The 107888-nt window shown below is 43.0% G+C and overlaps 2 protein-coding genes, 1 long non-coding RNA gene and 1 other non-coding gene across 4 annotated transcripts; 1 reads left to right on the plus strand and 3 right to left on the minus strand.

The window, feature by feature from the left end:
- The first annotated feature begins 693 nt into the window (after positions 1-693).
- Positions 694-6224, plus strand: LOC132486367 (uncharacterized). Its single transcript, XR_009531482.1, has 3 exons — positions 694-793; positions 1629-1848; positions 3239-6224. It is a non-coding gene; the product is annotated as an uncharacterized LOC132486367 (long non-coding RNA).
- Positions 6225-11341: 5117 nt separating this feature from the next.
- On the minus strand, positions 11342-40310 carry ETF1 (eukaryotic translation termination factor 1). The gene is made up of 11 exons (XM_060093423.1): positions 40161-40310; positions 39896-39999; positions 21196-21371; positions 20679-20818; positions 17527-17665; positions 17005-17195; positions 16035-16164; positions 15349-15504; positions 14875-14939; positions 13918-14065; positions 11342-13648 (listed from the first exon to the last, which is right to left on the minus strand). The coding sequence occupies exons 2-11, from the start codon at positions 39979-39981 to the stop codon at positions 13566-13568; spliced, it is 1314 nt and encodes a 437-aa protein (XP_059949406.1). The 5' UTR covers positions 39982-39999; positions 40161-40310; the 3' UTR covers positions 11342-13565.
- Positions 40311-51619: 11309 nt separating this feature from the next.
- On the minus strand, positions 51620-67199 carry HSPA9 (heat shock protein family A (Hsp70) member 9). The gene is made up of 17 exons (XM_060093422.1): positions 67008-67199; positions 65660-65718; positions 65344-65431; positions 64339-64520; positions 63461-63585; positions 62851-62924; positions 62384-62490; positions 61746-61908; positions 60268-60360; positions 57122-57331; positions 55792-56019; positions 54799-54903; positions 53902-54019; positions 53381-53475; positions 53030-53122; positions 52685-52825; positions 51620-52376 (listed from the first exon to the last, which is right to left on the minus strand). The coding sequence occupies exons 1-17, from the start codon at positions 67086-67088 to the stop codon at positions 52299-52301; spliced, it is 2040 nt and encodes a 679-aa protein (XP_059949405.1). The 5' UTR covers positions 67089-67199; the 3' UTR covers positions 51620-52298.
- LOC132487283 (small nucleolar RNA SNORD63) lies at positions 56663-56733 on the minus strand. Its single transcript, XR_009531573.1, has one exon. It is a non-coding gene; the product is annotated as a small nucleolar RNA SNORD63 (small nucleolar RNA).
- Positions 67200-107888: the final 40689 nt, after the last annotated feature.

Here is a 107888-nt window from a genome sequence, read left to right on the forward strand (position 1 = left end):
GCCCTATTTTCTTCTGGAAAGATATCTTCTGGAGGCGTCAGCTCCATATAGCCCCCAGGCACCGAGGTGGCTAGGGAAAGGCTATAAGGACACAGCAGGGGACTGGGAATCCCCGCCCCCATTCCGGCCACACAAAATTTTTAGGGTGAATGCGCTGCCCCTGCGGGCCGTGCCGCTCCCGGACGTGCTTAACAGGCATCCTTCTCATTTTTATCCCCACCTCTAGGAGGAAGAGGAATCTGAGGCTCAGAGACTAAAGCTTTTTGCCCAAGGTCACAGAGCAAGTGCCTGGAGCCGGGAATCAGTCTCGGCTCGGTCAGGCGTCAAAGGCGGCCTGGACCCCGCCTCCCGTCCCCACTTCCCGTAGCTCTGGCACCGAGGGAGCAGTGCCGGGCGCTGTGCGTACCTCCAGGGACAGGAGGGGTTGGGTGCGGGGTCGTGGGCCTGGCGCGGGGTGGGGGTGGGGCGGGGCGGCGCGGCGCGGCGCGGCGCGGCGCGGCTCCGCCTTGCGGCGGCGGAAGCGGCCTCCATCTCGTGCGCGCTCCTCGCCCCCCGGCCCGCCCCTCGCCATATATGGCGCTTCCTCCCGGGACCCTGCCAGACGCTTCCTCCCTGCCTGAGGCCCATACAAGGCTCTTCCTTCCCGGCGTGTCTGGCAGGCGGCCCGCGGGCGGCTGTGGGCGGGAGCTCGGCCCTCCGGGTCTGCCCGCGCCCGGGAGCCGGCGGCCAGGGGACCCGCTGCCAAGGAGGGGGCGGCGGCGGGGCCGGGAACGCGCGGCCCGGCCTGGCTGAGGTAAACGCGGGACAGGCGGACTTGGGCGTCCCAAGAGGGTCTGAGGTTCCCACTGTCCCCACCGGTTTTATATTTTGTCCCACTCTTCCGCCTAATTCTCTAAGCGCAGCTGACTTTGCTGGAGTTCCTCCCTCGGCTCCCGGCCTGGGGCCTAAAGCCCCAAGCCTAAGCGTGCTGTGAGGGCCTGTCCTCGTTCGCCGCGCGCCTCCGCTAGCATTTTGCTAGTCGGTCTTCGGTATTTCCCTCGCCCTGCCTTCCTCCCTGCTTGCTGTTTCTCGCTCCTCCCTGCCTTTACTCAAGCTGTCCCTTCGGCCTGGAATGCCCTTCCCACACCATTGTGGTAGAACTGCTACTCACCCCTTACTTGTTTGAGGCCTCTGGCCATCTGGAAGTCCTTCCCACCCCACGGGTCTGGGATGCACTTAACACATCGGTTATTTATTGAGACTGCGATTCCATCTTACTCCTCTTCGCATTCCTGGTGCCTGGCTCAGTATGTGAGAGTTGTTATTATATCTGAGCGAGGGGAAAGAGGGAAAGGACCCTTTTGTCAGGATAGCCACAGTGCCTTTTCACCTTGGACAGGGGTCCCCGACTTTAGGTCCAGCCAACATTTTTACCTGCTACTCTCCCTGTGGTCTGGAGCTTCATGAGCCCCAGAACTCAACATGAATAGTTTGTGTGGAAAGTTGGAAGGTTGGGGTGGGGGAGACAGAGACGGGGCAGGTGTACACCTGCAGTGGCACTGTGGTCTGGAGTGGTGTCCACTGGGTGCCTCCACCACCCAGAATGGCTTCACTTGCTCAGCCTGACAGCTCCGGTTTATCCACTGCAGGAACCAGCAGGCCCCCACAGGCCCTCGTACAGTGCCTCCAGGGACTTAAACCTGCCGCAGCCATGTGATTACCCTGATCTTTCTGCTGGGAGATGAGCAAAGCTCGGAGAGGGACCAGATCTCAGCAGAGACCAAACCAGCAGCAGTTCCTGAACACCCACCCCCCAGTGCTTCCAGAAGTGCAACATGGACCAACCTGTGAGCATTTGCTCTTCCTCAGGTGAGGCAGGGAGATAGAAGCTCAGAGCTTGGGAGTAACAAGTAATATGCCAGGGAGGGGGCTTTTAGCACTAAGAAGCCTCTGGACTTGATCCAGAATAAAATCGCTCACAGACTTCCAGTCTCTGGTGGTAAGGACACACACACACTGCGAATAAGGCCAAAATAGAAGGAGTTTTGTCAGTCTCCCTGGTCTCAGGGAGTGCCTGTGAATTGGGTGCATGGAGAAGAGATGATCTCTAAGGCCCATGACTGAAGGTTCAGGGGTTACATTTTGGAAAGAAAACTGGGTCTGGGCCTGGGCTGCACACCCAGGGACTAGGACACCTCTGGACTTGTTCCTACCTAAGGCTGCAGGCCCCCAGTGGCCTCTTCTTTCCAGTTACGATCTGGGATTGTGGGTAATGTAGTCCAGTGGCCAGCTTCTCTGGGATGGTGGTTCTTGCCCTTACCTCATCTAGTCTCCTTACCCCTGCCAGCTACCACCCGCTTCTGCTCCAGGCTGAGGGCAGCACAGGGTGAGAAGGCGGTGCTTACTCGTTGCAGGGCTGGGAGATTCCCAGCTGGAAGTCAGCAAGCTATTTATAGCTGAACCTAGCAGAGGAGGAAGGCCTGAGAGAAGCTGGGGAGCTCCGGCAGCCTCCTCTCCAGCTACAGAATTTGCAGGAACCCCAGACCTCTGCTGGGCAGGCCTTGTGTTCACTTCTGGGTGAGAGGGCTTTGAGCCTGGGAAAATCCTATGGAGCAGTAGCGGTCCTGCGCTGCTCCCTGTCTTGAGAGACACAGATACTCCAGTGGCCCTGGGGCCCAGCTTTTAGGCCTCTGTATGGTGGGGATATTTGGAACCTGAGTATAGATAAGCTGAGACTTTTTGCAAAAAAAGCCAGTGTGACACCCAGTATGACAGTTGCCTAGAATTTCTTTGCATTTTTCTTCTCGTTGTTTTCCTGTGCTTGCCTCTTCAACCAAATTAAATTCTCTTTAAGGACAGGAACCAAACCTTCTCTTGCCAATGGCACCAACCCTGTCTTTATGCTATAATGAGTGATCTTGCCCAAAGAAAAAACAACCCTCCCTATCAAGACTAGGGGTGTGACTTTTGTTCCCCCACCCACCTAATCCTCTGCCAGTACCCTGTGCTTTTCCCATCGGAGCACTGAATCTTTGCTTGACTGGGTCCCTCACTAGATTAGGCATTCCGTGTTGACATGGATGACGTCTGTCCTGTTGACTATCATATCCCTATTACTTGCACAATAAACAATTGTTGAATGAATGACTATGAACCTATGATAGCTAATTCCTTAGATGGAGTATTTGATACATGCTTCATTGTCACAGCGTTTTACAAATTGGAAAACAGTTTCGGACATTTAAATGTCTTTCACCAGGACTTTCCGGGTAGCACAGTGGTTAAGAATCCACCTGCCAATGCAGGGGACACGGGTTCGATCCCTGGTCTCGGAAGATCCTACATGCCGAGGAGCAACTAAGCTCATGCGCCACAACTACTGAGCCTGTGCTCTAGAGCCTGCGTGCCACAACTACTGAGCCTGCACGCCCTAGAGCCCACGCACCAGAACTACTGAGCTCATGTGCTGCAACTACTGAAGCCCATGCGCTCTAGGGCCTGAGTGCCGCAACTGCCGAGCCCACATGCTGCAACTACTGAAACCTGCGCAGTAGTTGTGGCACACAGGCTTAGTTGCTCCACAAGAAGAGAGCCTGTGCTCCGCAACAAGAGAAGCCACCGCAATGAGAAGCCTGTGCACCTCAATGAAGAGTAGCCCCCGCTCACCGCAACTAAAGAAAGCCCGCACAGCAATGAAGACCCAACGCAGCCAAAAATTAAAAAAAAAAAAAATTCAAAAAAAAATTTTTTTTAATTGAAAAGAAATCTTTCACCAAGATCTTGATTAGTGGTAGAGCTGTTAGGAACTGGTGTCTGACTTCAGAGTAGCATTTAGCTGCGGTATGAGGCTGCCTGCATGCTGGCACCCAGTAGGTACCTCTGGTTCCCGAGTAGCGAAATGGGTGAGGTGGGTTAGATGAGATAGGCAGACATGGTCAAACTGGCGTGGCCCCATGATGTATCTGGTGCAGCCAGCCAGGAGAGCTGCCAAGGAATCCTCCTAAGAAGCTTAATGAGAAAGCCCTGCTCTGATCTGCCAGAGGGGAAGTCCTGACGCAGTGGCTATGGGCTATAGAGAGGGCAGACAGACTCTGAGCTCTGAGCAGCAGTGTTTGGGGGCTCCTTAGCTGTTATCAAGGACCTCCTGACTCTGAGTTCAGTAGATTTTTTTCAGTCTTCATCTTCCTTGAGTAATTCTCAGCAGCATTTGACTTGTAGGTGATCATCTCTTCTTGAAGGCCTCTCTTTCATTGCTTACACATTTTGATGTACAAGGCTCTATTTGGATATTAAGTGTTCCAGTACTTCAGGACTCAGCCTCATGCTCTCTTCTCAAACTGTACTGTGTCCAGAAGGATCTTTTTGAAAAACAAATCTGAATTTGTCACCCTTCTGCTTAAAACACCTCAGCGGCTTCTCCTATTCTTCAGAATAAAATTTCAAGTTCTCAGCAAGGCCTTTGAGTCTCAATCCAGTCTGCCCATGCTGGCCTCTTCTAGCTTCATCTTCCACCACATTCCCCTTTCATTCTCTGAGCTTCATCCACACTGCTCTCCACCTGCCTCAGCTGTACTCTGCCACCCCCTACATGTTCTCACTGCCTGGGATGCTCTTCCTCCTCTTTGCCTAGCTAACGTCTCCTGTGCTCAGTTAAAGCACCAGTGTCTTCAGAAAAGGTGACAGCCAGGTCAAAATGCCCTGTGACAGACACTTACCTGTGGCCCTCCCTCAGGTGTTAATTGCAATTGGGGTTTCATATTCACTGGAATAATGCATTGGAAGCTCAATGGCTGTGTCTCTTTTGCTCATGATTGCATTGTAGGGTTTAGCACAATGCTTGGCTGTAGTAGGCTGTAGGTATTTTATGTAACAAATGAAATAAAAGCTTAGTTTATTTAACAAAACACACTATTTAAACCTTGAAGAAACTGAAAAAGAAGTTAAGTATGGTCATGCAGCTAGTATATGGCAGAGTGGGACCTAGATATGGCTTCAGTGTCTGTGGTGTTAACCCCCTGCACTATGCTATCCCTCCACCTGTTAAGTACTTTCTGAAAGTAAAGAGAAATGGAAGAAGGGAGAAAGTATGTGAGAGAAAGAAAGGGACTTCCTCTCTCTCCACTCTAGAAATACAGAGTGGGAAATTAAGAATGAAATTACATTTCACCAAAAAGGACATATGAATGGCTGATGAGCACATGAAAAGATTATGAAAAGATTATGACTAATGTTGTTAGTCATAACATTAGTCATCAGGAAAATGAAAATCAAAACCAGAATGACACCAATGAACAATCTAAAAAGGAAATTAAGAAAATTCCATTTACAGTAGCATCCAAAATAATAGAATACCTAGGAATAAATTTAACCAAGGAAGTAAAAGATTTATACACAGAATACTACAAAACAAAAGAAATTAGAGACATAAATAAATGGAAAGACATCTTGTGTTTATGGATTAGAAGACTTAATATCTTTAAGATGGCAATACTACTGAAAGCAATTTGCAGATTCAGTGTGATCTCTATCAAAGTTCCAATGGCTTTTCTTTTTTGCAGAAATGGAAAAGTTGATCCTCATATTCATATAGAATTGCAAGGATCCCTCCCAGTACCTTAGTGTGTTCACCAACTGGAAGCTCTCTGAACTCCATAATTTAGGGATTTTTATGGAAGCACCATCATGTAGGCATTATTGATTAAATCATTGGCCATTGGTGATTTGATCTCAAGCCCCTCTCCCCTCTCGGGGTGGGGCTGAACCTTCCAACCCTGTAATCCTGGGGTTTTTTTGGCAAGCAGCCCCCCTCTTGAAACTATATGGGCATCTTGCTAGCATACAAAAGACACTCATCACTCCAGAGATTCCAGGGGTTTTAGAGAAGCTATGTACCAAGAACAGGAGATAAAGACCAAATATATATTTCTTACTGTATCACACTACTCAACAATAAAAAGCAGCAAACATGCAACAACATGGATGTATGTAAAAAATCCATCTAAGTGAAGGAAGCTAAGTGAAATAAACCTGATGTAAAAGACAACATATTGCACTATTCTAGTAACATGAAGTTTCTAGGAAAGTCAAAACCATAGAGACAGAAAGCAGATCATTGTTTGCCTAGGGTTGGGAGTGAGCAAGGATTGACTAAAGGGGTACAAAAGACCTTTCTGAGAGATGGACACTGGATTGTGTAATGTTGGCACAACTCTACGAATTTATTTCAAAAAAATCACCAAGCTATACTTACAGTGGGTTAATTTTATAGTTTGTAAATTATACCTCAATAAAGCTGTTAATAAATAATCAAGAACAAAAGTGATAGCAGGGTGAAAAAAGTGTCCTAAAATCTGAATGGTTTCCTGGCCTTTGGGTCAAGTCAGGACCAGCACATCTGCCTTTCCAAACTCACCTTTCACCTCTCCAGGCTGACCCTGGCTCACCAGGCAGCTTGGCCATCCCCAGATGAAGTAGGGGTGCCCTCCCCTCATCCTCTAATACTCCTCACTTTTATTGTCATTCTTGCTGTCTCCCCTGCTGGAGTGTAAGTGCTGAAGGGCAGGGACAGTGACTGTTTTTCACCACTGTATCCCAGCATCTTGCACAGGGCCCAGTACACAGGAAATGTCTCTAAATGCTTGCTGAATGAAAGAATGAGACCAGAGTTAACCCAAGCACAATGTAAGGAATAGAGGTGGCAATGAGCTATGTCTGTGGAAACAGAGTCTGGAGGAGACTGAGTTTCTGAGGGCCTTTGCTCAGCTCCCCAGGGAAGAGCAGAGCCCCTTCCTTGCCATCTCTCTCTAGAATCCAAGTTTGACGGGGGTGTGAGGGAGGGCCTCTAGCCCTGAGCACAGGAATGCAACTCCTCTTCCTCAGGTGACATCCTGTCCTATTACAAATAGAGTCCCCCTTTGCAGGCCCTCCAGTAGGAATTGTGATATGAGGTGACTGGTCCATCTCACTCCTCAGCCTAGCCTGGGAATATATTGGGTTGGCCAAAAAGTTCATTTGGTTTTAGGCAAGAATAAAAGACACATTTTTCATTTTCACCAAGAACTGTATTAAACAATGTATTCCTTAACCAAACGAACTTTTGGGCCAACCCAATACTTAGGTCCGGACAGCCATATAACTTGGGGCAGGCATTCCAGCATCAGGCCCTGATTTCTCCTCGTTCTCAAGCCTGGCTCCCACCTCCCTTCCCCCATGTAGCAGAATATTCCTGCATCTTGCCTTTACCTCAGAAGATCCTTGCCATTCCCGTTTGCAGGGCCTCTCTCGTAAGTTTCCACCCTCTTTTCCTGATCTCCAGACCTCCTTGAAAATGGGTTTGCCCCCTAGGTTTCCTTTGGGTTAGGATGAAGAACCAAGCAGAAGAGGCTGAGCCCAGGCAGGGTATCTCACCCAAGTGGAAGAGCCGGAAGTCTGACTGTAAGGGAAACCTAGATGGGGCTAATATGGAACCTTGGGGCCTGGAGAAGCAAGTTAATCTACACACTCAAGCCAACCCTGACTCACAGGGAAGTGACTTCAAAACAACTTTCATAACTCCACCTGGATGTTGGCCACCTTTCCCCTCCCAGCTCTGTCTTTGGCTTCAGGCCACTCCCTTACTCTCTCTGATCCTCCCTTTTCTCATCTCTAACAAGGGGGAGAAGGGGCTTAGATGAAGAATAACAAGATCCTCCATGTGTTAAGAGTACTGAATTTGGAGTTGTAATATCAGCTGCTCATGTTGGCTCTTGTCATCTGCTGCATGAACATGACAGGTCATTGTGCTGCTCTGTGGGCTTCAGCTTTCCTATTCCTAATTAGGGGATTGGAATAGTAAGGTCCAGGGCCCTTGTAAGTGCTAAAATTATGATTCCTTAAGAAGTGAAAGTATGGGGCAACAGAAGGGTGTGGCTGTAGATAAACGAGTAGAGTCTGAATGCACTTGTCCTTTCTGTGAATGGGTTTTAGGCTTTGAGATACAGCTTTCCCTTCTTCCCATCACCCCCTTGGTTGCTCAGTGAGCCAGGGGTCAAGGGTCCCCCAAGAAGCCCTGTTCTTCATACTGTCTCATCTCACCTAACACTGGTCCAGCTCCAAAGCTGATTTCATCTCTGAGGTGTGTGACCAACAGCACTCCTCTCCTGGTACTGCCTCTGCTCACTTCCTTCCAGTCTGGGCCCAATTCCCAGGCTCAGCCCCCTCGCCCCTCTGGCTGACTCAGTAGGGATTTCTCCTCAGCTGCACACCCTGCAGCAGGATAAACTCTTCTAGATGCTGATCTCTGAGTCAAACCCAAATTCTGAGTAAAAACCAAACTTGAATGAAGAATCAAACTAAAGTTGTGTTTTAGATACCTTGTGAATCAGTTAGAACCTAAACACTCATTATATCACACTGTTCTATAATGGGCATTCATGATGACCCTAAAATGTTAAATGATGCTTTTACGTTTTTCTTCCATATTTCTGAAATTTCAAAAATTCCCTTAGTGAATGTCTCATTTTAAACTCCCAATACTTCAGTGTATATTTCCTAAGAAAAAGGGTATTCTCTTACGTAACCACATATAGTTATCAAGTTCAGGAGATTTAACATTGATACAATACTTTTATCCGTAGTCCACATTCCAATTTCATTAATTGCCCTACTGACAACGTGTTTTTAAGAGTAGGGGCAGATGCCATAGTCGCTGAGAAATTCAGTTATGTGTGTACATTCTTCTTTGAAGATGCTGGATAAATTATAGGGATCCTCTAGAGTCCAAGGGAGCTCCTTTTATGCATTCTCAACGGTGGCTGTGGGCTAAGCTGGGCTGATCAGTCAAAAGGTGTGTGTCCTGGGGGAAGGACATAACTTCTAGATGGATGCTTTCCAGTTGCGTTGCACTCCAAGTTGTTGGTTGTCTCTGAAGGGCACAAAGGTTGGTGAGGTGAGTCGACTTGTCTTCTTAGCAGTACCAGCACCTGTTCTCTTCTTGAGCGAGGAACGACCTGTATTTGCATTGACTTTGGAACCACATGGGCAGATATACAGCAGTATGTAGCACATTGCTTTTCTAAGGATTAAATGAGATGATGCATGTGACATGGCACCTTGCCTGCTGGATTGTACCCGTCCAACAAATGTTAGTGATTGTCGTTATTTTTCAGATGGGTAGGTTGAAGCCCAGATTGAGACTCCTGTTTCTCCTCTCTGTTCGCTCATCCCTACTTCCTTTGGTAGTTTCCCTTCTCCATATAGCCAAATTTTAAAGGTCAGCAAGCTGTCCCAGTCACCTCTTAATGCTTGTCAGAAATCTCCCCACCAGAAGCAACTTTCTTCCACAACCAGTATCCTTAACTCTAGCACCACCTCGTGGTTACCAGTGCAAACTCACCCAGGTCACTTCCTGAGGACCAAGGTTAGGATCATCTCCCATCTGAGTGAGCCCTTGCTAAGTGCCAGGCATTGCACTATGTATTTTACGTGACTTATTATTGCATTTAATCTTTACCACAGTCCTTATGGAGTAGGCATTGTTACAGGTAGGGAAATTGCTACTCAGAGACATGGGCAAAGTCTTACTGGCAGGATCTCTTTTCGAGTCAGATGTCAGATCTCCTGCTCACCATTATATCCTGATAGCTTTACAGCTGGAAAGACTCTTTAGATTCAAAGTCATCCTTACACTGATAGGGAGACCGAGGGCTAGGAAGGGACTTACCTGAAATCAGAAGTCCAGCTAATGGCAGAGACAGAACCAGAGATGTTTGTCCCAAGAGCTGGCTCTTTGTCCTGGGCTCTTAACCCCAGGATGAGCTTGCCAAGCAATTTCAGACTCTGCCTGAAGCAGAGTTCCCAGACACGTTTGAAGCTTATTGTCAGAGAACCCTGGAGATAAATGATCTTCACATATACTTCTAGTGCCAGTTATTCAGCCATACCCTTAATAACTTTGGCACCCATTGCTTCCACACTTCTTGGCTGGTCAGTTCCTATGTCCCTGAGAGGCACAGTCCCATCAGGGTGGGACTTGGCAGGTAGGAGTCCCAGCAGGCGCTCACTCAAATTGGCAACAAGGGAGAAGCTGGCATGAAGCTTAAATTCCACCTTGAATACACTGTGCCTGTCTGGGAGCACCATGGCATGAGAACTGGAGCCAGAGAACAAAAGATGGCAAGTGCTGCAGGCCCAGACAGGCAAGCACAACAGCCCACATAATCGGCACTACTGTGCTGCCTTCTAACTTTTGATTTCAAACAGCAGCTAGGAATGCATCAGGAGAAAAAACTACCTCCACCATGCATGGGGCATGTCTGCCCCTTCCCATAGGGTTTCAAGTCTATCATCTAAGTCAGATGAGAAACTGGGCAAAAGTATGCTGAAAAAGCAAAGTGACACAATAGGTTCCCTTACTGGTCAACTTTGTTAAAAACATTGACTTCTTAAATTTGGAGAAATTAAATCACATACCACCTTGATACTTCAACTAGGCTTCCTAAGCTACCAAATAGAAGGAGCTCTAAGTACCTCCACTTTTGGGGAAAACAAATGAAACAAAAATCCTCTTCTGTTTTGATACAGCCTAGAAGCCCTGCTCCACTGAGCCAGCCTCTGACTTGCTCTTGAATGAGGTTATTGCTCTCCTACCCAGTGCCAGGTATGCAAGATCAAGGTGGGGAGACTTAGTTTCTGCTCTTCATCTGGACCATTCTATTGACTCAAACGAAAGCATATGTAGTAAGAGAATCAACTTTGGAATTAGGCCTGTGATAAAATTTGGCTTCACCACTAAAGAGCTGCTACTTAACCTCTTTTGGCCTGTTTTATTATAAAATGGGAAGCACGAGCTACCTCCATTGAATGTTGAGGTAACATGGCATAACACCTTTTCTTAAAAAAGGGCAAGTTGGGCTTCCCTGGTGGCACAGTGGTTGAGAGTCCGCCTGCCGATGCAGGGGACGTGGGTTTGCGACCCGGTCCGGGAAGATCCCACATGCCGTGGAGTGGCTGGGCCCGTGAGCCGTGGCCACTAAGCCTGCACGTCCGGAGCGGGAGAGGCCACAACAGTGAGAGGCCCGCGTACCGCAAAAAAAAAAAAAAGGCAAGTTTCCCTTGAGGATGCATGTAGAATAGAATAAGATACAAATTAGTTTGGCCCTAGCAACTGGAATCTCTCCGCTGGTGTTAACACTGGGATCATGACCTCAGATGATACCCTTTGCATATACCCTTCTATAGGCAAATGTAGCCAAAGACAACTAAATGTAAGGCTGAAAAGTTAGTAACTATGATGAAACTGACATGTGCCTTAGCTCACTCACTGTTCTCCACGGTTCAGACCTTTCTGAGGAACAGTCCTAAAGAATCTCAAGCACACAAAGTATATTCTTAAATATGGTTTAATACTCTTCTCCATTTCTGTACATCACAACACCAAGATTTTGCTGCTTAGGATCTCTCCGTAGAGGCTATAGAATGCAAAGGCTACGGTTTTCACCCCCTCTTATTTATGTGTTTGTATGTGTAAGTGTAATACATATCAGTATATATTGATACACACATCAATATATAATGCAATATATATCACCAAAGAGAACACATTGATTAAAGAAATACAAAAATTTGGCATCATTTCCAAACTTAAATAGTAAAAATAAAAACTACAAAAGGAGCTGCATACCCTAAATGTATCATGTGAAACAACAAGCATATTCAAAAATGTAAATTTACATCCAATTTCTCTGGTCTTGTCATATCACATTAGACCCATTTACAATGGCAAAACCCTAAGGTACTGCTGTGAAGAGAGCATGTTTGCTTGCTCTTGGGTGTTCTGCAAACAAACAGCAGAGCCCAAAGCAAAAGCCTGCTCTGGTGAAGCCTCCCGCGTTGGTGAATACCAAAGAATTGACTCTTCTCACTGGGGGTTGAGACATCAGGTTATACATAGATAGTCATTTGGACCTCAGAGTACAGTGTGAGAACCAGAAGCTTTACATTTAAGACATACTCCCTTCATTCAAGTGAAACAGGATTATTGGAACGATAGGCAGGTCTGTAACCTGGGAACAAGGAGCTGGTTCAGACCAATAAAGCTACGAGTGACTGAGTCAAGTCAGTGAAGAACAGCAGTCAGGCACTAAAGTGTTAAAAGTACCCAATTTGAAAACCAAATGCACCCCACTACCCTAGCAGTGTGGGATGATACCAATTGACTTTTAAAACCTTTGGTCCTTCAAAGTCCATTTGGTATACTTTTTTCCATTGCTACCACTGGGCACGTCCTATACACTTTGTTCACTGTCACCACCTCAGGCACGCCATGACCTTGCATGTCAGCTGGGGTCAAGTCCGATTTACAGCCCAGCTGTGAAGCATAAGCTTCAGGTTTTCAGGCCCATTTTTGGATCCAACGTGGTTAAGTCCTTGGTGCCAGAAGCTGTGTCCCATCCCTTCCCACCCCTGCCCTTCCCACCCTCCTCCCATAATTTCTCCTATGAGAGGTGCTTGTAAGTCCCATATTTGAAACAGATGCTTCAACCCCACCAGGAGGTCAGGGGTTTACAATTACATGCACAGTCATACATGTCTTGTCTGTTGTTCCTGTGAAAACCTTGCAGTTCATTTTTAAAATATCAAAACATTCACATAATCTCATGCCATCCAACACAAGGAAAACATGACCACCTCCCTTTTGCCAAGGACAGACCCAAGCAAAATAAAATGTTCTTTAAATTTCTTTGCTTCGACTTAAATTGCATGTTTTATTTCTCCCAATCCCAGCAATAGCACAGAAGCCCCATCATATCCATCCCAAACTGGTTTCTAGTATGCAAGATTATGCAAACCCTTGTCAAAGCAATTGATGCTAAGGGCTCCCAAACCCCGGGCACAAATGCGCCTGCAAAACAGATGGAAGGAAACAGAGCACTAGCCCAAATGCTTCATGTGTCAGTTTATCTTTGCAATGCAGTCTGCATCCTTGAAACCCACAGTCTGGAGGGGAGGGGTAGTGTGAGGGAGTGAAGTTGAAACTGCCTCCTATTAGCTCACCCTTTCAACATTAAACAGAGACCAAGAGAGAAATGGTTCCAACATTTCACCACATATATTTCTTCTTATGCAGTCTAAGCTGAGAATGCCATGTAAATGGGTCACTGCGAAATGCAGCAATTTAATTTTTCTCCAATCAAAATAAGAAACAAACCAGTATGATCTCATTTCTATTAACTTTTGAAGGTTTACAGCAGTTAAAGTATTTTGCTTCTATGTATGAAGGTTAAAAAAATCTTTTTTTTTCATAAAATACAAGAGCAACCAATTTCACCATCAAGTAAAAGTAAAAACTGGGATTCTTTTTTAAATTAGTCCGAAGTGGCATTTAGGAACTTAGTTGTAGGCTGCTGCGCTGACACCATGACAAACCAAAGTGTAGGGTTGGGTCTGGTTTTTGTTTCGGTTTTCTTTTCAATATCCAATGCTCATGGACTAAGTTCTGGAAATGTTCCAATTGTAAGGCAGGGATCTGTTTGGATTCCACCACGGGTATGCTCCTTGGGTTGGATGCTGGAGGGTGAGGCACGTTTTGCCGGACCCATGTCGACTACCTAGTAGTCATCAAGGTCAAAAAATTCATCATCTCCTCCTTGGTATTCCATTCCCTGGAAATCTACTCGGTACCGCAAGATACCTGGGGAAACAAACAAACAGTCAATAGCTGTGGTTCACAGAACTGGGGATGGGGAGCATGTTCACTCTATTAAGGGAAGCCCAATCCCCTTGCAGAATTACAGAAAGCAAAGAGATGATAAAAAGTGGTCCCAACCAAGGAACCTGCAGCCATGTGCTGCCTCAGTGGATGATGAGCACACCTCACCTGAAGTTAACGTTATTTTGGGATAGCCAGGAAAAGGCTGTGGCCTGAGACCCTGGCTATTAGTTTTCTGATTTGCTACTCACCTCCAATTCCACCAAATCCTTTCACAAACTGGGATCCTTCTTGTGACTTATCTGTGACAATTTCCAATGTAGCTCCAAATTTTTTATAGTTGTTAGCAAACCACTCCAGCAGGGGCATGCTCTCAATCAGCTCATGTTCTTGTCCTGTCTGCAGGGGCAGCCACGAGATACAGAAACAATGGGATTAGGATATATCAAGACAGGAACGCTTGCTCCCTTGCCTGCCAACATTCTCCTTGTCCCTGTCATTATATCTATGTGTGTGAAACTGTAAGTGAATTACGGTTTCTGGTGAAATAATTGCAACAGCACAGAAATTCTGATTACTTCAAACAACATTCCAACCCAGGCTCTAGCCTCAATAATGAAATGTTAACACACACTTGGCAGTTTTTCAGCTTATGGTTCCTCCTGTTGTCTCTAGAAGTCAGGCTGTTATAAAGTGTCTCTAGGCAGCACTCATTCAACAGCCAAGAAGAGACACGCCAGAACTGCTTTCTGAAGCAGCCTTATAAAAACCAAAGTCCTTCAACTCAGAACTTGAAGAAGCTACCAATTAAAAGGGACCTGTGCTGAGCAGGTAACACTTGAAGCTGTGGTGATGCAGTTAGGCCAAACCTGTAGAACCTGCTTTAGTAGAAGAGCTGGTAAAGTAAATGAAGAAAGCAGCACAGATTTCGAAGTGCAGGAGAGGAACTATTTAATTAATCTTCCTCTCAAACATTTTTCAAGTATGAGAATGTTTTCTTTAAAAATAAGGAACCAGGGTAACCATGACCTGGCCTCCTTCTTTGGAATCAGATCAGTATGTGGCATACAGGAGCTGACCACCTCCCAGTACTCCCCACTGCCAGCAAGAATGAGGTTTGGTTTTCCAAGGCTGATGCTACTCTGTGCTGCCAGGGCTCTAACATGGATTTATGTTTCCTTGTGTGTATCACCAAACCAATCACATACCTCTTTGTCTGTAAAATGAGATTTATCCTTCTCTTGTTCTGGAGTTAGGTAGAGAATTTTCTCCTCTGCAGCATTGGGGAAAAAAGAATGTGTTAACCTGCTTCTCATATACTAAGAGGTTTAAGTTCCATGAGATGAATCAGGTTAGATGAAAGAGCTCCTGAACTCATTCTAGCAACCTTCTTTTCATAAGAACATTAGTCAGCATGCAATGAATGAATGTCTACCAGGTACACTGCTCCTATCATAAGGAAACACCAAAGATATTTAAGATATAGCCCTTGTCCTCAAAAAATTTAACAGCCTTAGGTAGACATTTATCAGTTCAATTGGATACAGACTGAAAGACTGGGGAACATGGTATAGATCTGCCTTTTGATTGCTCCTGATATCAGCCACCTTTCCCAAATCTCCCTCCCAGGCTTCTTGAATACACAGGTCAGTAGTAGTCATCTTATTTTCTAATTCTCATACCTTCTGTGCCTTGGCAATGAAGAACATATCTCATTATATCCAGATTTTCATAGACTATTAGAATCTCTACAGCTCCCATTTCTAAAGCCTTTAGTGTATCTTCAACTCCAAAACAGTACTTGCCCGTGTCCTGGCTGATTTCATCAAAGTATCGCCCTGTGGTTAGGGACAGGTCATTAAGAACATATATTAAGGTTTCTTTTGTAGATACAGACCTTCTTACTCAAAATCAGGAAGAGAAAAAAGTCAACTTAAAAATGAGTAAGTGCCAAATGTCAGTGAAAAATCACACTGCTAGTTGAGGCTCCAGAAAATGACTCTGAAGAGGTAACAGTTGGGACAAATACACAATCATTTGGAAATGTGTGTCAAATTAGAAACACAGCCAAACAATGGCCCCATTAATTTTTAATTTGAGCTCTCTATTCATCACTCTATTACAAAGGATAATTAATATGGGAAATCTAACTGAAGTTTGGTTCCTATTGCCAAAAACAGTAGAAAAACAAACATTTATTAGACTTAACAACTAAAGAAAGATTAATGATTCCACTGAGGAGGACTTAAATTAAAATGCTAAATCTTCCTTTTACCTTTTCAGTGTTTTGTTTCATACATATAATCATATACATACACATATACATACAAAAACATTTCACAGTAAGTAAGTTGCATTTCACTGATACCTATTAACTTCTTCTCTTGAATGAACTTCACGTTGGAGAGGACTTCAGTAGATAACTCAATAGCTTGGTTGAATCCATTTTCACCACCATAAGATATATCAACTAATTTTAAAACTTTTGATTGCAACCTCTGACACAATTAAAAAAAATTTAAAAAGCACATCATTAGTACTTCAAAACACCCTTACCAAGACCCATTACCTTTTAATGGCATGCAAAACTAGCAACATGATCAGTGAAGCCTCAAGAGGAGGGGAAAGAGCCCAATTTACTCATGAATAGGTCTCACTGAAGAACACTGCCAGGATAAACTTCCTTAGCCAATGATATCACACATTCTATCAGACCTATCAAAGCCTAACTCATTAAACACAAACAAAGTATCTTGTGAAGGAAAGGAGGAACTATTGGTTCCTGCTATGTAAGGTGGTAGAGTATATAAGACAGCTTCTTCAGTGAGCCTTCTACTGTAATGCTACTACCCCACACCAGAAGAACACCTTGGGAATGTGTTATGGCCAGCCCAAGTCATAAACCAATAGAGCTTTCTGGATTAAACGCTTTAGGCTTAATCAGCTCTGTCATATTGCTGAGAGGTTCACTGCTTTACTCACCTCCAAGAATAAGTCAGAAAAAGACAGGAAAAACCAGTCCTAGTTTCTTTGAAATCAAACTCCATTTTAAAGCCAATTATGGCAACCCACTAAAACCAGGGGCCAACATAGGGTCCAGAAAGATACTATCCAAAAAATGGCTGATTTCAAAAGAAAAAAAGCCCAGAAAGACATGGGGGAATATCTCCTAATATAATATTCCTAATAATACACATGGAATTTTGTCCACTCAGAGCTAGGTTTTTAACAGAATTTTTCACTGTAAAAGTAAAAAAGATGTGCATGTCCCGGCACTCAGAGAACTCAACTACTTTCACCTAGAAACTTACATAAAGGAGCATCTACTTCTCACTTACCTGATCAAACATATCAGATTGACTTAGTTCAGTTTTAAAGTCAGCTGATCCAGCTAAAACAAGACCAGCCACATTCACTTTGTCCCCAGAAATAAACAGCTGCACAGCAGTCTCAGCTACTTTCCGAACATAGTTATGTCGCTTTTCCATTCTTAAACGGGCAAAACGCAAGGCTGACTGACCTCCTCTACCTTTGACAAAGAAAAGTGGTGAGAGAAAAAGTCAATTATTAAAACGTACAAGATGCCTTGCTAATTAAAAAGTAACTATATAATCATGCTATTCCCCAAGAAAAGGAGAAAGAGGAAATCACTATTCCCTTAACTTAAATGTTTGGTATAAGCTATTACTACTGGCTTTCACAGAGTGACCATTAATTCTCTAGTCAAAAGAGCCACAAGCACCAATGAGTCATTGCATGATGCTTCTCCCATCATCTGGATTTACTTTCCCCTATTATACAATTTGCTTCTTTAATGTCAGACACAAAGCAAAGGTGCTCATGTTCTCTTCCTAGATTACCATGTTTCTTTGGGAGATCCACGGTGAATTTGTGCAGAACTTCTCTTGTATTTCCTTGGAGTGTGCCAAAAAGTGCACCACTACCATCTATTACAATGAAGCCAAACTTGCTATCATCTGAAAGTAGTGCTGTAAGAGCCTGAAAAGCAAACACAGGTACCACACAATAAACCTCAAAGCTCTGCTAAAGTCAAGACAAAAATCCAAAAGGACATATGCAAGCCCTCTCCACTCACTCGTATGAGTACTACAGAAAAACCATTTCATGAAGTAATTTATAGACTTCAGCTATAAATATGTAACTCATATGGACAAATTTGAACCATATGCAGGAGAAAACCAACAATATCAATGTGAAGCCTTTTTACAAAGCTGACCTAGGCACAGGAATGCAAAACTAATACAGAGTTACAGGGCTCAAATTCTTCCTAGGTCCTTGATTTTAAACTGATGATGGTCTAGGGAACATAACGTTCAAATTCAAAGTCTAACCTCCAAAAGTTGACTCTCTGTTACCATTAATAACCCCAGCATTAATAGGCGGTATTCACTATGGCAAATAAGAGTATCTTGTAAATCAACTCTAGAGTAGTACTCACTGAGTACAAAACCCAGCAACAGTCTATAAAAAGATCTAATTTTTAAATGTTTCATTTAACTATGTCTTGAGTATCATTAATGATATCAGGACCTAAAACTCAATTTTATATTGAAGGTACTACAGGTAGTAATTCTGAATTTTTAGGGGGAAAATCCTCCTTCTGGGTTAGCATTATATCATTGTATTTCTGCCTCCTGAAAGAGAAAATATTTAAATAGTCCTCGGACCTATATAGATGGGCAAGACTTTACATGATGGAGTTTAAATTCTATAGACTTGGTGGATGACTAATTACTAGGTGGCAGCCTCTTTAGCACTAAGAAATTATTACCCATACCATTTAACTGAGGAAGAAAATAGCTCCTTCAGGAATTGACTGGAAAGCAGATTAATCACTAAGAATCACCCTTTTACCAAAGCACACCTGATAATTAGCATTAAGACATGAATATTGGGCTTCCCTGGTGGCACAGTGGTTAAGAATCTGCCTGCCAATGCAGGGGAACATGGATTCGAGCCCTGGTCTGGGAAGATCCCACATGCTGCGGAGCAACTAAGCCCGTGTGACACAACTACTGAGCCTGTGCACCTAGAGCCCGTGCTCCACAACAAGAGAAGCCACTGCAATGAGAAGCTTGCACACCGCAACGAAGAGGAGCCCCCGCTCGCTGCAACTAGAGAAATGAAAGCCTGCACACAGCAATGAAGACCCAACGCAGCCAAAAATAAATTTATAAACCAAAGCAATACAAAACAAAAATAAAACAAAACGAAGTGTTGGTGGATATTTAAAAAAAAAAGACATGAATATTGCCCACGTTAAAAATTTTGCCTTATCCCAATAACCTCTGATAAGCAGCTTGATTAATTTAGGTTTTTAACAAGCCTGCTCATCAGGGAATAGACTTATCCCTCATAAGAATGTATAAATATCCCAATTAAACACGACATAAGTTGTATTGTTCAGTATGCCACATTCGTATGTAGTTATTGACATACACGTTAAAGCCAAAATAAATAAAGCTAGCACGATGAAATGGTGTCTTGGAAGAGGAGTTAAGGTTTAGAAAAACCTTAAGGTTTTTAAACCTTAAAGTTTTCAACCTTAAAGTTAAGGTTTAGAAGCTAACTTAATAAGTAAGCTAAAACTAGGTAACATGAGTACCAGGTACTATTTAAATCAACAAGATTTAAAATCTGCTTTCATCAAACCAGGCAACAGTTAAGTGGGAGAGGGTGGCAAAGAACTTCTCCAATGAAGCTTTTGCCAGAAGGAGGCTGTGATAGCCAAGAGAAAATCAGTCTCCACCATCTATGCAACCACTCAAGATCTGACTGGAACTGAACTTCCTGTCAAGTTAGCAAAATCATCCATTGTAAACTGTGTCGACAAATGTCAGTTCTAATTCCACTGTAGAGGTTTCCCCCTAGGTTGATGAAAGGCAAGAGACTGAACTAGGAGCCAGCTGTGAATTCCTGATTGTTCTACTGTTGACTGATTTAGGTCACTCTAATGAGGTTTCCTTTCCACCCTTAATGTTCATCATATTATGGCAGCTCTGTCACTCAAAAGTTTTATGGGGGGGGGGGAAGCTCTTATGGACCTGCTAATAAAGATTTTACAATTTGTGAGCTGAAAACTAAGCGAGAAATGTAGGCAAGTATCATGGATACATAGGGAGACATGGAGATCAGGTAACCAATTATTCCTTTGCTTCTAATTAGTTCTTCAAACCCAGCTTAGCACTTTCCTCAAACATGCTGAATGATATCATTCAGTGCCATAATAATTAAAAAAAAAAAAAAAAAAGCCATCCGTGTAAAATGGCACAATTAAAACAGACTGGCAATTCCTGAAATGGTTAAACAGTTACCATATGACCCAGAAATTCCACTCCTAGGTATATACCTGCCCCCAATGAAAACATATGGACATACAAAAACTTGTACATGTATGGTCAAAGCACTATTATTTTTTATTTTTTTTTTTTTTTTGCGGTACGCGGGCCTCTCACTGTTGTGGCCTCTCCCGTTGCGGAGCACAGGCTCCGGACGCGCAGGCTCAGTGGCCATGGCTCACGGGCCCAGCCGCTCCACGGCATGTGGGATCCTCCTGGACCGGGGCACGAACCCGTGTCCCCTGCATTGGCAGGCGGACTCTCAACCATTGCGCCACCAGGGAAGCCCCAAAGCACTATTATTCATAACAAACAGTAGAAACAACACATTCATTAAATGATGTTAAGTAAGTAAAATGTGGCAAATATTATTTGGTAATAAAAAGGAATGAAGCGCAATACATGCCACAACATGGATGAATCTTGAAAACGTGCTAAGTGAAAGAAGCTAGGCACAAAAGGCCACCCATTCTATCATTCCATTTATATTGAAATGCCCAGTGCAAGCAAATCCACAGAGATAGAAAATAGATTAGGGTAGGCTAGAGCTGAGAGATCTTGGGGTGTGGGGGTAGGGAGGGAGGACTGGGAATGACTGCTAATGAGTATGGGGTTTCTTTCGGGGTAATGAAAATATTCGATGAACTTCTTACCTCTGTATGGAATTTGTTGTCACACAAATACAATGAAGTATTAATTGGTTTAAAAGGTTCAAAGTCAATGTTGACTTTCTTTTCTTTTCCTTCTTCTGTTACAATTGTACCACAGTAAACAACCAGGCCATTTGGAGGTACTGCAAAGAACACAAACAATTTCTCTACTTATATCCACACCTAATTTTCCTCAATTAATAGAAAATGTTCCCACAGCCTGTTGTTCCTGCCCCTCATAATTTAAATAAAGTGGAAATATCTGTAAATCTCTCAGGCAGATTTCTCTCCCTAATTTTGAAACTTGAGATGTTTTAAAAAGGAGAATTTATTATTTTAAGTACAGTGAATACTACTTAACTTCCAAAAAGTAACTTGGGGGAAAAAAAGACCAAAGAGACAATGCTTATGGCTGGGTGAAGAAAACACTAGTGACGGAAAGCATCATGGCAGGATCAAAGTGGAAAATACAACCAAGACAAACAAAGCAGAGGAGGTAAATGATCAAGCTCCAGATTACCTTTGTTATAAAGTTTGAGTCTTTGTTGTACAGATGTAATGGCTCCCAGGACTGAAAGGCGGTTTACTCGTGACTTAATGTTAGATGCAGTTCCAAACTCATCTGCTAACATTTTTGCCACTCGTGAAATCTGATCTTTGGGAGGAATGATCAATGATATCATGCTTGTGCCATTGCTGTCGAAGAAAGCATAGCATTAGAGGTTTAAGTACCATATAAGTAAAGAGTTATCATTAATAAAGGGAGTTAAAAGTGAGACGCCCCTAAAATAGTAGAAATAAATCACTCTCAAGGTGACCATGAAGGTAGGGGCTACGCCACTGTAATCAAAGTATACCCAGAGCTAGGAATTGTGTTCAGAATACGGTAGGTGCTCCAAAAACAAACATATGTAGAACAATGGAACAGAATTGAGAGCCCAGAAATAAACCCACACACACCTACAGTCAATCTTTGACAAAGAGGCAAGAATATACAACGGAGAAAAGACAGTCTCTTCAGCAAGCGGTGTTGGGAAAGCTGGGCAGCCGCCTGTAAATCAGTGAAGTTATAACACCCCCACACACCATACACAAAAATAAACTCAAGATGCTTAAAGACTTAAATACAAGACATGACACCATAGAGCTCCTAGAACATAAGACAAAACATTTTCAGACATAAATCATACCAGTGTTTTCTTAGGTCAGTCTCCCAAGGCAATAGAAATAAAAGCAAAAATAAACAAATGGGACCTAATCAAGCTTGTAAACTTTTGCACAGCAAAGAAACCATAAACAAAACAAAAAGACAACCTACTGAATACGAGAAAATATTTGCAAACGATGAGACTGACAAGGGCTTAATTTCCAAAGTATACAAACAACTCATACAACTCAATAACAAAAAACAAACAACCCAATCAAAAAATGGGCAGAAGACCTAAATAGACATTTCATGAAAAGATGCTCAACATTGCTAATTATCAGAGTAACGCACATCAAAATTACAATGAGGTATCACCTCACAACAGTCAGAATGGCTATCATCAAAAAGTTTACAAATAACAAATGGTAGAAAGGGTGTAGAGAAAAGGGAACCCTCCCTACACTGTTGGTGGGAATGTAAAATGGTGCAGCCACTATGGAAAACAGTAATGGAGGTTCCTTAAAAAACTAAAAATATAACTACCATATGATCCAGCAATCTCACTCCTGGGCATATATCCAGAGAAAACTCGAAAATTTGAAACGATAAATGCACCCCAATGTTCACAGCAGCACTATTTACAATAACCAAGACATGGAAGCAACCTAAATGTCCATCGACAGATGAATGGATAAAGATGTGGTAAACACACACACACACACACACACACGAATACTACTCAGCCATTAAAAAGAATGAAATAATGCTATCTGCAGCAAAATGGATGGACCTAGAGACTATCATACTAAGTGAAATCAGACAGAGACAAATACCATATGATATCACATGTGGAATCTAAAAATATGACGCAAATGAACTTATTTACAAAACAGAAAGAGACTCACAGACATAGAGAACAAACTTATGGTTACCAAAGGAGAAAGCGGGTGGGGGAGGGATAAAGAGGGTGGGTGGAGGAGTTTGTGATTAGCAAATACAAACTAGTATATATAAAGTAAACAACAAGGTCCCACTATATAGCACAGGCAACTATATTCAATATCCTGTAATAAAACCATAATGGAAAAGAATATGAAAATATGTATGTGTAACTGACTCTCTCTGCTGTACATCAGTTTGATTTACAATCAACTATACTTCAATTAAAAAAAAGAATATGGTAGTTGCTCAATTATTTGAATATTAGTTATGTAATATGTAAAGAAGTAACGCACTTTAAGGGGTTCTTGGGAAACACCTCATTCCCCAAGGAATGAAGAGAGAAGCTTTGATAAGGGTGTGACAACAGGCTGGAGTTTGACCTTGAGTCTACGGCAGAGGCTTGGAATCTGGTGGTTCTTCAGAGGATGATGCCATCATAGGATGGTGCAACAAATCTTTCCAAAGTCTAGATGAAATACCAATTTAATAGCCTGGTCCCTCCCTTTAAAATTCCTGGTGGTCCAGTGGTAAAGAATCCGCCTTCCAGTGCAGGGGACATGGGTTCGATCCCTGGTCGGGGAACTAAGACCCACATGCTGCAGTGCAACTAAGCTGCGCACCACAACTACTGAGCTCGGGCGCCTCAACGAGAGAGCTGGCGTGCTGCAAAACTACAGAGCCCACGCGGCACAACTAGAGAAAGAAAAAAAACCCCACATGCCACAACAAGAGAGAAGCCCGTGAGCCACAAGGAAGAGCCCACACTGCAAAGATCCTGCATGCTGCAACTAAGACCCAACGCAGCCAAAAAAATAAATAAGTATTAAAAATTAATAAATAAAATTCCAGGCTCACCACGAAAATTTATAATCACTAATTTAGCACCGTAAGTATCCTTATAATGGGAAATGAGAGCCTTGGAATCACACAATGTCACACTCACACACACACACCTCTCTCTCTCTAAATAAATGTATCTCTAAATATATTTTACATATTAATAACTTTTGAGTTTGATTAAAAAGAGCAATGTGGGCTTCCATGGTGGCTCAGTGGTTGAGAGTCCGCCTGCCGATGCAGGGGACACGGGTTCGTACCCCAGTCCGGGAAGATCCCACATGCCGCGGAGCGGCTGCGCCTGTGAGCCATGGCTGCTGGGCCTGCGTGTCCGGAGCCTGTGCTCCGCAATGGGAGAGGCCACAACAGTGAGAGGCCCGTGTACCACAAAAAAAAAAAAAAAAAAAAAAAAGTAATTCACTGAAAGTCTGATCAACTCTGGGTACTCAAGCAAATTCAAGTTTCTACAACTAAAAACCAGGACTAAACCCTGACCTATGGAGGACATCCCAAAGGCCTTGTCACATGGGAGGTCCCTTATGAGCAGCCACCAGCCTCGCTCTTACCTTAATACTGATGCCAGCAACATATCTTTTTTACCTGGACATTCTCAAGATACTTACTAGCACCACCAGTTAAGAAATACCTCATTAGGGCTTCCCTGGTGGCGCAGTGGTTGAGAGTCCGCCTGCCAACGCAGGGGACACGGGTTCATGCCCCGGTCTGGGAAGATCCCATATGCCGCGGAGTGGCTAGGCCCGTGAGCCATGGCCTCTGAGCCTGCGCGTCCGGAGCCTGTGCTCCACAACACTGAGAGGCCTGCGTACCGCAAAAAAAAAAAAAAAAAAAAAAAAACAACCTCATTTCAATATTCCTAGTTCTCCTTGAAGCAAACATAAAACTACATTATCAGGCTTCCCTGGTGGCGCAGTGGTTAAAAATTCGCCTGCCAATGCAGGGGACACAGGTTGAGCCCTTGTCTGGGAAGATCCCTCATGCCACGGAGCAACTAAGCCCGTGTGCCACAACTACTGAGCCCACGCGCCTAGAGCCCGTGCTCCACAACGAGAAGCCACCACAATGAGAAGCCGGCACACCGTAAAGGAGTGCCCGCTCGCCACAGCTACAGAAAGCCCACACGCAGCAACGAAGACCCAATGCAGCCAAAAATAAAACAATTAAAACAATCCTATGATAAACCATAATGAAAAGAGTATAAAAAAAAGAATGTATATATGTATAACTGATCACTTTGCTGTAAAGCAGAAATTAACACAACACTGTAAACTATACTTCAATAAAAAAAATAAATAAATTGAGCCAATTTATGTTTTGAAGGCAAAAGCTGATGATATGAGCCAAAGCATGTTAAGAAATGTGATTATCATTTTACAGACTGTTTCTACATGATACTTAATGAGTCTGTAGGGAAGTTACTTCCTGAGATTCTTATAGATCATGCCCCTAAAGGTTATGACAAGTTTAATCATTACAAGTATTAGTGTCATAATGAAATGGGTGGGGGTTTTCTTTAGATAAATTGGGAGGACTGCCAGAAACACCTAAACTTTCCCCTAATCACCAAGAGTGTGTTGTGTAATCTCACATATCCAGTGTCTGGTGGAAGCTGGCAAGAAAAAGAAATTAGAAAGATGGGTACAGTGTTAAGTCAAATGGGCTTATGTGCTAAGTGGCATAAGAAAGAAGGGAAGAGACAGTGAGGGGAACAACATCAAAAAGTAGAGAAAACCCCTAACATTAGCTTTGTAACTATAGGTGTTTAAAATCTGGAAGTGTCTGGAAAGTATCTTTCTAGAGTAAAATTAACTTCACAAATGTGCACCTTGGTACCAGCATTGGAAAGGGATCTCATTTACACAAGACCCTGCCCTTTGAAAGTTTTCTCCTAGTGGTAAATTCCTCAAGTCCCTTAGTCAGACAAGTTTTCTGTAGAAGGAGACAAGCTGGCTATCAAGCTCTTCCACTATCAAAATGGTTGCTCTCAGATTGTCAGCTAATGTTCCGTCTCCGAAACCGGCACTGTTTCTGTTGGGGTATCTACTCCAAATCTAGAAGGCTGGTTCACAACCTTTGTGATACTTCCCCCAACGAACTACAAGTCAATTAATGACAGTACATGGTAAAGGATGGTGTTTGCTCTGTTGCCACCCCTTGGATAGAGGAGCAAATATTCTAGCCAAACCAGAGAATCAAACAAATTTATGATAAGCAGCTTTAGTTGTTACCACAAACACAAGGAAAATGATCATTAAAAAAAGCTGCTTCCAAGATACACTTCATGTAAGATAAAGCATATCCACACACCACACCTGACCCATAGTTTCTTCACCTATATAAATGTATATCTACTTCCATTATTTAAATCACCTAAAACTTCAAATACAGTACTGACAAACCAGACTGATTCGGAACAATCCCTTGCTCATGCACACACACATTTACACTAAGTCAGATGTATCGCTCTCATACAACTGTACCTGTGGCCATGTTCCAGTTTCTAAATTAGAAAAAGAATCAAATGAAACAAACTTGTATCTTCTATTACAAAAAAAGAAAAGTGATCTTTACAGTCAGTGAGTATGCTCTGGGTCCTATTTTTCAGCTATCAAATGTAACAAACTGCTTTACTTCCAATATTTATCTTGCTAGGTTCCTGAAGAGGAATTTCCAAAAAACTTTTGGATAATTCCTTCTGGAGTTCTGCTAAATCTTATAGGCCAAAGAGGAGAAAAGGAGTTTGCTTTATCTAGGAGGGGCTGGAAAAATTGGGCAAGTAAATTTAACTTCAAACTTGTTCCAGGTTGTAGGTGCCACCTGTATAATATGAAAATACACAAGGTAGGGAAAAAAGAAGACAGGTTAAGTTGCAATATGGGCTTCACTGGCTTGTATTTGTTTTCAGACGAACAATTCTCAAAAGAGCATATTTCTCTACCCTGGGGCTTTTGGAATCTTTAGGGACTAAGGGAGTTAGTTACTTCTCAAAAGAAGGGCTCAGTTTTAAAAAGTTCATGTGCTCTGAGTTACAGAATAGTTTCCTAGGAGATGGAACTAGCAAAGAGGCAGTAAGTAGGAAACGTAATGAGAAGGGGCTCCAAGGATAGCAGGGGTGAAGGCTCAGAGCTCAGGAAGCTAATGCGCACCAAACCCCAAAGGATGTAAAGTTTGAGGCTAAAAATGATGTTGGGATAAATTAACTGAGTGAACCCAAAATGCCTAAAGGAAATCCCTGAAGCAAGCTAATCAGGTGGAGGACAAAGCAATGACCTTAAGATAAGCAGCTATTTACTTTCCACTGCAGATAGGTTAAGAAGATAAGCATCCATTAAGCAACTTCACTGTATAGCACCAGAGTTGGGCAACCTTGCACTCACATCCATTTAACATCCTAGAGAGGACAAAGTGGTAGAGATACCTAAGAACATAATCTTGTTATAGGATTCCACTTAAAAAAAATGGTTTGGAAGTATAGCTTGCCAAAAAATTTTGTTTGGTAGATTACTACCAAGTTGCTAAATCTGACACACTACTTGAAAGTTAGTCTTGGCTTCTTACTCATTTTGAATTTTGACTAATGTTTAAAAAAATTACCTTTCACTAGTTTCCCCTTGTGCCTCTCCCTACCCAGGCTGGGGAAACCTTAAGTTTTTGAATTCATCTGACACCTGACTGGGGATCAGGAAACAAGGATTATTTAAATGGATGGCTTTTACTTTAGAAATTTAAAGGCCACATTATAATCTCTGATGTTTTTGTATGTTGGGTTTGATACAGAAAATTAAAGTTTTTCCAGGAATTCCCTGGCAGTCCAGTGGGAATTCCACTGGAATTTCCACTGCAGGGACCATGGGTTCGATCCCTGGTCAGGGAACTAAGATCCTGCACACTGCACTGCGTGGCCAAAAATAAATAAATAAATAAATAATTTAAAGATTAAAAAGGAGGCTTCTGGTTTTAAAAAATAAATTAAAAAAAAAGTTTTTCCAGGAAAGCTTCCAAACAAAATAAATAATAGTCCTCCCCGCCCACCCCCCCCAAGCCAATCTAAGTTGCTAGACCAGTTTGTGTAAACACCAAAATAAAACCAAGGAAGCTGAGTATTTCATTTTAAAGTAGAGCCAACAGTCCTGAGGGGAGAATGAGAAATAAAGCTCTCACTAAGGAGCTGCTGGCAGTGTATGCAAACTACGCCTTTGATTTTAATAGTTTTCATCCACTCCTCTGCTTTGTCACCATGTCCCTTTCCCAAGTCAAAAGGCTCTCATTCAAGAGCCAGTGAATTATGAGGTATACAGCAATGATTCACATGCAGGTTGTAAAAACTGAGCAAAATAAGACACAACATACAATGTGCCATGTAAGGCCTCTAGGGGCCTCTGTTCTCAGATCCCTTCTTGTTTCTCATCATTTTAGGGGCACTTTCCCTTTTCAAAGAAGAGTTCAGCAGTGCTTCCACCCAGAAGACTAACTTCTGAGAAATAAAACAGCTGGGAGACAGAAGGAAGTAGCTGTAAGTAGACTAAATATGGACAGTAAATAATACTAGACAAAACTCAGGAAGGAAGGGAATTTAAAGAAATAGCTTACAGCTTTCTGTTCCCTCATTCTCAAAGGTGACCGCTGAAAGGGAAGTTTCTCTCCCTAGAGTAGTACCACCAGTTACTTACCTAATCCAAGGTTTCATGATCCCTAAACACTATGGACAGAGAAACATAAGGTTCAGATTGTCAGGACTGAAAGGTCTCTAAAGAAGAAAACACAAGGTAAGCAGAGCAAAGCCTGCGCTGTGGGGTATATGTTTATGTAACTTTACGGCTCTCAGGATTCCAGCCTTAGGATTCAAGAAGCCTGCTGATACAGATGGTCGTAAGAGTGACAAACAAAAAGAAAATCTAGGTACTCTATGACCCGTAAAGATCTCACCAGTGCTCATCATTAACAATGCTCAAGAACACTTTAGAAAGGTAGGTAGGAAGAAAATGTGGTACCCACAAGTTTGTCCACTGGCCAATTTGCATGAGAGCCGGCAGAACCCTTGGAGAGCTTTCTAAAAAAGCAAAACAAAAATGCTCAGGTACAAAAAGATCTCCCCTTCCTCTATATTCTGACTCAATAGCTCTTGAACAGGGAGAGTGAGGGTGATAGTGATTATGGGTTAAGAGAGTCTCAGTTCTCAAATGGATTGATTTAAACAGAATCAGGTAGATTTTAATGCATAACTAGGGTTAAGAATCATCGTGTCTGGGTTGCTTTCTATGCCTTTAAGCAGGACCTCTTGGCCAGCTCAAGTTGTGGAGATTCCATGACCTCACCCCTACCTAAAGAGAAACTCAGAGCCCAATTGCTGCAAGTAAGCTGCTGTCATTTACCCTAGCAGTAACACAACTCCAGTGAATTGTGATGGCTCAGATGTGCCCAACATTTTCCAGCCAGAACCCTATCATCAAATCCCTGCCATCCATCTTATCACCCCTACATAATAGAACTACCTTCAGGTTAGGGCCAGGAGCATTTTAGAGACTGCCTACTACACTGTTTAGTTGGGACTTAAGAGTATATGCCCCCCAAGAAGCTTTCATCTCGATGTTTGTCTAGGATATGCCTAGGATATGGATGGCCAAGGTTTCCCCTATCCCCTTTTCAAGCTCGCAAACCTCAACTTAAATCTCAGACACAGCGTTTCTTGGATTCACTAAGCTAGCTACATTATATGGATCACCAGCTAAAAATCAATCAGCTCCTCTCCAATTACTACTCCTTTTGTCATTTTATTCACCATGGTTTTATGTGGGTTTAATATGGGAACGTAGTAGGAGGGTGGTTATGAGCACAGGTTTCCAAATCAGATTTGGGTTCATGTCCTGTCCTATCGGCACAACCTAGGGCAAATTACACATAAATCCATTTGGGACTCAGTTTCTCCTTACTTCAGAAGGTCATGAGGATTCTATAAGAGAATACATGTCAACTGCCTAGCATGGAAGCAGATAGATTGCTAAAATGGTAACTAGATGGAACTTGATAGCTTCTTGTGCCCTACCCCCCTGCCTTTAATAGTAAAAACCAGAATTAAGGGCACAGCACAGCTGGGCGGGGCAGGGTGAGGTGGGGAGCAACACTGTTAGGTGGTGCTGTAGTCTTCTTTGAGTCTGAGTAAGTCCCAAAGAGGGAGATAATAGTTGACTTTGTGGTAGGTGGTAATCACCTTTATTGGGTTACAGGACCTGCCAAATCTTCCAACAGAACAAAAGAACCAAACCAAAACACAGTTCAAAACAATATGGTCAGAACACTAAAGCTGTTTTGTAATTTATCACAAGGGAGAAATACAGAAATTCATTTCCCTCTAAAACTTTAAATAGCTTAAGTGGCTTCATCTTACAGCTGTGGCATGGGTTAAATATTCCGATATAATTCAGAGACAGTCACTTCTATCTGGTTATCAGTCACTTCAAAGATCTGACCTGTTTTCTCTTCCACCAAGTAACAGTGAAACAACACTTACTTATTGAAAGCAGAACTCATTTCAGGACATAGTGGATACTCAAACATTTGAGAATGAATAAATGGTTAATTGCTAACATAAAAAATAGGGTCTTCTCTATATAGTCTCTTCTAAGCAGACACCAGAGATTTATTTTAAACTACTAAATAAAATACCAATTAAAAGTTTGACAATCTTTGGAGAGGAACTAACATGTGCTTAGAAATGACTAGTTGTCCCTGCTTTAGCTTAACTAAAATGCTCACACCATCCCATCAGTCTTTTACCACAACAAAACTAACACTTTCAGAATGCCTTCTTTTGCCACCTTTAATTGGTTCATCCTCACCTTGATGCCTGGCCCCCATATTACCTATGATGCAGGTAGGAGGTAGATGGGGCTGCTTTTTATAAAGAGCTTGTAGAATACCAAACTAAGGGAGGATTCTGTTACTGTTCAAAGAGGCTAGACAAAGTTACTAGAAATTGATTTTGTGCAACTGACCTCAGGGTTAGATGCCATTACCAGATGGGACAAGTACCAATATCTGAACATGCTGAGACATTAAAGCAGTCTCTATCCTAGAGGATACAGTAACTCAAGATGTCCCAATATTTTACAGAAAGTAAAGTTTACAGAAGGTTCGTTTTATCCTCAAAGCACTAGGATTGCTGTCCTCCAAAACAAAAATGTATATATCTGGTGGAGTATTTTTTCTACAATTACAGGAATTTACTTTGTCATAAAAAGAAAACTAAAAACAAACAGATCGACCTAGTGGAATATTCCACCAGGGAGCAGCAGAAGCTGGAAAATTTCTCTAGCATTCTCACATCAGTGCAAAGCCAGGAGATATCAATCACAACCAACATTAGGGACTTACTAACAACCAGTGTTCTACACAGGACTGTATAAATGAGAAAGTCCACTTCTTATCTTTTCTGGCCACTATGCAAGTACTTTTCAAATAAAAGAAAAGCCACAGCCTTCCTGTTAATCTTCTTTCTAATACACAAATGAGCTTCTGGGGAAGGATTTAAAACTTAAGTTTTTTCCCTCACCAATGACGCTCATTAAAAACAAACATGTTCAGTACCCAAATTCTTCCTAGGGTAGATCTGCAAACAGCATGCCTCTTCCCTTTTATCTTTGCTCCTCGGTCTCCACAGATCTGCTCCCTCTAGTAAATTGAAGATCTCCTTGGACAAGAATCCTCCTTTCAGAAGAGAACAGATGTTTCTATTCAGCAAAAGAAATACTAATCAAAGAGCAAGGCAGGGGCCTCCCTGGTGGCGCAGTGGTTAAGAGTCCGCCTGCCGATGCAGGGGATACGGGTTCGTGCCCCGGTCTGGGAGGATCCCATATGCCGCGGAGCGGCTGGGCCCGTGAGCCATGGCCGCTGGGCCTGCGCATCCGGAGCCTGTGCTCCGCAACGGGGGAGGCCACAACAGTGAGAGGCCCGCATACCGCAAAAAGAAAAAAAAAAAAAAAGAGCAAGGCAGTGTGGTACAATAGTTAGGATCAGAGGCTCTGGAATCAGGAAAGGGGGAACAGAATCTAGCACTGCCCCGTATTAGACTGTGATATTAGGCAAGCTACTTAATCTCTCTGTACTTCAAATTTCTTCATCCATGAAATAGCAGTAACAGCTTTTCTCACAGAGCTGTTGTGAGGAGCCAAAATATATGCTATTCAACCCATCTTCAGAAAACTAGTTTCATTATTTGATTAACCCTGTCTTTCCCGAGTAGCCTTCTTGCTTAAGTAGTCATAAAGGCCAGAAGATGCCAGAGAATGGGATAGCCAAATAGGAAGAAAACTTTTTTTCTTCTTCAGTAAAAGGCTAAAAATATCCAGAGGTATTAAGGAATTAATGTTTGGGGATCAGTACATTTTCAGTACTTGCAAACTAAAGTTTATTTAGGCTGAAAGGCAAACTGGTGTTGGGACTGTCAAAACTCTGTCAAGCCAACTTTACCAACAAGGCACATATATGCAAATACTCTGCACTATTTCAATACCCTGACAGCTCACCAACCATCAACCAACACAAAGCTTTTGAATCTAATTTTAGGCTAACTGGCTTTTAATCAAGAATGAATTTCAGTGACCATTTCAAAGTCTCAGATCAGTTACAGCTCCACTACATCCGTGTATCAAAGATACTGTATCAGCCAAATAATACCAATGCCCACAGTAACATTCTTTGAAACACTTGCCTTGCCTAGGAAATCTGCTCAAGTAGTTAAACAATCTGTCCGTTTTTGACAGTGCCCAACGCCTCATTCAAGACCCAAATCATCTGCTTACGCTACATCTCCTTCAACATGTACCATGTTATTCTGGGGCCAGAAATGGTTCATAGTATCACTCCAAGGTTGTGTGTCAGACCATTCTCATGGTATTACACACTGCTCCCCTAAATGTATAAACGTCCAACCTACAGCAGATGTTTGATGAAGCTTGTAAGCTGACTGGTTAATAGTAAAAAATACATTTATGGTCTTTGTTTTTCATATACTTAGATGTGAGTTCAGGGGAAAATCTAATTTACAAGGCCACAGACATGGCAAGAAAAAGACAATCTTTTGTTTTGACTAGGCTCATTCTTCTAAAGGAGACCTTAAAGGATAAAACAAAAATGTGAAAACAGAAGAGTACAGGACCAGTACCCCCCAAGTTATCTACATGACAAGAAGGTGTTGTCAGGCACCTGAAAATGTCAAGTCCTCTGAACTGGGTAGAAAAGATGGTGATGAGTAAAGACAAAGTATACACTGGATGAAAGCTACATGTCTCAAAATTGGTGTTAAAGATATAAAACAACTTGGAGGTTAAAAAAAAGGACAAAGCGGACATGTAAATACTTATAAGACACCTATTACATACAAATTAAGGAGATAAAAGAGAGACGGCTGGATTAAAGCACAGAAACCTTGATCAATCTATCAATGTAAAAGAATCAAGTGTTTTTATCTTTGTATCCACAAGAATAATAATGAAATTATGGCTCTTAATCAAACTCAGTTATGTTTAGAAGTGAGAAAAAGAGCAATCATTGTTTATCTCAAATCACTTAGATTCAAAGACAAAGATACCTGTTCAGAAAAAGAAAAAAAAGGGAAATTTTCATTCCTGATAGGCAGTAAGCTAGGGTTCAAAGTATGTCCAGTGGCATAAGAGAAAGCTGTTATCAGAGGGAACTTCATCATGCTCTCTGAGGACAGCTGCCCCAAAGAGAAATCTCATAATTTCCAACTTGCTGGAAAGAAGAATCTTGAACCCCCTCTAAATCCTTTCTCCCCGCCACTAAAAGAGCAGGCTGCTGAAAAATTAAGAGACACCTATCGAATGTATTCTAGAAGAAGGTTCTATTTTGAGATCCCTGGAGAACAGGCTGGACTCAGAAGAAATTTCTGCTGCCCAAGTTCTCAGAGGGACAGTTCCAGCAGTAGGTCTAGGGAAAAGAGGCAGATTTCTCCTTCTGACTCTTTAAATAGGATCTAAAACCATTTAGCCCTGCTACAAAACCCATATTTTAAGTTTTCTCACAACCAAACATGTTCTGAAAGGTTTGCCACACTGAGCACACCCTCAACCCCAAGCTCGAAGAAAAAGGGCCCTCTGCTAAAGGGGTCCAACTGGTGTGTGTGTGGTTCGGGGGTGAGAAGGGGGGAACACTGGAGACCTACATTACATTCTGTCTTAAATGGTATTCTAATTAGGTACTCTTGCTTACCTAGGAGTGTGTCCAGAGCAAGCCTTCCTTTCCTGGAAGGATAAGTGTATCTGCTGTTACAATGAGAAGTCTGTCAAGAGTTGAAATTCAAAGAAAGTAATTGTTCATTAGGTTCACAGTGCACGGAACACCATGCCAGAGTACAGCGGCAGTTAGGACTAGATCCGAGTTAAGGCAGGCAGCCTATGACACTTGGAATGGACTGAGGAACACCACCACACCCTGCTCTTATCTCCTCCTCTTCCCTTTACTACCTCTTTCTTGCTCTCTTCTCATGGCTCAGACCTGTTGGTGGCATCTGTATTTTGACCCCTTAGTGAGAAGACACCAAGACCTCTGTAGTTATTTGTTCTATACTCATCTCTTCTCAGGAAATTAAAAATATTCTAATTCCTGACTTTTCTCTAGTGGGGTCTTTTACCTGTCTGTTAACAATCAGAGACAGGAGGGGCAGGGGAAGCCAGAACACAGGATGAAAAAAGCCTTTTAAGAGCCTGTATATTCTGGTATTAGTATGAAAAACTACAAAGTATCACTCTAGTTACAGCCAGCTCTTTAAGGATATGGAGAACAAAAGTAAAAATAAAAGTACCCGAAATTTATCGCTTTGAGAACGTTCCAAGTGTCATTTAGGTGAGTGTTGTACTAATCAACAATTTTCACTTGGGAAAGGTACCCAAACACATTTTAGATACTTTAATTTATTTGAACCATATAAACAATCTGTCTGTATTATTTGTCTTTAAAAAACCTATTCAACGATTTCATAAAATTACTAACTTCTAATTCAATATAATGTAAGGAATTTTGTGGAGATTTTGGTCTTTGTCCCCGGCCTTTAGCAAAGCTCTAAAATCCCTCAGAATTTCCTGAGATGGGAGTTTATGTTATTCATACGGAGTGCCAATGAAGTGACTTAGGGTGGGGCCCCTAGGCAGACTTAGGATGGAGCTCGTCACCAGAAAGATCAAGTTTTTTGAGGGCTGAACTTTCTGCTCTATCCACAGACCTATGGGAAGGGGAAGTTGCAGAGTAAGCTCTATAAAAAAAGTTCTTGAACAAGATTTAATGAACTTCTGGGTTGGTAAACCCAGGTGGCATACCCCAGTTTCACAAGGACAGAAGCTTCTGCACTCGGACCCTTCCACACCTTGCCCCATGTACCACTTCATCTGGCGGTTCGTCTATACCCTTTATAATATCCTTTGTAATAAACCGGTTAACATAAATAGTTTCCCTGAGATCTTTGGGTCATTCTAACAAATTACTGAACCCAAGGAGGGAGTCATAGGAACCCCCAAATTATAGCCTGTCTGAGAAGTAGGGTAGGGTAGGACTTGCTTTGGCATCACAAGTGTGGGCAGTCTCATGGGAGTGACCCCGTTACCTAGTGGGATCCGACACTAACTCTGGGTAGTGTCAGAATCTAATTCAACTGTAGGAACGCTCAGCTGGTGTCCAGTGAGAATTGGAGAACTGCTTGGTGGGGAAAAAAACCACACATCTAGTATCAGAACTACTCAGAGTAGAGGAAAAAGATACTACCCCCACCAGTATATTTGGGGGCAGGAAAGACAGTCATGTAAAGCCAGGTAATTTATTTCCTTCAAAGTCAAGATATCTACAAGTTGTTTTTAACAAAAGCTTTAAAAATGCCCAAAGACCAAAGACTCAAATGAAGCTTAGAAACTGCGCTGATTTTCAAACATGGTTTATCTGACTGAGCCCTCATTATATATGAAATATATAAGATTCCCTGCCGAAGATAAGTGAAAAAATATTCTAATACTCACAGACACAATTTAGCCCAAATGAACCTTGTCTGTTCCTTGGTTACATTCACCACTGTCCCTGGTAATAACAGGCTCTGGTTATGATTTTATTACCTGAAAACTATAAAGCTTCCAACACAATTTCTGCGGCTACCTCTTGCTGGCTCAGAAAACATTAGGAAAAAGCAACCTAAATTTCCCATCTGCCTTTCTCCTACATACCTTCACCTGGTTTAGTTCCTTATTCAGAATACCCACAGCCATGGTTTCCATCCACATGGTCCTAGTTCCAGTTGACTTATGTACACATTTATCCTCATTAAGCCAACTACAGAGAATATGCCAAGAGCAATCGTAAACCGGGAAGAGCTATCATTAACTTTAAGTGGGACTTATATATAGGAAAAGAATTAGCTGGTTATTTTGCTAGCATACACAGAAACCAACATTCTACCAGGCTTATATGAAGCTAAATATATATGTTCCACCCAACTTAAATTCAAGTTATATGTGTAACACACTTTTTAACTCAGAAAATTAAGTATGACAAAAAGACTACAAAAAGACTCCTAGCAAGTTCTCCATTTTAGTCATTTTGGCTCCTGTAAGTGGTCTTCCATAGCATAAAATAGTCTGTTATAGCTCAGATTACAATTTGAGTAAGTGTAGTCTTGCATTTTTTTTTTAATGTAAAATATATCCATTGGGCAGTACAGCACATTGGTTCAAATCCTGGGCATTGCTTTATTCCAGAAAGTAAGATATTTAACCTCACAGCCTTAGTTTGCCTTTCCCACCAAATGGTGGCAATACTTCTGTGAGGGTTAAATGAAATAATGTATTGCTTAACACAGTGTCTATAACATGCTAAGTGCACAATAAATTATTGTGCTTAGAAACTTCACTCTGTTCAGATGTCCTTCATCAGTGAGTCCATTTTACAGGTGGTTCCCCTTTAAAGCTACATTACCTTGGGGTCATATATCAAGATAATCACATAGTGACTATCTCAATTTCAAAATTACTCTTATCCCAGCATACCTTAAGAACCAGGGTTAAAAAAAACACCAATCTGTAATTCTCATGCCCAGAATTGCTGGGGGGGTGGGTGGGTGGGTGGTGTGTGTGGGGGGGGGGGTGGAGAAGAAATCTTCATTTCCAAAGCCATTCTACTAATCTGCCACTAAGTGCTATCTAGTGCTAATAACCATGCTGGAACACAACCTGTTTTCTCCTGAAACCCACAACTTGCCCCTTAAACACCAGCACAGATAGATTTATTGTGCTATCCAGTTTGTGCTTGAAGTCCATCATGCTTCTCCTAATAGTATTTTACCATTAGGCAAAGAAGGAAAAACATTTCTCACTGTACACTATGATAATCTAATGAGTCTAACACAACTCAACCATAATACAATCTTGCTATTCTCAAAAAGAAATTGGTATATACCAAGAACCGTTTGAGTCAAACAGAAGAAACTTGTGACTTCCTTCCTAATACCTAGAGATGACCAAGATTTTACATTTTCATGGGATCAAGATGTAACCAAATCCTCAATAAAAACAAAGTAGGCAAAAGCAGGACATGATTATGAACCACACTGTTTAGAGGACAGCTTAATCTTGTATAAAAACTACTACTTGGAAAAAAAGTTCTGCAAAGAGAACCTCATTTTTAGTATGTTTGAAGTTTACTGGACTTTGCTAATCAAAGGACTAAAGTCTTTAAAAGCTTTAAAGAGGAGCTTAAAAGTTTCAACTGGTTAGGTAACATGGGTAGGAACAAATTTAAGAATGAGCTTCCTTCATCAAGCAGTAAAGGGAATGCTGTTATTAAGTAAGCACTGTTATCTTCAGTGTCACTTCACTTGGACAAGAAGCAAATTATAGTTTGAATTCATATTTTAGACTTCCTCAGAGTATGTAATGTATTCAAATTCTAATGTGTGAACCTGCTTTCAAGTTAAAGTAACAAGAGGGACTAACCTGGTGGTGCAGTGGTTAAGACTCCACGCTCCCAATGCAGGGGGCTGGGGCTCAATCCCTGGTCAGGGAACTAGATCCCACATGCATGCCACAACTAAGGAGCCCACGTGCTGCAACTAAGACTGAGCGCAACCAAATAAATAAATAAATATTAAAGAAAAAAATTAAAGTAATAAGAGAAGAAACCCAAGGGGTACATCCAGCTTTAAACAACAGTAACAACAGCAAACTGTAAAAGCCATACTCAAGTGAAGGATTCAAGTAACATAACAGCAGGTGCTAGTGAAATAAAAGAACCCAGCTAATTCCTGGTAGTGCATCATAATGGGTCATGACCTATATTGCTCCTCCTGTACAGTATTCTCACACTTGGGGAATAATTATTCATTCTACCATGTAGCAGAGAATCATCTGTGTTCAAGTTCTGGTTAAGATTATTATCTAGGTCTGAATGTCGTATTAAATTAAAAGAAAAACAAACCTACGGAATGAAAAATAAGCTGCTACCTTCAATTCATATCAGAGAAAGTAAGCAAAAGCCCCAGTAACTGAAGAGGACTAAACTTTCAGAAGCTTCACCCCAAACAGAACTGTCACTAATTACTAGGAACAAAACACAATGGCAGAGACTTCCCTCGTGGCACAGTGGTTAAGAATCCGCCTGCCACTGCAGGGGACACGGGTTCGAGCCCTGGTCCGGGAAGATCCCACATGCTGCGGAGCAACAAAGCCTGTGCGCCACAGCTACTGAGCCTGCGCTCTAGAGCCCGAGAGCCACAACTACAGAGCCTGCGTGCTGCAACTACTGAAGTCCGCGCGCCTAGAGCCCGTGCTCCGCAACAAGAGAAGCCACCGCAATGAGAAGCCTGCGCACCACAATGAAGAGTAGCCCCCGCTCGCCACAACTAAAGAAAAGCCCACGTACAACAACGAAGACCCGATGCAGCCAAAGATAAATAAGTAATAAATAAATTTATAAACAAAACAACACAATGACAAAACTGTTAGCCATGGGCCTTCAATGGAACTAAGCATACTTTATTTCATAAAGCAGTAACAACTATGAATCTGATGAATCCTATCACTGCAAATCTTCCAAGCAAGGACAAACCTGGGCTGGAAACCAGAATATCCAATTCCTGTACTGAAAACAACTTTTAACATGGCCCAGGATAAGCCACTCTCCTCTTCTAAGAATGCTGAAGACGTAAAAATACGTCATGTCCAAACACTTTTTTCCCCCCACTTCCTGTAAGTAAAGAGTTTCCATGACTGGGAAAAAGAACAAAATAAAGTAATATAGTGAGAGAACAGGTATACCTCTGATACACCTTCCCCCAAAGAACAACTTTTTTTTTAATTAAAAAAGAGCATATAAAGTCAGTTTTAACCTAGTCTCCCCTTCCCAAAACGGACACACCTAAGTTTCTTACCCAAATTTACAAAAAAACCCTCAAAGCCCGCTTAATCCAGTTCTGAATTTCAACAAGCATTAATACTAATACATCAGCATCTCTACCCCAAGAGTTCCAGAGAGAGGCCAAAAGGGACCCTGTTGGTACAGTTCACATGAACGGCCCCATAACTGGGATTTCTCCTGTATATACAGATACACACCTGTCAACCAAAACCTCCCCCACTCCCCGACCCCGCACACATTTTCAGTTTAGAGGTGGGTCCTGTAACAGCCAACACCAGGAAGCTACGGAGTAATTAAAGGACTTGGAGGAAGTCATACTGGGAGAGTTGTAAGACCCAGAGAAATCAGAGGAAGTCAGAAAAAGGTTGTCCCTGACAACCCCTCCTTCCCGCCCCATCCAAACTTCACCCACCCGGGTCTCAGAAGCCCGGGAGGGGGAGGCCATTTTAATGAAGCTTGGCTGAGAAAAGTGAAGGAAGAAGAGAGGAAATAGGGAAGGCGTTCGGAAAGCAAGGCTGGGCCCTTTCCCCCAGCAGCACCCGAGTTGGGTGGCAGCACCTGGAGCTCAAAACGGGAGGTTTTGGATTCAAGCGCCTGAAAGGGGTACAAAAGTAGCAGTAGCCTACCACGAGGGGGTTGAGTGGCCCGAGCCCCGGGAGCGGGACCCCTTAGTCCAAACAGGGGAAAGGGCCCCTTCTCGGACCAACCGCGCAGACCCTCGCCCCTAGGACTAGGGCTACTACCCAGAGGTCCAGAAGGCGGGAGTTGGCTAGTGCCCGGTTCTCCTCATCCGGCCATGCGGCGCGGGGGCGGCCATCCTGAGGGGTCCGGAAACCAAGAGGGCATGGGGGGGCCCAGACGCGGCGCTCACCCGCGGGCCGCCTCCAAGCTCTTAATGAGCTTTTTTATCTTCCATATCTCCACGTTCCTGTCGGCAGCACTGGGGTCGTCCGCCATCTTCTCGCCTCCTCCTCCCTAGAGCGGCCCGGCGGGGCCCGGAGACACCAAGACCACAGAGTTAGCGCCGCCGCTGGGGCAGAGCGGCCCCCTTCCTCGCCACCCCCGAGAGTCCCTCCTCTTCCCGCCCCGCGCGGCCCGCCGCGGTGGTCGCTGGCCTTTCCCTTCCCCTGGCTTACCTAAGGGCCCAGTCCTGGGCGGCAGCTGCTGCTCCTCCCCGGCGGCGGCTCCGCGGCGGCGGCTCTGACGTAGGACACCGGCTCCCTCTTTCCAGGCAGCTGCATGTGTTGCAATCCGCTCACATGGGGCCTGTGACATCACTTCCTCCGCCAGGGGCTGAGTGGAAGTCGGCAGGCGGAAGGGAGGGGGCCGGTGAGGAAGAGAGGAAGCTCTGCGCGCGCCGCGACTTTCCATTGGCTCTCTGGGCCGTGGCCTAGAATGAGCCCGCCGATTGGCCGCAGCTGGGGCCGCGCTGCCTTGTGAGGTAGAAGCCGGGGGCGGGGGAAGTACCTCCTTCCTTCCGGTCCGGAGAGCCGAGAGCAGGAAGCGGGCGGAAGCAGATGGCTCTCGCGAGGATTTACTCGGAGCCCCACCTGGCTCAAACGGGGGTGTTTCTTAAAGGGCAAGGCGCGTGAGTCGTTGTGTTTTCTGTCCCTCCTTGAATAGAATGGACATCTGAGGGTCTGCGACGCGCCTTTACGCTCGACCCGGGACGCGCGGTTTAAATTGCGTCTGAGAAATCTCAAAGAAGCGCCTCGCACTTCGCTGCTTTATAGCTAACGAAGCGCTCGGGCCTGCGTGCGTCACGGCTGCGCGGACTAGTGTTCAGACGCTCGGCCAGGGTGTCCGGATTAGGAGACTTCTCCTGGGTAGTCCGGCACCCCGACACCCGCAGGGGCAAAAGAGGCACGTCCCTTCCCGCCCCAGGGCTGAGGGGTTCTCTTTGGACCTGGAACTTTATGGGGGGTGTGTGTGGAGAAAGCAGGGGCTGCCTGAGGTTGGAGCCCTGAGGTATCTGATGCCATGAATGGTTTGGTCTGAGCTGTTGAGAGTGGAGGTGGGGAGAGTGTTGAAGCAACCTGGGCAGCTGTCTTTTTGAGTTAGGAGTTGTAGTTGGCTACTTTACGTCTCCACCTTAGCTGGAGTCATTCAGATATTTGGGCCTAAACTGTGTGCCAGACCCGGTTTTCATGAGGAGAACCAAACAAATCACAGTGCCTACCTTCGTGGAGCTCTTAGTTTAGTTGGATTTATAGCCGTTTGTGAAAGAAAATAATTGCACAAATACATAAGTACTTCAAAATGGTGTGAGAGTGCAATGAATGAGGAGTGAGTGAGAACTCTAGAATGAGACCCAAAGGGTGAACAGGAGTATGTCAGGAGGGAGCGTAACACATTTGAGGAACTGCAAAAGCTGGTGTGCTGGAGCAAGGTCAGTAATTTATGTGAGAGATAATTGTAGCTTAGATTAGGGTGATGACAGTGCAGATAGAAGTGGATGATATTTGAAGGTTAGAATGGATAGGACTGGATGATGGGTTGGATGAGGAGGAAGAGCAAGAATGACGGCCAGAGTACTGAAATGGTTTCCTTTACTGAGATGGGCAAGATGAGGAGCAAGTTGAGGGGGATTATTGAAGGTTTCATCTTGTGCTTATTAAATTTGAGATTGCTTATGAGACATGCCAGTGGTGCTCTCAGGCGGTTGCATTTGTGTGAGCTTTGAATCCTTTTTGCATGTTATTTCAACTTTGCCCACACCTTGGAAATGGGGCTTTTACCCCCATTTCATACATTGGGAAACTCAGGCAAAGAAAGGTAGAAGGGAGTTTGCTCAGGGTGGGGACATGGGGGGCAAGTCTTCTTTCCCCCAGCAAATGAATCCCCAGAGTGGAATCTCTTCTTTAGGTTCCATTTTGTAATTTTCAGCATATGTTAACTCATAATATTTATTGTACTTTTACTGTGTGCCATTCAGTGTGCTTAGTAATGGGCCTTCTTAAATAGTCATAAACACTGCTTACTGACTGGTTGTCTACCATGTCCTTTGATTTTCCGTACTTCACTCCCTTTGCCCCAATTCCTACTTTTTTTTCAAGGCTAGGTTGCCTTGATTTTCTTTTCCTGCTCATTTTTATGTTTATAGTGTTGCTTCAGGTCTGTGTGTGATGGCTTTACAGGCTTTCTAGACTAGCTCACAGGCTTTTCTTTGTGATTCATGCTGAAGTAAGCATGGTGACATCCCAGATAGAATTGCTGTTTGTTAACCTTTGAATCCTTGAAATTTGGTGATTACCAAGATATGCAATTTGTTTCTTTTTTTAAAATTTTTATTGGAGTATAGTTGACTTACAATGTTGTGTTAGTTTCTGCTGACAGCAAAGTGAATCAGTTATACATATATCTACTCTTTTGTAGATTCTATTCCCTTATAGGTCATTATAGAGTATTGAGTAGAATTCCCTGTGCTATACAGTAGGTTCTTATTAGTTATCTATTTTATATATAGTAGTGTGTATATGTCATTCCCAGTCTCCCAATTTATCCCTTTCCTCCCCTTTCCACCTTGGTAACCGTAAGTTTGTTTTCTATACCTGTGACTCTATTTCTGTTTTGTAAATAGGTTCATTTGTACCATTTTTTTTTACATTCCACATATAAGTGATATCATATGATATTTGTTTTTCTCTCTCTGACTTACTTCACTAAGGATGACAATCTCTAGGTCCATCCATGTGTCTGCAAATGGTATTATTTTGTTCTTTTTTATGGCTGAGTAATATTCCTGCAATTTCTTTCTTAGAATATTCTAAATCCAGGCAGTTTAACTTTAGCCCTAAAAGCTTACTTGCCTAGTTGCTGCAAATTCACCATCTCTGCACTTAGAGTTGGAAATCAGTGTGTTAGAGATGAAAACTGGCATGGATCTCTAGCAGAAGAGATTTGGGAGGAATAGAACAGGGATGCTATTTCCTTTGGCAAGGAGGAGGCCGACCATTCAGTGTTCAGGAGGAACCTCCTGTAATATAACGGTGATAAAGATTTTTTTCAAAATGCAGAATATATAACCTATCTAGGCACAGGTTGTCCTCTGAAAAATGAAGGATTTGTTCTTGATGACCTCAGAAGTTTTCCCCCAGCTCTAACATTAGGTAATAACTTTAAATATGGGGTATAGGTGACATTCCTAGTAAATAGGTGGGGATTCAGGGGAAAGGAAAGGGATGGATTGTTTTGATGTTGAAAACACCTGTAGCAGCTTGAGAACAAAGTGCTGTTAGGTACAGAATGAAATAATTGGTTGCTAATGTGGGGGCCAGTTTAGGAGTAGTCAAGGTGGAGAAGGCGGCAAGGGATGGCTGTGGAAAGTTTTGCTAAGGCAAACCCATGGCTCTTCTGGAAGTCAGTGGGGTTGTTAAAGAAAAGAAGTCTGGAGCTAGGAAGTCTTAGGGTTGAGCCTTCACTCTCCTCCTTACCTTGAACAAGTCACTTCTTAAATCTTGCAGAATCTCAGTTTTCTTGTCTGTAAAATGGGGATCCCATCTGTTTTGTTGGGACTGTTGTTGGATTGAATAATTTGTGTGACGTTCCTAGTACCATTTACAGCAAACATGTGTCACCAGTGAATTTTAGTTCTCTTTTTAGTTTTTCCTAATTTGTTCTGTCCTCTTCTGCTTTTTTCTATACTCTTTCTATTGAGGATCTGTGACACTACTCACTTCATCATTCTCTAGCAGAAAATAAGTTTGAGAAACTAAAGGAAGAACAGATCCAAAGTACAATTCTTAGGGATTTTTTTCCTTCTGGTGGAAAGAGGGGACCAGTAAAATAGGTCTGTGGGATATTTTCTGCTGCTTCCATGGCTGGTGTGTTAATGATTGTTAGAAATTCAGAACTTTTCAGAGTTGGAGTTTAAAATATTGGGTATTTATAACCCTAACTATATTAGTAGAATGGATAACATTTTCCTAGGTATCTTAGTAACTGCATGTGTTTTCCCTGCCCCGTCCATCCATCAAAGAGTTACATATAGTATGTTGTTCAAAAAGAAAAAAAAATGTTTCTGTGCCTAGAAAAATAAAAAATAGTTTGAAAAATCTCTGGATTAGACTATCTCTAAAGTGCTTACAGGTTCATGAAGTAGAGATCAATAAAGGAATGTGTAGTCTGCCCTCAATTCTTGGCTGTACTTAAACATAGTGAGTTTAAGGAATGCAGTTCTGTAGATTCCATCTTTAAGTAAATAAAAAAATTTTACAGTAAGTAAAAGTCTATGAAGAAGACCTACATGGTACAATATAAAACTCAAAGGATTGCAGATTTGTGTAAATTGACATAAGGCACAGTTGCTTAATTGTGGAGTGCAGATGTGTGTGAAAGTGACTTGAAATGGGCCAGTGTAAGGTATCATTTCCTCCCCTGTGGACACCTAGTGGTGAAATGTAACCTTTCAGTGGTAAAGGGGACTACAACTAAGGAATGACAGCAGTTTCCTCTCTAGATAACCAAACATCTTTACACTAATTTGTAGTCTTGTTAAATTAAGCAGATATGGACCATTAAATGCTTTACCTTATAATGATTTCCAACTTTAAGAAAATGCACATAGAAAACTTTTTTTCTCATTCTTTCAACTCTAGAAAAAATTATTTTTCTTTTTTTAGAATCGTTGTTCTAGGGAGTACTCACTAGAGCTGGAGTAGGTCTTCCCATAACATGAAAGAATAATTAGCAGAGTGAGATTGAGCCCTGCCATTGGACCACCTGGGGAGGAGGTAAGTGCTTAATGTTTCCAGTGCTGCCTGTCTTGACTCAGTAGAGATCCTTGTAGAATAGCTAGACAGATGCTAATCTTTTAGTTCAATTCCGTAAATATTTATCGTGTACTAGTTTTCTGTCTAGCAGAGTGCTGGGGTAAGTGCTGAACATTCTTTTTAGATGTAGTGCAGTCCTTAAATTTATGGTCTTTTTTTAGGGGAAAAAAGATATAAGAATGTTAAACAAATAGATAATAGTATAAAAGGAGAAGTAGCTGTTTATAGGACTGAGGCAGAAATGAACAAATTGAGCCTGAAACACTTTGCTATATCAGTAAGAAAGGAAAGGAATGAAGACTACTGGGGGTCTTTTTTTTTTAAGTACTTTTAATACCCTGATAGACTTTTGGTTTTTTATTGAGGTATAATTGATGTATGACATCATATTAGTTTCAGCTATACAACATGATTCGATATTTGTATATATTGTGAAGTGATCACAATAAGTCTAGTTAAAATCTATCACCATATATAGTTAAATAATTATTTTTCTTGTGGTGAGAACTTTTAAGATTTACTCTCTTAGCAACTTGCAAATATGCAATATAGTATAATTAACTACAGTCACCATATTATACATTACATCCCCAAGACTGATTTATTTTTTTATTTTTTTATTTTTTTGCTGTACGCGGGCCTCTCACTGCTGTGGCCTCTCCCGTTGCGGAGCACAGGCTCCGGACACACAGGCTCCGCGGCCATGGCTCGCGGGCCCAGCCGCTCCGCGGCATGTGGGATCTTCCGGGACCGGGGCACGAACCCGTGTCCCCTGTATCGGCAGGCGGACTCTCAACCACTGCGCCACCAGGGAAGCCCAGACTGATTTATTTTATAACTGGAAGTCTATCTTTTTGACCCTCTTCACCCATTTCACTCACCCGCATCACTCCCACCCCACCCCCAACCCCACCTCTGGCAACCACCTATCTGTTCTCTGTATACATGAGCTTGTTTTTTTTAAGACTCCATATATAAATGAGATCATACGGTATTTGTCTTTCTTTGTCTGACTTATTTCACTTAGCATAATGCCCTCATTCCATCCATGTCATCACAAGCAGCACGAATTCATTTTTTTAATGGCTGAATAGTATTCCATTGTATATATACACCACATCTTCTTTATCCATTCATTCATCAATGGATACTTAGGTTGTTTCCATATCTTGGCTACTGCAAATAATGCTGCAGTGAACATTTTCAAATTTCTGTTTTTGTTTTCTTTGGATAAATACCCAGAAGTAGAATTTCTGGATCCTGTGGTAGTTCTATTTTTAATTTTTTGAGGAACCTTCATACTCTTTTCCATAGTAGCTGTACCAGTTTACATTTTCAGTCATAGTACACAAGTGTTCCCTTTTCTCCACATCTATGCCAACACTTGTTATTTCTTGTCTTTTTGATAATAGCCATTCTACGGGTGTGAGGTGATACCTCACTGTGGTTTTGATTTACATTTCCCTGATGATTAGTGATGCTTAGCACCTTTTCATGTACGTTTTGGCCATCTGTGTGTCTTTGGGAAAATGTCTGTTCATGTCTTCTGCCCATTTTTGGATTATTTTTTTGCTATTGGGTTGTATGAGTTCTTTATATATTTTGGGAGCTAACTCCTTACCAGGTATATGATTTGCAAATATTTTCTCCCATTCAGTAAGTTGCCTTTTCATTTTGTTAATGGTTTCCTTTGCTGTGCAGAAGCTTTTTAGTTTGGTGTACCCACCCCCCCTTGTTTATTTTTGCTGTTGTTTTTGATTTTGGTGTCAAATCCCAAAAATCCAAGACTGATGTCAAGGAGCTTACTGTCTATGTTATCTTATATAAGTTCTATGGTTTCAGGTCTTACGTTCGTGTCTTTAATCCATTTTGAGTTAATTTTTGTGTATGGTGTAAGATAGTGGCCCATTTTCATTCATTTGCATGTGGTTGTCCAGTTTTCCCAACACCATTTATGGAAGATACTGTCCTTTACTAATGGGGTCTTGTCAAAACTAAGCCAGTAGGAAAAGCCTACCAAGGCCAAAGTTAGAAGAATTTGAGCATTAATAAGAATAATTGCAGTGAATTGAAGCACATTAAATAAGTTAAAATCCGTGAGTTCACAAAGACACCCAAGAAATCTCACTGGTCTCACCTTTGATTAATACTACAGATCTAACTCATTCTAAAAACCAGTAAATAAAGAAGCCTTTCCCATATGAACTCTACCTCAGGGTAACTAGTTACTTGTTATGAGGGGAAGTTTCTCACTAGAGAGGTATTTCATATAAAAAAATGAAGAAAAGATAGAAGTAGAATAGTATACCTTTAATGAAATTAGAGATCTAGGTAATGGTCATCAGTGGCTGCTAACATCACAAAAGAGCCAACCAGAATTATATACCCTCTGATGAACTTATCTTGTCAAAAAGCTTAACTTGAATCAGATCAAGTGGGGATGGAAGAACATGTTAAATGACATCATAAGAATGCAATCAGTGAAATGTAGAATGTAGGAGATTACAGGACTATAGGACAAGTGGCAGTTTCTTCAACAAATAAATTGCAAAGCAGAGGAAAAAGAGGCAAGGAAACCTATAGTTTAAAAGAGACTTAAGGGACATATCAACCAATATAGGGTGTGGCCGTTATTGGCTCCTGACTCTTTTAACAGTTGAAAAAGTTATAAGACTTCCCTGGCAGTCCAGTGGTTAAAACTCAGTGCTCCCAGTGCAGGGGGCCCAGGTTCAACCCCTAGTCAGGGAACTAAGATCCTGCATGCCACGTGGCGTGGCCAAAAAAAAAAGTTTTTGAAAATATTGGGAAAATTTGAACATTCAAGTTTTTGCCGTTAAGGAGTTAATATTTTTCAATATGATCATGATATTGTTATATTTTATAGAATAACCTTTTTAGCGGTACAATCTTAGAGTAAAATTATGATTTCTGGAATTTGCTTCAAAATAATCCAAAGGAAGATGGGAGAAAATATTAAAAGCTATAATAAGTTCCTGAATTGAACATTAAAAAATTGAAAAATAAGAGTGTAAGAATTTGAGTGAAACAGCCAGTGTGGGCTGAATGGGGAAGGCTTCATAGAAGAGGGTAGACCAAGGATACCTAAGATATGGAAAGGCAAGACTGGGGAGATGGCTAAAGGCAAGGGGGACATGGACCAAGGTGTATGGCTTGAATTTAAGTAGTTAGACTAGTAAGGTAGATTGGTTTCCCATTTAGGAAATCTGTGGTTCTTAACCTTTTGGTCACAGATTCCTTCAACAAATCAGTAAAAGCAATGGACCGTTTCCCCAGAAAAATTAATATTTGCAGTCTTGCATTTTATAATCAGTGGTTTATAGACCCCCTGAAGTCACTCACGTGGACTCCCCACTTCCCAACCATTGCCCCAAATCTCTGTGCTCTGGGTTAGGGGCTCCAAGGACCTGTTTAAGAGCTTACGGTTTAGGTGGAACATTCCCTGTTTCCTGTGATCTCACTCAGCATTGAAAGTTTTAATTATTAAAGGTTGGTTCAGCTGCAGTATTCTCTTTAGTGTGAAGATAGATTTCCATTTCCTGACTTACCGCAGCAGAAATGGGATTGATGGTGCATTGTAATTAGGTTTAACAATATGAAATTGGTGATATTCAACTGGTTTTGACCTACTAAAATGGCTGTTTCAATGGTTCTTCCTGTAATTGCTACATTACCTCCTTCACAGGTTGAATAATGTACGTTGCCTTATAGCTCTATCTAGGGCTTTGACTCATTTCACTGTTCTGATACCAGAGGAAGGAAAGGTGGAGACATAGCCCTAACAAAGCAGCCTTAGGACTGGAGAATGGAGTCACAGTGGTATCTGAAATAGTGAAGGGTCTTTGCTTGAAGCAGTTTATTTTCAAATTTTGAGTTGTCTCTTTCCTCCCGATCTTCTCATGTACCATCTGTAAGAACTTGATTTTCTCTTTACTGCTCCTTCTTCCTATAGAATCCCTAGTATAAATGTTATACTTAAAATTAAGCCACTCCCACAGATTACTTATTAAAGGTATCTTAAGAATGAAGTGTGGAGCAAAGCACAGAATTGATATCTTGTTCTCCCTGGTAACTGATGCATTGATTAAGACACAAGACTTACGTAGTATCCATACCAATAATGTGTACATGACGCTGAGCACAAGGAAATCACCAGGTGAATCTGAACAAAGGGCTCTTCCGTAAAACAAATGGCCTGTACCCTTCATGAAAAGACAAAAAGGCAAAGGAACTATTAGGAAAAGGAGATAGAACTAAATGCCATGTGCAATCTTTGATTTGACCTTAGATGAAAAAGTTGAGACAATCAGGGAAATTCTTATATGGACTATATATATGGTAGTAGTGTATCAGTGCTAAATTTCCTGATTATAATATTTGTGGGGAGAATGTTAAGAGTGCTGAAATATTTAGGCTGAAGTGTCATGATGTTCAGAAAACAAATATAGAGTGAACACACACCAAGTGTGAAAGAGTGCAAATGTGGCAAAATGCTAATTGAATCTAGGTGAATGGTGTTTTGTGTGTGTTCATTCATTATACCGTTCTTTTAATTTTCTAAGAACAGGTTTGAAAAAGTTGAGAAAAAACTCCACTTGGGTAAATATTTTCAAGAGAGTCAGCAACAGGATTGGACTTTTACACCTATGACGTATAAAAGAGGGTTGCACATTTATTCTGGTCATTCCTATTCCCTCGTTGCTGGCCCAGGAATACCTCAGGCCACATTTTTAGTCCTCTAAACATTACTATTAATTTCTCCTTGAATTCTTTTCCTAATTAAGACTTATCTTTTACCAGTTAAGTTCTAATTTCTGGGTTTGGTTTGTTGCCCCTAGAACTCTTGACAGATGAGAGTATAATTTATAAACTTAAAAATTAAGGCCTTTCTCTCTCAAATGGAGAAACCAAACCACCCAAGAGTTTTTGGACAGTGGGAGAGACTGATTTGACAGAAGATTTGAGTGCTTAAGTGCCAAGCATTGTTCTAATGTTGGAAAATAGCAGTGAACAAAAGTTTCTGGCTTCTTGAAACTTAAAACAGTGGGTCTTAGTCCGTTCAGGCTGCCATAACAAAATAACACAGGCTCGGTAGCTTATAAACAAAATTTATCTTGCAGTTCTAAAGGCTGGAAAGTCTGAGATTGGGGTGCCAGCATGGTCAGGTGAGGGCCCTCTTCCAGATCATAAACTTAAATGTGTCCTCATATGGTGGAACGGGATCAGGGATTTCTAGAGCCCCTTTTACTGATCTACCACCTCCCAAAGGCCCCACCTCCTAATACCATCACCGTAGGAGTTAGGATTTCAACATAGGGATTTGGGGGACCTAAAAATTCAGACCATAGCAATGGGGGGAAAGACAAATTAGGTGGTAATAACTGCTGTGGAGAAAGAGTAGGGTAAGGATAGGAAATGACAGGGACTTGAAGGCAGCAGCATGTTTTATGACATTTCAAAACCTTATGACTAAATTTAAAACCTTATGACTTATGAAAAATTGAGGGATGAGTCAGGTAGAAATCTGTGGGAAGACTGTCCAAGCAAGGTCAAAGTATAGTAGGAGGGTAGGGGAAAAGAAAGGTATTGAGGGGTCAGATCACATGTGTTGTACTATTGTGTAGCAAGGGTGGAGTTTTAAGTGGGGAAGACAACTGGAATAATCCCAGGAAGTTTTCCTTTTGGGACCTATCAAGCACTTGTCACCACAAAAGGAAGACTGTATCGAAATTAAACTTTTGTTCAAGGCTGCTTGTGATTATTAGTTTTATTAGAAGGTAACCGAACTACTACTGTATATACCACTCAAGGCACAGCGTGAGACAGTATCTGTGGGTACCTGCCCAAGCAGCTCTTCTCCCCACCTCTCTTAATAGAACCCATTTTGTTCAGGGCATGCTTGGCTCCTCTCACTGATCTCAAAGATGAAATCCTGAATAATATAAACCAGTAGTTCTGAATTGGGGTGCTTTGGAAATGCTTGAGAGGCTTAGTTATCACAATGATTGGTAAACACTAGACACATTTAGTGAGCAAGGGCCAACCAGAGATGCTAATTATCTTCCCCAGCATGACACAAAACAATCCTTCATAAAGAATTACTGCACATCCCACAAGGTTCCCACCAAGTGGTCATGTGACTGAAAATTTGAGCCTATTATTTCTCATATGCAACCTCAAGAAGCTTTTAAAAGGGTGTTAATAAACAATTTTCCAAAAACATAATTATCATGTAAATAATCTCCTTAATTTTTAAGAAATAAACTTAAGAAGTAATTCTTAAGTGAGTTCTAAGATGCAGTCACTTTCCTGGTTCTGAAGTTGTTAGCATGTGATATTTAGAACTACATTAGAGAAATTAGGACAAGGCAACTCACTGAGGATGAAAAAGCAAAACTATAGAAAGAATCTGGGTTCCTGTTATTATTGAGCCACTGAAATCACCTTAGGACTTAATACTAGACGTGTTTCATTACTGTAAGCCAATTCTGGTTGGACTTATTTAGAGCAGAAAGCAGCCTGGAAATAGGAGGCCTGATTTTCATGTTAGAGATCTAAAGACTATTTCAACATTCCAAACCTCAGATGGGGCTAGGGAGAAAAAAAAAGCCTCCTCTGAACCAGACTTGTCTTTGGTGATAGCGCTTATTGTTATACCGGCCTTCCCAAGTTTTCAATTTGTTAGAAATTCAGATGCCAGTGTTAGAAAATCCTGTATTGAGGTCAGAGAGTTGGGAAATGTGATTCATGTCATATTTCTGAAGCTAAATCTCAGGGCCTCACCCCTCACAGACAAGAGATCAAAATGCTTTTCCTATTTATTTTTTTAAAAATCCAGAATGGATCAAAAAGAACAGTCATCAGGGATACAGGTGCCAGACACAGGCCAAAGGGTAGCTAGGGAAGTATGCCTTCAGAAAGTTTGGGAGACTTGTGTTTTAGAAGCTGGACCTCACATAAATAGCTAGCTTAGTTTTCCATTGATTTAGCCTCCCCTGCCCTACCTCCCAACATGGCACAGCTGGCTTGCCTTGCAAGACCTCAGTTGAAGAACTCCATATACACACAGGCTGGTACAGCAATACTTAGGTAACTAGAAGGATCTCATCCCCCTATGGTCTCATTCCAGACCTGTCTTCAGTGTGTGAGATGGGTTTCACCCCTTTGAAAATACAGCTACTTCAGCACAAAACAACGTTCAATCTTTAGAATGATCAATAAATCATCTTTCCCCCCATTTTACATGCAGCTGAAAAAGAATGACAGGCTAGGGACAGAATACTGTGAACTTTGTACTGTTGGGAATTATCACTTGTTAAATGATCATTAGCTAATGGTCACTAAATTTACATATTCAGGAAATTATATATAGAGTACTGCAAAAACACAGTAGAAGACTGAAGTTTTGCCCATTTCAGCTCAGGAAATCCCTTCACTCCCAAGCATCATAATATGTTGTCCTTTCGACTCCAAAGTTTACTGCTGTTACTGTTTCTCTTCCTTTTGATCTTCCTTTTGCTCCCCAGTGCCAGAACTTCCAGAGCCTTCCCGCTCAGATGCCATCTATAAGAAAACATTTGAGAGTCACTTGTTTAATGTTAAGGGTGACAGTTTGCTCTCTGATGAACTAAAAACGAAAAAGCCATATCCTGCCTGTTCCACTCTTCTAGTTTTAGTGATTTCTTCCCTTTGACCTCACCCTCCCTCCCTCCCACCCACCCAAAGTAGTCAAGAAGGCAGGAAGAAGGATATTTCCAATTCCAATACTCCCAGTTCCATAAATGGCTATATAGGAGCCATCAGTGACAGTAATCAAGAGCAGTTACATCAAGTTAGGAGCAAAATATTCATTGAGTAAAACAGCCTTGTACCTTTTTGTATGCCATTTCGAAGAGCTTCAGTGATGCTTGCTGAAGGGAAGATGCTGCCTGCCTTATGTTTTCTCCTGTTTCACTGTCTTTTCGAGCGAGGAGCTCCCTCATTTTGGAAATCTCTTCTTTTAGCTTGTGGCACTTAAAAACAAAACAAAACCAGACCCTCACTTTTTCTGGTTCTTATCCCGTAACACACAGCAGAATGTTTAGAAACATTTTTTTTAAATTTAGAAACATTTTTTAAAAACTAAATTCCTATCTAGACCTGCACAGAAAAATGACCTTCACTGACGTTGGTGACGATGCCCCCAACTTCCTGAGCTATTTTAAAAGAGGGTTTACCTCATCAGCAGGCAATTGGTCCTTGAATTCTTCCATCTTGGTTTCTGTGTCATGAATGATTCCTTCAGCCATATTAACTGCTTCAACTCGTTCCTAAGAGAAATTAAAAATGTAGTATGAATGAAGACTTCCCAATCAACTAGTTGGCTGAACGTCCTCACTAAGAAGACAACGTGAAAACTGCTACATACAGTTAACAGAGTATAAACAGTTAAGAGGGAGAAATCATTGTGGTCTGAGATGTCTGTAAGATGTTTTAGCTGGATTCTGTAACATGAAAATTTTGATATGGGAAGACTGAGAATAAATAAGAAAGGCACTTCACATAGAAGTTATGAGCAAAGTAATCACCTTCTTTCGCCGGTCTTCCTCAGCATACTTCTCTGCATTTTTAACCATATTTTCAATATCATCTTTGCTTAACCCACCGGAAGACTGGATCACAACTATAGTGAAAAGAAGGCACCTCATTATTTCCCAGGAAAACTATATGCTTCTTCCTCTACTGTATTAAGAAAAAGAATCCTCCTCTTCAAAGTAGCTGTCTTGATGTGCATTATGAAGAAGGGAAATATCCTATTGTCCTACAATAAGCAGAGGGAAACCAAGGGTCTAAAATATACAGAGAACAACTAACTGTCCTACCTACCAAAACTTCAGCAATCCAGAGGCTCAGTGCTTGCCTCTTTTAGGGGAATAAACGCCATACCTGTTAATGTGACACTGATAACTGAGGAGAAAGAGGCAAAGAGGACTCATCATCCTCCCCTGAGGCTAGGGGGAAAGATAATGCCCAATCTAGAGGGTCTAGTTCCCAACAGAGAAAAGTCCCTCACCTCACTCTTACAGTCTTAATAAATAAGAGTACTTACTCTGCTGCTCGCGTCCTGTACCCTTATCTTTGGCAGAAACGTGTACAATCCCATTGGCATCAATGTCAAATGTAACTTCAATCTGAGGGACTCCACGAGGGGCTGGGGGAATCCCAATCTAGAATAAATAAATACCAGAGTAAGCTCCTCTCACAAAGGGGTCCAGTGCTCTATTTCCAAAACCTATACGGTCTTCTGGGGAAGAAATTACTTGGTTTCTGGGAGGAACAAGTGAAACTTTCACTTAAATGTACAAAAACATGAGTTTGTTGGTGAGAGTAGTAATTTCATTGCTGCTTGAAATAAACAGGACTCATACTAGTGAAGGCTGGCTATAGCAAGTAACCACAATGGCTTTATGTACCTAAGGACACACAATGCGTGAAGAGTAAACTTTTCCATCATTCATCCCAACAAGCAATAAGCGATGCTGACTAGAAGCCAGTAACCAGGGACTTCCCTGGCAGTCCAGTAGTTAAGACTCTGCACTTCCATTGCAGAGGGCACAGGTTCAATCCCTGGTCAGGGAACTAAGATCCCACATGCCACAGAGCACGGCCAAAAAAAAAAGACGACGATGACAAAGTAGCAGCCAATAACAATATCAAATGTCTTTAAAAGTAGTAAAATAGTAATCAGGAATTTCTTCTAATAAGCACTGTTTATGAACATTTCCCTGGCTCTTACAAGCTTCTTTATTTAGTTCCTAAGGCACAAGAAGCAGGGCTTTCAGGTAAAAACTGAAGCCATGGTTATCAAGTTGCAGAATTCATTTGAATACTATGCTAAGATAACACGGACTACGTCTGTCAGCAGTTTATGGTAATATTAGGGGTTAGAATAGTGTAACTTCACCATAAAAAAATGAGCATAACATTCATGATTCCCAATACCTACCAAAGTAAACTGTCCAAGAAGTTTGTTGTCTCCAGCCATCTCTCTCTCACCCTGACACACTTTAATCTCCACTTGAGTCTGTCCATCAGCAGCTGTAGAAAACACCTAGGGAGAAAAAGGAAACTTGCTGGGTTGGCAGCCTGATTTTTTTTTTCCAGCCTATTCCCCCTTACAAAGTGCAACAAACCAAAGGAAGGAATTCACATCCCAACACTGGAAGAATCCTAATGTATACTACATTCAGGACAAAGGCTTATGTCTTTACAGAGAACAGGAGGAGGATTAGCACAGCAAAAGGGCATACAATAGCTATTGTTTTCAGCTAAGCAAATGCATTGTACAAAGATGCAGCATTAGCACAGAAGGCCTCAAGAGAAGGAGCTATAAAAAGCGAGATGTTGAAACATGCTCATCCAGAGAAGTGGGTCAGAGAGAGGACATTTATTTTATGCTCATAGTCACAGGAAATCACCACACTTCAGAATGATGTGTCGGCGATACATCACTGCAAACAGCAATAGCCATAGTTCTTTCAGAAAAACACCACAACTGAGAAAGGAAATAATTCTTAATCTAAGACCAAGCCATTGTCCAAATAACCCTGGCTTGATATCTCAGAACCCCTATCGTTCTCCAGGAAGACAAGCACGCTCCCCTAGTCTCGGCCACGGCATTCTTTTTACTGCCTTTGAGAACAGAAGCGTATAGGAATTTAGTCTCAAATGATGAGGCTCCTTCTAGCAATTATTATCCTGAGAAAGAGACTATTGATGACTTCCCTAAAATCATCACCACTGGCTGACAGGTAAAGAGAACTTTTCTAGAAACAAAAGAGAACGAAGGACAAGATTCTTACCACCCCTCCACATTCAACTAGTATGGACTGCAAAACAAAAAGGAAAGTTTTCTAGGAAAAGCTCACAGAAGTGGCTACAATCACATCCTCACAGAACCTAGTATCTCTGTGACAAAGTAGGGTGGGGTGGCTTTTACCTGGCTCTTCTTGGTTGGAATAGTGGTGTTCCTGTTAATAAGCTTGGTGAAGACACCTCCCAGAGTCTCAATACCCAGAGACAGGGGAGTGACATCCAAGAGTAGCACATCTGTGACATCACCAGCCAACACACCTCCCTGAATGGCAGCTCCAATGGCCACAGCCTCATCAGGATTGACAGCTTTACTTGGGGCTCGGCCAAAGAGATCCTGCACAGTCTGCTGAACCTGAGCACAAAGAAAAAAGAACCTTGTCACTCACTACTCAGGGCAATTGCCTGAGAAGGGGAGAATAGCACATGTGTCCTGAGACCCCACCAGGTCTCAGGACAGGGTGCTTCAGATCCAAAAACGTTTACTCAAATTATTTTGTAGCTGAGTTCTTGTTAATGAGTTAAGTATATTATTTGGTTACACATATACTTTACTCTTGAGTATCTCATTCATAGCCCTTTTAAATTTGGGAACAATTTGCCTAAATTTTGTTATCTGGCTTCCCAAGCAACACATCAAATTAGAAATACAAGGCACAAGGCAAGGGGACTTAATTTGTATAGTCCAAGTCCTCTTCTACATATCAACTAAAAATCAGCTTAACAGAAGCAGTAGTAATTCAATACTGGTGCAAGTATGAGGCATGTTTTCCCCTCCTGCTTATTTTACTAATGCTAGGAAAAAGTTCTATTTGAATAACATCTGGGATAATTTGTTAACATAAAGGTATCTGCCTGGTTCAAAGCCTCACCTTTTCAGATTTATTGTATGCATCATTTTCCTAAGCACAAGTACTCCAAAGGAAAAATTATGAAAATCAAGGCCCAAGATAGTTCTATTCAAGCTATAAAGCAAGAATTACACCATCAACAGGTTCTGTGCTCAGTTATTAGTTTTCCACACACCTGTCTTTTCAGAATGATGTGTTGATAAAATGCATCATTGCACAAATCTCTGTTGAAGAGATGCCTTTAGAAACCCCAAACACTATACTGCAAAACACATGTCCAAAATTGCCCATAGAGGCTAGTTAGTACCAAGATGTTAAGCTGTCTCTGACCGCAAACTTTGTTTCATTCCTAAAAATTCTATAAAACTGAAGTTCAGGATCCTCCTTGCTACTACCCCAAAGACATTCTCCCCTTTCCTAATCCTTTTTTTAAAATACCCTTTAAGACCTCTTTGGCAAGGGCACAAATTCATCCGCCTTTCAGGTCAGCGTGGTAGAAAGGCCACATATTCATGTCCCTACACAACATAAGCCATATGTTATGTCCTAATAAATTATGTGTTGGCCCTCTCAGCGCTCTATGTCAAGAATTCCATGGGTCCTTACCTTGGGCATCCTAGTCATGCCACCAACCAGAATCACTTCTCCTATGTCACTTTTGCTGACTTCTGCATCTTGCATGGCTTTTTGGCATGGAGCTATGGTCCTTCTGATTAGATCAGTAACAATCCCCTCAAACTGAGCCCGGGTCAGCTTCATATTCAAATGCTTGGGTCCAGAAGCATCCATTGTAAGGTATGGCAAATTGATGTCAGTCTGCAAAGGGAGCAGGGAGACCAGTAGTGAAGTCTCTTTATTACTTCAACTAAGGACTATACCCTAGGAAAGGAAGACTCTGAAAATCACAGGGAGGGTCAGACACTTTAAATGAACGGCCACCAAAGACAGTGACTCTTTAAGATTCAACCTCTTATCTTCCCAGAAGTAAACACTATAAATCTGTTATTAACAATGAAGAAAGGAATAGAGAAGCAGGAAAAATCCCCATTCAGGAGGTGAAGAACAGTCTGTCCTGCTATTAAAAATATATTAAGAATCACACTACTGTGTTCTTTTACCAAGTTTTAAAAAATTTCCTTGCTCACTAAGAGAAATGTGAAAGGTATGCTCTGAACCAAATAATCTGCCACCAAACCAGGGCTTTGCGAGTTTCAGGAAGATGGTTAAGAAAGCTACAACAAAAATGTTAAAGAGAAGTACAAGGACTGACTACTGCTATCACATCCCCACAGAGTAGCTAACACTGCTACAGTCACACCATGTAACATACAGTATTTAATAAGCCTAAAATCCTGATAAGGCACGGATTAAGAATATTTAGACTAACAAAACTCATTACTAAACATGCAGAAACAGGTGTCTCGGGGTGAACCCCCAGGAATAGAGTTTGTGTATGCTGCCCCTCCAACTTCACAAAGCAAGGCCGAAAGGGAATAAAGACTGAAGGGAGCAAATCCTTAACCAGCTTTCTTCAGGTAGAGTACCCTGGACAGATAATTGCTTTACGGGGAGAATCAACACATCTTTTGTAAAAACAGTGATATTGGATATAGTTTCAGGAACACCAATAACAATTTTCTCTTTCTTTGCAAAATGCTAACAAACTGCATCAGTAAATAAAATTATCTACAGTAATGCAATCCAACAGAACTTTCTGTGGCAATGGGAATGATCTCTATCTGTGCTTTTCAATCCAGCAGCCACTAGTCACATGTGGCTGAATACTTGAAATACAGCTAGTGGAACTGAGAAATGGAATTCTTAAAAATTGTATTTAATTTTAAATAGCCACATGTAGTTACTGTATTAGTGCAGTTCTATATGCTATAAATGAATGACCAGGTGAAAAACTCCGGGGTTCTCCACCCTCGAAAGCCAGTTCCACCATGAAGTTCTGTCCCTCTTCTCTCTCAATTCCAACATGTATCTCTCACTACCACACTCTGGTCCAAGTCCTTCCTCTCTCACCACCTGGTGTGCTGCAATAGCTTCCCAACATTTTACCACACCCACTCAGGCTGCCACAAAGAGCACTCCACTTCAGAGTGCTTTCCCCAAATCTGACCATGTTACTGGCCCACCTTAAAAATTTTCAGTAGTCTGTTGTCATCTCAGGAAAGGTACCAAATCCCCAATCTATAAAGCCTCTAGCCTTATCTTCTATGCTCCTCCGCCAGTCTAGTCTGTACTTCAGCCACACTGACCCTTACTCAGGTCTTTACCTGAGAACCTCATACTTACCTGACCCTTTATCTCTTCCTGATTAACTCACCTTTCAGAAGCTCTCCTAATTATGTCAAACACCTGTCAGGTTCCTTTATTATAAATCTAACTTTGCCTTTTTAAAAAAACAAAATACATACACACATTTAGAGTACCACTTACTATTTACTACACGTTGTCCTAAGCATGTTATATATATTAATTTACTAATCTTCACAACTCTAAGGGGGAATGGAGCACTAATTATCCTCATTTTATAGACAAGAAAACAGAAATGTTAAGTAATTCGTTCAAGGTCACACAGCTAATAAGTAATGAAATAAGGACTTCATCTCCACCAGTCTGCTTGCAGAGTAACTCTTAACCTCTACATTACTTCTGACATTTATTTATAATGTTCTTGGGCTTCCCTGGTGGTGCAGTGGTTCAAGAGTCTGCCTGCTGATGCAGGGGACACGGGTTCGTGCCCCGGTCCGGGAAGATCCCACATGCCGCACAGCAGCTAGGCCCATGAGCCATGGCAGCTGAGCCTGTGCATCCGGAGCCTGTGCTCCGCGATGGGAGAGGCCACAACAGTGAGAGGCCCGCGTACCGCAATTAATTAATTAATTAATTAATTAATTAAAAAATGTTCTCATTATGTTCTCAAAATGTTCTTCACCTCCCCAAACCACATTATAAACTCAAGGGTAATAAATGCTTCTATAAATTTAACCTACAGACTTACAATCACACATGCACAAACATTAATGTACAAGGATGGTCAATACACCTTGCTATAATAGCAAAATGGTGGAAAACAATCCAAATACCTATCAATAGGATAGAGCCACAGTAAAACCAACCAACGTCCCGTTTCATAAAGTGACAACCCCTGGGAAGAATTATAAACTGTCGTCTGGTAATGCCACATGTTTTGGCCCCAACCATCGTGGTGCAAATTCTGACAGCAGGACAAGGGAATACCATCAACTTCATGGATGACCCTGTACAGCTTTGTCACTCCTTATAGCTGCTATTAAAACAAAAAAAGAAAAGAAAAAGAAAATCCAGATGTGACTGAAGGTCACCCACTTTACCAACACAATGACAGATGCTATAAATACCTCTTCCCTTCCCAGAGTGCTAAAGTTGCTCCAGTTCTGAAAGATGAAGCCTCCCTTTGCCTTAACCACTAAGAAGAGAATAACAGCATGTTAGGTCCGTGTCAGGGATATAGCAAGATGGCAGGAGATCTAATTCCAGGTTCTCAGGTGGCAGCAGGAAAGCAAATCATAACCTCTGATTTGGCTGCTTTAGCTCACCCATAAAAAACATAATGCTCCTTTGCTAATGGAAAGACTTTTTAGCACCAACCAGAAAGCTGTTAAAAAAAATCTGACCGACATCATGCCAATCAGAATATGCTATTCGAGTAAACTCAGGCTGAAAAGATCCATCAAGACTGGTGGAATCTGTCCACGTCTCACCTGCACAGATGAAGAGAGTTCACACTTGGCCTTCTCAGCGGCTTCCCGAACCCTTTGAAGCGCCATGTTGTCTTTGGTCAAATCAACCCCTGTCTACAAAGTGAAGACACACAATATGTTAGTGTTAAGAAAATGAATACAACTTAAATTGCAGTGGTAAGGTGTAACAAAACAAAATAGAGCCATACCTTTATAAACAAGCAGAAATTACTTATTACCTTTAAAAATCTATAGGAAAAAAGAAGACCTACTTTGAAAAATATGTGTCTGGAGTTAGAGAATGAACTGTTCTCAGTTCTTTCCAGCTGTAGAATTCTAGCTCAAAAAAGGAGTTCCCATAATTCCTTTTCCAAAGTTTGCTTTACACCACTTCCCTTTTATATAAGATCTACTTTAGTACCTGTTTTTGCTAACCAAATAAAATCTAAAAAGGATTTTCACTTTTACAAAAAAGGCAAAAAGGACAAATAATGTTCAGCGTTTGCTTTGCAGCGAGCCATTACAGAGGCAGTGTGCACCCCAAGCTCCTTCCCCAGTAACTACACTTATCTGAGCACCAAACCACCACCATAGCTTTGAACTGTCTGTGAGCATACAACCATTTATGTTGTGCATCCTTTAGCAAAATGTGTAGCTTCACGACATTTCAGCTTATCAAAAGTTTCGCAGTCTTGGGCTTCCCTGGTGGCACAGTGGTTAAGAGTCTGCCTGCCGATGCAGGGGACATGGGTTCGTGCCCCGGTCCGGGAGGATCCCACATGCCATGGAGCAGCTAGGCCCATGAGCCATGGCCACTGAGCCTGCGCGTCCAGAGGCTGTGCTCCGCAACAGGAGAGGCCACAACAGTGAGAGGCACGCGTACCAAAAAAAAAAAAAAAAAAAAAAAAAAAAGTTTCGCAGGCTCAATTCTCAGATAGTGGGGGAAACCTACACAGTCATCCCTTGGTATTTGTGAGGAATTGGTTCCAGCAACCCCTGTCAAATGCGGATACCCCAAATCCAAAGATATTCAAGTCCCTTATATAAAATGCCATAGTACTATTGCACACCAGGTGCTATAGCCTTTTTTTTTTTTGTGGTATGCGGGCCTCTCACTGTTGTGGCCTCTCCTGCTGCGGAGCACAAGCTCCAGACATGCAGGCTCAGTGGCCACGGCTCAAGGGCCCAGCCGCTCCGCGGCATGTGGGATCCTCCCGGACCGGGGCACGAACCCGTGTCCCCCATATCGGCAGGCGGACTCTCAACCACTGTGCCACCAGGGAAGCCCGCTATAGCCTTTTAATTGTTGTTTGTTCCCAATTTGAAGCTATGATAACCAGAATAGTTCAGAGCACCCATGGAACTGAAATGCAATTTCAGTGGCCTATTCAACACTCTCTTAAGGGGAAAAAAAAATCGTAAAACAAAGCAAATAGCAGTCCGAACAAAGAAATTCTCAGTATTCCAATGTGTACATATTAACCACACTGGTAACTAACCTCTCTTTTGAACTCCTTCACAATGTGACGCAGCAAGGCCTGGTCAAAGTCTTCACCACCTAAAAAAGTGTCTCCATTGGTGGATTTCACCTCAAATACTCCTTTCTGAATTTCCAGTATGGAAATATCAAAAGTCCCACCACCTAAATCATATACGGCAATGCTAGAAAGAAAAAAGGCTGTCAGGAACAAAACTCGTCACAGCGTATGGATTTCAGTAACCAAACCAACATAAATTTAGCTATTTCCCCCCACCAAGTATAATTATGAAAGTTGATGACTGCATAAGTATGTCTTAACAGGTGGCCCTAATAGCAACATGTAAAACACATACAGTTAAAATGAAATGTTAAAAAGCAAAAACCACTCTTTTGGATGAATACTTGCCAACAGGCATACCAAGGGGAAAAAAATGACCACAGCCAGTACTTTAAAAAGAAAAAGTAATCAAAGGACAATCTTGAAATGAATGAAAAACACAGAGCATAAAAGCCTTGGGAAAAGGTCAAGGCAGTACATTTCCAGTCTAAGTATAAGGCTCAATCACCATGAAATCAAGATGATGATTTAGGATAAGTTTCAAGGTTCCATGCACTTAAGTCTCACAAATCTAGGTGGAATTTACTGCACAAACTTACATTTTGTCTTCTGATTTGTCTAGACCATAGGCCAGAGCAGCCGCTGTGGGTTCATTAATTACCCGAAGCACATTTAGTCCAGATATCTGGCCAGCATCCTTAGTAGCCTATAAAAAAAGAAAAAAGCATTTTCCACCGTGTCCCAGGTACCATTAATTTCCTGAATAAAAATGCTAACTGGGGGGCTTCCCTGGTGGCAGCAGTGGTTAAGAATCCTCTTGCCAATGCAGGGGACACGGGTTCGAGCCCTGGTCCAGGAAGATCCCACATGCCGCAGAGCAACTAAGCCCGTGCTCCACAACAAGAGAAGCCACCGCAATGAGAAGCCCACACACTGCAATGAAGAGTAGCCCCCAGTCTCTGCAACTAGAGGAAGCCCATGTGCAGCAACCAAGACCCAATGCAGCCAAAAATAAATAAATAAATAAATAATAAATAAATGTATTAAAAATGATAATTAAACTCACCTGTCTCTGAGAGTCATTGAAATACGCTGGGACGGTGATCACAGCATTTTTTGCTGTATGCCCCAAGTAATTTTCTGGAAAAGCAATCAATGAAAATCATTCATGAGACCCTATCAGATGAAACAGGCTACAATTACTAATGTAGCCTAACAACCTGTGTCACTCTCTTGAGGTCACAAACAGCACCCAATAGTTTTTTAGCATATGACCTAACATGAAGAGACCTTGTAGGAAAACACTCCAATTTTAAAAACCCAAGATCTCACCTTTAACATGTTAGTGAAGGCTCACCAGCTACAATGACCTACTTTTAGATTTAAAAGAGCCACTAGTTTCTTAAATGCCAAGTTTTACCTACAGACACAAAAGCTTAGTGTGTAGTCTTTTGATTTCCCTTCTGGAAAAAAGAAACAAGCAAGCCACCATTAGGAAAACTTGGAAGAGAAATTCAATTTGTAGGGAAAGAGTAATAAAGTTTTGCCATTCCTAGGTATTCTGTATAAAAGCCACTGCAGACTCATCCAAAGGACCCTGAGGTATGGAAGCCAGTGATCTCAGAGGAATCATGCAGTTCTCTGAATTTTCCCAGATATGAACTAAGCTATCTCACCTGCAGTCTCTTTCATCTTCATCAACACAAATGCTCCAATCTGACTTGGGGAATAGAGTTTTCCATGAGCTTCAACCCAGGCATCGCCATTAGAGGCACGGACAATTTTAAAAGGAACATTTTTACTGAAAGACACAAAAATTATACTTGAGAAAACATGCCAGCACAACCTACCATGAGGTTACCATACACCATGAAAGCCCATCTTCCACCCCAAGAGATCCATGGCCAACAAATGAGAACTTCAGGAATCTGTTAAATGAAAACCTTTAGATAGCAATCATTAACATGTAAAAACATCCTGATAAATTGAAACATGAACATTTGTCTCACCAAAAATTTATGCAGCTGCTTTGGAAAGCGGTAACAGAGATACCATATGACGTAGCAATTCCATTACTAGAGGTCTACCCAAGAGAAATGAGAATACATGTCCTCACAAAAACCTATACGGAAATGTTTATGGTAGCATTATTCATAATAGCCAAAAAGTGGAAACAACCCAAATGCCCATTAACAGATAAACAAGATGCAGCATTGTGTGCATACAATGGGATATTATTTGACCATAAAAAGGAATGAAATACCGATACATGCCACAACAAGGATGAACCTTGAAAACATCTGATCAGTATCAAGATGGCGCCTATGCCATTATCTACCTTATGTGTTTAAGGCCAATTTATGTGGTCCAGGAATGACTAGCCAGATCTTCATATATCATGTCACACATAGCAAAGACCCAATCTGTGAAGGCAGAATTGAATTTTTTGAAGGAGATACCCTTTTGGCAGGAGCAGGGCCTGTCCCCAGAGATCCTGCTGATAAGATTCATCCGTATAGCCTTTGCATATAAATACATTTTTGCTATTACTCACATGTCTTTTTGAACTTCTGGGTCATCGTATCGCCGGCCAATGAGACGCTTGGTAGCATAGAATGTGTTGTTTGGGTTGGTGACAGCCTGTCGCTTGGCCGGCATGCCAACAAGTCGCTCACCATCTGCTGTAAAGGCTACAACTGAAGGGGTGGTTCTGGCACCTTCAGCATTCTCTAGCACCTAAAACTCCCAAAATAGGACAGAGAATGAGGTTCCAGTCACCACTAGTGTCTTTGTACCAATCATTTAAGACACAAAACAAACACTAAAGAACAGTACTAATGGGCATACTTTTCTGCTCTGTGAATGCTGATATAGTAAGCAACTACTATTGCAGATTCAAACAACCTACAACTAAGAACATCCAAAAACAGGAATAAATATAAATCACATCTTTCATACTCAATGTTTGGACAACGTAATCTTTCCTTCCATACGGAGAGTTAAATCTACTTCTGATTTTTTGGTGATGCCTACAAGTTTCAGGCATTAAAAAAACTGCCAACAAGGAATTCAAAAATCCAGGTGCTCCAAACATTCTTGAGGAGAACCAGGTGGGAATAAAGATTTCACAAACAAAGGAGGAATAGCCTCTACTTCCTCTAGAAGGAAGTAAAGAACATGCCTTACTTAGCATGCAGCCCATGCATTATTTGGAGCTCCACTTGTTTCTAGACTGTTCCTGCACCTTTAGCCTTTATTTAGCTGACTTACAAAAAAGCAGAACGTTAATTACAGAAGTAATCAACAGTACAAGTCATCCCAATGGGTCCTAATGGTAACTTAGTAGTCTTACATCTATACTAGCACACACTTAAATCCTGGGAAGTCAAATCCATTCATTTATTACCAGCATACAATTAAGCACAAAGATTCACCTCACAAGAGTCTTAAAAATTTTAAAGCAGCTTTGAAAATGTCCCTTATTTAAGCCAAAGGACACAGAGTTCTGAATTGTGTACTGGTTACCACTACATGATCCAGAGCTTCCAATCATGCTCACCTTTGCTTGTTTACCTTCCATAACTGCCACACAGGAGTTGGTAGTACCCAAATCAATACCAACAACTGCTCCCTTGATTGCTTCTGATCTGTAAGACATTTGAAACAATGCTATGATTAGTTATCTTAACAGTGATCTCCAAAACGGTTGTAGAAAAACATAAGAAAACATTTGCTACTGTGGCAAATGTATACTCTATAAATAAACTTAGCTGTGTTTTTTTCTGAGTGGAGTAATTAATCACAAATCTAGAGACCATTGCTCTGGGGCTTAATATTTATTATCTTAATGCTAAAGGAAACGAAATTATACTTACGCATAGTCCCGCCTTGAAACAATTCTAAAAGCTTCATGACTAAAGCCATTCCAGCCATCCTTTAAAAAAAAAAAAAAAAAAGGATCAGCCATGAACTACACATGAAAACTTGCACTTGTTTTAATTATTCTTCTGAAGAATACACAAAAGGTTGAGACTTTCATTTTGTTCACTGAGTGATTACCATGTATAAAATATACTGAAATAAAATATTTCATGTCTAAGAGACATTATGGTACTGAAACAAACATGCCTAATAAAGTACAAATTTTCCCAATGAAATCAGAGAAATAAATAGATATAAAATTATCTTGAATTACATTACCAAAGGGTCTCTTGACCTCGGCACTATTGATTTTAAACAAAATCTTTGCTGGGAGCTGGGCCGTTCTATGCACTGTAGAATATTTAGCAGCAACTTGGGCCTTTACAACTAGAACCTAGTAGTAGCATGACTACCCAGGTTGTGACAACCAAAATTATTTCCAGGCTCTGCCAAATATCCCGTGGAGAAGCAAAAATACGTTAAAATACTACTCAATTTCATCATCAGGGGCGGTGTCTACCTAAGACCCACATGTTACGTGTTGCAGGTGCAGATTTAACTTAATCAGAGACATTTCCCCGACCCTGCCAAGCTACTGCTTTAAGAGAACTAGAATTCGTAATTTTGTGAAGGCAGTTTACGAGGAAAAAAAAAAATGTCAGGAGTGGCTTCCCATCAGAGTCGAAGACCTTTGTTACAATCTCACCTCAGGCTACTTCCAAGTCTTCTTTTACGCACCTGAGTGCAAAGAAATACAATTCCTATTTCCCCAAAAGGTATGTTTTTAGTCTTACACGATAATGAACAACCATTCCATGGCCTTTTCCTGATTTGCTTATTTTTTCTGAAATAACGCAGAACAAAATTCTGGGGAGCTAACTAGTCAAATGTTCGTAAGCAAAAAAATCAGAGCTTGATTTTTAATTTACTACTCAGATGCTCTTTCTTCCTTCGTTGTATCATAGCAATGGGGTCCTCGCACACTCTGCATTTCACAGCGAACAATCGTCCTTCTACTCAAGACCAAAACTGTCTAATCGTCTCAAAAGGACTAATCAGGACCACTGCCCGCTACTCGATGAGATAAAACTCTAGGCTCCCAAGGAGTGTGACTCAGCAGGGCCTGAAACAGGAACGCAAAACCCTGAATGGGGCCTTGAACCGGCAGCACTGAATACTGAACGTGCGTTATTTTCCGTCTCTCCCCGTCTGTCCCCGAGAATTCTGACCCCGAAGGCCGTGGCCTGCCGCACTGAGTCCCAAGGCCGTGAGCCCCTCGGGGAAGGCCCGGCAGTCCCTTACCTGGTGTCGGGCGGCTGGGGGGGCCCGGGAGGCTGCGGCGCCGACAAGACGCGCTACTGCGGCTCGGCTGGCGCTTATCATGGCTGCTAAATGGTGGAAATACGAGGCAGCAAACACGCGCTCAGACCGCCGAGAATTGCACGGCGCAGTGATGCTAGCGCTTCTGGAAACCTCCAACTACGTGAGGTGGGGGGCGGGGTTTGATCGCTGCGGCCTGGAAGCCCGCTCTTCCGCTGAGGCGCCGCCCGCGCTGCCGGATAAGAAAATACCTGAACGCTGCTTCCGGAGTCAGGGCCTATGGCTAACACGCTTCGGGTCATGATGGTAGGGAAAAGCGTGTCCTCCCGTGCCAGCTGCGGCAGGTCTGGGCTCCGTGACAGACCAGGAGGCTAAAACCGGTATAAGGCAGAACCGTGGACAACCCCGGTCCTTGGAGGCAGAAAAGACTCAAGGTCACACGGGATAAATTGCGAACAGTCTCCTTGCGTCAGTCGCCTGAGAGGAGGGGCCTCTTGCGCCTGCGCAACTGGCATCCTACTGAGGACCTGGAGCGCATGTGCGCAGGGAGTGGCGGAAACCGGGGAGGAGTCTAACTAGAGCTGTCATAGGACGCTCCAGCTCACGTGAGTTTGGTCCCAGCGTGGCCCTGGGAGAACCCCGGGCGGATACACGCTCTGTGCGAGTTGACGTTTCCTCCTCGCGGAGGGCGCCATTTTGTACTGCGTCTTTGTTCTGTGTGAACCTGGGGTTCAAAATCTTTGTAGCTTGGTCTCGTCATTTCTTCGTCTTCTGACCGCTTGTTGCTATTGCAGTAACTTAAAATGAACCTACATGTGCAGACTTAAGACAAATTCTTTCAGAGTTTTACCATGGAGGCCTTGGGTTTTGAACTACTAAAGCAGCCCTTCATTCAGACAGAGCATTGGGTTGCCTTAGGCTAATTATCTTGCAGACCATCCCGAGAAAAAAATACCTGAGCTCAGGATCTTACCTGCCCAGGTTTGCTGGGCCTCACTGAGGCTCTGAAGCAGAGCAGGACCCTGTGGGCCCACTTGGGCACAAAAGCCTTTCTGTGTCCCTCATTTATTGTTTGTAGGAAATAGGCTTCATTCAGCCTCTTTGACCGTCCCTTAGTTCCAAAAGGCAGATTCAAGCAGTTGCTAATCTGGGAAGGGAAACAAGGGAAGCGCAGTTAGGAAGCAATAGCGCAACGCTGGCTCAGGGTCCTGGTTTGCAGTCAAGGACTATACAGAATAATATCTGTGAGTTCTGTGGAAACTATCCCCTGCCCAGATGGAGGATGGTAACTTCAGGCTGAGGGCAAGATTCCTGGAGGGGCCCCCTGTTACCTCACCACCAACCAGTCAGAAGAAAGTCACACGCCCTGCAGCTCTCACCCCAAATTTTGAATGTAAAATCTTCCCCCCAAACCATCAGGGAGTTCGGGGATTTTTTTAGAGCATGAGCCACCCATTCTCCCTGTTTGGCCCTGCAATAAACCTTTCTCTGCTCGAAACTGATGTTTTGGTTTGTTTGGCCTCACTGTAAGTCAGGCACATGAACTTGTGTTCAGTAACAGCTCCTCAGGCCCATCTCAAAACCTTGTTGCTTGGGACAGATGGTGTGGGTTCTGTAACAAGATGCCACTGACCTCTCTGCTGTGACCACTTTCAGATTTGTAAGAAAAAGAATTAATTCATTGATTCAACAAATATGTCCTGGAATGCCTTGATTTTAGAAATGAAGCAATTTGTCCTTAAAATCTCAAAGTCCAATTTCAAAAGAGAAAGATGCTCCACTGTTAAGTGACCACCACTATGTGAGGAATTATAAAGGAAAATTTGGGGGAAGTTTGGGAGGGAAAGAAGATAGCTGAGTTCACATTGTGAGGGGGGAGGGAAGTGGGAGTAAGAAAATAAAAAGTCAAACATAATATTGGTTATAGATTATACAGATCCTAAAAAAAATGCACCCTCACACTCTTATTGTTTGTTGTCATTATATTATCTTTACTTGTCTACTTCATACTTTCATTTCTCTTGTTTTCTTAATTCCCTCAGAGGTAGACTTTCCTGAGGTCATCCAAGTTACAGTCTAATGGCCCCTATTTTAAAGAGATTTGTATGCTAAAACAATATACTGATGCTAAAGAACATGGTGGGGGGGAGGGATAAACTGAGAGATTGGGATTGAGATATAAACACTACTATATATAAAATAGATAACTAATAAGGACCTACTGTATAGCACAGGGAACTCTACTCAATACTCTGTAATGACCTATATGGGAAAAGAAGCTAAAAAAGAGTGGATATACGTATATGTATAACCGATTCACTTTGCTGTACACCAGAAACTAAACACAACATTGTAAATCAACTATACTCCAGTAAAAATTATTTTTAAAAGAAGAACATAGAAACATAGAGAGGAGTGACAAATAAATAATATTAAACATGGAAGCAAAATAGAAATTGAAAACTTCACATCCCTACCTTGCATATAAGGAGGGAGGAGGGCAAGTGGAGTAATTGGAATAACTGCATTCTCCTCACTTCCCTCTTTTCTCTACTGGTTCTCTTAAGAATTTGCTTTTTTTCCTTCTTGTTGCATATACTTAAAAACCGCACAGTGTTAATCAAAAGAATCCTGGAATCAAATGCTGTTAGCTAAAGGGTGTCAGAGATGATGATTCTGGGGGTACACGTATCACTGAGGTTCCTGGTGTTTTCCCCAAGAGCCTGGCAAATACTCAACATGACCACAAGGGGGATGTTGTAGCTCTAGATACTATTCAAAGCAGGAGCCTGAGAATGGGGCTGCATGTATTGTATTTGCCAGTGTGAAGGACAGGTTTTGGGGTTGTTTTGCAAATTAATATAGCCTACAGCCGGATGGCTTGAAGAAATAAGCATGAATCTAAAAAGAGCTGGCTGCAAATGAATAAGAGTGGACGGTTATCCACGGTTGGGTGATGCAATTATTCATCATACAACACAGCGCTGTATTTCATTTCTCTGTTGTCATTTCAGTGTCATACTGGAAAGTGAAAGGAGCTGGTACATAATTTGCATGTGGGTAAATGTTTACCAGACAGAACAGGTGGCTGTCCAATACCTGTGCATACTATATTTTAAATTATATTCTAACTGGCATGATTTTTTTTTTTTTGCGGTACGCGGGCCTCTCACTGCCGTGTAATTTTTATTTTAGCATATTTGGAGAGAGGAAACCAGTTTCAATGTTTAAGTATTTAACTCCCAGTCATTAATAGGAAATGTCATTAGATAGTAATCACTAATAGTTGTCAAGTGTTTACTTAAGTGCCCCACTGTCCTAAATGCTTTCTAACATTATTTAATGGAATGATCAAAACAATGGTTTCAAGGGAATAATACTATTGGTTTGCCCATTTTGCAGATGTGGAAACTGAGGCTTAAAGTGGTCAAGTATGTTATATAGGTCACATGGCAATTGAATGGTAAAGCCAGATTTGAAGCCAGACTGTCTGACTCCAGAACCTATACTGCTAACCACTAGGCTCTGCTGCCTTATAACAAAACTGGGTCTGATCTTTTATCTCCACATATACAGAAGATGAGTTTTGTAACACTGGCCTAATCCATTATTAACAGCAGCTATTTTAGGCAATTGAATTAAAGTTATAAAAGAATTTTTATGTAGTTTAGGTTCCAAGACATCTATAAAGAAAGTTCAATCTGTAATAGAACACATAAGATCAAGCTTATATTTTTAAAGAAGTTTCTTTAAACTGGTGACTCAGATGACGTTTTATTCAGTTTTCCCAGAGATTAATATCATGCTGTGGCACTTTCCATCTTCATGAAATAAAATGTGGCATACTGCAGGGATTTGTCATTTTTATTCTCCTTGGAATTTTTTATGTACCTGCAGCAGATTTCAGGAGACAGTTCCCACTTTTCCATTTGGGCATTAGCTACATTATATTGGAGTACATTATACAGTGTCACTTCACTCAAGTCTGATTCAACAGAGCTTGCCCCAGTGAAGTGTGGGAAGTATTATGTCAGATGATGTCTCTGTACCCGGGGTTGGTGATAATTAGCAGGTTTCATTTTATATGGAATGCCTGGTAACCCACCAACCTGCCTTCCTTCTGATAGGAGAAAAGAGAAATAGAGGATGACCCTGAAAGAAAACTAAGGTAGCAATAAATCAAAATAAGATGTCCCTTTGTTTAGGTTGGATATTTACATTCCAGTGATAATGCAGTCTCATTGCACAGGGTAAAAATCAGTCAGTTAACCTCACTCGGATTTTCATTCAGGTTTGGAAAACAGTCGGCTATTGGATAGGTCCAAGGATCTGTGTGTGAGGTCCCTATTTGGGGAGGGCGTAGGACTGACAAAAGCAGAGATTTGCTCTTTATGAAGACCCATTAATACTTAATTCTTAAGGATGCAGGAGCCTTTTCTGAATGCTTTCAGTTAAAGGGCCAGAATTTTAATTTATTCTTGATCAGAATGTTATAGCGAAAGCAACCCTGAACTAGGACTTGAGCCTGAACTTGGGTTCCAGAAACACAGAAAGGTCTTTAGATATCACTTAAAATCTAACCTTTTATTTAATAGATGAGGAACTGAGAGAATCAGTGAGTTGCCCAAGGTCACACAGACAGTGTTAGTTTCTGTTCTACAGCCTCCATTTTTACTTGGTATGCTTTTTAGAGATCACCCACATGATTTCAGACTAAATGGTCAATCAGTACAGTTTTTCAAATGCTTACAGACAACTCTGGCTCATATACCCACTTCCTCCTGTCTCAACTTTACTCTTTAAGGTACACAATTAGTGAAATTATATCAGCTATCTTTTCAGATCTCCTGGATTACATCCTTTCTCTATGTGAGGGCCTTTTGGTTTCTAAGGTTCCCCACCTTAGATCCCAAGCTGTCAGGAGAGGAGGTACCCAGGCTTCCTTAGGTGATGAGAATTTAATTGAAGGCTAGTTGGAAGAAGTACAGGCATTGTCTCAATACCCACAGAACCAGAGTTCTGGCAGAACAAGTTGGGTGGCTCCTCCTCCTTGGTCAGGACCCAGCAGGACCTGGCTGTAGTGGCTTGTTATCAGGCTTCTGATGTTCCCCTCTGCACTGACTCTGCCCTTTCCATAGCTCAGCTTCTTTATGTCTGCTTCTCTAATTCTTCTATTGCAGTAGTTCCTACATTTCAGTAGGCATCAGAATTACTGGGAAGCTCTTTAAGCATACCAACCCGAGAGATTTAGGTCCTGTAGGTCTGAGGTGGGTCAAGTAATCTGCATGTTTAACAAGTTCCACAGGAGATTCTGATAGGGGTGGGGATTAAGGACCACACCTTGTTTAGAAACACCCCAAGTATCATGGTGTCTTCTGGTCACCACATTTTTTCATTACACATCCTATTAGAAAAATATTTGAGGGACTTCCCTGGCAGTCCAGTGGTTAAGACTCCACACTTCCACTGCAAGGGGCTCGAGTTCAATCCCTGGTAAAGGAACTAAGATCCCGCATGCTGTGTGGTGTGGCCAAAAAATTAAAAAAAAAAAAAAATTGAGCACACACCTCCATTATGTGTATATTTATGTATTTAGAAGCTATGTATGTAGTACTATTATTAAACATATATAAAAAAGGAAAAAATAAATATAAATACATTTGAATACTTTCTTCCTGTACTCTAATGTATCCCCAGGGCTGCTTGCACTACCCTTGCTACCTTTCTGTGTGGCTTGAAGTACACCATCGTTATGGAGTAACTTTATTGGGCAGAGTAAAGGCACAGAAAAGTAGCATGTTGTTTCAAGGGTCACTGGGTCAGCTCATAGGCCTTTGGTTTAGCTGCCAATTCTTTGTTATATTGAACTAGCGGTTGGGGTGGGGGTGGGAGTGGTGACTGTGTGTGTGGCATCATGTGAAGAAAGCTGGTTCACCTAGAAGGAGCTCTGTGACCCCCTTCTTCAGGGGAAAGGGAGAATCTGTGAGCATGATAGCTGCTGTGGGTCTCATGAACACCTGTCTTTCACCGTAGACTAATGAACTATTTCTAAGCCTGTCAAAGTGCAAACGTGACTCCACGGAGGCTGTGGATGAGGCTACCCTGCCTGTGCCCTCTGCAGCTTTCCATGACTTCCCAGAAGGAAGTCTGGTTTACTCTGGGCTGTTGTGCCAGGATGCGTGTGTTTGTGTGTGTGTGTATGGTGCTTGCCCACTTCTCTATCATTCTATTTATAGCACAGCTCCCTGGCCTAAGCTGGGGAGGTTGCTCTCAGGATTAAAGGCAGACAATAGAACACTGGCACCAAAGCCCTGGAGAACAGCACCTGTGTTTGCGTGATCAAGTGTCTACAGGTAACTTAATGAGAAGTAGTAACTGAGTCCCTGAACCCAAATACAGGTCTTCTCTGTGCATCTTCCCTGTTCTTAGATATACATACTCCCAGTAGCCAAAGAGGCTTCACTTTTCCTGATGCATAATTTGTAGTTCTTTGATATTGCTCTCTTTCCCTAGGGCACTATTTTGTGAGTGGAGCATCATTTCCGTGAGTTAGAGCAACCACACTGAGACAAGCAGACCGAAGGCATTATCAGAGCCCAAAGTCAGAACTGGACAAATCCCAGGCACGTTTCAGAAATCAAGTGACTTATTAATAAGTCATTTAAGTTGGAAGTGGGTTCCCCACAATCTTTTTTTCCAAATAATTTTCCTACCCTTACTTGGAGACTTTTTGCATCTTCAGCTTTCTTATGTTACCTTAGGTATTTGAGTGCTGGTGTTCTATACTCTCAAAGGCCAAGGAGAGTGGGCCACTGTTTTGAGCTCTGCAGAGGAGAGAGGGACGGGTGCTTCTTGGATTCAGCGCCGTTAGCAGCCTTGCATATGTGTCTATTTCCTGATTGATAGGGATATTTGAAAATAAATTATTTAGAATTTCATTGTTTTTCACTTAGCTTTATATTACTGAAAATCTGTAGGCTGGAAACACCATTTTTTCTGTCACTTTGCATTCTTCCAGTTGGCATGTGTGCTTGCCATTTTGTGTTCTGCTTTTTATGCTTAGTTATCTTTTCTAAAAATATATACTTGTCAACCTGGTCTCATATACTTGTCATTTTTAATGGCGGTCTATATAATCTTATTCTTTCTTGAGATTCATAAGTTTATTCCACTTAATCCTCTTTGCTTCTACTATTTTGCAGGGTATGTGGAGAGATTTGCTGCATTTCTAAAGATTCTCAGAAAACAAGCTTCATTTCAGAACCTAAACCAGCATTTGCTTTTCTTCACTTTGAGGGAACACACAGGTATTGAATTCTCTGCCACTGGGCACACCAGGGTATTGAATTCTCTTCTCTGAAGTCCATGTCTGTGGGTCTGACTGGGCCACTTGATCAGCAAGAGGTCTCAGACACCAAACTGGGGAATAAATTAAACTGACAGAGTACTTGATATTTCCAAAGAGTCACTTAGGTTCTGTCTATTACTGCAGTGTTCAAAACATAGACATAGTTCATTGCTGTGATTAAAGTGACTTTCACCATTAGCCTCTTTGTTCCTGTAAGATATAGCGGTAGGCTATAGCTGGTTCATCATTTGGGGGTGTAATGGTTAGCTAAAGCTATTTTTCTCCAAAGGGCCAGTTATTACTTTAGTTTTTCTCCAAAACTTCAGCTTTAGCAGGAAAGAGCCATAAATTTTGTGACATAGCTGCCTCCTTATCTGTCTTGGGAGTTATAGACTGCACATATAAGACAATTCATGTACCTCTGCATAATGAGGTGAGTTTTAAAAATCATCAGTCTTCACTTAACATGCAGGTGGTGTTGGGTCCCAGCTTTAGAAAAACTGATGTAGTTGCCAAGTTCATGAGTGTCATAAATCATTCATGCTAAGGTAGTCCAGAATCATGCTGTCGTCTGAGGCAGACCAATTTCAAGGTGGTTATTAAACACAAAAATGTGAGTCGGGTTGATTGTTTTTCAAAATCAAATGCACTTTTTATTTGAAGAGTAAAACCAAATTATCTTTCTTTTTTAAGTTGAAGTCAATTTTCTAAGACCCTCCCTTCACCCTCAAAGAATCTATCAATAATAATATCTTTTCTTTCCTGATCCCTGAATTCTATTAGAAATACATCACAAAATATATAACTCGTACATTTGCAATCCAGACCATTAATGTGCTGAAAATGAGATTCAGATGTCTCAATAAATCTTGAGGCACATTATTAGGGAAAACTCTATTAAAGTTTTTTGGGGTATTTTCTTCTTGTGCCTTTGTTTTACATGAAGTTGAAACCGCACAACTAAGATGGGACTCGAACCCAGCCAAAACCCAGATTGGGAGTTGAACCCACAGACTGGGACTCGAACCCACTGTCTTTTAATTAAGATTGCACAGCTGGTCTTAGGACTTAATGAAGCTCAGGTTCGTTATGTCTCAGCATAGAAGGAATTCAGCGAGAGGCAAAATGATAGGTAAGAAATGGATTTATTTAGAGAGATATAGATTTCATAGACAGAATGCGGTCCACCTCAAAAGGCAAGAGCAGCCCTGGGAGAAACATAGTCCACAGACAGAGAGAAGATGAGAGGCGCGAAAATATGGGTTGGTTAGTTTTCATGGGCTGGATAATTTCATAGGCTAATGGGTGGGAGGATTATTCCAACTATTTTGGAGAAGGGGCAGAGATTTCCAGGAATTGGGCCACTGCACACTTTTTGGCCTTTTATGGTTGGCATTGGAACTGTCATGGCACCTGTGGGTGTGTCATTTAGCTTGCTGATATATTACAGTGAGTGTATAATGAGGCTCAAGGTCTACTGGGAATCGAATCTTCGCCATCTTGGACCTAACTGGTTCTAACCAGTGTTTGTCGTATCCTCAATGTCTACGTCTTTCTTTTCAAGGTTGTGCTCTGCCCCCTTCCCTCCTGTTCCAAAGTTACAATGGATAATAGGCAGGCATAGCCCTCTTCCACCCTGCCCGAGTCTTCAGGGCTAAAGAGGGGGAAGGAGTAGGGCCTAAACAGAAGTGACCCCTGGGACAGAAAGCTTGAAGCTGAGCAGTGTGATGTGCCCCTCTAAGTCATCAGGCTTTATCCAGGTTCCTGGAAGATGGGTTTTAAACTGAAGTGTTTTATCTGAAATTTGCTCATTTGATAGATGAAAAAGACTATGAGGTTGGATATTATTGTGGAAGGAAAACATGCTAGTATTTTCAGTGAGAAGTCTTCAAAGAGAAAAACAGAGAGAAAAATGAAGTTTTGCCTGAGGCTGTTAGGTTCTCAGTGGGTAGTTAAGTGTCTGTATCCCTTTGTGTAGTCTCCAGCACAGGGCCATATGCCAGCTGACATGTGACTTCTCTTTGGTGTATCTCAGAAGTTCTTTTGAGGTGAGTGTGTTGATCATATGGGAAGCCTTGGTTAAAGATTGTAGGGGCCAATTCCAGGCAGAACATCTTTTTTACTGAGTGTAATCTCCCACTCCCCCACTGCAAACTCACTATTTCTTTATGCCTCCATGCCTTGTATATACCTTTCCCACTATTTGACATGCTCTTCTATTTCTTGTCTAAATGTCGAGCTCCTACTTATCCAGTAAAACCCTCTTAAATCTCACCTTCTCTCTAAAGCCTTCCCTGGCTTCCTGAGACGGAGCTTGTCACTTGATCCTCTGTGCTTCTAGAATATTTATTCACAGTCTTGTTATGACACACACATGGAAATTAATCAGCATATTCATCCCTCCCAGTAGACTGTGAGCATCTTAAGGACAAGAACAGAGTTTTATTAATGTAGGTATTGCTAGTACCCGCCATATCTGACACCAAGTGGAAACTCAATGAAAAATCTCATCCTTTTTTTTAAAATTACCCTCTCCACCTGAGCACTAACATAAAGCCTTGGGAGAGAACAAAGCTTTTTAAAGTTACATTTCGTCATAATTTGTGAATGCTAAGACTAACTCACAAAGCGTTTACTTGAGTTTCCTATAAAGATGCCTAAGGGTAGAGAGTGACAGAGGCAAGGAGAAATTTCCTGCGTTCTCACTGTGTCCTGGGATTTTCTGTAGATTCTGGGCAGAGTAAGTCCTGTCCTTTCTTCCTGCATAATATCTCTAGGACTTGTATGCCTTTGTCTTCTTGTTGCAGTCATTCTAATCTAGGTGACATCTTTCCACACTTGAACTGTAGAAATTATAGCAGGTATGACTCTCAGTTTATAAATTCAGGTGTAAGGGAAGTATCACATTTATTTATAAGCTTAAATAAAGGTAAACTCCGGTTGTATGCTCCTATCCCATCTGACTAGTGGGAAATTTAACCTCATTTATATTTCATCTTCAGATCTGAATTGTGCTTCCAGTATCTTATATTTTGCCATGAGATTGGAAGGGGCTTTGAGATGCTGGTTATTGCTGAGACACCTGCTGTCCCATTATTTGCACCATCCCTTCAGGTCCAGGGCCTGAATGTCTGATCTTCCTCCTTGACTCACAGAAACCATTTGTGAGGCTGTGAATCCTACAGCCTAGAGTCCTGTCTCCTAGTTGTATCATGGGGCCAGTCTTCTCTAGGGTTGTGTTCCCTCCTCAGTTGCTGCCAAGGAGCAAGGCCTGGGTCCCCCTGTTGTAGGTCCTACAAACCCATCTTCATCTACAACCCAGGGGAATCTCTTTCTAGTCTGCCTGGAGCACTTCCCTGCATTATGCTGCTCTGAGGCTGGTTTATCTTGCTCTTTTATAGTAATCTTAATGGTCTTTTAAATCCCAAACACCTATCACTACAACCAAAACTTTTATTTCCTTTATCTTAAATTTCCATGGGAGGTTAAGGGAAATATCTGTCATCCAGTTCTTTCAGCAAAAAAAGAAAAGAAAAATTTTAAATCGTGTCATATGCTGATCTCCTAACTGGCTTCCTTTCCAATTTTCCCCCTCTCTTTTCCATTCAAATTATTTTGTACGTTCCAATCAGAATAGTTGTTCTAAAGCTCTTGCCCAGAAACCCTCAGGGGCTTCTCATTGTCTCTAGAATAAAATCAAAGCTCCAGGGCTTCCCTGGTGGTGCAGTGGTTGAGAGTCTGCCTGCCGATGCAGGGGACACAGGTTCGTGCCCCGGTCCGGGAAGATCCCACATGGCGCGGAGCGGCTGGGCCAGTGAGCCATGGCCACTGAGCCTGCGTGTCCAGAGCCTGTGCTCCGCAACGGGAGAGGCCACAACAGTGAGAGACCCGCATGCCGCAAAGAAAAAAAAAAGCTCCAAGCTCTTTAGTCTACCATTAGGGCTTTTCATGATTTTCTTCACCTTTGAAATGCGACTTCCCATTGCTCCTTTGTCAGAGGCCCCTGGCCTAACCCTGTTCCTCTAACCCCACACCGTCCTACCTCCTCACCACACCCGACTGATGTGACACTCAGAACAAGTGCCAGTTCCTTCAGAAAGCTTGGTGGTTAGCGCATTCCACAGTGATCTAGTCCTCCATAAACCTAGTTCTCTTCCGTACATCCATTTGGTACCTGAGGCTATGGTTTATCATCTGGTGCCTGTTTCTGCCTTTCTCATCTAGATTTGTGAGCCTCTCAAGTACCGAGACCTCTACTTTCTTGTATCCTGAGCCACCACTGGGCTCTTCATAGTATGGGATACTCACTAAATGCTGATTAATGAATATCATGACATGGACACAGGATCCTACCTAAGCACACCCAGCCCTGCCATATAGTGAGAAGCAGGAAAATGAAGGGGAAAAGGGGCCAGGTTTCATAACCGCCATAAAAATAATAAGTGTTTCATTGGTGTCTACCATCAAGGAACAGCCTCCTTGCTTGCCTCCAGCACCAGAAGAAGCATTTGCCCTAACAATGACAAACAAATTCCACTATTAGAGTAAGTGGTCCAGAGCTCCCCTGGGTGGTGGGCACTCTGGCTTTGCCATCCTTTGGCTTTTCCACAGGCTGACCTTCACAATAGGTTTCTCTGTCATGAATGCAAACTAGCCAGTCACTCTTGAACAAACCAACCGCCCTGACACCTGCTCAAAATAATTCTTCTCTCACCAAGCTATGGTTAATAAACACAAATGATTGCCATTCACTTCTCCTTGGCCAATCCTGTGAGGGTGTCTTCACACAAATAGGCAGGTTGACCAGAGAGGCAGCTCCAGCTCAAACTCTGGGGAAATGGAGAGTTTCCTGCCTCAGCCCTTGGGGCTTCAAGAGTACTTCACTTGCTGCTTATACCAGCTTCCTGTGGACAACCACCCCGCCCATGCCAAGTCCTTTCTGGCCTTCGTGCATGTTGATCTAGTGATAGGGAACAGGCAGAGGGGATTCCAGCATCATCCCAGTGGTTTGACTGGATAACCTTAAAATTCCTTCCAGTACTTCAAATCTTTGATCCTATAATTTTCACTTGCATTGCTTTTAATCAACACTTAAAATCTCCAGCTTTCTGCTGATCCCTTCAACCTCCTCACCTTAGCCCCTTTTCCACTTGATTGATTCATTCTAGCCACTCAGGCCTTCTCTCAGTTCCTTCATTGTGTTGCTTCTGCCTTCCCACATGTCCTTTCTGCTCCCTAGGTCCCTCATCTCACCACCAGCCATTTGTCTAACCCTACGTAGCCTTCAGGTCTCCCCATTTCTTTTTTTTAAAATTTATTTATTTTTGGCTGAGTTGGGTCTTTGTTGCTGCGCACGGGCTTTCTCCAGTTGTGGCAAGCAGGGGCTATACTTTGTTGCAGTGTGTGGGCTTCTCATTGTGGTGGCTTCTCTTGTTGCGGAGCACGGGCTCTAGGCGCGCAGGCTTCGGTAGTTGTGGCACATGAGCTTAGTAGTTGTGGCTTGTGGGCTTAGTTGTTCGGTGGCATGCGGGATCTTCCTGGACCAGGGCTCGAACACGTGTCCCCTGAATTGGCAGGTGGATTCTTAACCACTGCACCACCAGGGAAGTCCTGGGTCCCCCCATATTTTAATGTCACTTGTGTAGGCAAGCTTCTTTAACCCCCAAACTAGATTAGATTCCTAATGCCCAGACCGGTCCTGCATATTATCTTCAACAGCGTTTTGTGCACTTATATTCATTAAACCACCTTTTAGTAAAAATTTGTTTGGTGTTTATCTTCTCCAGTATTTTGAAAGCTCCACGTGCACGGGGACTGTGTCTGTTCTGTTCACAGTTTTATTGCCAAAACCTAGCCCAATGCCTGACACCTAGTAGCCATTCAGTAAACGTTCATCAACTGGCCAACTCTGCTTCCCACTTCAATCATGCATTTCCCCTGCTGTTCATCGATGTATTTGTTTACTGCTGCTTTTCTGCTATTTATGCATTTATGCTTTTAATGTTAGCTGTCTTTCCTGGAGGGCAGAGAATCCACGTATATAATTTTCTTTGTATAGTGCTTTGTACGTGGGTGTATGTGGCAGTAAGTGTTACCATGGAAGGGACCCTGAAACTGTCATGGTGACTTATGACTCCCCGCGTTACCCCTGGGAATGCCCAAGGTGCAAGGGGCAGGATATGGGGCAGGAATGTAACAGCACAGGAGGTTTTAGGACACTGTTAAAAGTAGCTTCGCTCAAAACTAGTAATACTGCAGGGTAACAGGAGGAAAGAATAGAGGATACTTTGGGAAATTAAGAAAAACAGGGAGAAGTGGCAGAGCTTAAATCCATAGGCCTCATTTTCCACAAGGACATTAGAGTGCTATTAAGCCAAGGAGAACCATTAGCTCTGACAACAGCTCCTCTTGTTATGACCCCTTTGGTGGTATTTTTATTACTTTTTAAAATAAAGGTTGAGGATTAACTTTTACAGTTGTAACTAGAACAGTGATAAGCAGGACTCATGGGGTGTAATCATAAAAAAAAGAACTTTGTTTTTGGCTCCCACTGTTCCTTTAAACTTGCTCAGTAGTGATGGTTCTAACTCCATTCCTGGACAAATGCTTTTCTTGCAGGCATTAGGAAGCCCTCCAGTCGCTTTATGTAATAAACCATGATCTTAGTTAGGTACTTAATATGTTGAGCCCAGGTATTGTCACTGTTTCCAAAGTTTTTCAGCTTTAAGCTATTTGTCCTCCTTCATCTTGGGTTTGCTACGAGTGAAAAGAGGGGTGTGGTCTTTCTTTCTTTTCTGAAATTTCTGACCCTTCCAGGATTAGAGCAAGGAAGTAGGAGAGAGCAGGAAATATTGTACTTGTCTCATGTTGTTGAAGCTGGCTTTGTGTTCTCCAGGAATGGCCAATGTTTAAATTTAGCTTTCTCCTGGGGCACTTTTGTGGGTTCTTCAGAGATCTGTACTCCCCTCCATATATGCGCACACACACACACTTGACCTGGGCAAGTACACTTTCCTCTGTCAGTTGCTTTCTTCCTCTATAGCCCCTAATAAATCAACAGTCCATTTCCAGTTTCTCTGTGAGAAACCATTTTTTTGCTCACACAAGCTCTGAGACTATGGGCGGTCCCAACATTGTTAAGCAGCTGCTAGCCCATACAATGGCCCCTACATGTCTTGGGCTGGACTCAGAAATTAGACCATTCTGCCCCTTTAACTGCATGAGACACATATCAAGCTCTCTGAGGGTTCCCCTTGAAGCTCTTCTCAGTAGGCTTGTGGTGAAATGCAGGCACCATTCTTTCCTTGGAGGGGGAACCCACAGCATACCAACGCTTCTCACCAAATAAATTTTTTTCCAAAAAATTTCTCTTAATATCCAACAACTTCTTAATATGGGTGAAGATTTTAACGTTTCATCACTGTTTTTCAACGGTTTTCTATGAAAACTTGCATCTTTGCTGACACCTCACTTTTGCATCACATGGATATGACATAGTGGAGCCTCTGCTGAAACTTCCAAATAGCACTGTGTACTTACTGTCACTGAACAGGGATTTCAGGAACTAAGTAATTCATTTCTGTGTAAGGGCAGATAATATCATTTTCTCCTCTCTTCTGTTGAGGAAACTTAATTATCCTCATCTATAAAATGGACCCCCATCCTTTCCTTGCCTTGCTAAGGGTAGGAAATAAGAAATTGTGAGCATAAAGATGACTCTGGATGGACAGGCCCTGGGGAAATAATCTGCAAAGGAAGAATTTTTTACAAAAAAGGCAAGTAGAGATGAAGGGCTTGATGGAAAGAAGAAAAGAAAAGGCCCAATATCATCAGTGTTTTTCTAAACCCCATCTTAACCCCTCCTACCTCCACTTTGGTTTGAAGCTGTCTTCTTGTTATATTCAGGTCCCTATTATAGCCCCAAAACAATGGTTGCCCAGAGCAGAGACAGGTCCTGTTCGATCAATAATCCTTGGCTCTGTGTTTTCCAGCTCTATCTCTGTCTGTGTCTGTAGGTTTAAGGTGGGAGGGGTAAATGTCATCACTTTTGACAAAATGTCTGAATATCTTTTCTCTATCATGACAAAAAGATATTTTGGTCTCCTGGTTCAGCACCAGAGCCTGCCTTACAAGGAGTTGAAAGGCTGCAACCCAGGGCTGCTGTCAAACCAGGAGATGGAGTAGCAGTCCTTCTCTGTGTACCTCTGGGCCCACCTGGGCAGGTGTGCTGGGTGATGCTAGGCCCAGCTCTGCGGGCAGAAGGGACAGGGAAATGAATACAAATGATTGTATCCCATTGTCATAGCTGTTGTTCAGTCTGCAGAGGAGTTTGGTAAAATGTGATCCTGGGAAAGTTGTTTTCATATGCCTCTCTGGAATCACTGCAGAAGCAATTGTAAGGAGTGAGTCCTTGTATGCCTGAGATAGCTGTAGGGCATAAGAGAAGGAAAGCTACAGAGTTGACAGAATCAAGTCCTGGGCAGTGGGAGAATATGACACAATCCCCTCACCCCTCAAAAATCTTGGTGAGGACACAGGAATACAACCAGTGGCTCTTGATGGAAAAGGGCAGGCTTAAGAGGAAAGTTTGGACAATGAAGCTGAATTACCATCTGCCTAACTCCTTCTTCTCTGTCTGAATTGCAGGCACTGGAGTCCCTCTTACTAAAATCTGTAGATTGCCTAAGAAATTTACTTTGGGGCCAGTAGTAGAATTTAAGCTTCCCTGAGATTGCTTCTTCCTATTTTCTAAGAATCTACCACACAGCTAAATATTTGACAGCTCTTAATAAATTATGGAGGCGTTAATGGCACTCTCATTGAGAACTTTCTTCTGCCCCTTTCAGGCCTACAGGACCCCGTCTGTGAAAGGGAGAGTCCTCCTACCTCCTCCCCTGTGAATGGAAGATGGGCGGGCAGTGGATAGATTTCTACTTTCTGAGGGCAGGGCCTGTGTCTCTCCTCCCTGACTTCCCCTATCTAAATAACCCAAATCCAGAAGTAGGGGTGGACTGGGGGACTCAGGATAGCCTCCATAACCCACGACCTAACCACTGCAGACAGCCCAGGAAGCCAGAGGGAAGGTGTCCTCCTGACTGGTCCTTTGCTCAGTCCTCAACTGAGGGGAGTTGAAGGTGCTTGCATTATTAGCTACAGAGCAGGTGGCACAGTGTGCTCTTCATTGAAAATCGAGAGGTGTCTGGCAAGTCTCTTGGCCACAGGCCTCCCTGGAGCCCAGAGCTCTTTGAAGAGAAGAAATAGCTCTAGGAAAAAGGAATCTGCTGCTCTTGATGAAAAAGTTGAGAGGGAAGAAAATGAGACTAACAAGGGCTGAAGAGAACTGTCTGAGGCTGAAGAGAATGTTAATGGCTCTGCTTTGGAGCTTCAAAGCTTGAGCTGGATAGGATTGCACACAGACACCTCTGCTGTCACCTACAGAATACATACCAAGGGCTGAGGCTTGCAAATAATCACAGCCTGACTTTCCCAGAGCAAGAAGCAGTGCCTGCTGAGATGGAGAAAAGAGAAACTGTTGGGAGATCCCAGGCCCAGCTCAGCTAGTTGGGGTCTAACTGGTCTTTTCTGTATCAGACAACAAATAGGATTTCAGAAGAATTTAGGTGCAAGGGAAATGGCTCTCATTGAACAAATCTGGCTAACAGTTGTCTCGTAAACAGGGAAACTGTTTATGAAATGATAGCTGCTATGGATTGAATTTTGTCCCCCTAAAATGCATATGTTAAAGCCCTAACCCCCAATGTGATGGTATTTGGAGAAGGGTCTTCAGGAGGTACTTAGGTTTAGATGAAGTTATAAGGGTGGGACTCTCATGATGGAATTAATATTCTTATAAGAGGAGACATCAGAGGACTTGCTACCTACCCTACCCCACTCTCCCATTCCCCCACCCCATGTGGGCACACAGCAAGAAAGCGGCCATCTGTAAGGCAGGAAGAAAGCCCATGTAAGAACTCAACCACACTGGTGCCCTGGCCTCAGACTTCCAGCCTCCAGACTTTGGGAAATAAATTTAAGCCACTTACTCTATGGTATTTTCTTAAGGCAGCCAGAGCTGACTAATATAGTAGCTCTAATAGATGCTGTTGGTACCCTGCCAAAATTCCCTTACCATGTCAGTGTATCCATTTCCCTAGCTGCTGTATTGAGTTCCAGTGGCTCACAGATGCCCCCTTCTCCAGAAAATTGCTCTTGGTGGATGGGAGACACCTTCTGTAGCCCCTATAGCTTTCAGACAGGGAGGTACAAAGGCCTTGAGGAACGATCATTTCTTTAGCCCAAAGAAGGATCAATTTTTTGGTGCTATTCATGCTCCTGAATTGTCCCGTGGGATCAGGCTGAGGCCAAATACAAAGCTGTGACCGCATCTACCTTTCTTACCATTTCCTGCTTCCTCCTCTTTCTCCTGAGGGCAGACCTCAACAAATCACATGACCTGAATCCTGTCTCAGGCTATGCTTCTGGGGAACCCAACTTAAGGCAGCACTTCTCCCAAGTGGTAGAGTACTGAGCAACCTAAATGACTCTATAGTGTTTTGTGAGTATAGTGATTGTGATTAATGCCCAATAATAATGAATATTGGGAAAAACAGCCCTTATTTCTGTGTCCAAGAAGTGTAGAGGAATAAAGGTCCACAGAGAAAGAAGATGAGGATGTGTTCTTCTAGCAATAGATGGCTTCTTCAGCAGGCATCTGGTGGACAGCTGTGCTTTTCTTGCCAGCAAGGGTTTAAATAGCCTTGTTAGCACAGAGCCACAGACTGAGGTTCCACATGGGCTTAACCAATTATGGAAGCATCTTGACTTCAAGAACCCCTGAGCCATGACTAGACAGCAGAGTCAACTGGGCAGGTCTGTGCATTGATTGAGAGCCAGCCAGGCTCTACACTTCCCTGAGCAGGGTCCAGAGTTCTCTGAAAGGAGAAGCCCAGCACCTGCCCAGGGAACTCTCTGCTTTGACGGGGTGATTTAGATACTCGGGAACTGTCCCCTCTCTGCTATGTTTTGCTCAGTCTATTGGCTTTTTCATGATGCTTTTTTGTTCTTGGGAGATGCTTTTTCATTCTTTTTTTGTAATAGTTCCCTTTGTTTTCCCTCCCTCTTCCTTTTCTACCTCCTGGTTTCCTCTCTGAGTACAGGCTTCATCATCAGAGCCTCTGAAATTTGGGACTAGCTCCGTCTTAGGAGAATGAGGGTGGATTCTTACATTAGCCCAAGAAAGCCTCCACCAGACAATTTCTTCCTGCTTCTGGTTACCTCTTAGAGCTTAACTTCCTTATCTCTAACAGTGGGGATAGGAAGGGATGGAGTAGGTGAAGGGGCAGAGAACTCTCTCCTGACATGCCACTGGGTCATGGCATCCCACTGACCCACCTTGACCGACCCATCTATTTTGATAGTGGCCCTAGGAAATATGTGTGAGAGAGCACAGTAAATGCTTGTCCAGATGCTCTCAAAGATTTAGGGACATGCCTCAAATATTCCTAACCTCTTTAACAAGTACTTAGTTGCCTCACAGGAGAATGAGAGTGGCTCCTGATTCTTCTTCTCAAGAGATCTTGTGTTTAGATCTAGAGATGAAAGGGTGAATTTTGGACAACTCCTACTCATTTCCATAACTTTTCTCCCAACATATTTTGTGGGAGGGAATAAAATAGAGGTAGCAATAAGACTGTATATCAGACAACTGAAAGGCAGGTATCTGCTTTCTTCTCAAACATCTCCAACGAAGAGTAGACCTGCTTCAGGAAGACTAAATCCATGAGTTCAAATGCTGCATGAGGTGTAGATTATTTCCATCACTTGGTTTTATTTGCTGCTATATTGCTTCATTCTTAGATAGGCTCTCCACACATGGCAGCCAGAGGGCCACCAGCAGCTCCAAACCAGTGCTACCCTTAGAACTCAACATTCCAGAGGGAAAGAGCATATACCTTTCCCATAACTCCTACAAAAGTGCAGAGAAGACTGTAATTGGTGTGGTCTTAAGTCATATGACCTTCTCTGAACTAGTTGCTGTGTGCAGAGTTGTGGAATAATCTGATGGGCTAGTCCTGGATCCTGTTCTTACCCCTGAGGTTGGGGGGAGGATCTTACCCCTCCAGTCTTAGAAAAACTAGGGGATGGGAGAGACTTCCTTAAGGAACTGATGCTTGGGGAGGAACATGTGTCCTTTACAGCACGTATTGTCTATTCTTCTCTTTGACTATGGAGTACATCTAGCTCGTTCAAATGAAATTGCTTATGAAAGACAAATTATGGGTGAAGTAGTCAGTTGTGAATAGTGCTTTCTAGACTCAAGTGTGAAGAAAGCAAACTCAGCTCAACAAAGGATCAAATCAGTCCAGCTGGTTTGAGGAGCTTCTGGTCATAGTGTCCAAGGAACCAGCTGGATAGGGGTGTCGGAGAACCACAAGGAGGAGTCAGTCTTGCCATGAACTCAAGGGCTATACCAGGAGGAGCAGGCTGGTAGATAGTAGCACTCAGTTAATATTTGTGGAATGGCTTCTCTGAGAATCACAGGTCAAAGATAAAGCTGGGGGACTTCGCCGGTGGTGCAATGGTTAAGAATCCACCTGCCAATGCAGGGGACATGGGTTCGAGCCTTGGTCCGGGAAGATCCCATATGCCGCAGAGCAACTAAGCCCGTGCACCACAACTACTGAGCCTGCACTCTAGAGCCCATGAGCCACAACTACTGAGCCCACATGCTGCAACAACTGAAGCCTGCACGCCTGGAGCCCATGCTCCACAACAAGAGAAGCCACCACAATGAGAAGCCTGCTCACCACAACAAAGAGTAGCCACTGCTCACCACACTAGAGAAAGCCCACGCACAGCAACAAAGACCCAACACAGCCATAAATAAATAAATAAATAAATAAATAAATTAATTAATTAATTAATTAAAACAACAAAAAAGAGTCTGTCTAGAAGATAAAGCTGGGAGAAGCAGGAAGAACCAAGAACTGAAGGCAGAGTCCCACGCTAAGCCAGAGTTCCATTCTTTGATCAAGCCGTGTTCCCACAATTTACCAGACTGTACACAGCTGATACTCTAGGATTTTCCCATACTATAAAGTTATTGTTTTGGGAATTCCCTGGCAGTCCAGTGGTTAGGACTCCATGCTTCCACTGCAGGAGGCACGGGTTCAATCCCTGGTCAGGGAACTAAGATCCCATAAGTTGCATGGCTTGGCCAAAAAGAAAAAAGTTATTGTTTTGTTGTCTTTATTCTAAATAGCTGGTAAAGTATATGACTTTCTAGTAACTCATGGTGGAGGTCAGGGTAGGTAACAGATAACAGTGACAGGTGGATACTGGTCTCCTGTTTCTTCAGAAACAGGCTATGGTCTTCTTGAGAGTGGCTTTTAGACTTTGTGACATTGTAATAAATTGTCACAATTATAGATAAATGCCAGAGAAAGATTCCACAGTTGAGGCTTTTTTTTTTTAAAGGTTTTTTTTATGTGGACTATTTTTTTTAAATAAATTTATTTATTTATTTTTGGCTGTGTTGGGTCTTCATTGCTGCTCGTGGGCTTTCTCTAGTTGCAGAGCGTGGGGGCTACTCTTTGTTGTGGTGTGCAGGCTTCTCATTGCAGTGGCTTCTCTTGTTGTGGAGCACAGGCTCTAGGCACACAGGCTTCAGTAGTTGTGGCATGCAGGCTCAGTAGTTGTGGCACGTGGGCTCTGGAGCGCAGGCTCAATAGTTGTGGCGCGTGGGCTTAGTTGATCTGTGGCATGTGGGATCTTCCCAGACCAGGGATTGAACCCGTGTCCCCTGCATTGGCAGGCGGACTCTTAACCACTGTGCCACCAGGGAAGTCCCCTTATGTGGACCATTTTTAAAGTCTTTATTGAATTTGTTACAGTATTACTTCTGTTTTATGTTTTGGTTTTTTTGCCACGAGGCATGTGTTATCTTAGCTCCCCCATCAGGGATCGAACCTGCACCCCCTGCATTGGAAGGCAAAATCTTAACACTGGACCACCAGGGAAGTCCCCCACAATTGAGGCTTTCTAAGCAACATTTCCTTGGACATGGTTGGGCTTTGGGAGATGTGTGCTGATTTATCCTTTCTTCTATCCTCCCTCCCATGTCTCCATGCACTACCTCTGTGGCTGGTAGACAGGCAGGCATCAGTGTGTGCTCTAGAGAAGCATGTGGGCTCTCAGACAGGGAGTTGGCACTCAGCGACCTGGCTGAGGCACAATGTGGAAATGAAAAGATAAAAACCTGAGATATGTGATGGGGGCTGTAGTTTGGAATAAATGGGTTCAGGCCCTCTGCCCAGTCAGCCTAGCACTCTGGCAGCTGCTGCATTTAATGGACAACTCCATTAACATCTTCTTGGATAGAAGGAAGGAGAGTGAGGGAGAAAAATGGAGAGTGGGGGAGGGAGAGAGAGATAGGGAGGAAGGGAAAGGTTGGGGGGAAATGAGAGAGAGAGAGAGAGAGAGAGAGAGGTGAGTGTGTGTGTGTGTGTGTGTGTTGGGAGAAACTAAAAAACTTGGAGCTTTCCTCCATGTCCCCAGTGGGGATCTTTGTGTGGTTCCCTTAGTCTGTGTGCTGTCTCAGGCTTTGACAGCTGAGGTGGAGCTGGGAAGGGTAGCAATTTGGATAGGGTAGAATGAGGGCTGAAACAACCTGCCTTCTCATCCCCACAGGATAATGGGAAAGAGAAGGAATACATCCTTTCCCCCTTGTAATGAAGAAATTGTAGGTCCTAGAATTCGGAAGATAAAACATGGGGGATTTGGGGGTGCCCCCTGATTCTGTGATGAGAAGACGGGAAAGAAGAGGTGAAATGAGTCCCAGGATTCAGAAGCTGGTTCATGAGTGAGAAGAAACTGGTTCTCACTGCAGGAGGAGAGGAGGGACAGGTCTAAAGAGGAAAACCAAGGCAACAGATACACATCATCTGCCTGAGCATGCTTAAGTTCAGGCCGTCTCTGGAGGCTAGAGAAGGATAAGATGCCTCATACCATGGCTAATGAATGAGACTCAAAACCTATGAGATAATCATGGTGCCGGAGACTTTCTGAGTCCCCAGCATACCATGGGTCCATGAAGGATAGTAACAAGAAACCACGTTTCCACTGAGGGATTTTCAGTCTTAGTATCTTCCCACTCTAGCCTTTTAGCTGCTGTCAGACCACATCAGGGCAGAATATTGAAGCCAACTGTATCACAGCTGCTGGGGATCTCCCCAGAGGAGAGTGTATGACAAGAGTGGGAAGAGCAGCTCTGATCCAAGACTTTGCTCCTGGCATCCCTGAATGCCCTTGCCAGCTCACTTCCTCTCAAAAGTCACTTCCAGAGGCAAGCTAGGTATTTGGGGTGCTGCCTACCCACAAATCCACAGAACTCAGAGACAAGTTCTCAGTCAGATCAAGACTGTGATTCTCGAGTGTATGGGCCTGACCCCTAAGTCCTGGGTCGAGGTGGAGGCCAGATTGGAGGGTATAGTGAATAGGTCCCTGGCTTAGAGGTCAAAATTGCCAGGTTCTGGTCCTGATTCTACCCTATGTAGCTATATGACCTTGAGCTATTACTTGAGTTCTTCAGACTTTAGTTTTTCATCTGTAAAATGGGGATAGTAATACCTTCCTCAGAGAGCTATTATCAAAATAGGATAATATACAAAAAGCACTTTGTGGGCTTCCTTGGTGGCGCAGTGGTTAAGAATCCGCCTGCTGGGCTTCCCTGGTGGCGCAGTGGTTGAGAGTCCACCTGCTGATGCAGGGGACACGGGTTCGTGCCCCGGTCTGGGAAGATCCCACATGCCGTGGAGCGGCTGGGCCCATGAGCCATGGCCGCTGAGCCTGTGCGTCCGGAGCCTGTGCTCCGCAACGGGAGAGGCCACAACAGTGAGAGGCCTGCGTACCGCAAAATAAATTAAAAAAAAAAAATACTGTTAAGAATCCGCCTGCTACTGCAGAGGACACGGGTTCAAGCCCTGGTCTGGGAAGATCCCACATGCTGTGGAGCAACTAAGCCCGTGCGCCCCAACTACTGAGCCTGCGTACCACATCTACTGAAGCCCGTGTGCCTAGAGCCCGTGCCCCTCAACAAGAGAAGCCACTGCAATGAGAAGCCCGTGCACCGCAACGAAAAGTAGCCCCGCTCGCCACAACTAGAGAAATCCCACACACAGCAACGAAGACCCAACGCAGCCAAAAATAAATAAATGTATTTATTTATTTATTTTTAAAAAAGCACTTTGTAAAATGCTGTATTGGTGGAAAGGAATTATTTCCCCATTCCATCATTCTGTTTTCCAAATCCAAAGGCCTCTCCTTGGAATGTGTGAAAGCTATTGGGTTCAAGATAAGTGTCTGGAAAGGTGTGTGTGTGTTGAGGGCAAGGAGATATAAAAGGAGGGTAAAAGATGTGGTGAAGTGGTGTTCCCTGTAGTCACAGAGGATTTGACATGAGCTTCTTACTCATACAGTAAGAGTCTATAAATACTTATTGAGTTGATCCCTGTGGCATAATAAGAAATACATATTTGATCATTGTCTCCAGTTTCTGACAAAGAGCTCCCCAAACCCTTGTAATTTCCTGAGTAATGGTGGTGATAGCAGCATCTTTTGTTTCTGACACAGAGCTCCTAAATCCCTTGGAATTTCCAGGGTAATAGGATCCTTTTTTGTCCTAATGAAGTGACTCTTGGTGGGACCCTGGATAGCTTCAAGATAGGGGCTGGTCACCAGAAAGACTAATCTTGATTAGAAGCCTGGAACTTTCATCCCACTCCCCCTACCCACTGAGGAGAGAAGAGGGGCTGGAGATTGAGTAAATAATCTATCATGCCTATGTGATAAAACCTCCATAAAGCCCCTAAATGACAAAGTTCCAAGAGCTTTCAGTTTTGTGAATGCATTCACGTGCCAGGAGGGTGGTGCCCCCCAAGTCCATGGGGACAGAATCTCCTGCATTTGGGACCCTTCCGGCCCTCATCCTACATACCTCTTTATATGGCTGTTTATATGTATCCTTTATAATGTCCTTTATAATAAACCAGTAACTGCAAGTAAGGTGCTTTCCTTAGTTCTATGAGCTGTTCTAGCAAATTAGTGCACCTGAGAAGAGTCATGGGAACCCCCAATTTATAGCTAGTTGGTCGGAAGTAGAGGAGGCCAAAGGCTTGCAACTGGCATCCGAAGTGGGAAGCAGCCTTGTGGGACTGAGCCCTTAACCTGTGAGACCTGATGCTAATTTCCAGTAGTTAGTGTCAGCATTGAATTGAATTGTAGGACACACTGCCGGTGTCCAGAGAGTTGGAGAATTGGTGTTGGTGTAAGGAAAGCCTCCCACATATTTTGGAGGTGTTCTGAAAGTAAAAACAGATTTTAGCAGTGGTACTGCAGCCAGGAAACCACTGGCTTCAAATACCTGGGGGCCTGACAGCTCTCTGATAAAGGAAAGGCAAATGGGGACAACAGAAAATGGGAATTTTGGCACGGAGAATGAGGGGCAGACTCTGTACAAAACTGCTTTTGCTGTGATTCTTAATGCCTCCCCCTGACCCCTCTGTCCTTGATCTTTTCAGCTTTCACTCTAGCATTAATCATTTAGCCCTGTGTCCCATTCCTAATTCCCCAAAGAGAACCTGACCCCTTGCCTTTTCATACCAGGCCTCGCCAGGTTGCCTCAGTTCAGAGCTATGGTTGGAGGGCTTGAGCTCTCATCATAGAATACTTGGCTGCATAAGAAAAAGAGTAGCTCATATTTATTGAGGGATTACTATGTACTAGGCACAGTGTAAAGTGCTTTTCAGGGCTTATCTCACTAATATAATCCTCCAAACAACCCCACTGAAGTCAGTTCTAATATTTTCCTCATTGTGTAGATAAGGAAACTGAGAGGCTAGATAACTGTTAAGTGGTAGAGCTAGGATCTGAATCCAGGCAGACTGGCTTCAGGGCCAGAGCTTGTAAGCAGCTTCTATACTGCTTATGAGGTAGGGCTGTGGGTGAAGTTACATCTCTCTATGCAAGGGCGGTGGGCATACAGGCAGTGTGCTCTACATACGTAGTCCAGACACATCCTAAAGGAGGCATGGCAAACAAGTTTGATTCCGGAGTCTTTCAGCTGTTTTGTGAGTGTTCCTTTAGGAGCTGCGAATGGGTATGGCATGAAAAAGGCTCCAATGCCATTTAAGTTTGATAAACACTGGGGGTATGTGTGTGTGTAATATGGCCCCCTTGAGATATTAGGGTAAAGAAATGACTTTGCCCTTTGTTGAGTCTGGAGTTTCCCACGGTTATCTGAGCAGATAACTCATTTGTTTTTCTTTGCAAGATGACTACTAATATACAGTGGACCACTGTTCCAGGACTACTAGTTTGGGAAATACTCTCCTAGACTTACCTTCCACTCCCCACCAGCACTTAGCCCCCTCGAAGTAACAGCTTCACGGAGGATGGCAGCTACGGTTTCTCCAGAGAGCAGAGTGCTCGGGTGGCCAGTCAGCTCAGATGACAACCACAGGATGCTAATTAACCAGGGTCAGGCAGAGGCTGACATTTCCTAGGCTGCATGAAGAAACCATCCAACAGAGTTGGGTGGTTTATTTCTTGCTTTCATTTCCCCTTGTCACTACTCTCGTCTAGACCCTTTACATGTCAAGCCTGGACTGTCAAAACAGCCTCCTGACTAGTCTCCCTGCCAGCTGGCTCTCCCCTCCAGTCCATCCTGCACACCTGGCCAGATCTGTCTTCCTAAAATGCTGCTGCAAGCTTGCCACTCTCCTGTCCCAAATGTATTAATTCAGCTTTCAAGACTGTCCTGGATGGCCCTGGCCTACCTTCCCTGCTCCCTCCTCATACCTTACTCTCTAGATAAAGCTGAATCATTCCATGGCCCTCTGTGCTGTATGCATGCTACTTCCTCCAGCCAGTGCTTAAACAGCTGCCTCCCACTTCCCTGTTTTCTCCTGTCAGAATCTTGTGTTCTCATTCACTCACTTATCCATTTAACAAGAGTTTATTTTGTGCCTTCTGCTTGCCAGGTCCTGTGCTAGAGAAGACACAGTCCTTAACCTCAAGGAGGTAATAAAAACAGATAAAAACATTCAGGGTAGTGTGTAATATGATGGAGTGATGCTCAGGGTTTCATGGGCAAGGGCACCTATCCCTGCCTGAGGCACAGGAAGCAAGTCAGGGCTTCCTGGAGAAAACGATGTTGATACTTAAAGGGTGAAAAAGTATTTGTCATTTGAGGCAATGTGGTATGGGGAAACTGGCCAAGGATGTGTTAGGTACCCAGATCTCAGCTGCAGGGCAAACCAGAGAGGTTCTCCCTAACCTTCTTGTCCTCTCGGAGAATCTAGGCTGATCCTGTTGACCTGGGGAAGACAGGTGAGGGGAAAGCACTTGTACTCATCACAGGAGTGGGGGCTGGGGCTGGGAGGAGGAAAGAAGGACACTAACTTACATGCTGCCTGCATCCTATGGTTCAGTGACCTCCCCTAGCTCCCAAGTCTCTTCTAAGAGATGCACTCCACTGGAGCAGCTTGGTTGCCAGGGGCAACCCTGGAAGGCAGCCTCATTACAAAGGCAGTCACTGAAGCCCCTTGCCCCAGGGCCTCATAAGCCTGGCTCTGATGGACAACAGGTAGGTGGCTCATCTCAGCCAGACCCCTCTGTGGGGTTACAGGACAGGGCTAATATACTCAGGTAGATCTGAGTGAAGGGTGTGGAAGATAGCCTTTCCAGCCACTCAGCAGGATCCTGAGAAAAGAAAGGACTTGCAAAACAGTAGATTTCCTTTTAATCCACACAGATACTTAATATGAGTAACGTAACCTGTTTTTCTGAGACATGGCCTGATTTAATTCAGGCCTCAGGCTTAGTAACTTAACACTAACAACCTGCAGGTTTGATGTATGTGTGTGTATGTCTGCAATGCTAATGAGATTGTACAAATGGTGATTTTCTCTTGCTCACAATTTTCCTACTCTGTTGAGGTTGTCCACCAATAAGTTTCTCCTTTTCCTGAGCTAGGACTTGGATCTGGGAATATGGAGCCTATCTAGGGGAGAAGGCAGAATATGTAGGCTCTTCTGAAGAGAGAGAGAGATAAAGCCAGCGAGCTCCTGGTGCAACTGACATGTAATTCGTAATTCGGTTTACTAAGGCTCCCTGCGTCTTTCTCTGGTTCCTGCTGTTCTGCTTGCTTGAATTGCCTGCTGTTCTCTCCACAAAGAGGGAAGCCTACGCTATGTAGATTCAAAGCACCTGGGTTTCAGTTTCTGCTCTGTGACTTAGACAATGTACATAATCATCCTGAGCCTCAGTTTCTTCACATGTAAAAACAGTATCAGAAACAGTATCAGTGGCCCTGTCCAATCACAGTGTTAATGTAATATCAAATGAAATCGTTTATGAGAAAGTGTTTTGTAAACTGTAAGTAGCAATAATAAGAATAATAAGAAGCAGTTGCTGCTGCCAGTTATTGGTTGGTTACGGTGCCAATTGCTGTCCTCTTCATTCACATTATCTCCCTTTAATCAAAAAATCATTATTTTTATTCAGATCCTCCCTGTTCTTTAAGACTCAGCTTATAATTCACCTTCTCATGAGAGCTTCTTTGACAGCTGTTGCTCACGTTGGTTCCTAGCTTCTCTGAATTAGCTTATACCCTCTAGTTTAACCCACCACTATTTCTCAAGTTCAAGTTGTCTTTCCCCTGCTGGATTATAAACTCCTTCAGGGTAGGGACTAGGTGCTCTAATTCACTTGCCTTCTCCAAGATACAGAACACATAGCAGGTACCCTAGAAGAGTTGAGATTGAACATTTCTGGCCACAAAGCTATTGCGTAAATTGAAAATTCCCTACATTTTACAAAGCAAAGCCCTGGGTGGAGAGTTAGTTATTACTCTCTGACTTTGCTACCAGGAAAGGACCCATCTACTCAATTCAGGTTGGTAATTACCATCTTTATGAAGGCTTTACCAAGCTCCTAGACTGAGAATTCCGATTGTAAGATCTGCCTCTAGAAATGCTAATCATTACCCACCTCTCCCCTTCCATACCCTTGTCCTGCTCCATACCTTCCTCCATGCTCAAACAAATATATACAACATATACATACAGAGGAAGTCTATTATGAAAAGAGTGGCCCCTCTTTAAGACTCAAGAGGATAGCAAAGAAGACTAGAGTTGGGTATCAGGGATGACTTCCTTCTTATCCCAGTATGGAGACTAAGGAGCACAGGATCTGTGGCCACTATAGAGCCTTTAAGAGGAGAATCTTCTGGCTTTCTTACCTCAAATAACTGCCCAGTGTGCCCCAAACACATGAGCCTCCTTTCATCTTAGGACCTACCATGTCTGGTGCAGCTTTAGGGTTTTTGTACTATCTGTGCCCACAGCCTGGAAGCTGCTGCTCAGAGACTTTTGCCTGGCTGACACCTTCATACCATTCGAGTCTTAGCCTAAATTACAAGTCTTTCCTGATCTCCCAGTTTAAAATAACTTCCTTGGGGGGAAAATATAGACTACACACAAGTATTTGCTCTTTAAAAATTATTTATTGGGGCTTCCCTGGTGGCGCAGTGGTTGAGAGTCTGCCTGCCGATGCAGGGGACACGGGTTCGTGCCCCGGTCCGGGAAGATCCCACATGCTGTGGAGCAGCTGGGCCCATGAGCCATGGCTGCTGAGCCTGTGCATCCGGAGCCTGTTCTCCACAATGGGAGAGGCCACACAGTGAGAGGTCCACGTACTGCAAAAAAAAAAAAAAAATTTATTTATTTATTTTTGGCTGCATTGGGTCTTCGTTGCTGCACACGGGCTTCCCTTAGTTGCGTTGAGCAGGGGCTGCTTTTTGTTGTGGGGTGCTGGCTTCTCATTGCGGTGGCTTCTCTTGTTGCGGAGCACGGGCTCTAGGCACACAGGCTTCAGTAGTTGTGGCACGCGGGCTCTAGAGCACAGGCTCAGTAGTTGGGGCGCACAGGCTTAGTTGCTCCATGGCATGTGGGATCTTCCCGGACCAGGGCTCGAACCCGTGTCCCCTGCATTGGCAGGCAGATTCTTAACCACTGCGCCGCTAGGGAAGCCCTGCATTTGCTTTTTATGTGAATAAATTTCTCTGGAAGGATGCATAAAAAATTAACATTTGTTGCTTATATGGAGGAAAACTGGATAGCTGGGAAACAGACCTGGGAGACTTCTCTGCATATCCTTTTTATTTTTTCTTTTAAATTTAGGCATATTGAATATATTATCTATCCAAAAAATATTTAAAAATACAAATAAAATGAAAAAATAAAGTAACTCCTTGCTGAGTGTTCTTTATTTACTTTATAACTTTTATTTACAAAACTGGCAGTGGGCCATAGTTGGCCAGTCCAATCCCTGTGCTCTTATACCATCTTTTAAAAATAATATCTATTTATTTATTTCGTTGTGGTTTGTGGGCTCCTTAATTGTGGCATGTGAACTCTTGGTTGCGGCTTGCATGTGGGATATAGTTCCCTGACCAGGGATTGAATCTCTGGGCCCCCAGCATTGGGAGCACAGAGTCTTAACAACTGCACCACCAGGGAAGTCCCTATATCATCTTATTTGATATTCATCCTGGCATTGACTATTGGTTTACTCGTTTCTTATCCACCTTCTCCCACTAGAATGCAAGCTCCAGGAAAGCAGGGTTCTTTTCTGTCTTATTATCACTATATTCCTCCACCTGTAACAGTTTCTGGCTCACAGTAGGTACTCAATAAACACTTGTTGAATGACTGAATATTTGAATGAATTATGTTTCTCTGGACTGAAGGGAAGAGCAGCCCTATTTGGAAGGAGATAAAATGAGATAAACTTTTGGTGGCAGCCCCTCCAGGGGGAATAATCTCTACTTTGGTTGTCCTCAAGAAAGCCCAGGGCTTTCCTGGTGGCACAGTGGTTAAGCATCCACCTGCCAATGCAGGGAACGTGGGTTCAAGCCCTGGTCCGGGAAGATCCTACATGCCACGGAGCAACTAAGCCTGTGCACCACAACTACTGAGCCTGCACTCTAGAGCCTGTGAGCCACAACTACTGAAGTCCCCGCACCTAGAGCCCATGCTCCGCAACAAGAGAAGCCACCTCAATGAGGAGCCCACGCACTGCAACGAAGAGTAGCCCCTGCTCGCTGCAACTAGAGAGAGCCCAAGTGAAGCAACGAAGACCCAGTGTAGCCAAAAATAAATAAATAAAATAAATTTTAAAAAAAGAAAGCCCAACCTGTAGTTCTTGCCTCAAGGAGTAGCTACTCATGCAGGCTTCCTGAACGCAGATGCAAAACTGAGTACCTCTCCTCCTAGGACACATTCCAGAAGGTAGAGAAACCAATGGATTCACTACTTTTCAGTTTAGGGAGAAAGAAAAATAGCACACACACACACACACCTGGGGAAGCTGCTCAGGTGGCAGTTTGAGCTTTGCAAACAGTTGACCCTGAGGGAGTGAGGGAACAGACTCTCACGCCAGAATGACAAGGGTAACAGGCAGGACCTGGGGAGGGGGAGGAGCTGGGGGAAGGGGAAGGAGGGAGTTTGGCACATTACAACATAGTGGCACATTGCCCTGAACAAACAGCCTACATCACCATGTGCTGATTAATTTTTAAATGTTTCTGAATCAACACATTCTCTGCATGTCCGGGACTGGACATTTTGCAGCCATGCAGCACACTGACCAAGAAAGTGTGGGGTCCTGAAGGAGAAACAACTCTAGATGAATCACCCGTGCTACTGGGCACAGCCTACTCAGGGCAGGACCCTGCTCCAAGGGAGCTGGGCTCATCCCACAATGCTGGAGCTCAGGCAGAGGTCAGGAGACCCAGGTTGCACTACTTTTTTCCTCCCTTGGAAGAAGGTCAACATGTAGGTTCTTCCTCTTCTACCTCCCCAACACTGTCTTTACTACCAGACAGTCTCACACTCACTCAGAGGCAGATGGGAGGGTTCCCAGTGGAACCCTTGAGAAGCAGTAGAAAGGGCAAAGGTTTCGGAGTTACCCAGGCATGGGGTGAAGACTGGCTCTTTCTCTTGCTAACCAAGTAATTTTGATCAAATCGTGTAAAATCCCTGAACCTCAAGCTTTCTCAACTTTCTCTTCAATAACACTCCATGGAGTTATTTAAATTAATGTGCATAAAGTACAAAGAATAATGTAGATGTCTAATAAAGAGAAGGATTTAGGGAGGCGAAAAGGCAGTGTACTTGCCTAGCAGTGGCTTGGAAGGAGAAGAACTGAGTCATCTTAGACTGGCCACTTTCAGCTGAGCTCATAAAGCCTCATCTCACACAGTAGAGGATGTCCTTTTGACTTTCCTGTTCAGGGTCTAGCCTGGCAATTTGGGGTCCTCTATATTTCAGCCTAGTGTTCAGATGTATCAGCTGGCTTTCACTGGCTGGTTCTCCTGGAGCTTTGAGGGAACTTTGAGAGGCCATTGAATCCTTTCTCCCTCTTTTATGTCTCTACATGGGCCTCTCCCTCAGACAAGCCTGGGACATCAGCTGAGGCTGAGGGGAATGAGGAGGCCAGAGCCTGTGGCCTATAGCCCACGCTTTCTCTGCCCCCTAATCAGGACTTTCGTCTGTGTTTTCCAGGGTGTGCTGCTGGAGCCCACGGGTGTTCTGAGTGGAGACTACTAAGGAGAGGGTTAAGCAGTCTGCTGGCCCTGCCACTGGTGGTCCCTGTGTTTGAAATGCTGAGTGATAACGGAGCCTATGCACAAATATGCCCGGCATCCAGCAGCATTCTCTAGCCCATCAGAAGGGAGAGGGATCAAAGTAGGGGGACCTGGGGCATGGATTGCTTTGGGCAGATCTGTGCCAATGTGACATGGAATTTCCTGCCGGAGTGTTACTGAATCCATGGTTGTGCCCACCAAGTTCCAGTCCTGCATGTGTGTGTGTGTGTGTGTGTGTGTGTGTGTGTATGTGTGTATGCATGAGTTTGGGAGGTGGTGCACAGCACTGTGTGTGTACAGATGCTATGGGTATGTGTGAGGTTCAGCACTAGGGGGGCCTCTAGGGTTTGTCTGTAGCTTAATCTTCCACCCCGCCCCTGCTCCTGGAGTGGGAGCTGTAACCCTGCCCTCAGGCTACCTAGCTGCACTCCCCTCCCCCCAACCCTTCAGCCTCTCATTCTGTCACAACAAGGAGCTTTGGCAGAAAGGGAGGGAGCGTGGGTGCTGCAGAGAGAAAAACAACCCAAAGTTTCAGTAAAATGGCAAGAGAGATGCTAGCACACAAGGAACAGGAGCCTTCTGTTTCTCACAGCCTGCACTGCTGGGCTGGGGAACTTATACCATGATTTCCTTTCCTTCCTTCCTCCTTCTTTCCCTTTCCTCCCCACGAGATATTTAGGAAAGGGAAACCTGCAGTAAGGGAGAAAAGGAACAAAGATGCTTGCCTGAGGCACCAACATCTTTTGTAACCACAAGAATAGGCAGTTCTGCGCCTGACTTGCTTTGGGCAAAGTGGAATGTGTGTGTGTGTAAGAGAGTTTGTGAGTGTGTGTGTGAATGTATGAGTGTGTGTGTGGTGTGTGTGTGTGTTTGGGGGGGACAATAAAGATAAAGGGCAGCTAGAATAGAAAGCAGCAAACACAGTGTTGTTTAGTTATCTGCCTTAGACAACCCACACATGAATAATTGAAAATTGACTGTATTTGTGCAATAGGTTGGCCATTACCCAATATTTTGCAAGATTAGAATAAAGATGTATAAAAGGAAAAATCTCAAGATTGACATTTTTCCCCCTGCTTTTGTAATTAGAGCATTTCATTTGAGCAATGGCCCCTTTTCTATAGGCTAAAAACCTCTTTTACTCAAAGCTCAGAAGTAGAGTACTGTGATCATTTCACCTAAATAAGGACTGGAGCTCAGCTTAGTACTATTTGCTTACAAAATATTTGAATTTGTAAACAAGATCCCAAGGGGAATGTTATCCCACTCAAGAAAACAAGTTACTTCTCACCTCTTTGAAATATATATTTGCATTCCAACAATATAGTACTTATAAATCACTGCTCTAGCAATTCATTAAAGCAACTCCTAGAAGCAATGCTTAAAAAAAAAAGGCTGTATTTCTTTATTTAAAAGCCTATAATGAGTGAACAGTTTATCTGACTTTTTTTTTGTAAATAAATTCATTTTATTTATTTATTTGGCTGCGTTGGGTCTTCGTTTCTGTGCGAGGGCTTTCTCTGGTTGCGGCGAGCAGGGGCCACTCTTCATCGCGGTGCGCGGGCCTCTCACCGTCGCGGCCTCTCCTGTTGCGGAGCACAGGCTCCAGATGCACAGGCTCAGTAGTTGTGGCTCACGGGCCCAGTTGCTCCGCGGCATGTGGGATCTTCCCAGACCAGGGCTCGAACCCGTATCCCCTGCATTGGCAGGCAGATTCTCAACCACTGTGCCACAAGGGAAGCCCTATCTGATTTACTGATGTCCATTCATATATGATCATAATAACTTCTAACGTTTACTGGATGCTCTTCATGTACCAAGCACTGCATTAAATGCTTTACATCCATATTCTCATTTGGTCGTTCCAACCAGGGAGGTACTGTTACTTTACAACTAAGGCATAGAGAAGTTAAGTAGTGTAACCAAGTTCATGCATGTAGTAAGTATCAGGGCAGAACTTAAATTGGGGTTTTTATTCCAAAGCCCCATCCCTTACCCCACATGCTCTATTTCATCTCTTTATATTTACTGTGCAAGGATGGCAAATGCTGCCAGCAAGAGGAATGATTATGCAGGTGCCTACAGAAGGGCTTGTCCCCACAGAATTCTTGGCTCTTGGTCCAGACACAGTCTGCAAGGCCAGTGCCTTGGTATTTGGTGTCAGCCCAGCTCGGAGATGATAATTCCTGTTGTTGGGATGGGAGAGGATAAACCCAGCTGGAATATGGTCCATGTATCCCACTGAGATTTTTCAATTCTCTCTGGGACAGCAGGTTTTTGTAGAGTTATCTCTGATAGATGTACAGCCTGGGACATTGGCATGAGGAAATCAGTGAATGCAAAGCATATCATAAAGTATGTATTTAGCACTGTGATCATCAACCCATCTGAGGATGAGCTCAGAAGGTTATAGGAAAAGTGTAGGACTCTGAGGAAGGGCAGTGACCCTGAACTCCATCTGGAAGGGGTGAGGGAGAAGAGGTCAAGGGGGAAAAGGAAGGTGATGAGAAGAGTTGGAGGGGAAGGTGTGAGGGGTATGTGTGACTGGGAGGAAGCATGGAACCTGATGAATAATGGAGAACAGCTTTATTACTTTCACTTTTTGAAATAAGAACTGGCTTATGAAAGTGGGGAGGGAGCAGCCTGGGAATAAATGAAATGAGAAAGGAAATTGAAAACATCACTTCTGGCCTGCTGATGAGCAGATGTCAGTGTGTCCTTAGCCTCTTGCTGTATTGCGTGCTTTTCTAGAGATAAATGGTGGTGCTCAAACAGGTTCCAGTGGGGCTCTAGAATATTCTGATTATGAGAAAAGAGGGCCGGAAGTTGGGTACTAGTCATCTAGTCTCTGAAGGACTTTTTTTTTTTTTTTTTCTTTTGCGGTACACGGGCCTCTCCCTGTTGTGGCCTCTCCTGTTGTGGAGCACAGGCTCCGGACGTGCAGGCTCAGTGGCCATGGCTCACGCGCCCAGCCGCTCCGCGGCATGTGGGATCTTCCTGGACCGGGGCACGAACCCGCATCCCCTGCATCGGCAGGCGGACGCTCAACCATTGCGCCACCAGGGAGGCCCCATCTGAAGGACTTTTTTACATGAGCTGTTTCACTATTAGCATTGGATTTAACTGTGAAACTGAAGGGAGGTCAAATAAGAATTTATAAAAGAGTAGGTCATAAGTTGCTGGGGTCTCTACCAAGATGTCTCTAGGGATAGATTTTTGGAATATCTAGAAGGCAAAGAGTTGGAAACACCTGCATGAAGCCATTGAGAAGCCTAGCAGAGCATAGAATACTTGGAGCAAGCCTGCCTTCTGGCCTCCCCTCACAAGAAGCTAGACCAGAGGGCAGGGGAGAGAGGCAGTTCAGAAGGAGACAGAGAGAGAGGCTGGTTCTGGGAAAGCAGCCACTGTGCTGAAATTCATGAGAAGTTCTCTGTGAGGACTCATTCCCTGCAAGGGGAGACAGGCAGAGTCTATACTTGAGACTGGGCATCTTCATCCAGAATATTTATTTTTAATAAATTTATTTATTTAATTAATTAATTTTTTTGTTGCATTGGGTCTTCATTGCTGCGTGCGGGCTTTCTCTAGTCGCGGCGAGCGGGGTCTACTCTTCGTTGTGGTGAGCGGGCTTTTCATCACGGTGGCTTCTCTTGTTGCGGAGCACGGGCTCTAGGCGCGTGGGCTTCAGTAGTTGTAGCATGTGGGCTCAGTAGTTGTGACTTGCGGGCTCTAGAGCTCAGGCTCAATAGTTGTAGCGCACGGGCTTAGTTGCTCCGTGGCATGTGGGATCTTCCCAGAGCAGGGCTCGAACCGGTGTCCCCATTGGCAGGCGGATTCTTAACCACTGCGCCACCAGGGAAGCCCCAGAATTCTTCATTTGACTCTTCTCTGCATCCAGCCAAAGGGAGTTATTTACTAAAAGTTGGGAGAAGTGGCCAAATATCACAACTTGAGGGGTTAACCAAGGTCTGTGGCCTCCTTTGGGGTATACAGGCCTGGCACAGGGAGCAGTTTTGCCCCTGGGGTAGATTTTGCTGACTCAAGGTCTACACAGTCTGAAATCCTGCCTCTGACAGACACGATGGAGAACCTGGGATGGAAGAGAGATTAAGTAGTGCTATGAATGCCAGAATCCCAGTCCCAGGATTCTGATGAACCAGACACTTGGATTCTCCTATTGAAAGCCTTGTCCATAAACAGTACTGGAATCAATAAGTACTTCTTGAGCACTTTTGGGGGTTATATGAGGGATACATTTAAAAAGTATGAGAGGGACTTCCCTGGTGGCGCAGTGGTTAAGAATCCATCTGCCAATGCAGGGGACACGGGTTCGAGCCCTGGTCCGGGAAGATCCCACATGCTGCGGAGCAACTAAGCCCGTGCACCACAACCACTGAGCCTGCGCTCTAGAGCCTGTGAGCCACAACTACTGAGCCCACGTGCTGCAACTACTGAAGGCTGTGCATCTAGAGGCCGTGCTCCACAATAAGAGAAGCCACCACAATGAGAAGCCCGCACACCGCAACAAAGAGCAGCCCCTGCTTGCCGCAACTAGAGAAAGCCCGCGTGCAGCAACAAAGACCCAACACAGCCAAAAAAAGAAACAAGAAACAAACAAACAAAAACACCTCACAGTCTTAAAAAAAACAAAAGTATGAGACTGCCCCTCCTCTCAAGGAAATTAACGTGTCTTCTGATGAGATTGGCGCCTTCTCCTTCAGCCGTTTCCTTCATTGTTTTCACCTGTGTGACCTTTACCTCTATACTTCCCCTCCTCTTTTCATTTCCTCTGTTTTCTGGCCCTTTCTTGTTCCCTTTGGTCATTTTCCTCTGAATATCTTTGCTTTCCCTCTCCCACTTGATCTTCCCTAACCTTGTCTCTTGGTCTTCCCAACTTCCCTCCTGCCCTGGGATGATGCTAAGCTGACTGCACTGTTAGCTCCAGATTGCTGTAGGCCTCCAGCAGAGGTTAAAATTCTGTGGTCCTGCAAGTGTGTCTAGACTTGGACAGGGACAGATTTCCCTGATTTCCCAGAGTTTAGAAACTGCTTGAATGAACTCACCTAATCTGTCAAAGGCAGGTGGAACATGTGTCAGAGGAGTCTTAACCATGTCCCAGTAATATTAAAGATATGAGTCAAGAAGCACATCCTGCTCTCGCTTTTCAAGTCTAGTGGCCCAAAGACAGGGAACAAGTTGATATGGAATGATGGGGGGATGACTCATTAAAATTATAATAATAATTGGGAACAACCAGATAAAGACCATAGAAAAGGACAGTTTCATGGGTGAAACATTCTGTTTTCCCACATTTTATACTTGGTGAGTGTGTGCGAGTGATCAACACACCCAGACTCTACTTACTCTTCAGCTACGACTTCAGTTTCAACAAAACCTAAATTTGAAGCCCTCAACCCAGATTCTCTTTTCCTTTACTGAGCACCAAGGACCCTGTTGGTATTCTTGGCATTAGTAACTTCAAGGTAGAGTTGAGTGGGTTTGTGTAAGTGACTTTGTGTGGAAAATGACACCTGAATTTTCCTTGCTCAGCCTCAGCAGTGCCTCAGGCACTAAAGGTAAAGAAGTATGCACTGGAGTTTTAATCAGGTGTCTCAGATGGCTTTTCATACCCTATGGGAGAAGGAACCTGAATTTGTTCCTCTAATCCACAGTTGCCACACTAACTCTGGACTGCCCAGCAAGAAAGGGAGGTTAGCTTGTTGGTTAATTGTTTTTTTTTTCTCTTCATTCACTCATTTACTCACAAACAGTGCCAGACACTGGAAATGTGAGAATGGAAAAAATTACGGCCCCTGTCTTTCAAGAGGCACAGTCTTGTGGGGGAGACAGGCATAGAAATAAGCACAGTCCAGGTTGGTAATTGCTTTTGTACAGGTAACGTGATCTCAGAGGAGGGAACAGCTAACATGAAAGTGGGAGGAAAAGAGGCACTTAAGCTGCTCTTCTTAAAGGATGAGTTGAGAGTTAGCCGATCTGAATAGAGGGAAAAAGCAGATTCCAGACAGGGAACAGGAATTACAAAGACACAAAGGACTGTGGTGGATACAGAGGATGGTGAATTTAGTATGAGTAGAGGTAAGGGATATGCTGCAAGAGTGTCTGAAAAGAGGACTAGAAAGGAAGCTGGAGACCAATTGTGAAGGGACTGGTATACTCTGCTAAGAAGTTTGGACTTTAACACATAGGCAGTGGGGCACTACTAAATGCTGTTAAACAAGGGAGTAGGGTAAGCAGCTCTTTTCTTTATACAGAGGTCACAGAGTGGAGTCGGGGTAGAGACAGTTTGTTCCAGGGTCCCACGTACACTAGGGCTTGACATCTATTTCCTATCATCATTCTCAGTTGGGAAATTCTTTCCTTCCTCCATTTTCTCCTCTTTTATTCCACAAAAATGTGGTGAGCACTTGTCATAAAGCTCTGAATTAGGTCCTGGGAAAATACAAATGAGTAAAAACCACTCTCTGCTCAGAGAAGCTTATAGTCTGGTTTAGTTATTCCCAAACTCCATACTAGAGTATTCACTGGTCCATTTTACTACCATGGTGAAATGAGAAAAAAAAAAAAAAAAGGACAATGCAATTAGTCAGTCTTTAAATAAAGCTAAATATATTCAGTATAAAACCTCTCCTCTTTAATGTGAGGTTATATTCGTATGTTCACACTTTCCTGAAAAGATGATGGTAGTTTTTTTCTTTTAAGTTTACTTATTTGGCAAAATGAAAAGTCAGCCATATCTCAAAAATTGTGTGTGAGGGAAATCTACTGGTGAAGGTTAACTTCCTCATTCCAGCAGTGAGACTAAGAAAAGGCCTTTTTCATCCAAAGGAGTGGACCTATGCAGGGAACAAGGATTTACCAGTAATGACTGAGACAAAAGCAGGCTCTCATGCTAGTTCCCACCCTCCCTAGACTCAGAAATAAGGGAAGGGGAGAGTCCCTGGTCCTAAGAGAGTCATAAATAAACCCTAAGAAGGTTCATAAATCTCCTCTCTACAGAGCAGCTGCTTCTCCTGACAGCATTGAGGGGATAACTGATGTTCCAGGAGCTCATAGGCCCAGAACGTCTGGGTTCATCTCCTCCAGTGGGGGGAAGGACAACAACTCTACAGAGAGATCCAGCAAGTGTAACAGGAAAAGCTGGTGAAACAGAAACAGTCTGCTCCAGATTGAGAAGCCTCTGGCTCTGTCTTTTATGGGGTAATGGAATGTGGTCACCAGCTTTTATCAAAATTAACCAGGCATTCAGGTTTTCCATGACCCAGGCACAAATAACCCACCCACCAATCCCTTAAATCATATCACTTAGCCAGTCTCGCTCCTGTGATCAGCAAAGCATTAGCACCTAAACTCAAACTACTGCATTATAACAAGACTGCATCATCCTGTTTATAGCTTAGGGCTTATGGGTTTGAACTTCCTAATTTAGGAATCTGTTTGGGGACCAAACAGAGAAAGTCTTGTTGTGAGTTTGCAATTTGCTTAATGAGTAGGATGCAATGCATGCATGAAATCCAGAGGTTGGGGAGCCATTGTTCTTGTAGGAGAGTCAGACATATAAGCAATTATTTCAGTACAATGTAATAATTGCATGTACAAAGGCACAAAGAACCGTGGTATAGGAGGAGAATGATGAGTTTAGTATGAGTAGAGGAAAGGTATATTTGGTGGGAGTTTCTGAAAAAGGGACTAGAAACGGAGGGTGGAGTCTGATTGTGAGGGGCCGGACCAGGATAGATTCTTAGGAAGCAGAGCTGAGGCGAGAGCTGCTGACCAAGGGACTAGGGAGGTGGGGGGAGGCTTTCCCAAGGAGCAGGCCCTTGGGATGGGTCTCTTGCCTAGCCCTCTCTTTAAGGCTCTCTTCTCTTCTTCCTTTCCTCCTGCCCCACATTTCCTGTGATGCCAGGCCCAGAACATCCTCACAGCCTGCTGCTCTAATTACTTCATTCCATTTTAATTCTGCTGAGTTAGGAGCCTCTGAACTCAAGAGGAAATTCACACAAAATACCCGACAAATTGAATGTGCTGCATTTCAGAAATACGTCTGACCCTATCTGCCCCTTCATGTTCCCTTCCTCTAGCACTGCCTCGACCAGCAGCAGATTGAAAAATCAAGGGTAGGATGTACGGATGAGAAGAGGTGGTGGAATTGATGGAGTAAGATTTTGGGTTTAACTAACTTATTTGAGCCATTACCTTTTAGGGGAAGAGAGAAGGACAGGGTGAGGACTTTCTGATAAGTGGCTTTCCCTAGACCCTTTTGGAAACTTATGGGGTCCATCTCTGCAGCTCCAAAGCATTATGGGTATATGTGATTTGTAATGTTTCCTCTTCCCTAGAGATATTTGCAAATTAGGAGAGATACCTTATTCCAAGCTGTTTATTGATGGAGATGGATAGAATGACCTCTTAAAATGAGGGAATTTCAGTTTATAAATCAGCAGTTCTCAAATTTTGGGCTGTCAGGATTCCTTTACAGTCTTAAAAATTATTGAGGGGACTTCTCTGGTGGTCTGGTGGTTAAGATTCTGCACTTCCAATACAGGGGGCACGGGTTTGATCCCTTGTCAGGGAAGCAAGATCCCACATGCCAAGTACCATGGCCAAAAAAGAAAAAAAAAAAGAAGGAATGTGATTTCCAGGTAAGACATCTAAGATATGCTTACTGTTTTGAATTTACACTTACTTAAATAAAATTTGCCTTTAGAAAAAAAAATTATTGAGGGCCTCCCAGAGCTTTTGTTTGTGGGTTATACTATTAGTATTTACTGTACTAAAAATTAAAACTGAG

This window comes from Mesoplodon densirostris, chromosome 3, assembly GCF_025265405.1.
Source record: "Mesoplodon densirostris isolate mMesDen1 chromosome 3, mMesDen1 primary haplotype, whole genome shotgun sequence".
In the NCBI taxonomy this organism is placed as follows: Eukaryota; Metazoa; Chordata; class Mammalia; order Artiodactyla; family Ziphiidae; genus Mesoplodon; species Mesoplodon densirostris.

What these genes read in the sequence shown, in the direction of transcription:
- HSPA9 (XM_060093422.1), bottom strand. Translation starts at nt 67,088, where the DNA reads ATGATAAGCGCCAGCCGAGCCGCAGTAGCGCGTCTTGTCGGCGCCGCA. An exon ending in AACTCTCTTCATCTGTGCAG is followed by an intron (nt 57,332 to 60,267) that starts GTGAGACGTGGA and finishes CTCCCTTTGCAG; the next exon opens with ACTGACATCAATTTGCCATA. An exon ending in TCGAAATGGCATACAAAAAG is followed by an intron (nt 52,377 to 52,684) that starts GTACAAGGCTGT and finishes GTTTTCTTATAG; the next exon opens with ATGGCATCTGAGCGGGAAGG.
- ETF1 (XM_060093423.1), bottom strand. Translation starts at nt 39,981, where the DNA reads ATGGCGGACGACCCCAGTGCTGCCGACAGGAACGTGGAGATATGGAAG. An exon ending in TCAAGAGAAGAAGTTAATAG is followed by an intron (nt 15,505 to 16,034) that starts GTATCAGTGAAA and finishes CCCTAACCACAG; the next exon opens with GGCGATACTTTGATGAAATC. An exon ending in AGGATTTGGTGGAATTGGAG is followed by an intron (nt 13,649 to 13,917) that starts GTGAGTAGCAAA and finishes TTGTTTCCCCAG; the next exon opens with GTATCTTGCGGTACCGAGTA.